The 125236-nt window shown below is 41.9% G+C and overlaps 1 protein-coding gene across 1 annotated transcript; it reads right to left on the bottom strand.

Moving 5' to 3' along the window:
* Positions 1–3630: 3630 nt before the first annotated feature.
* Positions 3631–67785, bottom strand: LOC124794999. Its single transcript, XM_047258753.1, has 3 exons — positions 67583–67785; positions 13704–13981; positions 3631–5214 (listed from the first exon to the last, which is right to left on the bottom strand). The coding sequence occupies exons 1-3, from the start codon at positions 67757–67759 to the stop codon at positions 4146–4148; spliced, it is 1524 nt and encodes a 507-aa protein (XP_047114709.1). The 5' UTR covers positions 67760–67785; the 3' UTR covers positions 3631–4145.
* Between the last annotated feature and the right edge of the window lie 57451 nt (positions 67786–125236).

The following is a 125236-nucleotide window of genomic DNA, read 5'->3' as shown; positions in this document are numbered from 1 at the left end:
CTATTAACAAGTGTCAGTGTGCGAACCATTCAACGAAACATTTATATGGGCTTTTGGGGCCGAATTCCCACTCATGTACCCTTGATGACTGCACGACACAAAAGTTTCCACCTCGCCTGGGCTCGTCCACACCGACATTGGACTGTTGATGACTGAGGGGACTGATGACCATTGCTGTTAAGTCCCTTAGTGCTCAGAGCCATTTTGTTGATGACTGAAAACATGTTGCCTGGTCAGATGAGTCTTGTTTCAGATTGTATCAAGCTGATGGACATGAACAGGGATGGAGACAATTGCATGAATCTATGTATCCTGCATGTCAGCAGGAGACTGTTCAAGCTGGTGGAGGATCTGTAATGGTGTGGGGCATGTGCAGTAGGAGTGATACGGGACCCTTGATACGTCTAGATACAACTCTGGCAGGTGACATGTGCATAAGCATCCTATCTGAGCACAAGCATCAATTCATGTCCTTTGTGAATTATGATGGACTTGAGCAATTCCAGGAGGACAATGCAACACCCCACATATATAGAATTGCCACAGAGTGGCCCCAGGAACACTCTTCTGAGTTTAAACACTTCTACTGGCCAACAAACTCCCCAGACATGAACATTATCTAGCGTATCTCCATGCCGTTCAGAGGAGATCTCCATCTCCTCACACTCTTATGGATTTATGGACAGCCCTGTAGGATTCATGGTGTCAGTTCCCTCCAGTATTACCTGTACTACAGACATAAGTCATGCCATGTTGTGTTGCGGCACTTCTGCATGTTCGTGGGGGCTCTACACAATATTTGGCAGGTGTACCATTTTCTTTGGCTCTTCAGTGTATAAACTGACAAATAAGATCAAAGTGTGTCTCAGAGTGGCATAGGAGAAAGGGGACAAACTTGCAATGTTGGGAATATACCACATACCATGTACTAGAGGCAAAGTCTGTGTTGGAATGATTGGCCAATCAACCAACATCGGGATCATTTAACATAAGTGGCATTGCAGGTTGGGGTAGGTGAAGAAATCAATGATGACACAGCACACAAGTTCTTGCTGCAGAGAAGACCTATCATACCCACTTCTTGAGAAAAGCTATATAAATCATAAACATGATAATATCTTCAACAAGGAAAAAGAAAGCCTCAAAGTGAACGGCTCCTGGACTCTCATTTTGCAGTGGACGACTGTTGCAAGTAGCAGGGCAGAATAACACCGGAAATGGCCACAGAAAAGCTCTTGATGTTGATATGGCAGGTACATGTAATCTGTGGCCACGAGCCTGACTCCACTCCACTCCACTCCACTGCCAGCAATGGAGGGTGAAGCTTCGAGGATGCCAGATACTCATGCTGGCAAAATGTCAGAAAAAACATCAAAGAAATGTCGGCAGAAGAATCTGAGACAATCTTTTATCTGATGATTAGTTTGAAACTGGTGTTCTTTGAATAGGGTGTCTGTTTCCCACCATTTTGAGAACCAGAGGCATAGCCATTTATGTGGAATTTGAACTACAGTGTGTGTTAGCATCTTCTATCTATACCAGGTGTAGAAGCATGAAACTGGAATTTGGTTGCAGTAAAAACAGTCAGCAACAGCAAGCCATTTTTGTTCATTTTGATATGATCTGAAGCATTGTTCAGCAAGAGCATGTCCCAGTGATGCAAATAGATGATAATTGGAAGGAGTCAAGTCTAGAAAATAAGCTGCATGCCCCAGTATTTCCCAACTAAACACCTTGATCGTTTCCCTGACCCATTTTGCAGTGTGTGATGGGATGTTACGATGGAACAATAAGACTTTGTGTTGGCTTTTTCCATATTCAGGTTGTTTTTATGTAATGCTCAATTTAAATTGATCATTTGCTGTTGGTCGTGATCAGTGTTAACAGTTTTAGCAGGTTGTAATAGAGGACACCCTTCGGATCCCACCAAAGCGATTCGGTCTTGCAGTGGATGTCTATGGATTGCATGGATTCACCCATGATTTACAATGCTAGTGATTCTCAAAATATAACGACTTTCTTTTGAATTGCTTGCTGTCTTTCAGTCAGATCATGTGGAACCCATTTTCCCACTTTCTGTGCCTTTCCCATAGCTTTCAACCAAAGAGAAATGGATTTCTGCATCACATTCAATTGTTCAATGAGTTCCTGTTGAGTTTTAGTATCATCTTCATCCAATAAGACCTGCAATTCATCTTATTCAAACTTTTTTTGATGGTTTCCGGTGCTCATCATTTCTCCATCAAAATCACCACTTTTGAATTTTTTTAACCACTCAAAACACTGTTTTGCCAAAAGCTTTGACAAGCATTCAATGCTATTCTGCAGCAGTTTTCTTCAAATGATAAAACTGAACATGTTTGAAACAGATACCAATGTATGGAACTTGGATTACTGTGTGTTGACATTCGTCATCAGCCATTACAGGAAGCAGATGGGGCTGCAGACACAGTCTCATGGGCCCTACACTGATGGCTAGCACCATCTGCAGGGATATTCCAGTTTCATGCATCTGCACCTGGTATGTATAGTTGCCCACCAGTTTTTGTCTGTATGGTTGGACTAGTCTCATGAACTACTGCACAGATTTTTTTTATACAGTTTCCACTAATAGATAGACAGATTCACAAGGAAGGCTTGTGTACATAATTTATAAATTTTTCCATGCACATTGACTGAACTATGATGAATGAAAGGCTGCTGCTGCCGTGAAAACAGTGCCGTTACCATTTAGCGTTGAATGGCAAAACTCCTTGGAATCATTTAGAAATGTGGGAGAAGGTCATACAGATTACCTCTTACTGGAGTGAGGTGGTCGTAGCTCTTGCTGAACTGGCCCTGCATTTGGATGGACCAGGTGGTGTGGTAGTTTTCAACTAAATGTCACTCCAATTCAGTATGAAACATAACATTCGCACCTATTGAGGACTTTCCTGGTATGCACTGCTTAAATCATTGAAGTTATATGAAACTAATGATATTTGGGGACCTAAGATTGATCTCTGAATTTTGATCATAACTCTACACAGTGCTCCATTAACAAAATTACCATTATGTCATACAAGTAGTCTGGCAGTAGATAATTAGTGCTACCTGTGTGAAGCTAGGGTGGGCTCGTAATTCTTCATATATCAAAATCAGTAAAGTAAGAAGTCACTGTCCTACAAGAATTCCAGCCTAATGATGGGTCATAAATTGAAGCTCAAGCCTTTGGCTGACTAACCTGATGCACAAGAAATTTAAGTAGTCAGTTATAGTAGTAAGGGCCATGTCTAAATACATTGTAATCCTACACTGAAAGAAAAAAAAAATAGTGTTTTGTTTAAATAAGCCAAACTAATTCTCCATACAACACTGGAAATTCTATAGTAACACCAAATGCTGCAGTCTTCATAGGGAAGGGAAGAGAAGAGAAAGAAAGAAAGAAAGAAAAAGTTTTATATCACTGCACATATGAAGTAGGGTAACATAAAGAAATTTATGTAATAAAGGTACAGGAAGAATATCAACTGAAATATCTTATGTCATAGAGTAGCTTTAATTATGCCAAAACAATGTTACGATTTGCTGTTTAAGGCAAATAGCTATAACAAACACATTTTATAAATAAGTTGATCGCTGTACACCAAACTAATATTCATATGAAGAAACTTTATTAAGTCAGATATACAGTTGATTTTCAACTGTTTACAAAACTAAAATACAATTTACATTCATATTCAATATGTTTAGAGAAAAATGACTAGTTCTTGTAAAAAATAAAACAGTTTGTATCTTGCTCCATGTGAATACTGCTTAGTATCAACATGTTTTTTGTATTTCATTTACAAAGGGAAAAAATCACAATTGGTACAATGTTGAATATTGGCAGTACCTCCTGCCATGTGCATGTATGTAGACAGTTTTATTTCCTCCACATCACTTCATACAGCTTATCACATTTGTGTACATAGTGATATAATATCACAGTTTTGTATCAATTAATGCGTCCTATGTGATGTTTTTAAAGCATAATACATTTCATTACACAGCAAAGTAGTACTGTGACTAGCATTCTGTGGTTAGCACAGCATGGTACTTGTTGCACTATGCATGCTAGGCTTATACGAATCACTTAAGATCAACAGTCTTCATGAAGAAAGTCTTCACTTCCCATCATTAGATGGAGTGAGATAATTATCTGATATTGGTTCTGCTCTTTCAACAATAACGTGTAATTCAGTTTCCCTGTATGTTCGTCCATCAGGAACAACCAGTTTCAGTCTATTTTCTGGTGTTCCAGACTTATCTTTGGCAGTTTTGTTTTCATCACCACCTTTTGAATTGTTAGAGGTTGGCACACTAACCCAGTGCTTCCGATTTTTAATTTGTTTCCGCCTCATCAAAATTATGCAGATACCAATTACCAGTAGCAGAACACAAATAGGAATGATGATGAGAAGGAACAAATTCAATCCAGACGGTATAGCACTGCACTGCAACATCTGAAAGTCTCTAAAAAGTATAGCTCTATTCTGCGGTTCTTGCTTTATACACCACAATATTTCTTCTGTTGACAGTGATGCAGATCCCTTCAACTGGATATACTGAACATCCTTCTGTATATAAGAACTCCATTCTTCTAGTGAAGAACATGAACATGGCTGATTCACCACTATCTTTCTTAGAACTATGTCAAGACCAGTTTTGTTAAAACGTAGTGAACCCTTCTGAAAGACTCCAACTGTGTTGTTTTCAAATGTAACCCTTCTTAAATTATGAAGTCTTAGACTATATCCATCTACAGCCAACCCAGCAAAAGCACCTGAATCTAACACAGAGAAGTAGTTGTTCCTTATTTCTACAGGCCCTCTCACAACCACTCTAAATGCTTCACCATGAGTCCGATTTATGTTGCAGGCACGAAGTGTGAAGACTTGTGGTCCTTCAATTTCAAATGCCCGGCTCCGCACTTCCTCCATTGTCAGTCCATCTATGTGCATTTCGCGCATCACAGTTACATCAGACAAAGTACGACTGTGTACTTCGCCATTGATACTCCCTCCAGCTATGATAAATGTGTCCACAGAAAACCTCTTGAATGCTTGTCCCTCAATTTTGTCAATTGTACAGTTTATGATCTCCAGTCGGTCCATTTCTCCCAGACTAGCGAAAGAGAATGGTGCTATGTATTCGATGTGCAGTGCGTGCAAAAGGATGTCTTCAATCCGATCTCTGAAAAACAGCAAAAACCATATTTATAATTATGAACACCAGTTATTTAACATTGCAAAAGCTTTATAGCAAAGAGTGCCTTATTAGAAAAAATATTTTTAATGAACTCTCTGAAAGATTACTGTGATACTTAAAACACGAAAAAGATTAAGAACAGCCTTTCCTTCCTTTGAACTGAGTCACCTAGCAAATTATAGAGGGATTTGCTATTTATATTGAATCTGAATAATAGTGAAACTGAAGATTTTTATGTGCAAAAGGTATTTTTAGAGGTGAACAACACAGCAACAATTATTCTTGATGATCATATCATTTTGTTTCTGTAATCATTTTCCAGGTCTGTAACAATGTAAACAATTTTATGCTACCAAGAATACATAAGCTGCATAATTCTGCTTCAGATGCTCAGTAGTACTGAGTGTCCAAAACAGTGTTATGCTAGTGTTAAAATAATAAGCACGCTACTGTAATTCAGACAAGGTATGCATAATGTACTGAAAAATTCTTCCATTCATCTCATCATCAAAAAGAATATTGGAATGAGTCCAAGTACACATTTACAAAAGAGAAGCAAATCATAACTTACTCTGTACACTGCATTTTTTTTTCATTAGATGTTGCTGCAAAGCAATATAGTACATCTTTATTTAAATTAATTATCATGTAGGATATTTCTGTTTTTGCAGAATTAGTTACTTGTTTCTGCAAACCCACACAGTGGATTCATGTGAGCAGTTTAAGAATACTAAGTCTAAGTAGCTTCTGCAGGGAAAATTACAGTTCTGATTAACTGTTTTTCTTCCCTGATGGCACTAAAAATTGAATGATGCCATAATAGCTCGATGAGCTGACCATAGTGATACCATTAGAGAGGATTTGTTCTTGGTGGTGACATTACTGTACCTCTAATGCCTGCAGAAAAGATTGTGCCTACTTCTGCCTGGTACAGAGGCAGCTAAAGTTTCATTGATGTAATAAATAATTCAAGAGTAAAAGTAATGACTCACCAAATAGCAGAGATGTTAAGTCATCGACAGGGACATAAAGTTAACTGAAAATTTCAGTAGCTGTCAGGTGGAAGGGGTGTGAGAAGAAAGATGGTATGTAATGGGAGAGGGGATTTAGGAACAGTGGCTCTGGGGGAAGCAGCAAGTGCACAGCATAGGAATGTGACACTTTGGCACCTCCAGGTATGTGCAATAGACAAATACTGTGAGACAAAGACAGACTGAGCATGGCAAGGAAAATCCGTCTCTGTAGTAGGGTTGGGGAACTAGTTAAGGGAAGTGATGAGAAAGAGGAAAAGGCATGAGAAATACCTGTTAGCATGTACAAGGCAGAAGGCCATAATGTGCCTGCCAGAGGCAATACATGAAAATGACCTGCTAGTTTACAGTTTTCCCTTTCATTATAAATGCCCCCATGTGCTTTACTGGACACATGACATGTCCATTTGGTAGCAGATTTTCCAACTACCCTGCTGTTGAGAGTCATCATAGTTGTATCAGTGCATTTTTTAATGATCTAACAGTAGTTTTGGAAATAATATATGACATAACACTAAATCAGGAGACTTAGGCTGCCTTGAGGGCAGAACTAAGCCAGCTTAGCAGCATGCTTAACCTGACAAAGATGCAAGGGTCTGTGTTGTGTACTTGATAGGCGAAATGTCTGTATTTTTATATATTTGCAGGAGTAATCATAATTACATCTAAAAATCACATGCTTCAGATTTCAGTATTAAACAAGTGCCCATGATGTATAGTGGCATTACTCAGCAATTGTCTTTGAAGCTGATGATATGACAAGCTATCAGCCATGATTCTCTGGTATAGACCCAGAGTTTACAATGACTAAATTTACATAAACTGCACTTAATAACTAATTACATCACAATTTCTGAAAAGTTCCCCCGACATATACACGTGACAGAAGTTACTACTTGGTATGCTATATTTTTAAAGATTCTCCTCCCATCCTGTCCGCAGTGGCCATTTCTGCTGCTCTTCTTTGTTTAGGCTCAGTCTCTACTGTTAATTCTGCAAAACAATTATGCAATATTTCAGAAAGCTCATGGTTGTGTTTTATAAATGATCTAGGAAACAAGGGTATTGGGGAAGTTACCTACGACCTTTCCTAGTCTTATCCTCATACTCAACTCTCCACTGAGTCAGGATTTGAAATGACTATAAAAGCGTACTTAGAAAACTACCCAGACCAAGTGGAAATGTATTAGACTTTGTGGCAGGGGATGGATAAAAAAAGAAGCAATACTGATCTCCAAGGTAAAAAGGGTCGCAAAACTAAGCAGCTAAGTCTTAAACAAATGGAGACTAGTTGACCTCATTTATTGTACAGTATCTAGAATCATTTAATTTGGACAATGAACATGTAAAGCATTACACTCAAACAATCTGTCAACACTGTTCCAGGAAAATAGGTAACTAGCAGCATGATTAAAGATGGTAAGACCTTCTCCCCCACATCCAAAGAAAAGTTGTTTCCCTTGGTATACAAACAATATCAGACAGCTTTCTTAAAAGCTACTAGCTATTGCAAAACAACTGCAGTAGATAATATTTTATCACATGTCATCTCCCAAAACTTAAGCAACTTTTATTGTATGTTAAGATTCCCTGTGGTCTAGTCCTGAAATATTGTTTTACAATTTTAGGGCTAAAACACAACCAATCTCTCCAGATGTTCCTTCCTTATTAGCCACTCATTGTGATTATGTCCAGCACAAGTTGGCTAGGCCCTCTGGATCATAACTCTAACCTTCAAAGATAGTAACTGCCAAAAACTTTTAACACTATTCCACACTAAGATGTGTCAGGATGTGCTGACTACGTTCTGTCAGGAAAAACAAAAAGTCTGCCCTGAGAGGATCAAACCTGTATCTGTGATCAGATCTTATACTACTTGATCAACACCCATTCCAACAAAGGCTTTTTGCATTCAAACCTTTTCGATACAACCTGTGAAATAATTCTATGGTTTCCATTATAAATATTGATTAAAATGCTAAAAATCAAATAAAAACAGTCTCAATTGCATTTTCAGTTTTATTTGTTAGCATCCAGTTTTGGCCCTTTCCTCAGACCATCTTCAGGCTTTTTCCCCCACCACCAGCAGCCATAATGGCATGGAAAAGCCATGATCTGAGGAAAGGGCCAAAACTGGGTGCTGACAAATAAAGAACATGAAAATGCGATCGAGACTGTTTTTTAGCATTCTTTACTGATTGCTGTGCTCCAATTACAGAACGCTTTCTAAAATTGTAAATTTCTATTTCGAGAGAGAGGGGAGAGAGGCCTTTATGAGGGGCAGTCATAAGGTTTTAATTATCACCTTGAAAAAATAGTTACATCATTTTTATTATTTGGAGCTATGTTTTCAAATCCTGGTAGATGTACTATGGTACTGTGGCTCACGTGGCACATCACTTCAGTGACAAATTGATGCAGCCAATTGATAAGATTGATTATTCTGCAATAATTCATATTCTTCATTCGGAAGTGTATGATAACAATACATCAGTATAGTGTTTAGGTGGTATGGGTGCCTGCAGTGTCGTCAAACAAATCAATGATGATGATGATGATTGAAGTGTCAGACTATCTCTCTATGAAGAACCAGAAATCACAAGTGAACACTGAAGTATCACAGTAGAGGCAATAGTGGTAAAACAAAAAGTAAGTTTTCAACAACCAGCACCACATTTTTAAGACGACAAATCACTGCCTCTGGGTTCTACAACTGGCGACACCCATTAGAAAACTGAAGCAGAGGAAATGTTGCAGCTGCATCAAGCCAACGTAGATGACTCCTGTAATTGCCTAATCACCATGGACAAGTACTGGGTGTATCAATGTTGTCCTGAGGGAAAGAAGCAGAGGAAGTAGTGGAAACATGTGGATTCACTAACCCTGAGATAGGTGACAGAGCAGAGTGATGCTGAGAGACTATGCAAATCATCCCAGGAGTGTACTATCAAAATTTCTTGAGGACAATATGGGAAGGTGGTAAAAACCGAAACATCGTGGGAAGCTGTCCAAGAGGGTGTTTTCGCTTCATGAAAATGCCTCACCTCATTCTGTACTAGACAGTCACACATGCTGCTTCTTCGGGCTGTCAAATTTACATTTTTAAAATTATTTAATGTAAGAAGATAAGTACTAGCATCAGATCAAAAGGCTCAAGAAAATTTTATTTTCTTTATTCTGAAACTTTCTACTGCAGTGTGTCTTCTTTCTTGTCTACATGCTTGGAATAGTGTTATTGTATGAATTCATCTTTTATCGTGTATGATACGACAAGAGTGAGTGTTTTCCACTGCAAGATATAGTCTATAGGAAGTCAAATAAAATATGTATTCATTTGTATGTAAGTGAATGGGTTTATTCATGAGTATTTTTTTTTTGTAAAAAATTTTTTCCTTCACCTAGTTGGCCGGCCGCGGTGGCCGTGCGGTTCTAGGTGCTTCAGTCCGGAACCGCGTGACTGCTACGATCGCAGGTTCGAATCCTGCCTCGGGCATGGATGTGTGTGATGTGCTTAGGTTAGTTCGGTTTAAGTAGTTCTAAGTTCTAGGGGACTGATGACCCAAGATGTTAAGTCCCATAGTGCTCAGAGCCATTTGAACCATTTTTCTCCTAGTTGTAGGTAAGGCAACAAGTAGTTTATTTTCTCTTGATGACAAATGCCTAAAACTTCTTGTGGATTTTCTTTGTGATGACTATGATGATGATTGGTTTTTGGGGCGCTCAGCTATGCGGTCGTTAGTGCCTGTAAAAAGTCCCAATTCTTACATTGGACCAATCTAGCCACTATCATGGATCATGAAGATGATGAAATGATGAGGACAACATAAACACTCAGTCCCCGGGCAGAGAAAATCCCCCAACCCAACTGGGAATCGAACCCGTGCCCCGTGATCCAGAGGCAGCAACATGAGCCACCAGACCACGAACTGCGGACTGGTGGTGGTGGTGGTGCTGAGCCTAGACTGGAGAAGCAGGACCCAACCATGAATCTGGGCTAGCATAAGACCAGAGATAGTTTTTGCCAGACTACCTGTGTGGTACATTATATTGCATAGTGTAACAATAAGACACATTACAAGAAAACACAGCTGTGATGTCAAATAGTGGTGACACTCAGTATTTATACATTGAGTACATGATTATTATGAGCTGATCAATTCTGAATTTTATTTGCTATATGTGAATTTCTGTCCCATATAGGAAAAAAATTATGCAAAAGCATATATACCTACAGAATATCTGACAAGGGATGAGTAACTCATTCCATTTTGGGTACATTGCTTATTTAAGCATTTTAAATTATATGAAAAATTCCAAGTATATATTGCATCGTCTTTGACAGCATGCTGGACATCTTGCATATGTATTGAATCAGAGAAATCATATGATAAGCTCAGATAGAAAATAAAAAAGCAAAAGTAAGAGTGTCATTTCTGGGTTATCTTTCCAGCAGATTTGGAAGAAAACTGTTAATATAACAAAATATATTTTTCTGGTTATTGAACACTATGGTCTGCCAATAACAATGTCCTTCTACGATGTTTGGAGTGCATTCAAGGGCTCAAGCAAGAATTTTTGAACTTAATGCTAAGGCACAGTTGGAACCTGTGCAAACTACTATCTCAACCTGTGCGGATCACACACTTCTGCCACAGTTCTATTATGTGTGACTTTTTGGAGACCTTAGAAAGTTTGTACACATTTTACACCGCTTCATTCCTTAGATGGACAATCCTTTTGACAAATGTTGAAGTTACAGTTAAGATACTTCCAGATACATGATGGAGTGCTCACTACAAGTTTCAATGCCTTAAAAAAAATTATCTTGACACTGAAGAATTGAGATTCTTCAGAAACTATAAAAAAAAGAGAAGCTGCTCAAACTTGTTGCCTGCCTTGTATTATTTCTTATTTTGTGTCTTGTGTGTTTGTGGAGCACGGTCTTACAAGTAGTCAACCATGCTTAACAGTATTTACAGATTCTTGGATTCAGCTTCAGATTGTTTATTTGTAAGGTGAGAAGTTGAAAGCTCTTTCTGGAAGACAAGAGAAATAGTTCACGAGGCGCTTTGAATTGCAAAGGGCAAAAACGTAGAAGGAATAAAATGATGCCTGGAGAGAAGATTGCAGTGAGACACTGTCTTTGGATTAGGAACTGAGAAGGTCAAAGCTGGAATGCATCTATGGGTTTTTACTAGAAATAAGTAGATGTTGCAATACCACGGACTGGTCATCAGATCATTATTCTGTTTTATTAGGGTCCAGCAGTATGACAAACCTCAAAAATGGAACTTCTGACTGTTGTAAAAAGTTTAGTTGACAATTAGGATGAGATTCCCGAGGATGATATCCTTGCAGAAATTCAGTGTCTAAACACGATTTCTGCATGCTGCCAATGTTCCAAAAGATTCTTACAGTTCATGGCTGAATATGACTTTTTGAAATCTCTTCCCAGTCTCCTTTTAACATTAGGATTTTTCGTAGCTTGGTACGTTTTGCTTGTGTCACGGAGAAGTAGTTCTTCATGAAATCAAACTAAGTAAGGATTATGTTAAGTTCACTATGAGTCAAGCACATTCTCCAATTTGGCAATTTTGTCAATCAAATTGTCAATTGGTTTTGATAACACAATTCCAAAATCTGCAGCAGAAAAAGTTGTTAGGAAGATATTCTAAGCTGCATGTTTAAGTCACTTATTATTAATAAAATCTTTGTCTAATTGTATTCTTTCATGGATAAGCCGTTAAACTGTGTGACTTATGAAAATGTTTTAATTATTTATTGCCATTCATAAAAACTGTTTACAAAATACATTGACAAAAAATATTAACAAGGAGGAGTTGTTCAAAATTAACAAATGGTGGTAGGCGTGTTTCTACATCTGAAAGATGATATCTACTCAAATTTTGGACCAGTCATATAAGAGTGCACTAGTACTTCCACTATGAGGATTGCGAATCGGGTTTCTTTTAAATACACACTGTAACAGTCATGAGCGTTAGTTACCTTTTAGATTGGGTGTTTTGAATTGATTTTAGTCAAGAATGCCTTTAAGGTGACAAAGATGCCATTATCAACATCTCAGTGAGTGAACTTCCGTCACGCAATAGGGCTACGAGATGCCGGATGTTCCTTCTGCGATACTGCAGAGAGACTTGGCAAGAATGTAGCCACTGGCAAAGGTTGACACGAGAATGTAAGGTCACAAGAAGGCCTGACTCCTGACAGCAACGCGGCACTATGGAGAAGTAAGACCACTGTGTTCAGCGTATGGCACTGGTGCATCCTACTGCACCTGCAGCAGCATTTGGCACCACAGTGACACAACAAACTGTTACAAACGGTTTACTTCAAGGACAGCTCCGAGCCAGACACACTGTAGTGTGCATTCGACTGACCCTAATCCGTCGCCCTTTGTGACTTCAGTGAGAGGACATTTGACAGCAGGCTGGAGATCTGTTGTGTTTCCTGATGAAAGCTGGTTCTACCTCGGTGCCAGTGATACCGTGTATTGGCTTGGAGAGGTGAGTGTCTGCAACCGACCTGTCTGCATGCTAGACACACTGGACCTACACCTGGAGTTACGGTCTCTGATGCAATTTCGTATGACACCAGGAGCACTCTCGTGGTTATCTCGTGCATCCTGAATGCAAATTTGTATATCAGTCTGGTGATTCAACCTATTGTGCTGCCATTCCTGAACAGCATTCCAGGGGGTGTTGTCCAACAGTGCAACACTTGCCCACATATCACTGCTGCAACAAAACCTGCTCTACAGACTGTTGACATGTAGTCTCGGCCTGCTCGATCACCAGATCTGTCTCCAATTGAGAACATACGGAACACCATCGGAAGACAAATCTAGCATCATCAACAACCAGCATTATCTATATCTTTACTGACTTACCAAGTGCGATAGGCACAGAACTCCATTCGAGAAACTGATATCTGGCACACGTACAACACAATGCGTGCACATCTCCGTGCATGTATTCAAAATTCTTATGGTTCCACCAGTTTTTAATGTATCAGCATTTCACATTTGAAGTGGCTTATCTCGCACTTGCATTAACCTGTGATCTTGCAGTGTTACTTGGACAGATGTATTCCTGAAATTTCATTACTCTGCATTAATTATTTTTTGGTGTCGCAATTTTTCCTTCAGTATAGTTAACATTAGACTTTGTATTAATTAACCACTTGCTTCTCCCACAAAAAATTGTGTGTTGTGTTTGTCGGATTGGAGGGCGGGGGAGAGGGGGGGGGGGGAAGCTGACAAGTTAAAACTCCGCACCAGGTGACTATCTAGCTATGCCACTGTGTATTATCTGAGAGTGGCCTCCCTGTTATATTTTTAGCTAACTTGAGATGAACCAACTGTCATGGTCACTGATTTTTATCGAGGTGATAATTAAAACTTTTAAGGCCAGATGAAACACAAACCTGAAGGCGAAGCTCTCTATGGAGGTGACATTGGAGCGTTCGATGTTTATGGCGAGCGGGGGTAAAGCCCCGTAGGTTTCGAGCGTGGCGGCGTCGCGGCCGAAGGCGGCGGTGCGCAGGCGCAGCTGTGCCACGTGGGCCACGTGCACGAGGCGCAGGCGCCCCTGCTGCGACACGGCTCCGGCGCCCACCGTCACGTTGGCACACCGCTCCACGTGCAGCGACGCCGTGTTCACTGGCAGCGCGAAGCCCCCGTCTTCGGCGCCCAGTGACAGCTCCTGCAAAAAGGTGTCGCTATGAAACTGTTTGAGAACACTGTTGCAAGGGGAAATATTATAACTACACAGATACTCCGCCAGCAACCGTACGGTGCGTGGCGGAGGGTATCCTGTACCACTACAAGTCATTTCCTTTCCTATTCGACTTGCAAATATAGCGACGGAAAAACGACTGTCTATGTGTCTCCGTAAGAGCCCTAATTTCTCGTATCTTCGTGGCCCTTCCGTGCAAGGTATATTGGCGGCAGTAAAAATCATTCGGCAGTTAGCTTCAAATGCCCCTTCTCTAAATTTTCTCAACACCGTTCTTCGAAAAGAACGTCGCTTTCCCACCAGGACTCCCTTTTGAGTTCCCGAAGCATATCCGTTAACACTTGCGTGTCGTTCGAACCTACAAGTAAGAAATCTTACACCGCGCCTGTGAATTGCTTTGATGTCTTCATTCAGTCCGACCTGATAAGGATTCCAAAGACTCGAGCAGCACTCAAGAACAGGTCGCACCAGCGTCCTATATGCGGTCTCCGTTACAGGTGAACCACACGTTTGTAAAATTCTCCCAATAATTCGCCTTCCGGACCACAGTCCTCACATGCTCGTTCCATTTCATATCGCTTTGCAACGTTATGCCCAGATATTTAAACGACTTGATTGTGTCAAGCACGACACTAGTAATATTGTATCTGAGCATTAAAGATTTTTTCTTCATACTCACCCTCATTAACTTACGTTTTTCCACATTCAGAGCTAGCTACCATTCATAGCACTAACTACAAATTTTGACTAAGTAAGCTCGTATTTTCCTAGTCACTCAACTTCGACACCTTACCGTACAACACAGCATCATCAGCAATTTGCTGCCCACTCAGTCCTGCAAATCATATAAGAGTGAAAGAGAGAGAGAGAGAGAGAGAGAGAGAGAGAGAGAGAGAGAGAGAGAGAGAAAACGAACAACACCGGCCTTATCACATTTCCCTGGGGCACTCCTGACGATATCCTTGTCTCGGATAAACACTGACGTCGAGGACAACATACTGGGTTATGTTACTTAAGAAGTCTTCAAGCCACTCACATATCTGTCAACTTACTCCATATGATCATACATTCGTTAACTTCTTCTTGGTTGGCTCTACAGTCCTTTAAGAACCTTGGCCTCCTGTATCACCTGCCTCCATTCTTCTCTGTCCATCGTCTTCCTTCTCCAATTTCTTATTCCATCGCCTTTAGATCTTTCATATCATCCAGCCACCTTTTCCTGGGTCTATCTCTTCTTCTTCTCCCGTCAGGTTTTCCCATAAAAAATTTCTGGATACTACGGGTTTCTAATATTCTCTGTACATGTCCTGCCCATCTTATTCTTCCCTGCTTAATTTTAACAAAAGTATCCATCTGTCCAAAAAGTGTTTGTAGTTCTACATTTGTTTTTACTCTCCAGCCATCTTCCTCTCTCACTGCTCCAAAAATCCTTCTCAGTATCTTTCTTTCCCATCTCAATAACCAGTTCTCCTCCTTTAATGTCAATACCCAGCCTTCTGATCCATATATTACTATAGGTCTTAATATGGTAGTGTATATTTTTATTTTTGTATTCCTACTAACATTCCTGGAATTAAATACGTTCTGCAAGGCAAAATAGCAACGACTTCCACCCGCTATCTGTTCTTGAGTTTCTACTGCTACTTTATTGTCCTCCGTTATTACAGAACCTAAATATTTAAATGTTTTCACTCTTTCATATTCTTTCCCACTCATTACTATTGAATTCTTTGTAAACAGCCTGCAGGAAATCTAGAAATACGGCATTTGCCTGTTGCCCTTCGTCCATAGTTATCTGTATATCATGTGAGAAAAGGGCAGGCTGACTTTCGCACGAGCGATACTTTCTAAATCCATGCTGATTCGTGGACATAAGCTTCCCATTCTTAATAATGTTTATTATATTCGAACTGAGAATATGTTCAAGGATTCTGCAGCAAACCGATGTTAGGGATATTAGTCTGTAATTTTGCGGCTCCGTTCTTCTACCCTTCTTATGTACAAGAGTCACCTGCGCTTTTTTCCTGTTGCTTGGGACTTCGTGCTGGGCGAGAGATTCACGATTAATGGTTTCTCTACCCCAGAGATGCGTATTACTATGTCGTCCTAACGGGAGTCAGTCCGATGGTCTGATGGCGGTATGTTCGTACGATTCTACTGTGTCAACGATTTCTTGAGCGTGAAATTTAAAACTTCGGCCTTCGTTTTACTATCTTCAGCTTCCACACCAGACTGGTCATAAGGGACTGAATGGAAGTATTTTATTTCTGTCGAAATTTCTCACGCGCGAGCGGGAAATTAAGCAAGAATCTACATTACTAAAACGCTGTACCAAAACTCAAAATAGCGTAGGGACAGCAAAAATTCGTTTAAGTATTACGCGTAATTATTGATCAAACCTAGAAAATTAAAATGCTATCGATCTACTTGTATTAAACTTTTAACACAATAGGACAATAGAAACGCCGGCCAGAGTGGCCGAGCGGTTCTAGGCGCTACAGTCTGGAACCGCGCGACCGCTACGGTCGCAGGTTCGAATCCTGCCTCGGGCATGGATGTGTGTGATGTCCTTAGGTTAGTTAGGTTTAAGTAGTTCTAAGTTCTAGGGGACTGATGACCTTAGAAGTTAAGTCCCATAGTGCTCAGAGCCATTGAACCATTTGAACAATAGAAACTGTGTGTTTGCTTTGTGATAGCACAAATACTCGGACAAGTCATCCAGTATTTGAGAATGAGAGCAGTGAGCGTCTTCCAAAAAGTTTTAAGCATAATGTCAAAACATTTCTAAAATTTCTCTCGCTTATATGCTTCAGAGCAAATATTTAACATATTAACTCTTTAGTAGAGTAATCGGCAATCTGAAGCTGTTTTATACATGGCAGTTCGTTTCTTCGAAGAGTCGAGGGTTTATTGGTTCTTTCTGACATGCACATTACACTAGATACAGTAAACGCATTCAAGCCGAGATCCAGGAACTGAGCTGGAAGGGGGGTGGGGGTTGGAGCAACAAGCCAGTTTCACGCTGAGTGGCGGAAACTCTTGAGATTTCATCCTGGGCATATTCGCTACTAAGGTTCGGAAACACATGGTACCCATTCTAACGATAATTTTATGTCAGGCTATGTACTCTGCTGAAAACTACCTGTTTGAATAAGCTCTTGAATGATTATAGCAGCCGCCACGAAAACAGGCACCTCAACGCACTGTCAAGAAATTCGGAAAAAATATTGTACCTCTAGTCTAGAATATAATGGAGTGCTTTCCGAAAGAAAATTCTTTCCAGCTGGTACGAAAAAAATAAATAAATAAAAACTAACGTTACAAGAAATTTCGAAGAAAAATATCTGTATTTCAATCAGTGGACTGAAAATAATGTATGAACATTCTCAAAGTTTATAGATGACTATGGTACATATTTTTATCGTGAAAACATGAAAGTATTCCGAGGTAAAATATAAAATACCGTAAGAGACGTGAAACTGTTCAGCCTGTGTAACGAAAAATGTGGTCGCTGATGGATTTGCGTTCTGTTGGGCCTTCTGGAATCTTCCAACGGGATAGTTGTTGAGAAAACTATGAAATTAATTTTAGTTACGTCCGAGACATCATCATTATTGTATCATGTCACGAATGAATGCATTTTATTTACGAGAGCCCCCGTGTGCGACAGTGCGCGATTACTAGTACGCTGCAGTCAGGATTTTAGTTCCGACGGCTCTTCGTAATACGACCGTTAATTTTTCCCTTCACCCAAAACGCCGATATACGCTATATAAAAGTAATTGTAGGTATTTTCAGGCCATATTTCCGTTGAAATCGAGCAAAATATATTTTTGCATGTTTTGTGAAACCCAGAGTATGCTATTGTCCTCAGCAGGCAGTTAGGTGCATTTTACACAAAACTTCGTTCTTGCTGCTGCAAGGACTCTGCATTCCACTAAAAAAAATCGAAACCGAGTGATCGGAGAAGACAAGGAACGGAGGTCTCTGAGACAGAATAATTAATTTTTTCACAGAGCTCACTCTGTATGTTTCTAGCCATCGGATACTCTCCTCTGCGTAGTATTGAAGTACAGTTCCTGCCAGAAATGTTTTGTGAAAATCGTCAAATGCATGATTTCCCTTTACATGTATATCTCTTTCTTGGATGATCAAAACGCCTGTTCACATCTAGAGATTCTGCCGTTGTTACTGCACTGCTAATAAGGATTATGTCGATTATAGGAAATACTACAAGATTTTGTTGTTATTTTATGAACTTTCGCAAAATTTATATTACTCCTGGCTCTTTCACTTCCGACTAGATCAATAAGAAATCTTCAGTACTTTCTATACGACAATTTTAGATTGTTTTCGAATGTCTTTTCACCCTTTACGCACACCGATCGGAGTATCACTACAGATAGGCCCTTGTTCCTGCATTTCGCTACTTACCAAAGAGACATAAGTGCGTCGTTCCACGGGAAGACTGCCACAAGTGAATACACGATATCGCACGGAAACAGTGATCATTCAGCTGACACTGACCTACTGCACTTGTAACAGGGTACGTACGTGCGTGTACTCAGACGAGGGAATCACGTCGGTTAGCGCCGGCGGACTGCAGGGAGCGGGTGTGAAGGTCCTTAGAAAAATAAGGTTGGGCAGTAAGCTTTGTGCTGCCATTGGTTGGCGCTGTGACGTCACTAAGGAACATCGTCTACATCTACATACATACTCCACAATCCACTATACGGTGCGTGGCGGAGGGTACCTCGTACCACAACTAGCATCTTCTCTCCCTGTTCCACTCCCAAACAGAACGATGGAAAAATGACTGCCTATATGCCTCTGTACGAGCCCTAATCTCTCTTATCCTATCTTTGTGGTCTTTCCGCGAAATATAAGTTAGCGGCAGTAAAATTGTCCTGCAGTCAGCCTCAAATGCTGGTTCTCTAAATTTCCTCAGTAGCGATTCACGAAATGAACACCTCCTTTCCTCCAGAGACTCCCACCCAAGTTCCTGAAGCATTTCCGTAACACTCGCGTGATGATCAAACCTACCAGTGACAAATCTAGCAGCCCGCCTCTGAATTGCTTCTACGTCCTCCCTCAATCCAGCCTGATAGGGATTCCAAACGCTCGAGCAGTACTCAAGAATAGATCGTATTAGTGTTTTATAAGCGGCCTCCTTTACAGATGAACCACATCTTCCCAAAATTCTACCAATGAACCGAAGACGACTATCCGCCTTCTTCACAACTGCCATTACATGCTTGTCCCACTTCATATCGCTCTGCAACGTTACGCCCAAATATTTAATCGACGTGACTGTGTCAAGCGCTACACTACTAATGGAGTATTCAAACATTACAGGATTCTTTTTCCTATTCATCTGCATTAATTTCTATTATCTATATTTAAAGTTAGCTGCCATTCTTTACACCAATCACAAATCCTGTCCAAGTCATCTTGTATCCTCCTACAGTCACTCAACGACGACACCTTCCCGTGCATCACAGCATCATCAGCAAACAGCCGCACATTGCTATCCACCCTATCCAAAAGATCATTTATATAGATAGAAAACAACAGCGGACCTACCACACTTCCCTGGGGCACTCCAGATGATAGGCTCACCTCCAATGAACACTCACCATCGAGGACAACGTACTGGATTCTACCAAGGGAACAGCGCTGTAACATATAAACGCGCATTTATGCGACGTATCTGTGGTATGTTTTAGTCTCTACAGGAACAATGAAATGGAAATTGCTATTCCGCTATTGCTAAAATGTTGCTGCTGAATTCTATAATTGTTTCCTAAACAGACACTATCGACTTGAAGTTTTTACAAGCATTTGAAACATGCACAAATAAATGCACTGGTAGGATATCGGAATCTGCTACTGAGAAGTCTAGGTCTTCGATGACTTCTCTTTCAATTGCCTCCACCTCAGGCATATGTTGCAAGATGCTGCCGAACACAGTTGCAGTCACATACCTTCCTTCTTCTCCTGGCTCAGCACACGATGCATCTGAAGGAGGAATACCGTGGGCGGTTTGCTCACGACAAGAACAGTCTTTTCCCGCTCTTTACCGCGACTGATGAATAATGATCACAAAAATGTCCAAGGCCTTTTATAAGGGAAACAAGTTCTCCAAACAGTCTTGATTAACTTCTAAGTCGCTGAACTGACCCAAAAGTGACCGAATATTTTTCAGTAACACTTTTTGAAGTTGTAGCAGATGCTTTGAGCAGACAACGCTGACGTTCTAGCAGCATCTATAAAATGTATTTAGGAAATGGTCTTGGGCTTGAAAATTAATATCGAATCCACGGGCTAGTGAATCAAGCACATCGAAGGTGTCACTTTCTATATTTATGAAATCACTGACGTGCCTTTCTCTTTAGGCATTTAACAGCGGCTCGCCTGTGCAGTTGTGGGAAACAGTGGTTGAGCTGCTGAGCACACTTGTTGTCGGTCTCTGCCTTTCATTGTGAAGCGTCGTTGAGATAACCAAGGCTTATTTTCACCTCGTGCTCTTCCATTATTAACAGTTTCTCGAACGCTGCTTTGTCACTGCCTTGTTTTCCAACATGATGTCTTGATCCAATGAACGGTTTCTCAAGAGCTTGAGCAAATGTGGGACGTCAGCAAACATATTTCAGAGGATCACACAGTTATTTCGGTCAAGAGAGCAGTATCGAGTATCAAAATTGAAGTAGGCAGGCTGCTTCTAAGTGCTGTGAAGTCCAAGTATTCTGTCATCTTGCTGATCGTAACAAATTCTGCTATCAGTGTTCATTTCATCGAAAGACAAAACACAAATATGTTCTGTCAATCAGTGTTACAGCCTGTATTTTTATCACCACCTGGGTGACATCTGAAATTGCGGTTTATCCAAGAACGCAAGGTTGACACTGTAGGTGATGGTTATTCGAGTCGTTCCCTGAGAAAATTAATTTTTCTGCAATACGGAGCACCTGAAAATGTCCTCTTTGCCCCATCGACCCCGTTTCGACCTGCGTACTAAAACTCTGATTTGATTGGGTGAAACCGTTTTCCCCAATACTCTATTAATTTTAGGAGACCCAAGTGCATTTTGATTTCTTTCTTCGTCGTACAGAAGCTGTTTCGTCGATCAGAACTGAATTCGAAGATCTTTATGATGTACTCGCAATTTCGTGCACATGGTTTTCAGATGAGCGTTTTTTTCTCCTTTTTAATGCAACTACGGAATTCTGTAAAATGATTTTATCTGAATCATTACAAACAACTTCATCTGTAAATGTACATTTATCAGCACTGTTTCTCCGTAGTGAAGGCTTTTCTGAAGTCTATGCTGTTTCTACAGATCAAGTTTATTTTTTTATTTCAAGTTATTGCCTTTCGGGTAGTGCCCATTCATCTATCTCGTAATGGAAAGGCGATACGACAGTGTACTAGAGACGATTTTCTTGTCAGTTATGACCACACGAAAATAAGGACAAAACAACAGTTAGTGCCCTCGGGAATCGAACCTAGTTCCTTTCGGTTAGCAATCTGCCTCACTGACCGCGCAGCTATCGAGACGGACGTCTCGAGTTTATTGAAACGTTCCGTTCTTTCTTCTGTTGCGCGTGGTGTACTCTCAGAGGCGTTAATAATTACACTATGGTAATGCATCACTCGTAACCACATGTTTCCGTGGTAAATTTAGCAGTCCCAAACGCATGTCTCCAACATCAGTTTCTTTAAAACGACGAAAATGTATTCTAGCATTTGAGACATTCGCAACGTCTTTGCTACCGAGTTTCGACAGCCAGATCTTTTGTAGATGGGCATCGCGAGAATAACAGCAAACAGCATATTCCTTTTGCACGCGTAAAACACACCACTCACTATGCAGAAGTAATTATGGGAAAACGACAGTACTCAAGGAAAACACAGAGCCTCCTACAAAGAAGTATGGGCGCAGTGTTCCTCTGTAACACAATGGCAGAGACGCGTTTGCTTATGCGCAGTATTTGCTGGCCCCCCGCTGGCGAGCGCGACCTTGGGGTGTCTAATTTCGAGACGGTAACTCTAGTATTTGTTGGATCTTTTAGAATATACATCTATACAGTGCAAACCATCGTGAAGTGCGTGGCAGGGTACTTCCCATTGTACCAGTTATTGGAGTTCCTTCCCGTTCCGTTAACGTATGGAGTGCGGGAAGAATGACTAAATCATTATGTGGCGGCTATTTGCTCCTGCCTTCAGCAAGCAGGTTTCGGCCCAAAACATCCAGGGTGGCAACTGCCGTCTGGCCTACTTGTTAAGAAATCCCCCCCCCCCTCTCTCTCTCTCTCTCTCTCTCTCTCTCTCTCTCTCTCTCTCTCTCTCTCTCTCTCTCCAAACTGCTTTAACTATTTCTTGTTCAATACGAGCATATAAAAACGCACAAGTACAGTCTCTTTACGTCTTTACGTTAGCGCCAAACGAAAATCGAAGTCCGCCCAATACATAAAGAAACGACGATTGGGGACAAATAACCTGAGGCTAATTCACCATTGCCTACCTCCGACCTGTTACGTACGACTGGTGAGTGTTTGCGTAATGCAGGAAGAGAGAGAATTAATAACGGGCTCGATACAGAGCCTACTCCTTTCAAGGAGTTCGAAGGGGCAGTCGAACTTAATCAACAAATATCAGGTGGGACGCTAGACACTCCGAGGTGGTTAAGAATCGAATCCAGAACATTAACGTAAAGTTTAGTGTTCTGTGGGCAATCTTCCACCATCCGTCCTCTCCTTCCTAGCCACGCATCATCGATGAAAAATAAGGCAAGAGTCAGAACCATATACGTAGCCCGCGTTAGTTAGTTAGTTATCCTAAACTCGTATATATGACACTTGCATTTAGTCGGCCGATGTGGCCGAGCGGTTCTAGGTGCTTCAGTCTGGAACCGCACGACCGTTACGGTCGCAGGTTCGAATCCTGCCGCGGGCATGGATGTGTGTGACGTTCTTAGGTTAGTTGGGCTTAAGTAGATCTATGTTCTTGGGGACTTATGATCTCAGACGTTAAGTCCCATAGTGCTCAGAGCCATTTGAAGACTTGCATTTCCCTGGTCAACCGCCAATGATGGTGAGTCGCATGGTAACTCCTGCCTTCATTGAATGCATTTGAAGGATAGTGTATTATTTTTATACCGGTTACGGGGACACTAGAGAAGTTCGGATCATCAGCTAGTCTTCGGTCGCTGATGGAGCAAAGGCATAATTTCGTAGAGTCTGATCTCACAAGGGAACCTCCCCATCGCACCCCGTCAGATTTACTTATAAGTTGGCACAGTGGATAGGCCTTGAAAAACTGAACACAGATCAATCGAGAAAACAGGAAGAAGTTGTGTGGAACTATGAAAAAATAAGCAAAATATACAAACTGAGTAGTCCATGCATAATATAGGCAATATCAAGGAAACTGTGAGCTGAGGAGTGCCGTGGTCCCGTGGTTAGCTTGAGCAGCCGCGGAACGAGAGGTCCTTGGTTCAAGTCTTCCCTCGAGTGAAAACTTTAATTTTTTATTTTCAGTTTACGTGACAAACTCTTATGTTTTCATCACTTTTTTGGGAGTGATTATCACATCCACAAGAAAACCTAAATCGGGCAAGGTAGAAGAATCCTTTTACCCAATCGCCAAGTGTGCAAGTTAGGTGGGTCGACAACATATTCCTGTCATGTGACGCACATGCTATTCCTGTCATGTGACGCACATTCCGTCACCAGTGGCGTATAGAATATATCAGACGTGTTTTCCTGTGAGGAATCGGTTGACCTATGACCTTGCGATCAAATGTTTTCGGTTCCCATTGGACAGGCACGTCCTTTCGTCTACTAATCGCACGGTTTTGCGGTGCGGTCGCAAAACAGAGACACTAAACTTATTACAGTGAACAGAGACGTCAATGAACGAACGGACAGATCATAACTATGCGAAAATAAAGAAAGTAAACTTTTCACCCGAGGGAAGACTCGAACCAAGGACCTCTCGTTCCGCAGCTGCTCACGCTAACCACGGGACCACGGCGCTCCTGAGCTCACACTATCCTTTATGTTACTTATCATGCACATGGACTACTCAGTTTGTATATTTTGCTTTTTTTTTCATAGTTTCACACAAATTCTTCCTGTTTTCTCGATTGATCTGTGTTCAGTTTTTCAAGGCCTATCCACTGTGCCAACTTATAACTAAATCTGAGGGGGGTGCGATGGGGAGGTTCCCTTGTCAGCAGTGACTTTATTGCAGGCAGACGACCTGATATAAATCACAGCAGTCCACGAGTCAGCTGTGATGATGATATTGGCGGAATGGAGATTCCAGTGTACCTAGTTTCGTTCAATGGATAATTCAATTTTCTTTCATCTCTTTTGTGTTTCAAAAGCTGATTAACGAAGTTCATGTTCCATGCCTCCCCACGTGCTATTAAACATCAGAAATGTTTTTTTTCGTTAGTAGATTCTTTGTTTCAGCCCCAAACGTATGCCTGTTTTACATCCTACATCTTTACATTTTGTCATGGCTTTCTTTCGAAAGTCCAATTTAATATCAGAATGTTGCAGCACCGGTAGGGGCATTGTAAATTAGAATAAAATGTAGTATGTATGAAGAATCATAACTTCCCAAGACGAATCATCGCATGGTACAGTCACATTGTCACCGCCTCCCATGTTCGACGTCAGCGTGTAGTAACCACCCACTGACGGCAGGTGGCACAACCAGCAGTGAAGCGTGTCTGGCGACTCGCATTGCTGCTGCTGTTGTAACGCGGAAACAGAGCGGATTATCTGACGTCCAGAAGGGCACGTTCATTGACTTTCGGGCCAAGAGTGCGAGCATTTCGGAAGCGGCTAAGTCTTTAAATTGTTCGCGTGCCACAATGGATAAGGTATGCCGTGCATGGCACCGAGGACCGTAGATGGTAGCGATGAACGACTGCTGCGAAGATGTGAACGTGCGGATAGATGCACAACTGTTCAGAAACTGACCGCCCACATCAACTAAGGAGGCTAACAATAGTGGCTGTTAAGCGAACGTTACTGCGTACGGACCTCCGCAGCAGGCACCTGGATCATGCAGCCACGTTGAGTATGCCTCTATCCTTGGGGAACGACGGCATCTACCAGCTCGCAGTGTACGTCCGTAGTTCGAAGAGCGCCACGATGAGTTTGCAGTACTCTCAGGACCACGAATCTCCCCGGAGTTAGACCCAGTCAAGAATTGACCTCGATCGGGCTGTTCGCGTCACGCATCCTCAACCGAGAAACCTAGGGCAGCTGGCCACGTCACTGGAATCGGCATGGCTCCGCAACCCTGTCGATAAATATCATAACCTCACTAACACTCTTCCTAGCCCGCCCGGTTGGCCGTGAGGTCTAACGCACGGGTTTCCGGGCGGGAAGAAGCGCCTGGTCCCCGGCACGAATCCGCCCGGCGGATTTGTGTCGAGGACCGGTGAACCGGCCAGTCTGTGGATGGTTTTAGGCGATTTTCCATCTGCCTCGGCGAATGCGGGATGGTTCCCCCTTATTCCGCCTCAGTTACACTATGTCGGTGATTGATGCGCAAACAAGTTCTCCACGTACGCGTACACCACCATTACTCTACCACGCAAACATAGGGGCTACACTTGTCTGGTGTGAGACGTTCCCTGGGGGATCCCCCGGGGGCCGAACCGCACAATAACCCTGGGTTCGGTGTGGGGCGGCGGAGGGGTGAAGTGGACTGAGCAGTCGTCGTGGGGTTGTGGACCACTGCGGCTGCGGCGGGGACGGAGCCTCTCCGTCGTTTCTAGGTCCCCGCTTAACATACAATACAATACAATACAATACACACAAAATTCTCTTCCTGCACTTCTCGCGCTGCGAAAGGTATTATTCAGGCTTTTGACAGGTGACAGGTGACTGTACAGTGTAAATACTCGGTTTGGAATAGTTCTCGCGATACACTGATGCCGGCCGCTGTGGCCGAGCGGTTCTAGGCAACTTCAGTCCGAAAGCATGCTGCTGCTACGGTCGCAGGTTCGAATCCTGCCTCGGGCATGCATATGTCTTATGTCCTTAGGTTAGTTAGGTTTAAGTAGTTCTAAGTTTCCCATAGTGCTTAGAGCCATTTGAACCGTTTGATACACTGATAAATATTTATCATCGTTATTTATTTATTTGGCAGGTCATAATAGATTTTCATAAAGTTCGCAATCAAGTTCGATGCACTTTGTACACTGGGAAGAACCTATTGTGTTACTCGTGTTGGTGCAACTTTACGTTCCACAAGGCTGCGCACCATTGGCACGTCTGAGTGTCGCAGTACATGAAATGTGTTCCGTTCCGGGGAGTGTCAGTCTACACTGCACATCGACATTCTTGATGCCAAGTTATAGAACTCGCATAGAGGGTCGAGCGTAACTCTTGAGTTTGTTGATGATTGATTAATTCGTTTAGCTTTCGAAAGAGTATGAATTACAATCACCTCATTGCATTTTTTCTTCTCCCTGTCCATAAAAAGAATCTAATGGCTTGCGACAACGTTACGTAATTTTTGGAAGTTACATTCTGAGGCCGAAAACTGAAAGAGATTAATGGAAGCTTCCGCTAGTTTTGTAGTGAATGCTTGCTACTGTTGGTTTTCCCCCGAACTTACGTATGTTTCCTATGTTATTTAAGTTTGCTAATAACACGTTTCCATTTAAAGAGTCATATCGTAGAGTTATACGAATTTTAATTGCATTTTTGGCCATATTTATATTTTTGGACTAATATAGGCGGTTTTAATTCACGCGTTTTGTGATGTTACCGGAACCTGAAACAACCTAAGCAGAAGATTTGTCCACAATAGAAAGTCAAGATGTGTAAATATGGACACATCTAGTATCTACAAATACATCTATAGTCAGTGCAACAAATTTCACATAGGTCAAAATGGCAGACATTTGAAGACACTGTTTAAAGAGCACACGGACTGTTAGAAGCCGGACAAATGCAGCAAACGAACATTATCGGCAAATAGTCAAGTCACAGGCCACCAAAATTTAGGACTACCTGCAAATTCTGCTCAAAATCTAAAAATAAATGGATGCCAGAGAAAACGTAAATCACAACTCATAATACAGTGAATGAAAATATTATTCTAAGTGAAGTAATTCTTTATACTGAACTGGTAGCAATATAAAACAATTCATTAATAACAGTCACAATACCTAAAGTTGGCGGTTAAAGGCGCTGCAGCCTGGAACCGCATGCCTCGCGCATGGATGTTTGTGATGTCCTTAGGTTAGTTAGGTTTAACTAGTTCTATGTTCTAGGGGACTAATGACCTCAGCAGTTGAGTCCCATAGTGCTCAGAACCATTTGAACCTAAAGTTGGTCACAGTAAATCAAAACATTTGCATAAACCTTCAATTCGGATAAAATTTTAAAACTGCAGGCATTATTCGACGACTGAAGACACGCTGCTTTATCATATGGGGTTATTTTCATGACAATCCACTAGCAAGTTTGTCAAGAGACTGGGCTAACATTTGAACTTGACTACCCGCTACCACAGCGGACTATATTTTTAATGTCTGTCTGTCGTGTGGGCTCCACGGCTGGCGAAGGAAAGTGCGAATACACATGCTCGCGAACGTGCAGGCTTACATATAATGTAAATTTTAGGATCAGAATCGTGTCGACGTTGTACATATACAGAGCCCCGTGAAGCGCCGCGCCGTGGCGCCTATGATGTTACTTGTCTGATTATATGAAACCAAACAGCATATTATGTGAACTATGGAAGAAATGTCACGACAACCAATTTAAATTCTGAGTAAGCCATCAGGTCTCATCAAGACTATAAGCCTTAGGAGAAGCTACAGTTTCGATTAATAAAAGTTCTTCAGCAGACAGTCGCCGGACTTTTCTTCATATTGTTATGTCAATGCCGTCAAGCAATATTTGTCCTTTATTTTAAATTCCGTAAAACATGTTACATATTAACTACTTTAAGGCCAGTTTCCGGCAGAGGCGTTAGCAAAACGCATCTGAATTCTGCAGTATTTTTTTCTCAGGTAGAGAGGAAATAATGATGCGTCTATTTTTATACTGTCCTAACTGACAATCATACGGCTGGTATATGTACGGATGCTAAGAGAGAGGAAAAAAAAACGTTTTGCTCTAAAAGCCAAACTATATACTTTAAATAGCAATAGCTTCAGGTGGGTGCAATCAATTACAGTTAACTTTTTGTGAGATCAACGTTCAAAGTGCTTAAACTAAAGAAAAAAATATTGAACAAGCTTATGATTTGGCAGTTAGGATACCAAGTGTGTGCTCATTCTTCTTTCTAACGTAAGATAAGTTTATGTGAAAATAAAGCTTTTTATTAAATAAATTAAATATTTATTTTTCTGGAGCACAAAATAAAAAGATGTTCAATAACTTTGCTCATTTCGATCAGACTTGTAAAGAAATAATTTGTCGTTAAGTATTAATATTTCTCATTTGAACCTACTTTAACCTGAACGTAATTCTTCTTGAAAATAGGTTAGTGAAACTCTTGACAAAGTAATTTTAAATTAAACCAACATCATCATCAGCGTCGTCGTCGTCGTGATTTGTGTCGGTTTGAATTTTATTACGTTTCTCTGTCCAAGGGCGTTTATGGATGGGAACACACGACATTGGTATTGTGACCTGAAATTGGAAAATAATGTTCTTCCCATTTATGTAATTCCGAAAATTCTTCTTTATGCTATGATTTAAAATAAGCTGTCCACTTTTTGTGTGTCAAAAGCATTTTAAAGGTACAGTCGCCTTTTTTGGTGCTTGAATTTCGTGAAATTTTAACATTAACTAAATTCCTTGCTGTCATCCATGTGGCGGGGCGGGACGGGGCGCGCATCGGCTCGCTCGCTCAGCGCGCGACGTGGCAATGACATGTATTACGCTCGTTAAGCCTGCTAAGAAAAACAGACACAAAATTAAGAACAGCATTGGTGTGGATATCTAAATATCCTTATGGTACATCTCCTTATTCTTCCCTATACTTGATCCTCACGTCATTAGCTTCGAACGGGCCTTATTTGTGCGTTCTTCACTTCGTCGCTAAGAAGCCTAACAAAGGCCGAACAAATCAGATTTATATATATTTGGCCAGATACGACCATAAAAAGCGGACACGTCAGGCTAAAGCAGGAAAGCTGGCAAACCCTAGTTGTATATCTACATGCAATCACAGTTAAGCGTCTGGCAGTGTGTTCATCGAACCACCTTCAAGCTTCGAACAGCGCTCGGGAGAAAGCGTATACTTAAATCTTGTTGTGATAGTCATTTCTCCCTATGTTGGTGGGCGCCAAAATGTATTTTCACAAAACACGTAGTATATGACTCGCAAGTTGATAAGCGGCACTAATGCAGTTTTGTAATCCAACCTACTGCAAGTGCGTTGCTGGTATTACTCCGATAGTCGCCTCTGCCGTTACTACACAAGGTCTGCGAAGTAGAGTTATGGCGATTCGTGAATGAGTCGTTCATTTGAACGACTCTAAATAAAGAATCGTAAGAATCGAATCGTGATACGGACGAATCATCGTTCAAAACGATTGCGTGTTTCCGAGTAGTGACGATTCCAAGTTCCAACGATTCATCGATTCTCAGTATGCTGTGCTTCGAAGGCAACTTCCGAATCATGGCCAGTCGTGCCGAATGATTACGACCGTCAGATGGTAGTCAAGTGGAGGATGCGTGTGAACAAAGGAAGCTCGGAACGAACAAACAATAGATGCAATCAAATCAAACGTGACCTTTCATCAATTAAGGCACTACAGGTATAAATCAAGAATCACACTTGTAACGTCATATGCATGTTTACTCATAAATAAACTATTTCTGGCATATCTTGTCATGACAGTTCGATTCTAACCCCATTGACAATTTCGGACATGTCCTGCCATCTGTGAGTAAGATGTAGAACTTTTTGGATTCCGTAAGAATCGTGCCATCGCAGACTAGAATGAATCGTGAAAGAATCGTGAACGAATCGTAGGAATCGATTCACGATGTGAGATTGAATCGTAGGAATCGAATCGGGAAAAAGAATCGTGTTGCCCAACTCTACTGCGAAGTAGCAGCAGCAGCAGCCAGTGTGGAACAGCTTCCCCCCTTCTACCTGCTTCCCCTCGCGGGACAAGCGCGCACCTGCAAGAGCAGCTGTACCGTTCCTTCCTCCTCCTCCTTAGCTGTTCACAAACGGCCCTGCACCCCACTATCCCGTTCCAACCTCCGCCCCTTGGGCGAGGCAGTTTCCTCTGAAATTACGCGCGCGATACTAGCGAATTCATATTTCTGCTTCACGATCCTGTCCACCTTACGCCCATCGAAACCGACGATTCAAAAATTGAAGTCGCCCATCATTGCGGCAAATTTATTTATTACTCATTCCCAGTGAAATGCTGCAGTCAAAGATTACCCTAAAGTGAATTAGTAACGAGTTGCACTTTTACGCACATGGCCATTCCTTTTTGAAGAATTTTCGTGGAGAGGAGAAAACTGTCCTATTTATCTTCGAGACATCGGCTAAGCTGACATTTGTCTTAAGAAACTATTTAGCACCTTTAGAAACATGTTGTCATCAGTCGGAGGCAGCTTCCGACGCCAGTCCATCTTGGACTAGTCTTTTTGTATATTCATAGGTAATGGACCCTACTTCATTTGAACCTGTATACTGTACTGAAGTCTGTCTCCAACTACAATTCCCTCTCCAAACCACTCCCATTACGAGGTCAACAATTCCTTGATGCCACAGAATGTGACATACCAACTATCTCATCTTTCAATCAAGTTGAGCCATAAAACTTTTCTTCCCAACTCGACTCAGCACTTCTACATTCGGTATTCATTCGATGTGCCCGTCGAATCTTCACCATTCTCCTGTAGTGCCACATTTCGAAAGCCTCTATTGCCTTCTTGCCTGTCGCCCACGTGGTTCCCAGTTCGTTACCACCGCTGCCTCTAGATCATCGGGTCCCGCGTTCGATTCCCTGCCGGGTCGGAGATTCTCTTCGCTCGGGGACTCCGTTGTCATTTCATTTCACCTTCATCGACGCTCAAGTCGCTGAAGTGTCATCAAGTAGAAAGACTTGCACCATTAGCCAAACAACCTCAGGTAGGGTCTCCCGGCTAGTAACACCATACGATCATTTCATTTCATCGCACACGCGTAGCTTCCACGTAATGCTACAGCGTAAACATAGCCTCACAAAAGACTGCATGACGCGTAAATCTATATTCCATGTGAACAAATTTATCTTTTTCTAAAAGATTTTTCTTTCTATTTGAAACGAGAATTTTCCTCTATACTTAGGTCGCCCTCCGTTATTTCACTGCCTAATTTCCCAGTATTTTTACTTGGTGCAGTCTCCTTAAATTTCTTTCCTCATAACTCACTATACAGGGAAACATCTATTTTGTGTACCTATAAATTCTTTTAATATTTGCCACTATCATCATTACTATTGTCACTGTAACTGCCAGAAGCAGCAGCAGCGGCACAAGTACTGCCAGTATGAACTATATTAGTTGATAGTATTATTTGCTCACATTGCCGCTATAGACACTCGAACAATATTAATACTATTTGCCCTATGAAAACTTATTTCTTAGGTTACTGATGGAAAAAAGTACTGAATGTGCGATACCCTGGTCCGATGGAACATAGGACCCGGTGACCCTAATCAGATCAGGTTACATAAATATGTAAATAAATAGATAAAAACAAACAATAAAACTCATTCACCACTTATAGTGCGCTATTTGCTAATACAGTTATCATGGCCGTATTTGATTCGCCTACACTTCATTACACTTTTTCAACTTTCGTTGATGCTCATCTTATAACATCAAGATGCTATCCATTCCATTCAGCTGTTCTTCTCAAGTCCTTTGCCGTCTTCGACAATTATAATGTCATCCACAAACCTTAGAAAGTTTTCATTTCTTCTCTTTCACCTTTAATTCCCTTTCCAGATTTCTCTTTAGTTTGCTGTACTATTGGCTCGTTGAAGTTATTGAATGACATGGGCGATGCGCTACGACCCAATGTCTTTCCCTTCTCAACACGTTGCTTAACTTTCATGTTGTTGAACCCTCATAACACGTCATTAGTTAGCAAAGTATTGATTTTTGTGTGTGTGTGTGTGTGTGTGTGTGTGTGTGTGTGTGTGTGTGTGTGTGTGTGTAGGTGGGGGAGGGGGGGTAATTATCGCACACGGGGAGACAACGGCTCCGAATGATGTGCGATGCAGTAGTTAATTTAGGGATGATGAAACTTGCACAGAACTGGCTAACGTGGAGAACAGCATCCAACCAACCTTCGGACCGGTGACAACAGACACAACAAAATGCTGCCAGTTTAAGTTAGAAGGCGATCTACTCGGAATCCGTTATTTTCCGAAATCGTCAGAAGAAGTAACGGGGAAACCGGTAGTGTCGCGTGGTGTGCTACGTCCACTGTACGTTGGATACTGGAACAGCGGCGGCAGTCCTACGGTTCCGAACGAGGGCGAAGCGGCGCTGCACGGCGCGCCGGTGTGGCGATAAGGCGCTCTCCCAACACACGTGTCCGCCGCGCCTCAAGGGCCCCATTGTCCGGCACTCCGCTGTCCTCACACAGTGGGTGCGCGAGCGCGCAAACACGCCTGTCTCCGCTACCTCCCGTGCATCCAGCGGAAACTACTGCCAGACATCCACTGTTCCGTCCTGGAAAAGTATCTCGTTGCAACTAATGTGGTGAACGTCTTGTTCACGGCTCTTCGTTTGAATATTTAGGGTTAATACTAAGAAGCGATATGAGATGGGACGGTTTAGGGAAGGCGAATGGAAGACAAATTTCTTGAAATGGTTCCGGGAAGGTACAGCACATCTGTAAATATACAGGGTGGTCAGAAACAGTCTGAAATGCTCGTAAGGGTGTTGCAGGGTAGGCTGTGATGATAAATAATTGCTAAGAAAAAAAGTTCGGTATATTGCGCCGTTTAGAAATTAATTATCATTAACATTAGCTAATCAGGGCGTTGTGCGCGCAGATTCTGAAAATGTAGCCTAACGTGTTTAGCTGCTGTGACAGTAGCACCGATCTCGGTGGCTTCCGCCGACAACCGACGTGCCGACATGGGCCGAAAACGCCTGATGTTTTCAACTCAGCACTCAGTTGTGTGTGCGGTCAGAATGTAGCCGATCTCTTCCGAACGTATAGACTTTGGACGACAGTCCCCGATATTCAAAACAGTTTCTTTTCTTCGGTCATATTGGCCCACACAATACGAAACACGAACTTTGGGAAAGTGATAAGTTTAGCCAAAGCAGGAGTTTGTGGCATCCGGAGCACGAAAAATATAATCGGGACATATTTTGGAATCTATGGAATGAAGTTGCAGGTTTATTGCAATTCATAAGTAGGCAAAATCTGTATCAAAAATTTTAGGCGTAAATTATAACCTCAAAAAATTTCTTCAGTGAGAAGGATGGTGTAATGGTGTACTTTATGCTTAAAAGCTACTGTAGTGGATCTTTTTGTGGGTTGTGGTAGATGGACATTAGATGTCTACAAATTATTATGAATGCTGACTCGAGTTTTTATGCCAGTGCGGTGGTGATTGTGTTACATGAAATGGTTTGCAAATTTGGTGTGTGTTTTTCCACTTTTTAAGTGCTTTAGGAGTCCTACCGACTTGGATTGGTAGTGTTATCCTCTCTCCAGCCATTTTGTTGTCAGTCTTTGTCTAATTATACGTGCTGGAATTCCTCGTCCCGGTGTTCACCTTACAACTAGGGAAAACCACCAAAACCCCAGTCGGGTTGGCGCTGGATTTTCTAATTTTCTATTCATGGCAAATCTCTCTTTTTGTCTTGTAGTTGATATTGTGTTTTAGATAGATAGATCTCTTGCGTATTTCTAATGTTGGAGTACTATTCTGTTGGTTGTTATAATGGTACTTTGATTTTACTCTGTTGCTTATTCAATTTGATTCTGAGTTCAGCCTGTTTCTACGATTGGATTTTGCTATACTGGCTGAGTATGTTTTTAGATTACGATTTAGTTTCTTGGTTAGCTCTGTTCCTAAGTTGTGGTATGTGGTGAGATTGGTCAGGTCAGCTATGGTGGGTCGTGCGCTTCACGCCACTGATTTGTGGTGATGGGAAGGAGTTGTGTGTAGCATTTCACTTCACTGACTTCTCCTCTTTCTAACTTTTTCCATTAACTCTTTGTTATTGGGGAACGTCCTTTGAATTGAGTGGCGGTGAAGTCTGGGGGGGGGGGGGGGGGGAGTTAAGGGTATTTGTGTGTGTGTGTGTGTGTGTGTGTGTGTGTGTGTGTGTGTGTGTGTGAGAGAGAGAGAGAGAGAGAGAGAGAGAGAGAGAGAGAGAAATCTTATGGGGCTTGGCTGCTAAGGTCATCAGTCCCTAAGCTTACACACTACTTAAACTAAATTATCCTAAAGACAAACACACACATCCATGACCGAGGTAGGACTCGAACCTCCGCCGGGACCAGCCGCACAGTCCATGACTGCAGCGCCTTAAACCGCTCGGCAAGGGTACTTGTATTTGATTATTCTGAAGTCATAGATTGGCCCACAGATCAGGTCTTCCATAGTCACTTCTCTACCTAGTCCGTGTCTGGCACATTCTAGTGTTATCTTTTCCAGGTTAGGTCGGGTACTGGTGGCCTCACAGACTAGTTCGTTTGCCGTGGTGTAGTGCAGCCTTAAGTTTCGGCGGTCGAATGCAGCAATTCTGTCGCATTGTGCTTTGGAAGCTGTCCATAGGCAGTGGCAATACTCAAGGATTGGCCCTAGAAAGTATGGCTCACAGAATGCTTATAGAAGTTCTCCTGCGAAACATGCGGTACTAGCATTCCTGAAAGAAAGGATATTGCGGAGACATGGCTTAGCCACAGCCTAGGGGATGTTTCCAGAATGAGTTTTTCACTCTGCAGCGGAGTGCGCGCTGATATGAAACTTGAAAGGTAGGAGACGAGGTACTGGCGGAAGTAAAGCTGTGAGGATGGGGCGTGAGTCGTGCTTGGGTAGCTCAGTAGGTAGAGCACTTGCCCGCGAACGGCAAAGGTCCCGAGTTCGAGTCTCGGTCCGGCACACAGTTTTAATCTGCCAGGAAGTTTCAATGCAGGTGACTACCTAAACTACGCTTGTCCGTAGTCTTCTGGAGTATTGCCACGCGATATGGGGCCTTTGCCAGATATGATTGACAGAGGACGTCCAGAAAGTTCAAAGCAGGGCAGCACATTTTGTATTATCGCGGAATAGGGGAGAGTATGTGTGTGTGTTTTTCCCCATGTGCTATGTTCAAGTGTAAATTGCAGTCTAGTCATCTAGATGCAGTAGATTTTCTCATAACTCTTGTTGGATCAATTTAGAGAATCTGTAGTGCGAATAAGTTTAGACGACTTTAAGTACAATATTCGTAATGAAATTTTGAGAACTGATGTGGCAGAGTCGCGCAAACCGTATATTAAATATTAGGTCGCGCGCAAAAGTGTATTGAAGCACAAGCTCATTTTCAGCACTTATCATAATGTAAAATACGAGATCAGTTCACTAAATATGATCTTTTGCATTAACTTAGTTATTTCTTCATTTTTGTTATTGTATCTGTTCGTGGTGGACAAAATTTCGTTCGTAATTGGTGAGCAGTATGCTCTCAGGCCCGGTTTTTCATGCGCTACCCCGCAGTATGGCAGTGGGCTTGCTACCCGTCATATGAGGGTGGTTCATGAAAGACACGTTTACACAGGCTATAAAAATTGTACAGTGCCGATAACATATCCCGCTAATGTTGCCAGGTTTCTGCAGGCACATGACGTCAACATTGCTGATCACTGTTGCTCGACAGTGTTCGGGGCAAGGGCCAGAATCGATGTTGATGTCAACATTATGTTCAAACCTTGGCGTAAATCTGGCTCATGTAAATGCGCTTTAAGTTATAGAGTCTGTCAAATGTCTGTTGATCCACTGGACAGCGGCCGGTCCAAATATTTACCAAGGAAAATCGTGAAACAACCCTATATTTTGAGAAGTTATTTTATTTAGGCAACCAGTTTCGGCATCTCAATAATGCAGTCTTCAAGCGACTATGCATTCCATGAGTAGATAATCAGATATCTCGATACTTGCATAACTGGAGCCACCAATAATTCTGTGAATTCGTTTTTGAAGTGTTTACTACGAAGACGTGACAAGTTATAGTGTTTGACAGAGCTTGATTTGTTAAAAAGTTCCGGTACTGTGACCTTCCGGAGTGGGGTATTTGAAATTTAGACTTTTTAAAACGTTACTTTAATGCTTTTCTGCTCATTTTGAAAGTGTGAATACAACATTTACACTGACGAAAAAATAAAGTTCTATCGTGCCACAACTCACAATCTGAGATTTTTATTTTCTTCCGTCAGAGGAATCGGCACGAAGTACCGGTGTGTGCTGTAACGAATCAAGCATTGTGTTCGAAGACAGCTCTGTATAGAGAAAAAGTATGGTCAGTTTGTCGTTGGCTGCCATTTTTGACCCATTGATTTGCTGCTAATACGCTGATCATTCCAGCATACCGGTAGGTATTTAGCAGTTTTTGTAAAAGAAGCGAGTTCAATAAAGTTAATTTATCAAAGTCGCGCTTTTCAACTAGTATTTTAGATGTTTCAGATGTTGGTTGACGTGTGGGTAATGACTGACTTGGAAGTTGCCGCGACTCACTGCGGAAGGCACACCCATAGCACTTTCATATACTACTGACTGCTGACGTCAGGACAGGAAGCAGAGAGCGGCGTTCACTCGCAGAGCTCGTACACACAGAGAATACTTGCCAGTGTGGCAATGTTACTGATTCCTGTCTAGCTGCACAGTCTCCTGTATCCCGTAGTCTTTATCGTCATGTTTGAAATCATGCATCGTATGTATCTTTCCTTTTCTATGGCGGTTGTATTTCTCTGTGTAATGGTCGTTCACTTCTAAGTATTTTAACCTCAACCCTTATCATAGAACTTCTCCGCGTAGGAATTTAAGCAGTTGACAAAGGCTATGTTCATTTTCTCGTCACATCCAAACGGTTGTACACCAAGCCCCGGTATCAAGTGCGAGATATCTAAGTGGTTGAAAGACCGGCAACATGCTTTCGTATCTCAGAAATGTAAAACACTGTAATTCTCAAAGTGCAAAAATACTGTATCCTAGGACAATACGAATGAGTCACAATTTAAACCACTCTTCTTATGCAAATGCCTGGATTTACATTTTGTGGGGATCTGGAATGGAATCATCACAGAGACTCATATGTAAAGTAGCTGGCAGCCTTCGGCTCATTGGTAGAATGCTGAGAAAACACGATCACCCTACAAAGGAGAGCTCTTGCCCAACACTCATGCGATCCATCCTAGAATATTGGTAACGTGTGCACAGCAGTGTTTACTGTAGCTTAAAAGATTATGGGGGCTCACAATCCGACTTGCTGACACGGCACACCACAGTCAGATTTTTTCTCCGTGAAAACGTTCCTCGTTAATCGGATAGGGATTGTTTGTTGTCCTGTCAGCTGGAACCAGCTTCATCACTCATGAAATCCAACAGGGATCCAACATTCCACTTTGAGTTGTTTGACATAGACAGTACAGTAATTGACACGTTTTGCCTTTTCTTCCTCCTTCAGTTCTTTGACTGTTACAATTTCGTAGGGCTTCATCCCTATATGGTGTAAAACACGTTGACAATATCTATGCTAAATGTTCTCTTGTTGCGACAATTTAGATGTCGATTTCAAAATGGCTCTGAGCACTATGGGACTTAACATCTGAGGTCATCAGTTCCCTAGAACTTAGAACTACTTAAACCTAACTAACCTAAGGACATCACACACATCCATGCCCGAGGCAGGATTCGAACCTGCGACCGTAGCGGTCGCGCGGTTCCAGACTGAAGCGCCTAGAACCGCTCGGCCACAACGGCCGGCCATGTCGACTTCTTTGAACACTCATTCGTGCTGGAATCTCCGCGGCTACAGCAGGTTTACGAACGGACATGGCTCTATTTTTTTTTTTGCGTTTACAGTAGACCCTGTAGTACGCCACATTGTCACCAAACTTTGTATAGTGCTCTTTTCTGGTATGGAAACGCCAGGAAACTTTTTTGCAAAAATGCGCCATCTTTCCTTAAATGAACGGCTTGACACGTACGCTTCCACTACTGTGTCTTTCTTGAATAGAATACATCTCGCTGAAATATTTACTTTACACGTCTTAGCCACGCCATGACGCCTTTTGTACTGACAATACAAAACGTGGCACTGACGGCTCCGGAACAATAATGACAATTGGCGTGTGACAATGAGCAGTCTACTCGGGGCAGGCGTTTTCTTGCGCCACACTGTACTATTATGATCGCGTCGTGAGATGTCCGCTGTCAGAGGGGCGAATGACACTGGACGAGGGAAGCATCCCCTGCGCATGCGCAACACTAGCAACACAGTCCTCGCAGCACTTAACATCAGCTGTCTCACTATCCGAGTGGGGTGTTGGCAGTTGAGGCAGTAGTTTCTACCCCCGTACGATGCGCTTTTAAGCTGCTACGACGTCTCTCTGCCGCGCGCTTACAGTACTGCTGCGTCAGTTGGACGGACGCAAAATATGCGCGAGTGGCGGGGACTTTGGAACGCGGCGAGTCCCCTCACCTCGCCTCGCAGCGCGACGGCAACGGTTGGGTGGGCGTGCCTGTGTAGCGCAATCCGTGGCGTGAGCGGGCGCGGGCGCAGCTGAAAGCGGCGGTGAAGTCACGGCTGGCGGGCCCACAGCCACAGGAAGCCGCGCGGCCCGGCGTGTCGCCCTCTGACGAGAGCCGGCCAGCCACGCCACGCGCCAGCTCGTTATCGGCGCGCTGCAGTAATGCCAATCAAGGACAGCGGCCTCGTTTCCCTCTACTCGAACGCTGCTCACGTCCGCGGAAGGAATCGACCGTGAACTTAACCGACTGCTCCGCCATTCCACAGCTCCGATTTTCATCTCGAGTCACGAGCAGATAACGGAGTCGAAAGAGACGCAACCTTTTCCTGCTATCCACCGCCACCTACCTGCTACATTACAGGCATTGGTTTGTTATGAGAGAAAAAAAAGAGCCTCAAAGCTAGCCTGAAGTGGTCTACCGTAACATCATTCGTGACAACGTGGTAACATACACCTTTGGCCGATCAACCTGCAGAACAGCTATCCGTTAAATATTAGCACTTGCAAAAAAAAAAAAAAAAAAAAAAAAAGTGACGTCGTACTTTATATACCGGGTGATCAAAAAGTCAGTATAAATTTGAAAACTTAATAAATCACGGAATAATGTAGATAGAGAGGTACAAATTGACACACATGCTTGGAATGACATGGGGTTTTATTAGAATCAAAAAATACAAACGTTCAAAAAATGTCCGACGGATGGCGCTTCATCTGATCAGAATAGCAATAATTAGCATATCAAAGTAAGACAAAGCAAAGATGACGATTTTTACAGGAAATGCTCAATATGTCCACCATCATTTCTCAAAAATAGCTGTAGTCGAGGAATAATGTTGTGAACAGCACTGTAAAGCATGTCCGGAATTATGGTGAGGCATTGGCGTTGGATGTTGTCTTTCAGCATCCCTAGAGATATCGGTCGATCACGATACACTTGCGACTTCAGGTAACCCCAAAGCCAATAATCGCACGGACTGAGGTCTGGGGTCCTGGGAGGCCAAGCAAGACGAAAGTGGCGGCTGAGCATACGATCATCACCAAACGACGCGCGCAAGAGATCTTTCACGGGTCTAGCAATACTAGGACTTGCACAGGGAAGTGATTACATGACATTTATAATAGTAACCAATGTCCGGAAACGCACCGTTTCCGTTCTACGACGGTTTTAATTGGGATGTGATAACGCGTCCACGTCTGCTGAGGGAAAGAGAAAAGTCAGTCTGGCATAACAATGGTGGTCGCCACGTCGAGCCGCTATTGTAATACTTCTGTGCTGCTCTGTAAGATCAGTATGCTGGGTTCATTTCTGTTTCGAAATAATGTAAATACTTAATATTTAGTGTTGATGGAAATAAATGTGCTTACGTGACAAATGGATGTTTCGTTATGTTTCCTTTCGAATTGTTATCTAATAATTGTACTGCGTTCCATTCCTCAAGCAGAACTGAATGAGTTAAACATCTGAACTGGAACCGTCGTATAACGGAAACGGTACGTTTCCGGAAATGAGTTTCTTTCAAAATATTATATACTCATCCCCTCTACGAGCCCTGGAAGTTTGTAACGGTAATTTCCGAACACCCTGTAGAAGCGAGAGTTAAAGCGGCATCCAGAGCGTCTCATCAAATTTCAACAGGAACCAAAAGAAGTATATGTAAACTATAGCATAACTGGTATTACTATTTGGCGCAGAAACATGGAGAACAGATAAGTACATAGCGAAAAAGGTGAAGGTCCTGCGGAATTTGTAAGGGAGGAAAATTGCGAAGGAGAAAGAGCAAGAAGCTCAGGGGGATACATGAGGACATGCTGGAAAGAAATGCCTCCGAATTTTTTACGTGAAAACTCGAAAAGGTTTATAAAGAAAACAAAGTTTATTAACATTCTACATCTTTACTATTCATGATTAGATATTTGCAGCCCGAAATGTAGCGTGTAACATGGCAGTGTGTAATGTGCTACGTTGGTGCTTGAGTAACAGCGTGCAGTTATATCGAGTTTCGAATTCGAAGAATTCTTCCACACGGTGCATCCTCTCCATCATGACAATACCAGAATACACACGAGCGCTGCGACATCTGGAGCAATCCGACGCCTTGGCTTCACTATCATCGATCACCCTCCTTATACTACCGACTAGGCCGAATCCAATTTTCATCTGTTTCCAAACCTTCGAGGACTTCATTTTGTAGTGATGAAACGGTGCAAGCAGGGGTGAGGGGTCAAACATTCTACAGTGACGGTATCGACAAAGTGGTCTTTCGTTGGGAGAAATGTGTTAGTCACCAGGGTTGCTATGTTAAAAAATACATATGTAGACACGAAGAACAGAGATGTATAATGTTAATATTGTTTGTTTTATTCAAATAGCCTTAAGAGGTTTCACATGAAAAACCTGGAGGCTTTACTTTTTCAGCACCCCTCTCAAATCAGAAGTTATTGCAAAAGCCAAGACAAATAAACTGAGGTGGGCCGGCAACGTCTGTAGAAGTGAGGACTGCTCAAGATTAAGAGAGCCAAAAGACGAACCCTTTACACAGACCAAAAATAAGATCGAAAGGACAGGTGGCCAAGAATATTCGGATACTCTGAGGAAGAGAAGAAGATGGCCAAGGACGTGAAACTATGCTGAATGCTACCTGACGAGGCCAAAACCCGACTTCAATTTATCGTGCCAGAAGAATTAAGAATAAGTGGCCTCATCGGATTAGCTCGGTAGCTTAGTGGTAGGGAACTGTTACTTGAAGCCCCGTCCCGATCTGATCCGGACATGTTGACGCCGGGACGCCGAGCTGTGTACTGCAGAGAACAAGAAAAGTTTGCCGTATTTGGCTATTGCGCAGTATTTTTATGTAGTTTATTTGAAGATACTGATTTCAAGAAGATAATCTTTGAAGTTTAATTTTGATCGTGACTGCGTGAAGGCTAGAGAATTTGAGCTTCATATTTTTCTAATGTCGCAATTCACTACTGTTTTTTATGAAAAACTTCAAAATTCGCGGATTGCCAGTCGCATAATTGGACAAGAGGCACTACGAAATTTACACATGCTAATGGAAGTATAAGTGTGGCCTACGGGGACGTGGACGTGTGCAGTCAAACTTCCAGGAGGACGTGCGTGCATAGTGCAAGCTGCACCCCGTGGCCCAGCTACCGGAAGGCTGTCCAGCGAACCGCCGTACTGCTGACATCTACGGCAGCGGCCTGTGGCGCAACGCACCTCTCCTCACCCCCGCCCCCACCCATCTTACGTATGCGATGAAATTCTCGTGTTTCGCCCACTGAAAACTTCGAAATGAATGCTGAGTAAGGCCATATCGATTATAGACAAAGAACAATTTGACCCACAGAATTTATCGAAAATTGTGCACTTCCACCGAAATCCGTACCGGATGACATAAATAGCGTGGAAACGGGCTATAATGCATCTGAAGACCTCCTTGAAATACCTGGTGAGTGAGTGTGAAAAAGGAAAAATAGCCCATCAAGCAGCTGAACCTGTGGGCGCCAAAACGTGAGACAAATCACGTGAAATCAAGCTGAAGACAAAGAAACTCGCGTTATATCAGAAGGAAAAAAGAGACATCGTCGATAATTCTAACACCAGTCGGGACAAGAAAGCAACCCCTCTCTCAGTCCAAGGAAAAGAACGAACATGGTACGAGATCGGGCAACCAGTGGTGTCACTCCAAGAAGATAAAACCTTGGGAAAATTGAATTGAGGCACTGAAATGAAAGGAAAACGGATAACTTCAAGTGTTGACTGATGCTCGAAATAGCGACAAATTTCAGGATTCAATCCCGTGTCTTTGCCGTAAACAGAGGGAATCTTTGATATTACTTGATTACAGGAGGAAATTATCCCCATTCTTTACATACCACACTTTGATGAAATTTTCAATGCGGCTGTCGGTAACTATCATACGTGATCAATGAAACAGGATCCGACTCAATAGAGGAATGCCGGCCGAAGTGGCCGTGCTGTTAAAGGCGCTGCAGTGTGGAACCGCAAGACCGCTACGGTCGCAGGTTCGAATCCTGCCTCGGGCATGGCTGTGTGTGATGTCCTTAGGTTAGTTAGGTTTAACTAGTTCTAAGTTCTAGGGGACTAATGACCTCAGCAGTTGAGTCCCATAGTGCTCAGAGCCAGCCAATAGAGGAATGCAAGTACTGTACTTGATTTGAATTCTATGAAGATAGTAAAGATAAATTTGGCGTTTTCCATATGCAAGGAGTAGGTTACATCGCAATAAAATCAAAATAGAGCATAAATTGTACTACTGAAAACAGTGAAGAAAGGTGAACATGTAGGCTTCTAAGTGCTTCAGTGAATGAACTATGAGAGCTGCATGTTTTACATTTGCCTTCATCTCTGTTTTAACTATTTTATGTAGGTGATTTGACATTTATTTAGTTCACGTCAATGCAAATGCAACGATGAAGCAATTTATTTCTCTATATTTCCTTTGTTTGTTATTCCCCAAGGAACATAGTAATGTAAAATCAAGTATATCATATAGGGCTTTACAAATTTGAACTGCTATAGTAATTTATTGAGATAACTTACAGATTCGGTAGATGTATTATTTTGTAGCAAGCAACCTCAAGTTTGAGTCATGTAGTGCGTCAGTACCCCATTCCGCCACCAGAAGCGACAGCGTAGTGCACAGTTAAAATGGCTACATTCACTGGTCTTGTGTATCTGGATGTGCTTGAAAAGTTCCTAATTCCGCAGACTGAGGAATATGACCGAGATAGGATGGTTTACTACCAACAAGGAAGTGCACCACCTCATTTGCTCGCGGAAGTTGGAAGCGTCCTGGATAATCGCCTCCCAGTCGGTGGACTGGTCGTGAAGGGCCAATCGCATGACCACCTCGCTCTCCTCACTTTACAGCACTGGATTTCCTTTTTTGGGGTTTCATTGAAGACCTCGTGTATGTTTTTCCTCTGCCAACCAATTTAGCCGACCTGAAAAACCTGATCTACGCTGCCGTTGCACAAGTTACGCCCGATTTGCCATAACGAGTGTGGGACGAAATTGATTACCGGAGGGATGTTTGCAGCATCACAAGTGGTTGTTGTTGTGGTCTTCAGTCCTGAGACTGGTTTGATGCAGCTCTCCATGCTACTCTATCCTGTGCAAGCTTTTTCATCTCCCAGTACCTACTGCAACCTACATCCTTCTGAATCTGCTTAGTGTATTCATCTCTTGGTCTACCTCTACGATTTTTACCCTCCACGCTGCCCTCCAATACTAAATTGGTGATCCCTTGATGCCTCAGAACATGTCCTACCAACCGATCCCTTCTTCTGGTCAAGTTGTGCCACAAACTTCTCTTCTCCCCAATCCTATTCAATGCTTCCTCATTAGTTATGTGATCTACCCATCTAATCTTCAGCATTCTTATGTAGCACCACATTTCGAAAGCTTCTATTCTCTTCTTGTCCAAACTATTTATCGTCCATGTTTCACTTCCATACATGGCTACACTCCATACGAATACTTTCAGAAATGACTTCCTGACACTTAAATCAATACTGGATGTTAACAAATTTCTCTTCTTCAGAAACGCTTTCCTTGCCATTGCCAGCCTACATTTTATATCTTCTCTACTTCGACCATCATCAGTTATTTTGCTCCCCAAATAGCAAAACTCCTTTACTACTTTAAGTGCCTCATTTCCTAATCTAATTCCCTCAGCATCACCCGACTTAATTAGACTACATTCCATTATCCTTGTTTTGCTTTTGTTGATGTTCATCTTATATCCTCCTTTCAAGACACTGTCCATTCCATTCAACTGCTCTTGCAAGTCCTTTGCTGTCTCTGACAGAATTACAATGTCATCACAAGTGGTAGTCACCTCAAATCAAAACGGCACTTGACACTTATGTGAAACTTGAGGTGGTTTGCTACAAAATGACATCTACCCATCTGTAAATTATCTCAATAAATTTCTGTATTATTCCAAAATTGGAAAGCCCTTTTGACTGACCCTGATTTCCTCTTTTTAAAGAACACAATAAGAGAAGTTCCTTTTATGAGGATCCAATGTTTATTTTATAGAGAAGCAAGTATTTATCTCCTTGCCATCTCTCCCTGATAATCAACTAGACACGAATTAATTTTCTTGGAGAAAATTTTGTTTAATGGCATCCGAAGACTCGCCGAGATGGCAAATGGTGGTGAGTACAAGAACAGGCTGAAGAGGAAGGAAGCAGGTTAAAAAAGACGGTACAGTTTTAGGTTACGACTTAAAAGGTCTGGGGTGAAACACCGGTCAGTTCTAGGATTTTCGTCTGTTACTTGTCACATCTTTCACCTATTGTAATGCACGCTAATGTGAGGAATGCCAGCAGCACTGTGGTTTGGAGTCCACGTTGAACTGTAGGTTCCCTTGTAACAGGCTGGGTGAGTCAGTTCAAAGGCGGGAGGCAAGCAACAGCACACTACCTCCAATAGGACCATGCCTAATGAAGCAGTATGGTGCAATCCAGCCATCGGGTTGACAGGTTTATTACAGACTAGCGAACCTGGCAGTGCTTCGCAACTGATAAATATTTTCGGGAATTGAATATACGTCTTAATTTCCGTCCACCCCTCTCTCTGTTGGTGGAGGGGAGGGAGGAGAAGAACCCCCCCCCCCTCTCTCTCTCTCTCTCTCTCTCTCTCTCTCTCTCTCTCTCTCTCTCTCTCTGACCTAGAGCCTTGTTTGTTGTTGTTGGGAACGAATCCTTGCACAGTATGAGAAACCTCTCAGGATAATAGCTTCATTGACAGTATTCCGCATAGTTTTAATCTGCAAATAGGTATGATTACAAAATTTCAGACGTTTCAGATTCTGTCGTAGTATTCTAATCATAAGTCGTTTTTGGCAACGAACTTGTACATTGTTGTTTAAAAAGATACATAACCTACTTCTGCCTGAATATTTATTAGAGTATCGTGTGAAACTGAAGTAAATAAGCAGGAACTTTTCGAGAGTTTTTGGTAACAACGTTAGACAACGACTTGGCTTTATATAGTAGTACAGATTAGGACCTTCAAGGCCCAATCTTACATCGAACCAAGGAAGAATATTTGGAGAGAAAGCTAAGGCAGTGTGGCGAATTACTAGTTGCACCATCATTATTTATTGCGGATCACTGTAGTGATGTGTATGTGCATTACTAATTAGGATGATGATGATCACATCTTCACGCATTTTTCAGACATTTTTCCGATTGGACTGATCTGCTTTTCACGTTTCTAATCCGATTTCAGTGAAAAAAAAGGTACCTCTTATATTTGTTTCAATTCTTTTCTATCTTCAGCATCTCCAAGGATTTTCCTCACTTTTTCTTTCGAAGATGTAATTTTTTCCTATCTTTCCAAATTCCTACATGTTCACTCAGTCATCGGACACAGCGAACTAATTGGACGAATTACACCGTTATAAGCTTTTATTTTTGTTGTACGCAACAAGGTTTCTTAATCTCAGCGTACTTCTCAAGGTACAGGAGAACAAGTGTTCCAATTTTATCTTCCACTTTAAACTAAGGACTAATTCATCCCACGTGATCAATCTACCAACCATAGTCTCTTTCTATTCTTGACGTCAGGATGTATTCCGTCTTTCCTCTGTCGATCAGCAGGCTCAATCGCAGGCCAGTTCCAAGATCCGTTTCACTAAGTTTCTCTGTTCGTCTTTCTAGTGGCTGATCACCATCTCGCTATTTATGAAGCTCTACGTATTCCATTGACAATAGGCTTATCTGCAACTTAAAACTTTATTAACTGAAAGATATACGTTCGAGAATAATCACCTAATACTCTGTAGACATTTCATTAAGGAGGAAACTAATTCGTCTATACCCGACATCTTACTTACACAGCCGTTTTAATGAATACTACGTATTATTAGTACTTCATGCCAGTTTATTTCCGCTTCTGCTTACTTTTATAAATGAATAAGTTCGGGAAAGAAAGAAAGAAAGAAAGAAACAGCCATCGCCTGCGTCGTTACGAAGTGTGCCCTAATTCCACTTACGTCGTTGTGAGTTTTGGTCACCAGTTCGGCGTAGCTGTTTTGTCCTGAACTCGTGTTTAGAATTACATTAAAATCCTTTTCCGGCTGTCCCAATCAAACAAAATCTGTATAATCAAACAACAGTATAGTGCAACTTCTTTTTTCTTTCCAAAGGGTTATACTTTACTGTTTGTTACCACAAGTCTGTTTCTTGAAAGACACATGGACGAAAAGCGTCTGGCCATAGTACAGCACCTAACCCTCATTTGATAGATACCGCAGGTGACAGCACAATAACATCAGTCAAGCCTCGGCTGTCTTGCTAAAACTGCTGAACCAAAACAAGCTGTCCTTTGTTAACATTACTTGAATCAGCATCTTTCATTACCTGCACGTGGAATCGTCTGAATGATTTCTCTGTACATTTAACGCTTGTACAGGCTTTATACTGCTTCTCGAACCGCACATAGCTGTACTTCGCACCCCTGTAGTATAGAAGTGCTCTTAATGAATAGCCTGGCCAATCAGAGGTGTTATCTAAACGAGATACGGCAGATCCTTTCACCTGTCTTTTCTTTAAAACTCAAATATAAAAACGTTCGTAACAAGACACTGTAGCACCGCGAATCCATTCCAGATTCCTGTCTTTAGCAGGTGGTATGCCACTAGTTGCACTATACGAACACGCCTCACAGTTTGACAAAAGTTTTCGATTTTTCGCTCATTCCCACCTACACAGTCCTAGCTTGGTTGCCCGCGAAAGGCAGGGATGCCAGACCGTTCCGATCGGAAACATATTTTTACATTTTCGCAAATGTTCTTCGCAGGAAAAGAAGCTATATCATCTCAGGTTTCTTCAAATTAATCACACACTAGTATTTCCTCGTCAGCGTGGGATATTCCTGTTGGTTCAATCTTAAGTCTCTTCGAATAGTCGGCCATAGATACTTATCTGATGCTGGTGACCCTACGGATTAATTCCCGATACATACATTGATAATAGAGCCTTCTGCCTAGGTATACACGAAGCGTTTGTGTTTGCCTACGACAAAAGTACTAGTTCCAGTATTGTGAGTTGATTTCCAAAACCTTCCGGGGATGCAAATTTTCTGCCAACAGTAGAACATCAAGCAGTTGGAAGGATGACCAGCTCTCATCAGTAACAGTTTCCAATCCATGTATATTTTTTACATTATTTTATTATTTTGCCACACTTTATTTTGAAGAATTTTTTCTTTTTTTTTTTTACATAATTCTTATGTGAAATCAATGCCAATATTGTTAGTTTCTGATGATGTTTCGATAAAAGCATTAAAAGTACTGCAAAATGACATATTCCCTGTGAAAACGTAATATTTGTTGTTCGTTGTATTACTAACATTGTTTAGAAGACCTGTTTTGTGTGAGAATTATCCTGACAGCATTTTATAGGCAAATAGTAGCAAGAGCCCTGGAGTAGTCCACGCACAAAGGTAACTGCTTTGTCTTAGGTTGCTGAGTTCAATACCTGGTAGAGACTTTAGGGGCCGTACAGACGAGATTTATGATTGGAAACATTCCGTTTCTGCATTAAGATAAGATCCAATGTAATGAATTTGTTGGTCATTTTAGAGCTAAAGATACCGTCGACTAACTCCGAGGACATTTTCCCTTTAACAGTTAAATGTACTTTGACAAAGGAGCGGTACATCACCTACTGAGAAACTACTTTGCCGTGGGGCAAGGTAGGCTGTTTGCACCTCCTCCTACCCTCCCCCCCCCCCCTCTCACACAACTCCACACACCTCTGGTGGGTTCATACTATACGTTCCATTAATTCCTACGAAACAAAACCTCTCAGACATACAGTATCATTCATCTTTAACACAGTGCTTTGCTAAGATTTTTTCCAGCAACGTGGTTTTATTACAGCTTTCCGATGCTTTGCTCGTATCAATTTTCGTAACCTAGAGCTACTGCAATTATTCATCAACTGTTCAGTGCCTAGCGACAACAGTTTTTACCATTCTATAAATTCTCAGAGGCAAGGGCAAAAGAACAGCTTGCGTACTGCACGTATTTCATTGCCGTTATTCAATACTTTTGTAGAGACGGAAACATGTCAAACAATTTGTATTCAGAAGTTCTTCGCTTACATTACTTCCGTCGTTTCGCTAAGTCCATGCAAGTGTAATGGCGCCCCGTTAAGCAAGACCATGCCATATTCTTCCTCTAACCTACATGTATTAGTTCATCACGGAAACAACTAAAATTACATACTGGAATAGCTATTTCTACCTAAACCCGCCTTCCCCCAGCTCACAAGAAAAGTAATTTGAACTGAAAAAGTCAGCAGTCAGTAATTTTCCAAGAGAAGAGTGAGTCGTCTGTTTCAAAGAAGCGGGTGTTAGGGAGGAAATAATGGAACTGCGCGTATGTTGTTTTGCCATGCTTGGGTTTTGAGTCCTTGATCATAAAGGCGGTGTCGTCGTAGAGCAACTGTAAAGATGGAAAACCACATAAGCTGGGAACTCGAAAGATCCATTTTTTGCCGATCTTGTTTGGAAGTGGAACTAACTTCTTTGTGCCAAAGAGTATATTTCGTAGAAGCGAACATCGTGTCCAAGCTTTTAGCCGCAATCTCTAAGCAAATACTGTGGCGACTGTGCAGTCGATACGAATATTAGCATAGAACAGTAAACATTTCGGTGTCTGCTATTGCGTTATTGGCCGAACAGTATTGGATCGGTTGATATTATAGGAAAACGGGAGAAAACAGTTTTAACAACGACTTAAATTGGTGTCCTTCAGCTCTCACTCTCCGACGAATAAGGACTTTCTGAAACTTTGTAATGAAGACAGGCGCAGCGATCTGGTGCAAACTATATGGAATAGTATTGAGATTTTTCGCGTTGTGCGCCCAGAGGGAGATAACTGTACTCAAAACTTGAATGCCAGTGTGTGCATGTGTGTCCCCATTCTCGTTTTTGTAACGACCTAGAACCAGTGGCGTCAGCGAGGTATTTTCGTGCTGCCAACTTACTGGTCACGCGTGCATGTTGCGTTAGCCACCTCGCTGTCACTTCTGTCACGAAAGCTTCCTTCGGATGAGAACATAAATTCCGAGTGCGGTACTGAGACAAAGAGATAAGCGGTCGATAGATTAATGCCCTGCTTTCTGTATTTATACTCGTCGTTTCGCTCGTGTATATCTACATCTTCCCGCAGACTAGATTCACGCGTTACTATCACTATAAAAATGCGCGATTAATAGAATTTCCGACAGAAGCTGTTGTATTTAATATATCTGCTTTTGCTTGCATATTCCTGCCCAGATACATGTAAACAGCGATGAAGCACTAGTCTCATGTAAGTCTCAGAAACAGCGTGCTTAATTACATTACGCTCTCCATCCAGTTACTACAGTTAGGTATCCGATAAATACACGCTAGTGCATGAATAAAAGTAAACAACCAGTGGCTATGATTTTGCACTCGAGCGTGGGGACAATCATGGAGATCGCCGCCGTGAAAGCTTGAAGAGTCACAGTCATAGAGATGTCTGATATCTTGGGATTACTCCCGTCTGTTGCACCAACTGGTCAGTGAATATTGTTGGTGAAGCAGACCGCAGAAAACTCACTTTCGTCATGTCGTGTTCGTAAATGGGAGAAAAGACTGGTGATAATAGTTACGAGAGGCACTGACTGACAGTCTTGCACCACACGTTGGCTAATTCTAGAAGTTTGTGTACAGGTATTGACCTGCTGGAAGTGAATATGTGATAATGTCCGAGTTTGCACTATTCTGTGTTGCCTCAAACACTAAATGTATATGGCCAAAGTAGGCTCTCCACACCATGACGCGTAGCGTTAATATATGTCGCTGCCCTGATAAACTCATAGTTACCTCTCTTCACATAGGTGTCGCAGTCTGAAACATCAGTCACTCACGTTTAAGTAGAATCTGTTCTCACTACTGACTAAAACTTCACGTTATTCATTCATCAAATTGACTTTTTCTTTACGCTTCTTTTTTTTGGGGGGTGGGGGGGAGGGGGCGGTGCCTTCCTTGATGAGGGAATTGGCGAGTGGCAGCCTTGCAGTCCCGCTCGTAGCAAACAGTTCCTGATGGTCCTAGCTCACTGAGCTAACACCAATAATTCCATGTCTAGTGCAGCGGCTGAGGCATAAGTCCATATAGAGATGTCTGGAACCATTGCGAGCAGCATGTCAGCCTTCTTTGGACGACCAACATCAACACCTCTGTCACCTCACATCGAACATGTTGGTTAATTTTTCAGAAGGACCATCCAACCTCAACAATATGACCTCGCTGGAATTCAGTAAACTGAACAAATTGTGGTCGGCAATATAATGTGGAAACTTTAACAATGTTTGTTAACACATTGCAGTGTTCGAAACTAGAGACCACTTTTCAGCAAGTCATAATTATGGACTCTTCGTTTTCTTTGAAAGTGTTAATTTTTCGTGCTCCGGTATTGTGTTTAATTGTAGCATAGGGCGGACAACGCCAGGCCAATTTCTGAGCATAGCTTTTCTTTTCTGGTGTACTTTTTTCTTTCGAAATCACATAGTAGGATAGGTTTTCCTTTTGCGCGGCAAGTGTTCCTTGGTAATCTGGTCATCTGTCCTCCTCCTCCTCGCTTCACATCCAGAGATTTGGGTTGTGATTCCCAGTCGGTATTTGTTTTCCTATACGAGGTGCATTCAAGTTCTAAGGCCTCCGATTTTTTATTTTTTTCTCCGGACTGGAAAGAGATAAAACATGCGCATTGTTTTAAAATGAGGCCACGTTCATTGTCAATACATCCCAGAGATGGCAGCACCGTACGGCAGATGGAATTTTACCGCCAGCGGCAAGAATGAGAACTGTTTTAAATACTTAAAATGGAGACGTTTTCCTTACTTGAACAGCGTGCAATCATTCGTTTTCTGAATTTGCGTGGTGTGAAACCAGTTGAAGGAGACATGTGGTGATGGAGTTATAGATGTGTCAAAAGTGCGTTCGAGGGTGCGACAGTTTAATGAAGGCAGAACATCGTGTGACAACAAACCGAAACAACCTCGGGCTCGCACAAGCCAGTCTGACAACATGATCGAGAAAGTGGAGAGAATTGTTTTGGGGATCGCCAAATGACTGTTGAACAGATCGCCTCCAGAGTTGGCATTTCTGTGGGTTCTGTGCACACAATCCTGCATGACGACCTGAAAATGCGAAAAGTGTCATCCAGGTGGGTGCCACAAATGCTGATGGACGACCACATGGCTGCCCGTATGGCATGTTGCCAAGAAATGTTGACGCACAACGACAGCATGAATGGGACTTTCTTTTCATCGGTTGTGACAATGGATGAGATGTGGATGCCATTTTTCAATCCAGAAACAAAGCGCCAGTCAGCTCAATGGAAGCACACAGATTCACCGCCGCCAAAAAAATTTTGGGTAACCGCCAGTGCTGAAAAAATGATGGTGTCCATGTTCTGGCACAGTGAGGGCGTAATCCTTACCCATTGCGTTCCAAAGGGCACTACGGTAACAGGTGCATCCTACGAAAATGTTTTGAAGAACAAATTCCTTCCTGCACTGCAACAAAAACGTCTGGGAAGTGCTGTGCGTGTGCTGTTTCACCAAGACAACGCACCCGCACATCGAGCTAACGTTACGCAACAGTTTCTTCGTGATAACTTTGAAGTGATTCCTCATGCTCCCTACTCACCTGACCTGGCTCCTAGTGACTTTTGGCTTTTTCCAACAATGAAAGACACTCTCCATGGCCGCACATTCACCAGCCGTGCCGCTATTGCCTCAGCGATTTTCCAGTGGTCAAAACAGACTCCTAAAGAAGCCTTCGCCGCTGCCACGGAATCATGGCGTCAGCGTTGTGAAAAATGTGTACATCTGCAGGGGGATTACGTCGAGAAGTAACGCCAGTTTCATCGATTTCGGGTGAGTAGTTAATTAGAAAAAAATCGGAGGCCTTAGAACTTTAATGCACCTCGTTGTATTTCAGCTTTTCGTGTTTCCTGGTCTCTGAGGCTGAGATTGGGAATCAGCCTAGCATTTGCCTAATGGAGCGCAGAAAGCCACCTAATAAGCACGCTATGGCCTCGCCTTCCTGTCTCTTAAGATATTCGGCTGAATGTTAAGCTACACGAATAGCTCTGCAGTTCGGATTAGGATATTATAAGAGCGTTGGATGTTGGGATCAGAGCCCATTTCAAAATTTTCTAGATATATGACCGCGTAATGATGTGAAAAAACTACCGGCGTTTCAGCTTCTACGAACCTTCCCCCCCCCCCCTCCCCCACTTCTTCAAAGGAACTCCTATGTATAAAAGAGCTTGAAACTTCTGATTACTTTAGAAATGTTTTAATGTGTTCAGTACTTTACGTCAAACATGTAAACGAGAAAAAGGTTTGAAATTATATCTAAAGCTAAGTGCTCTCATTATCACGCATTGCTTGAGTGAAGTTGTGTAATTTGCACTCTATTTTTAAACAAATCTAGTTTTACACTTATCTTAGTCTAAGACGTCTTATCTCTCGAAGTCTGTGCTGTTCAGTGATACAATTTGGCAGGTACGTTGAGTGGTGCATGTCCATACTGTTCACAAAATGAATTGTGATTACATTTAGTAGTAAAGAAGCAATAAATTCAAACGCCATGCTTAATGCAAAAGTCTGACTGCACTAACAGAGAAAATTTAGCAAGCGATAACCTTTTTTTCCTTTCATTATTTTGTGGGGTTATCAGCGAAAAAAAGTTTTGTAAAGTTTACAAATGATGTGTAAAGTTTGTTGCAACACACTTAGTACTTTCATTCTCAAACAGTGGTTGTAGATAGTCGGTCAACTGCCTCAAGACATGGACAATTTCTAACTGCAATACTTGTTTTAATGTGTCAATCCTTAAACATAAGATCATACATCTTAATGAGCAGATGACAGTTTAAATTTTTAAATTTGGCCAATAATTATGCGAAAATAAAAATTTCTGTTTTCCTGGAAGCCGTTAGATAGGCATCCCGCAAATGAGAGCGATCACTATGAACCATAACCCACATTAGCCATTTAGTAATATAAAGGGTGTCTGAAAGTAACTATCTGTTGAAAAAGGTGAATAAATTCTACATTTACAACTCTAATTTATTGAAATTAATATTATGCATACATTCTTGTGCACTAAAGAGCCAAAGAAACTGATACATCTACATAATATCATGCAGGCCCTCCGCGATCACACGGTATGGCATGGCATGTCTGAAGTAGTGCTGTAGGGAATTGACGCCTTGAACCTGCAGGCGCTTCAGTGTACAAGACTGTGGCTACACACTTAAAAATTCAATGCAGGCACCTTGACGTCGACCAGTATGGAACCCACAGTTCTCTGGAAGAAGTCAAGTGGGATACTGCCGACAACACCCGGAATGTGTGCTTCCAGTTCTTGTGGTGTGGAATAACTGCCACAAATGATATCTTGTCATTTATCCTGTGCAGTAAATGAACGCAGAATGCTTCCTGCAGATGCTTGAAAATTATGTTTAGTCCACAGCATCTGCATGGGATAGCATCGAAGCCATTTTTAACTAATTTGGCGCACCAACTCTCTCTGAATGACGTGCGCTCGTGGTTGGATGAGAAGTTTCCAGGACGTTGGCAGGGCGTACACCGATCCCATGAGTGGTTTGGAAGAAGTCTAGACCTGCCACCATGTCACTTCTCTTTATGCATCTGGGCAAAATATGAAGTGTACTGGACGGAAGCTCTCGCGCTCGAAGAATTGGAAGCGCAGATTCAGGACATTATCAGCAATACCCCATGCTACTTTGTCCAGAGGACTGTTGATTCCACACTCGGCCATTTGAGATCATTGATCAACGTCGTGGGTTCCTACTTTGAGTTTTAAAGTATGCATGCACATTCTTAACAATGAATGCATGATATTAATTCCAATAAATTAGCGTTGTAAATATAACATTCAGTCAACTTTTTCAATACCTAGTTACTTTTCAGATATCATGTAGATTGCAAGCACTTTTCATGAGGGTGACTCCCCTGATGGACACTGCCTGCCTGCTAGAGAAGCTGAATCGTCGGTAGTTTCGTCACATCGTAACGCGGCCTCTCACTCAGAAGAATTTTGTTGGAAAGGATATTACTTTTTTACTCATTTTATGTTTCGTACTCTGTTGATACTTTAAAAGATATGTTTGCATAGGATGAATAACACTTGGCGCACATTTGCCTTCACGCGTGAGCCGAGTGTGAGTGAACGTCAGCCGAAGGGAAGAGTAATTAACGTAGTGATTTCTACTGTTTCTCAAGCTCCTGGGACGGTCGCCTAATTTAATTTGCGGGCATTGTGAGCGTCAGCGGTAAACATTAGCTGACGGCAAACGAGCGCAATTGGCGCGCCACAGCGCGACCTCGCGGGAGCAGCAGAGCACGTGACAGCCGAGAGGCCCGTCTGGAGGCGGCCTTAGCTGAGCAGGCAATGAGCCGGGCGCACAGAGCGACGAACGAAGGGGCGGCTGTCTTCCTTTAAGTCTGCCGTTGTTCACATCGCGCTACAGCCCTAAGACAGGCTATCCCTATTATTCTTTAGTCGGATCTTTAATTGAATCACTAAAGACGTGGTCGACAACACGACAAACTAATGCTCTTTAAATCCTTCCACTCTACCATTCTCTTCCTTCGCAGCGATAGCTGTGTCTCTGTCTAGTTCCTTATTTAGTCACGGCAGATCCATGTTCAAGGACGTATATACTTATTTTCTGTGAAGTGCAGAACATCAACAGTTCATTAAAACTCGCTGTTTACCATTTATAGACCAAGAATGTAGTCTGTAGTGCAGAGAGGCCCGTTTCCTTTTCATTCTCTCGTATCAAAATTAGCCAGACACGTTTCGTCAACACATGACCGTATATTTAAGGTGGTACACATTTCTTACGGTTACGTGCTCCCGAGACGTTTCATAACAAACTCTTTTTAGTAATAAAATTGACAAACGGGAGACGTGCTGAGTGCAGTCGTTCTCATATACACTGTTGGATCAAAAGTATTCGGAACCCTAATGTAATGCGGAATTGACCACTAGATGTCACGAGACGCGAACACGCCAGTATAAAAGAATGCAGGGTAGAGAAGCAGTAAGAGCAGAATGGGTCGGTCAAGAGAACTAAGTCTTAGAACGCGGAGTTGTCATAGGACGTCACCTGACTAACAAATCCATCAGGGACATTTCAAAACTTCAAACCTGTCAAAGTCGACTTAGTGATGTAACTGAAGTGGAACAACCACAGCTACACCAAGACCAGCCAGACCTCGTGTAGAGACGAACAGGGACCGTTGAGCATCACGGAGAGTTATTGTAAAGAACCGCATGAAACCAGTGGAAAGGATCATTCAAGAGTTGCAAAGCACTATCAGCAGCCCAACTATCACAATGACTGAGCAGGAAGTTAAAAAGAATAAGGTAAAGTAGTCGAACAGATCCTCATAAGCCACCCATTTCTGTGGTCAGCGCTGCGCAATGCTCGAGGTGATGGCTTGTGAAAGGGTTTCGATTTGGCGAATGTCTGGGAAACGTTCCTATAGTCATCCGTAATGCTACGAGTGAAGTACGGAGAAGGCAGTGTTACGAAATGCAGGTGTCTGGAATTTAGGATGTGTTCTCCTAATTGCGCTTAAGGAAAGGCTACTTGTAGAAGGATATGAACACGTTTTACAGCAGTGTACTGCGTACAGTACAACGGTTCAGAGACGACGCGACGTGAAGCAGCCCCTCTGAGGCAGTGGTTTGTTGACAGTAACATTCTTGAAGCCCGCCGGGGTGACCGAGCGGTTCTAGGCGCTACAGTCTGAATCCGCGCTACCGCTACGGTCGCAGGTTCGAATCCTGCCTCGGGCATGGATGTGTGTGCTGTCCTTAGGTTAGTTAGGTTTAAGTAGTTCTAAGTCCTAGGGGACTGATGGCCTCAGAAGTTAAGTCCCATAGTGCCAGAGCCATTTAACATTCATGAAATGGCCTGCATAGTGTCCCAACCTGAACCCATCGGAACTCTTTTGAGATGGTTTAGAAAGTCGAATTCGCTCCAGACGCCAGAGTCCAACATCACTACCTAACTAGCTATGGGGCTCATTAAAAAGAATGGTCTGCCATTCCTCCACAGACATTCCAATGCGTCATTGAACTTGTCCCCAGCAGAGTTTCAAGCCGTTCGAAAACCGAACGGTGGTCACACCCCAAATTATCGTCTACTAATGTGTGTCCGGATTCTTTGACCAGATAGCGTATCATAATTTGGCGAAAATTAAATTAGGTCAATCTGTAAGAGGTCTGGCATCGTACAATCACATTGCATTCACATTTGCGGGAACCAGTTCTGATCAGCCACTCCTCATGTGTCACGATTTTACGAGGCTGGAAAAAGTATATCCAGCACACACTTTTGGAAAACGGGGAAAAGGAGCGGGGGGATTAAAAAGCGTGACTTAGAAAAAAAACTCATTGCTATCAGCTGTGATAGCTATCAGTAAGTGCAGTGAAATTTCTGATAATTTAAATTTTGAGCACAGCACTGTATGGAAGTGAATCGTGGGATGTGGGGAAACCAGAAAAGAAGAGAATCGAACCGTTTGAGAAGTGATAATACAGAAGGATGTTTAAAATTAGGAGGTTCTCCACAGGTCTGGCGAGGAGAACAACATGTAGAAAACATTGACAAGAAGGGACTTAATAAGAGGACATTTGACTTCCACGGTACAGAGGGTACCAACTGTAGGAAAAGGTAGAGACCGAAATATATCCAAGCAAATAGCTGTGGACGTTGGATGCAAGTGCCACTCTTAGATAAAGAGGTTGGAGAGACTAGCAAAATGGAAAAGATTAAAAGCACCATTCTGCGAACAGAACAGGAATGGCAAACAGAGCGTAAAAACGTTTAGCCGATAACTTATTTGAGTCAGTGAAAGATATTTCTATTTTGACCATCTACTGGCTTATTTAACATTGTAAACCACCCTTCATACCATGAACTGAATTTCTGCGAAGTCCTATTTTGGGTTCCCCGTACACTTTCGATACCGGGTGTCAAAGTGTTACATTTATTATAATGAGAGCTCACATGCTGTAGTTCCAGGTTTCAGTGTAGCGAAAAATGAAAGCGCAGAGATGAATTGCGCGAAGTTGTGCTCATTGATAGTCGTTTGTGGGTGCTACGTCGACCAGGAGTGCGATAGCTGCAAGAGCGCGTGAAACAGGAACCATACCGATCTATCTTCGGGCATCAGAGTGTTGGGGAACCTTGGCCTGCATTGACCGTAGCGTATAATGCAGCATACATGAAGTTATTACTACTGATAAGTCACTTCACTTTCCGAAGGTTTGCTCCGATGGCGCATCTTGTGAGTAACAAGACATGTACATCGAGGAACAAAACGCTATCATTCCTATATTTTTTAATCATAAAAACAAATGCTCTTGCTGCAGTCTACCACAACTGCTAGCTTGCTTAACAAGAGAGGTACATCTCTATGACATGGTAGGAAAGTGGACATAAACAAAACAATTTGTCGGTTGATGTCGGGAAATCAGTCATGTGCCCGGCTTCGTTTTAAAAGTGATCGGGCTTTTGACTGGTTTGACGACAATTTTCCTTGTGAAGTTTTTTTCGTATGTGTCCCCTGTCTTGCATATTCTAGACTGTCTGCCCCTACAATCGCCTTGCAATTCTTTCCAGCGCCAATTTAACTATTCCTGGCTACTATAGCGGATGTCCCGCTTATCTGTCCCCGCTCCTGATCAGTTTTCTATAGACTTCTTTCCTAGTCTACTCTTTTTAGTACCTCTTCATACCTTACCTTCCCATATGAATTTTTAACATATCTACATACTACACAGGTCACCGTACGATGCATGGCGGAGGATACCACAGCTGCCATTTCCTCCCCTGTTCCACTCGCAAATAAAGCGAGGGAAAAACGACTGCATGAGCGCCTCCGTACGAGTCCTATTTCTTCCATCTTAACATACTTCCATAGCACCAGACTTCATGTGCTTCCAATTCCTTCTCACCCGGATTTTACATGGTCCAAGTGTCACTTCCATACAATTCTCTGTTATGCTTTACTTTCACGAACTTCTTCCTTAATTACGTAACCATATTCGGGAACAAAGACTTAACCGAAGCTTTCTTCACCTGCGTCTCTCATCATCAGATATCTTAGTTGCTTTTGATGTCCTGTGTAATATTACATCCTATATGGCAGAGTTCTTTCATATCACTACTGTTTCATTCCTTATTTCGATGTTACTCATGTCGCTGTTTTTTCTGATACTGAACACCCATCACTTTCACCGTATCCCTGTTTATCCGTTACCTGCATTCTGTGTTAAATGTTCTTTCCATTTCATCCATCAAGTTTCTATGTCTGCCTTACTTTCCGTGTGCGAACCCTACATACCATTGGTAAGAGCTCCCAACAGCCTGCTGTTTGTCGTAACACTAGCTTGTGGCGTGGATGACTTTGCCATTCTTTGTCTGCATGTCTATAGATTTTCCGTTCGAAACCTAGCAGCAGATTTTACCCCTCTGCGGCATTCACCTTTATGGAAAGCTGCTGCTTGTGTGTTGCTTGACAGACAAACGACATTTTCGCTTTCGATTTACTGTACACAGCAAAATAATTTTAGTCAAGAAGTTTAGTTCCAATAATATAACTTAAAACACAGGTAGTGGTCTGGATATTTTCTTATTCAGTTACAGATGAGTATTGAAGTATATTTCGTAAATACCCTCTCCCATTATTCTTTAGTCCCGTAGAGAAGGCCCTTGCTGGTTCTCCATTAACTGTTGTGGTGACTACTCGCTATGCTGATGTGGGTAAGGAAGCGCTATATTAATATGAGCTTGTCTTTATGATTACGATTCAGATTGGGAAGGACAGAATGTTGTTTCCAAATTACACGTTCAGCTCAGTTGAGATTGATGTCATAATTGCTTCTCCTGAGTCATTAGTGATAACAGCTGGAAGCGACATTGATCCGTAAGTAAATAAGCTGTCACAGTGTTTCACAACAGTAATGTTCGAAAAAATGCTGCTACATGTTAATCGCACACTGGATCTATTACGCAATTCCTTTTATTTGTTGCGCTATGTAAACTATCCGTTACGCATAGTTATTTGGCATTGCTGATTGCGCTAATTTTCTTGGCGCCAGTTTTCACGTTTCACAAACACCTTCAAAGACACTGGTCGTTGCGAAAGTAACAACACCGTCTGAAGTCGAATCGAGATATTCCGATAGCTGTTGGGTCCGCAGTGCTGCGTCGACACTGAGGTCATACGAGACAAGAGCGACAGAGGGAATAAACAGCTTTACTTCCTCGTACGGATTTTCGCACCACCGTCATCGTCATACGCATACGCATCAAAGAACGTTTCCGTTACATCTGTGCAGAGAGCTCTTGGCAGCAACGAAGGCTAGCCCATTATGACGAGAGCGTATTCGTAAAAGACACCACTTTGTTGACAATATGATGGTATAATCCGGTAAAATGCAGACAAGGAGTCACCTTGGTACGCATTATTACAGCTAACATGTCGGAACGTGTGAAAAAGGAGGTTTATATAAGTGTATCGTCTCGCTTTTGTAGCAAATTGCAATTAATGTAAACGTGACATGTTCGTTATTTGAGACAGCTTAATCTACGGAAGTTTCCTAAAATATGTCACATTGCTGTCTTACATATAATTATGAAATAATTCTTCCTAAATATTAGTAATCTCTTTCCTGGAACTACTATAGCTATCTTTTCTCGATGGAGCATCTCTAGGATGGTTAATGTGGACGGTTAACTTTTAGTTTCTTGCGGTAATATTATCAGTCATGGAGTTAAACAGCCAGTCTGAGGCTGACTGTTGTAACCGTAACTCCAAGATCCTACATACTTTGATTTGCAAGTATGAATGTTTACGAACAGATCATTTTTTGCAAAGTACCGTTATAAAATATAAGGCGTTGAAGGAGGATGCATCATTCGATACTGAACAAACGTTAATGCAACTAATATGCTCTAAAGATCCAGGAAAGTTACCTCCAACTTCCTAACGTAAGAATTAAATATCACTCATTGATTGGAGGGATACATAAAATACTACTTTCTGACGAATATGTACTGATTGCGTTACGTCAGTAAACACGTTACTACTACAGTATTCTGCTTAGATACATTAATTGCCTTGCTGCCAAACTTCTTATGCGTTATATTCTGAAATGTGTGGATTTCACCGTACATCATCACAAGAAACACGAACAAAAGTCAATCTCAAAATTATTTCTCAAATTAAAACTACTGCGTTTTGACGGCGTAATGTTTTGCAACAGTTTACGAATGTCAAATTGCAGTTAGATTCAATAACAATGCTTTGACAGTCTTATTATGACTGTCTTTAGCGCCCTTGTTGAAATATGACACGACTGTGCCTAAAAGTGGTAAAACTATAAAAACAAAAAGAGCATTAAGGCATAACATTTCCCTAAAATCCACGTGAACGACCACCCACATACGAGAGAAAGAACAGTTCCTATATCAGTTCTTGAAAGAGAAAAGTTTCATTTGAGAAATTAGGATACTAAGAGTTACGGAGCCGGCTGATCCCTTGACTCGGAATGGATGATCCGGCTATTCTGGCACACACTAAAACATCCAGCTTTAAAGCTTAGACTAGAGTCTATCGTATTTTACGAACTAAAAGATGCACTTTTTCTTCAAAAAATTGCCTCCAAAATTCAGGTGCGTCGTATACTCGAAATTAATATGTAAATGTCCAGTGTTTGATATTCGATGCCGCGGGAGGCCTATCTCTATCTGGCAATTTGGATTCAATTACCAGCAGCAGTGCACCGAAGCGACAGAGTTGCGGGGATTCACAAGCTTGTTGACACTTGCCTCCCTTCCACTCCGCCATCACAAACCCAGAATGCTCTCTAGCCCACGATGAGTAGTCATTGCAGTCTACTGTGCCAGTGAACTTGAATTTAAAGTGATTTGTGTTATCAGTAACATTACAATATTTTTGTTACAACTAGTTTCGTAAGTAATAGCATATGCAGAAGAACATGAAAACAGACAGCTGAGCATCATTTCGGCACTCCAGCAACAGAAAAGCCACTCACGATACACAGAAGAACTGAAAAAAATGAGGAAGACAAATGTGCAAATAGACAATGCAAAATGGCCAAAACTAGAAGGTGACATATTTAAATGGATTCAAGGATACCGTCAAAACCATTGTGGAACTAATCCAAATATAGCGAATATGGACGAAACTCCTCTGACATTTGATGTGCTGAGTAACAGAACTGTCGCCATGAAAGGTGCTACAACTGTAACTATAAAAAATACTGAACATGAAAAAATTCCATACATTGTTGTCCTTTCATGTTGTGCTGACAGCATTAAACTTAATCAAACAATCATTTTCAAGCGCAAAACAATGCCAAAACATTCTGAAATACTGCTAGATATTGTTCACGTACATGGCAATGGTTGAATGGACGAGGCTGGTATGGAATTATGGATTAACAGAGTGTGAGAGAGAAGGAGAGGTGCTTTTTTGAGAAGAGTTCTCTTCTTGTGCTGGATCAGTTTAGTGAAAGAGAAATTGAGACAGGGAAATACAGAGCTTGCTATTATTCTAGGATGACTCACATCACAATTACAACCTCTTGATGTCTTGATACATAAACCATTTAAAGTGTGTATGAGAGCGGAATGGAACAAATGGATGAGGGAACAAACCCAACTCGAATTCACACCGAAGGGAGCTTTGAAACGACATACACTCAGTGTGTCAGTGGATAAAACAGACATGGTCCAGAGTGAGAGAAGACATTATTGTTAAATCGCTGAAGAAATGCGGCATAAGTGACGCTCAGTGAAGACCGACTTTATATGTATGAAGACGACGACGAAGAAGAAGAAGAAAAGTTCAGATGACGAATTTCAGGAATTTTAAAGATCAGTTCGGTTTTATAAACTAATAATTTTTTTAGTCTGGTTTTGCAAACTAATAATAAAATAATTTTTTTAAACATTTGCTTAAAAATTGAGGTGGGTCTTATAGCCCGTAGCGTCTTATCTGTAAAATACGGTATAGTTCACAGATTTTTAAGTTTTACCACATTCGTCTACTTGGCAGGTCCGCCTCATGTATGCTTACGTTCTCTCGTTGAAGGTATGAAATACACTCAGTAAAATGTACTGTGATTCTTACGTCACAGGCGTCAGACTGTGGAAAAAGGGGGCGGGGGGGGGGGGGTGTGATGTCTCTCGTCATGTAGAAAGCATGCGTTAACGGACATTATCCTATTCGGAAGTGGGACACACAGTGAGATCGTCTTTCAGTTTGTCCACAGGAATACTGAGCAGATGAAAATTTTTACTTTGAGATGCCTTATCTGCTGCATTTCCTTGCAAAGTGCATACAATTCTGCACTAAATATATAGTATTCGTTGGGAAGGTGACTCCTGAAAATGTGTGGAAAATACGCATTAAGTCACGGGAGTCCCTTTGCTTCCGACAGTGTATATTACATGAAAATTGTGGTATCTATGATAAAACAAGAACTTAAAAGTTAAATCTTGGGTGCAGTCTAAGAATTTGTCATTTCTGAAGTAATTCTGGGTCTCTTAAGAAGCCAAGATAGAGAACTGTTCCACTTTCCGCGCATGAGACAAATGAGGGCAGCAACTACTCAAATATTCAGAGAGAAATTAATACGGTACATCATTTCCGAGGTGGCGAGACTGGGAATTATAATTTCAAATGCTGTCGTCGGTGAGGCCATCAGATCTGGAAGACTAGGCTACTTGGTCGAGGAGGAATAAAAAAATCGGCAGAAGAGGTAAGTGCAGTGGGCGTTTGCCTACACGAGAGGCACAGGGAAGTCTGAACCTGGCCACGAGGGGGGTGAGGGAAGAGAAAAAAAAAAGAGAAAGAGAGAGAGAGAGAGAGAGAGAGAGAGAGAGAGAGAGAGAGAGAGAGAGAGAGAAGAGAAAAAAAGAGAGGGGGGGGAGGAAAGAGAAAAGAGAGAGAGAGAGAGTGGGGGAGGGGGCGGGGGGGGGGGCATTTGGCTTAGGAAATGCGGCGGAGAATATTGCTATGTCAGGCACACACTTCGCTTCGCTGGGATATACAACTTGACAGTACTGTTAATGCAAATAATTTTTTTTTCACTTGACAGCACTCCTGTGGGCAAAAGCAAATATTCTTGCCCCTTGCTTCTGTTATTATTCGCACATCGTAGTTCTTTAAGCATTATCCTGAGTTGAAGAGAGCGCATCGGATATTCAGATACCTGAGATCTGAAGGCTGTGGGGCGTAAATCATGTCAGACTGAATTCCACGGAGGGTAACGTTATGGCGATAACCCATTTGTATGACTCTGGAAGCTTCGTTGCATAAATGCAAGGGTTGCGTGAAGACTACTGGCTACGATCTGCGATGCATCACGCACACCTGTGACGTAGGTAATCGATGGAACGCTGTCTGCATACAAAGGGTCTACGCGCAGTGGAGCTCGTTTTCCCATATAGCTGCAGTCTTTCCAGGCAACGAGAGATTTCTGCAGCTGACCTAGTTTTAATGGCACTGTTTTCTCATATTGTGGGTCTGGTGGGGAACATGGTCGCGCGTAAATTAAGATTGGAGAAATCTGTGATGTAGCGTCTGAAATATAACTGCTCGAATGCGGAGGTTACTCTTTAACAGTAGATCTGTGTAGATGGAAGATCGCGGACGTAAATCACAAAAGTACGGTGCAAAACGGACCATCTGTTTTTATCTTATTTATTGTAGCTCTTGTTTCTAGGGACGTTTTATGGAGCAATTAGTGACTGTTGTTCCACATACAGAATTGCGGTGGAATGGTACAGATTACACACTTTTGCGTCTGTAGAGAACTAAAGCTATTCTAAAGGCGACGGTTCGTTTGAACACTACAGTGCTCCACTACGCATGTTCGTAGTGAAGATAGTACAAAGTGGTGGGACACTTCACTCATTTGAGGGGACGGCGGTTCAAATCCCCCTCCGACCATCCTGATTTTAGATTTGCCTTGATTTCCTTAATCGCAAAAGGCGGATACCGGTTCACTTTAGAACGGCACAAGTTATTTGTTTCCCAGCCCGCGAGCGTGTTTGGTCTGTAATGATGGAATCTTCAGTACCTTAAACACTTTTCTTCCTTGTTTCCTGCAAAACTCAGTGGCTTGTATAGGGAGACCTTCAGTGTAATATGAACTCCGAGCCACGGTGCAGCTTACCATTTTTGTGCGTACTGCATCCGTCTAAATGTCAAAAAAAGAACATTCCACTAAGACTGCTGATATCTGGAACTTTTTTGTTGATGTTCAAGGGCCTGGAAGCTCTCCTCAACGATTTTAAATTTCCGGTAAGTGGTCAAACTTCTCCTGCTACATTTCACTGATCTGTGAAAGTTTGAATTTCAAAGATTTATGAGGTACATTTTCTGGACAGTTATCGGTAGTTTACAAAGGTAATGTCACTATTTCCAGTCATTGCGCAAGCGAGCTCTTGAATTGGCTTGAATAGCAGAGAGGTACCGCTGAGGTTAATCTTGACTCAGTCTGTAACAGCATCAGTTGATTGCCAACATAATTCTTTCAAAGAGGCGACAACCGATTAACTCCTTTATTTAATCTCTTGCATGATAGACGTCAGGGAACCTTTTAATTTAACCGTTGTTACCTTATTATTTGTAATGATGGTTCCGTAATGAGTGCTCTCCGGTTCTAATACGTAGTTTTGAAAACTGATGAGCCGTTTTCTCGACTTGAGTTGTTGGCGCTTGTGCTGCACCGTGGATTTGGCACAATACTCGACTGTTTCACAATCTAACGAGAGGCGTCAATATCTCATCGTATCTTATCTCAGTCGGACTGGTAAGCCTGCCTTCGCTGGGAACAACTTTTCACAATATGGTTCTGAATCACCTAGTACAAAACGGGGATTCAGTGCAACGCTTTCAATGAAAGAAGTTACGACAGACCACAATACTGAACTCGAATAATGCAGGCAGGAACCACATAACTTCCCCTCCTAACTCTCTCGCTCCCACTTTACGTGCACCTCCAGAACAACGCTTACACTGTTAATGAGCGATTCGCTTTATGGGCGGAAACTGCGATTCAGGCACGTTTGTTGCTAGCGGCATCTATGTAGGCGCTGCTCAGTAGTTGGTAGCGCCGGGCTGTTAAGCTGCTTTCACACACAGATGCATTAGTCCTGAATAAGCATATGACACTGCTTACGCAACCCGCCGGTTCGCCACCACGCCTCCCACACTCCACATACGAGCGTGCTCACACATGTGGTAAATACTTTTGCATTGAACTGAACCGCACGTAATCTCTGCCGAGGGAATCGGTACTTCATTTATGAGAAGCGTTTTAACAGCTGTAGTATTAATCTATAGCAGCAACGTAAACACGTTTTGAAAATAATTTCCTTTATATCAGAAGTTTGACATGTATGAACAATGAAAACATTCTTTAAGACGAGGCAGTGCGCACATCGGGTTGATACACCCTACATACGCACACAAGCTTAATTTAATTATGTTGTGAAGAAATACTATGAGCAGGTATGAATGCGAAAACGCACCGTGCTTCGCTCACAAGTGAACTGTGGCATCACTTTTGAGATTTTAGTAACTTTTTTGGACTATACGGATTTGTTATACCAGAGGCGTTGTGCGTCAGTGCGAGGGAGACACTGGTTAGCACGCCGCTGCCCTACTTGCTAGTTACCACTTTTCGAAATCGGAGCCAGTCCTTCAAATAACACCTCAGTTACCTCAATATGGCCGGAGGAATCTTTTCCAGTCTTCGCACCAAGCACAAGTTATTTCGTCGGTTCATCACGTGGCTCTCAGACCTTTCACTTATGGGATAGGTGTATAGGGTGTACAAAAGTAATATTTTTATGGGCATCGTCTTTGTAAAAGTTACGTAGTGGCCCCCCCATTACCTTTTTCGCAGTTTATGCACAATATACGTACAAACATGCATCAAAATCAGATTTGTCTTATCTAATACAGATTTTGTAAATTTTCCTTGTAGCATAACTGATAAAGCGTTAAAGGTGAGGCGAACGTAGGCATCGGGGTATGTTAAAGGTCAGTCTATCACACAACACACTCAAAATCTGGTAGGGAGGAGGCACTATCACACACTAGTGTAATTTTCGTTAGCTCCGGAGATACTTAAATAACTTTTTTTTATCTCCTTAAAGCAATACGAAATTCATTTTTGTCGTGGAAAGAAACGATGCACTGATACTATATTGTGGATGAACACTTAAAACATCTGTACAGCAACAAGTGTTACGTTAGAGTGCGTCAGTGGATAGCATATCCATACACAACTTTGTTGTGTACTACACGTTGAAACCAGCTGCCAGTTGTCTAAACACGCTTCGTAAAATGGAATGAATGGAAGTGTCCAGCTGTGCAAAAGAGCAGGTAGGGGACACATCACAGGTGTCTTCGGCAGGTGTTGTGTGAGAATGAACTGGATGGAGTAATTGGTGCGCCGGAGTTGCAGCCGTCACACACGCACCGCGAAACTAGGACGCACGATATTCCCTCGAGTCACTGGATACTTGCAGCTGGCAACGCGGAAAACACTGTCGAGTGGGCGTATCGGAGCTGCGACCTCGCGCAGAACGCTGCGCAGTTGGCCAGAACCGGCGTGGAAGCGCTAGTTACCTGTTGCTCGCGGCCCGCGCAGGAGCAGGTGACCGCCCCCGTTGCGCCGTCGCAGTGGCACGCTTCGGCGTCGCACAGGCTGGGGACGGACGCCGCCGAGGCGGCCGCCACGACGGAGATCAGCGGCAGCAGCCGGTACAGGGCTAGCGTGGCCGCCGGGGCCGGGCGGGGCGGCATCGTGCAGCCTGCTGCATCGTACCAACACGGCCGCCGCTCTGCTTCTGAGAGCGCAGCTGTTTACAAGCGCAGCGCCAGTGTCAGTTGACGCCGGGCTGGAGGGGAAGAGTGGAAGGGGGGAGTCGCGGCGCGCAGGCGCAACAGCGGCCAGGCCTCAGCTCAGCGTGGCTACGGCTGCACTGCTGTTCTCACGCGCACCACCTGCTTCCGCTCCCTTGAGCGGGGGCGAGTCAGCACACTGCTTTGGTTGCTCACTCCGCGTGAGGGGCTTACCTGTAGCATACCGAGGCACTGGAACAAGAAGCGGCCTAGGCATCTGACCTACTACTAGTGACTGGCAGGGATGACTATATTGACCCTTTAGGTTTTGGTATGCCGCATCATGTTATCTTGGATCAAGAAGTAGCTGTAGACATGCTCCAGGGAAGTGTGTCGGGACTCTTGTTGTTTCTGTAGTACACTAGCTAACTCGCCAACGCTTGTTAAATATGTAAGGCAGGTGGAATATACGTCTCCTTCTCCCCCCTCTCTGTCCATCTCCTCCTCTTCCTCTCCCCTTGTTCCGTCCCCCTCTCCCTGTCCATCTGCTCTTTCCTCTTTCCAATTTCCATTTCCTCCTCCCCCTTTTCTGTCCATGTCCTCTCTCTCCCCCTCTCCTTCCTGTCTCTGACCTTCAGCCTTCTTCATTGTTATTGTAAACGAAACATTGACTGCGAATTGAAGTCGCTTAAAATGAATGCGCACATCGATTAGGATCATTGGTATACGGGATGTGAGAGAACTCTCCATCTGGTGGATGAGGATAGTAGCTTAAATGACAGTATTTCGCTCAGTTTTAATCTGTGAATGGGTAGAATTATAAAGTTTCGGGTGATTCCAATCCCATAGTAATATTCTAATCCAAAGTCAATAAGCCATAAATATAATTTTCCTGGTTTCTGTTAAAACTGATTTTGAGAAAGAAAACGAAATTACAGATTTTCACAGCACAGCATTTTCTTTCCCGCAGTCGGTGTCTACAGTACGAGATTTGTCCGGAAAATACGTATAAAAGTTGAATAATAACTTTATTTTACTATTATTCAGGTATTACAATATGGTCTCTCTCAAAGTACTCGCCCTGAGACGCGATACACTTCTGCCAACGCCGTTTCCACTGTTGAGAACATTGCTGAAAGTCTTCAGTTGTGATGTTGTTCAGTTGCCGTGTCATTTCCGCCTTGATGGCTTCCACATCTCCCAAGTGCCGCCCCCGAAGCACCATTTTGCATTTCGGGAACATGAAGAAGTCACACGGGGTTAAATCGGGTGAATAAGGCGGGTGGTCTGTCACGGTGATTGAGCTTCGGGCCAAAAACTCGCGCACAACGAGTGGCGTGTGAGCGGGCGCATTGTCGTATGAAGGATCCACCTGCCCCCTTTTGCCAACTCCGGTGGAACTCGGGCCACACGAGCCTTGAGACGTGTCAGAACTTCAACGTAAAAATTTCCGTTCACTCTCTGACCGGGAGGGACAAATTCCTTGTGAACAATGCCCCTAGAATCAAAGAAAACAATCAACATTGTCTTCAAATTGGACCTTGATTTTCGCGACTTTTTTGTTCTCGGTTCTCCTGCTAGTTTCCATTCCTTGCTTTGAGATTTGAGTTCCACATCGAATTCGTAAAACCAGGACTCGTCTCCAGTGATGACTCGGTTGAGAAAGTCCCCTCGTTCCTCTGCTTCCAACCAATCCTCACAGCACTCAACCCTCTTTGCTTTCTGTTCTGGCGTCGCACACAATTTCTTCATTTCAAGTTTTTGTGTCAGGATTTCATGAACGATTGTTTTGGGGATTGACAGCTCGTCAGCAATCATTCTGACTGTCAATCTACGGTCTTTAAGAACACAAGCCCGAATTCGTTCAACATTTGCATCGGAACTCGATGTCGACGGGCGTCCCGGGCGAGGGTCATCGTTCACTTCTTCACGGAACCTTCTTAACCACTTGTTCACGGTTGGTTCCTTCAGAGAAGTGTCTCCGTAAACTTGTTTCAAACACTCAAAAATCTCACGGCCATTCTTGCCTAGCTTTGCAAGAAACTTGATGTTGACGCGCTGTTCCTCAATCAGGGAGCTCCATGCCGACGGCAGGTGAAAAAGAGTAACTGTCAACAAGCTGCCGCACACTCCCACTTTCATGCAGAGTGCTCTGACTCGAATTGAGCGTTGATGGGATTGATTACAGCAGTAGTCCCACCTGGCGGCGACTGCAGCTTGTAACATAAAGACATTATTCAACTTTTATACGTATTTTCGGACAAACCTCGTAAATCTGTACAATCTTCTTTTAAAAAATATGTTTGCTGCGTCTGTCCGAATGTTTACTAGGGTATCGCGTAAAAATATGAAGTGAATATCACACAGGATCTGTCGTAGATAAGGTAGGTGGCAGACTTCTGCTCGTTAGCCGGATACTGAGAAAATGCAGTCATGCTACAGTCTTTACAAAACATTTGCGCGTCCCATCTTAGAATATTTGTCAACAGTGTGGACCCAGACCAAGTAAGACTAGTAGGGAACGGTCATTGGGTTGATGCACGCGAGAGCGTCACGGAGATGCTGGAAAACCAGAATAGGCAGACACTCGAGGACAGATGTCAGTTATTCCGTGAAAACCTACTTACAATGCTTCAAGAAGCTGTATTAAGTGAAGAAACTAGAGATAGTCTTCAATTAATTACAGCGCGCACAGGGACATTTAAGGAATCGTTCTTCCCACGCTCCATACGTGACTGAAAGGGAAGAAACCCAAACATGCGGTACAATGTTAAGTATTGTTTGCCATGCGCTTCACAGTGGTTTGCAGAGCATGGATATGAATGTAGATAAAATGAGAAAAAAACCTAATTCGCAAAGTATTGCGAGAGCCACGAATCTGTTTGTACGGAAATACATTTTTGTCACTGTTTCCAAACTATTCATGAAGACAGCATTACTTCTTACATTCTCCGGTTAACATCACTTTTTAAAATAATTTAAAGTCAGTAAATAAGTCTTCTTGTTTTGTGATCAGCACCTAAATTGGAAAATGATGTCCACTGCCTGAAGAGTGGAGAGATGGAAAAATAATAAAGGAAAAAAATGCCTTCAGTAAACTGAGCTTTGCCGCTGGAAGCCGGTAAAAGCATGAAATAATGCTATTTAAAGCAAGTAATTAGTGTATTTACTCAACCATCGTTTATGACAGGGATAGCAGAATTCTACAGAAGCGAATATAACTTGAAATAGTAATATAATAAAAGCAGAGCTGGAAAAATGAAATTATGCCTGTGGTAAAATGCTAATATTAATTTTTAAAATGCCAGCTCTCATATATGTATTTACGACTTGAAAAGTATAATTTAATATTACTGCCCCTCTGTAAACTAAATGAAATTATGTAAAATAACTGAGAAATGAAGGTATTAGGTATCTGTAAATTCTGACTTGAAATAATTAGCAATGACGGCAACGTTAAAGAAAACTTTGATTCTAATGCTTTTACGTGAATTATTAAACAATTTCAGTAGCAACCTTAAAATAGCTACGGCCCACAGTTTGGAAGACAGTTCTTTTGGTTAACCATAAATCAGCCGTAAAATTAAATGCCGTTTCCTTTCGGAAAAGAACATGTTAATTTATAATCGGACTTCGTAATGTAAAAATGAATACAGGTTCTATTGGAATTTAAAAACAAAAGATAGCTACGAATGAAATGGCAACTGGAAATTGCGCGGACGAAAAGAAAAGCTTCCGTATTTAATTATTCCACAATTACTAATCTTACGAGGGAAGGAGAAATAAAAAATGAATTTAACAATATATTCAAAGTAATTGACACACACACCATTTGGTCATCACAGCGACTAATCAATAGTTATGACAGAAAAACAAAAAATGTCTGTGAACATAAAACTTGATTCCTATACATTTAATTACTTACGGAATCTGATTTAACATTTGTTCTCGAGATAAGAACTAAAGCTGAATACCCTGCTAAACTAACATCAGATCAATGCCAGCGCAATTCCGAATCGAGGGAGCTAACAAAGCGAGCAAGCAAAATAAGCAGACAATGAGATCAAATAGTGAGATAGAAGACCCTTGTACAATGGTTTATATAATCACTGACGTCGATGATCTTTGTCCATTTAGAGATTACATTTGTGGTTACAGCTCTGGTATCTCTGATACGGTTAATATACCACGAAAGTTTTATACTTTTCATTTGCGCTATTTACAGTGTCTCTTTGCACATATTTACATTAATAAAATTCAGGGGAAAAATTTATACTCTTCGGCTGTGACGCCATAATAGCCTATTATGAAATGTTTTGCCTATTTCAGCGAGTCGTTGATTGTTGTTGTTGTGGTCTTCAGTCCTGAGACTGGTTTGATGCAGCTCTCCATGTTACTCTATCCTGTGCAAGTTTCTTCATCTCCCAGTACCTACCGCAACCTACATCCTTCTGAATCTGCTTAGTGTATTCATCTCTTGGTCTCCCTCTACGATTTTTACCCTCCACGCTGCCCTCCAATACTAAATTTGTGATTCCTTAATGCCTCAGAACATGTCCTACCAACCGATCCCTTCTTCTGGTCAAGTTGTGCCACAAACTTCTCTTCTCCCCAATCCTATTCAATGCTTCCTCATTAGTTATGTGATCTACCCATCTAATCTTCAGCATTCTTCTGTAGCACCACATTTCGAAAGCTTCTATTCTCTTCTTGTCCAAACTATTTATCGTCCATGTTTCACTTCCATACATAGTCGTTGATTGAAATATAAAAAAAAAAAAAAAAAAAAAAAAAAGAGAGAGAGAGAGAGAGAGAGATGACACTCAGAAGCCTCTGATTGGTTCAAGTTATCCATGTCCAATCACGTTAATTTCCTACTTCTCTGTAATTTTTCGGTTTTAATCAGTATTTCATCAATAATAATTTACGTTCAGACTGAACATCTGCTCCTGGAAATGTTTTGCAGTTTAAAATCTCTATTTTACCAATAATCTGTCTGTCTTCCTCATGTGCAGCCTTCTTTCACGATTGTTAAACCATACTAAAGTTTTAAATACAACTGTTATCTCGCTTTCTGGACCATGACTTCGTCTTGGAACACTGTCTCATTGCATGGGTTGCTGTTCGTGACGATTCTGATTGTCTTTATTGATTTCAGCTCACGTAACTTGCGGTCGTAACATTCCATCATTACTGCTTTTTCGGCTTTCGACTTAGCGTCTATCTTGGATTCCACGATTTACGTCGTTCACGATAGGGTCATCTGGCTAGTTTGTATTAGGCTACGACACAAAAAACATGTCATGGTCACAGGCTACGTTTGTCTTCACCAAATCGAGACACTCAAAGTATTTTCTTGCAACAGCGTCCTTACCTTAAAGATATTGTTGATGCTTATTGAATTTCCAATGGTACTGCATTTTAGTGAAATCACATATGTTGCAATATTTGTATAATATTCCTAAGGGCAGACCATAATAACGAAATGTATTTTACTTAAATTGAAGTTGGCGTCAACGTCCAGTTGTTGATGGCGATTCATAAAATTACTGAAAAAAATTGGTCCGAATTTTAATTTACTCATAACTGAATCATTACACGATGAATTAATGTAGCCGGCCTGGGTGGCCGAGCGGTTCTAGGGGCTACAGTCTGGAACCGCGCGACCACTACGGTCGCAGGTTCGAATCCTGCCTCGGGCATGGATGTGTGTGAAGTCCTTAGGTTAGTTAGGTTTAAGTAGTTCTAAGCTCTAGGGGACTGATGACCTCAGAAGTTAAGTCCCATAGTGCTCAGAGCCATTTGAACCATTTGAATTAAATTACAATTAAATGAACACCCTTAGCTGCTTACAGGCGTTGACATACGTCAACGGGGACTCGAACCCGGGATCTCCTCCTTACATGGCAGACGCTCTATCCATCTGAGCCACCGAGGACACAGAGGATAGCGCGACTGCAGGGATTTATCTCTGGCACGCCTCCCGCGAAACCCACATTCTCAACGTATTGTCCCGCACTACGTTCGTAGTGCCCCCGCCCATTATACTCGCGGGAGGCGTGCCAGAGATAAATCCCTGCAGTCGCGCTATCCTCTGTGTCCTCGGTGGCTCAGATGGATAGAGCGTCTGCCATGTAAGGAGGAGATCCCGGGTTCGAGTCCCGGTCGGGGCTCACATTTTCATCTGTCCCCGTTGACGTATGTCAACGCCTGTAAGCAGCTAAGGGTGTTCAAATGGCTCTGAGCACTATGGGACTTAACATCTAAGGTCGTCAGTCCCCTAGAACTTAGAACTACTTAAACCTAACCAACCTAAGGACATCACACATATCCATGCCCGAAGCAGGATTCGAACCTGCGACCGTAGCGGTCGCGCGGTTCCAGACTGGAGCGCCTATAACCGCTTGGCTACACTGGCCGGCCGGTGTTCATTTCATTGTAATTTCATTCTAACGAGCTGCGTGGTCACCGATCGTATCTGATCTTTCGGACATGTACCACCTTAGTATATATATATATAGTTAAGGCTCACCGGCCAATTGACCATCTTCTTCTTCTGTGCGAATGCACAAACCGTGCCCGAACTCTTACGGGAATCGGCAACGCGCCGCGAGTAATGAGTATAATGGGCTGGGGCACTACGAACGTAGTGCGGGACAATACGTTGAGAATGTGGGTTGCGCGGGAGGCGTGCCAGAGATAAATCCCTGCAGTCGCGCCATCCTCTGTCTCCTCGGTGGCTCAGATGGATAGAGCGTCTGCCATGTAAGCAGGAGATCCCGAGTTCGAGTCCCGGTCGGGGCTCATATTTTCATCTGTCCCCGTTGACGTATGTCAACGCCTGTAAGCAGCTAAGGGTGTTCATTTCATTGTAATTTCATTCTAACGAGCTGCATGGTCACCGATGGTATCTGTTCTTTCGGACATGTCCGAAAGAACAGATACCACCTTAGTATACATTTGAATAAATGTAACCTTTTTTATTCTCTCTTCACACAGGTAAAAAACAGACGCTCGCAAGCATTTTAGTATCTATTCTGTCACAGTATTCCCACACATACATAATACCCAGATTTTCAATGTTCTACCAGCCTCATTACAAAGATTGTTGTGAAGTAAACCTTAAACTACAGAACTACAAGTGGCACATTGGCGCCAGTATCACAGAGTACACATGAATTATGTATTGTTCTAGAATTATCGAGAACTTTGCTTTTAAGATTTAACTCAAATCCAAACTTTTTTTTTTAATATAAAGGACAACTATTGAAAATATTATGAAAATAAAACATCTTTGTGAAAGTAAAAGAATAAAGTAAACGTGTTTATAAAAAAAATACACATATTATCCGACGTCATAAACTTGCGTAACGTAAGCTGGCAAATTAATCAAATGTAAGTAGCATCTCTCGTAAGTGATGTTCCATAGAGTTTACAAAACAGAATTGCAAACGAAGTTGCATTTTACATTTCGTAGTGAGATATTTAGAAGCCTTATTTTCCCAGAATAACTAGGTAGCATGTAAAATCATCGATATGTACTCGGCGAACTACTTTGAGCAAGGCAGAGCCTCGCCAGAGTGCTAATAAACTGTGCAAGTATCCAAACACTCGAATCAGATACTTCATATCCGAAAATACGTGCAATAATAGCTGAAAATACAGACGAATCGTGTTTCATAATCTGGATGAGTTACATTAAATCTCGGTTATTATGAGTGGCATGCAAAGCTTCTGCAGTGGAGTATCTTATGCGTCACGCAGCTCTAAGCGGACTGCGATGAAATGTGCTGATATAGTGCGTCATGGCGCCCTACCGTCGACTGTTGTTCCAACGCTCAGCACAAGATTGAGCTACATCGTGATAAATTTACACGTCGAACTGTTCTGTGTTACATGGCAATAAATATGTTCGGTATCACACACAGCATTTGTCACATGTTCAGTATCTCATGAGGGGAGTAGGCGAAATTGATTCAGTTAGCACAAAGTCCACTGTGGATTAATGCCATGAAAACATATATAAAGGAGGAATTTTTATTTTATCGGTCCCTTTTTTCCAGATGTGTAGCCACTGATATACGCACCGTCAGTGCCAGACTATTTCCAAGTGCAATCCAAGTGCTTTAGTTTTCAGCCTAGCGTTGAGGATGGAGGATGCCGTCATTTCAAATGTCCAGAACAAGTAAACTATCTTTATGTTTCATCTCTCTCTGTTGGTTGATATGTTCTCCATTCCTGTGTAAAAAAAGGAAGAAAGGAAGGTTAGGATTTACCATCCCGTCGACGATGTTCGTGGGGACTTCAAAAAGTCATTTACACATTATTCTAGTAGCCTAAATACACTACTGGCCATTAAAATTGCCACACCACAAAGATGACGTGCTACAAACGCGAAATTTAACCGACAGGAAGAAGATGCTGTGCTATGCTTTTCAGAGCATTCACACAAGGTTGGCGCCGGAGGCGACACCTACAACGTGCTGACATTAGCAAAGTTTCCAACAGATTTCTCATACACAAACAGCAGTTGACCGGCGTTGCCTGGTGAAACGTTGATGTGATGCCTCGTGTAAGGAGGAGAAATGCGTACCACCACGTTTCCGACTTTGACAAAGGTCGGATTGTAGCCTATCGCGATTGCGGTTTATCGTATCGCGACATTTCTGCTCGCGTTGGTCGACATCCAGTGATTGTTAGCAGAGTATAAAATCGGTGGGTTCAGGAGGCTAATACGGAACGCCGTGCTGGATCCCAACGGCCTCGCATCACTAGCAGTCGAGATGACAGGCATCTTATCCGCATGGCTGTAACGAATCGTGCAGCCCCGTCTCGATCCCTGAGCCAACAGATGGGGACGTTTGCAAGACAACAACCATCTGCACGAACAGTTCGACGACGTTTGCAGTAGCATGGACTATCAGCTCGGAGACCATGGCTGCGGTTACCCTTGACGCTGCATCACAGACAGGAGCGCCTGCGATGGTGTACTCAACGACGAACCTGGGTGCGCGAATGGCAGAACGTCATTTTTTCGGATGAATCCAGGTTCTGTTTACAGCATCATGATGGTCGCATCTGTGTTTGGCGACATCGCGCTGAACGCACATTGGAAGCGTGTATTCGTCATCATCACCCGGCGTGATGGTATGGGTGCCATTGGTTACACGTCTCGGTCACCTCTTATTCGCATTGACGGCACTTTCAACAGTGGACGTTACATTTCAGATGTGTTACGACCCGTGGCTCTACCCTTCATTCGACACCTGCGAAACCCTACATTTCAGCAGGGTAATGCACGACCGCATGTTGCAGGTCCTGTGTGGGCCTTTCTGGATACAGAAAATGTTCAACTGCTGCCCTGTCCAGCACATTCTCCAGATCTCTCGCCAATTGAAAGCATCTGGTCAATGGTGGCCGAGCAACTGGCTCGTCACAATACGCCAGTCACTACTCTCAATGAACTGTGGTATCGTGTTGAAGCTGCTTGGGCAGCTGTACCTGTACACGCCATCTAAGCTCTGTTTGACGCAATGCCCAAGCGTTATTACGGCCAGAGGTGGTTGTTCTGGGTACTGATTTCTCAGGATCTATGCACCCAAATTGAGTGAAAATGTAATCACATGTCAGTTCTAGTGTAATACATTTGTTCAATGAATCCCCGTTTATCATCTGCATTTCTTCTTGTTGTAGCAATTTTAATGGCCAGTAGTGTAACTTTTATTGAATGTTACACTACAATTCAAAATGAGACCGATATATGGCACCATTTTATAACATAGTCATCAAGTCTCTGTAAACTACGGTCGGAACGTTCCACCAGTCTTTCGGTTCCTCGACGATCGAAATCCGATTCTGCGTTACGGAGACGTTCGAAAACAACTGTGTGAACGTCATCATCCATACGAAATCTCTCTATCCCCCAAATGTTTTTAGCTTGTGCCGAAAAGATGTTCCGTCCTTCCCAATCGGCATCACCCACGGCTGGGTCGCCATAGCCAAATTGTTGCGACCATTTCACAAGCTGAATCCGACGTTGCATTTGCTCCATATACTTTCACAAGGAATCTATGTGAAATTTAGACGTTTTGCTAACAAGAAACTCGCTGTCCCGCCTACTTGAACTTCGGAACACGTATCCAGTTGCTGTGCCGTTTCATTCCCACACTGTGATACACCTGTTACCCGTACTGCAGCAGAACTGAGTCGGCAGGAAACCGAAACGTGTACTCTCTTCTGACATTGCGCCACTGTTGTCGTGCAGTGGTCTTAGCGTGGGACGATACGTGTATCTCTGTTCCTCAGTTTCCTACTTAATAATGCTGGGGATAATTTACAAGGTGTAAGTAAGGCCCCGGAGTAGACAACATTTCATTAGAACTACTGATAGACTTGGGAGAGCTAGCCCTGACAAAACTCTACCATCTGGTGGGCAAGATGTATGAGACAGGCGAAATTACAGACGAATGGAAAAACTGGTAGAAGCCGACCTCGGCGAAGATCAGTTTGGATTCCGTAGAAATGTTGGAACACGTGAGGCAATACTGACCCTACGATTTATTTTAGAAAATAGATTAAGGAAAGGCAAACCTACGCTTCTTGCATTTGTAGACTTAGAGAAAGCTTTTGACAATGTTGACTGGAATACTCTCTTTCAAATTCTGAAGGTGGAAGGGGTAAAATACAGGGAGCGAAAGGCTATTTACAATTTGTACAGAAACCAGATGACGGTTACAAGAGTCGAGATGGGCATGTAAGGGAAGCAGTGGTTGGGAAGGGAGTGAGACAGGATTGTAGCCTATCCCCGATGTTATTCAATCTGTATATTGAGCAAGCAGTAAAGGAAACAAAAGAAAAATTCGGAGTAGGAATTAAAGTCCATGGAGAAGAAATAAAAACTTTGAAGTTCGCCGATGACATTGTAATTCTGTCAGAGACAGGAAAGGACTTGGAAGAGCAGCTTAACGGAATGGACAGTGTCTTGAAACGAGAATGTAAGATGAACATCAAAAAAAGCAAAACGAGGATAATGGAATGCAGTCCAATTAAATAGGGCGATGCTGAGGGAATTAGATTAGAAAATGAGACGCTTAACGTAGTAAATGAATTTTGCTATTTGGGGAACAAAATAACTGATGATGGTCGAAGTAGAGAGGATATAAAATGTAGACTGGCAATGGCAAGGAAAGCGTTTCTGAAGAAGAGAAATTTTTTAACATCAAATATAGATTTAAGTGTCAGGAAGTCGTTTCTGAAAGTATTTGTAGGGAGTGTGGCCATGTATGGAAGTGAAACGTGGACGATAAATAGTTTAGACAGGAAGAGAAGAGAAGCTTTCGAAATGTGGTGCTACAGAAGAATGCTGAAGATTAGATAGGTAGATCACATAACTAATGAGGAGGTACTGAATAGAATTAGGGAGAAGAGAAATTTGTGGCACACCTTGACTAGAAGAAGGGATCAGTTGGCAGGACGTGTTCTGAGGCATGAAGGGATCACCAATTTAGTGTTGGAGGCAGCGTGGAGGGTAAAAATCGTATTCAGAAGGATGTAGGTTGCAGTAGGTACTGGGAGATGAAGAAGCTTGCACAGGATAGAGTAGCATGGAGAGCTGCATCAAACTAGTCTCTGGACTGAAGACCACAACAACAACAAGTAAGGGGAAGGAAACCGGCTGTTACATTTTGGAGGAAACAGTTTCGGGATTTGCTTTAAATGGTTATAGAAAATAAAGGAAAACCTAGCTCTTAATGGCCCATTTTCTCCACTGTACAGAACTACTTATTAGAATACCACTTAAACCCTCCACAGCAGCTCACGAACGCTGCGTGTATCTGTGTCTAGATTCGTACTCTGCAAGCCACTGTGAAGCACATAACAGATAGCGCTTCCCATCATACATTACGCTTTCTTCCCATTCCATTCACGTATTTTTAACGAAATTTATTAATAATAATTTTACAAATCATAGCACATAGTGCTATTAAAACAATACTAACATTTTATCACAAATTTCGCCTTGTGATGTATCTGTTGTTTCCTCCGTCATGTAAATGAAAACTTGATATTTTGAAACACGTCATTCTTAGACGATAATTGTTACAACCTCCTTTTTTCCTTCTTTTTCATCCTTTTCCTTCTTTTTCATCCTTTTTCTCCTTCTTCTTCCTCTTCGTCTTCTCCGCAGCTATAATAGTGTGGTTACTGTGTGTAGAGAGTTGCATTTCCGTGGTCCTTTGTGTCATAAAAACCTGTGACGTTCGTACTGCCTTTCCACCATCCCTTTTTAGTCGTATCTGGTGTGGGTCTCACGCACTTGGGCACTATTCTTGCATGGGAGCATAAGCATTTTAGAAGTATTTTCCTTTGTAGACTCTAGTATTTTCTCAGAATGCTACAAATCAACCAAAATTTGCCAAATGATTCGTCTGTCATTGACGGAGTGTGTAATCATTCCATTTCCTACCTCCACACATTGTTACACCCAGAAATTGATATGAGTTGACTGATTCCAATTGTGAGCCATTGCTGTTGTAATCACACTATATCATACTTCTGCGCATGCGTCTGCGTATATCATAAATTCCCTCCTTTCACGTTTGTAAGCTAGCCCAATACTCCTGTTGGCTATTAGAGTATTTTCTTTGAATTATCCGTTGAACTAGACTCTCGGCGCGTATAACGATTTATCACGAAATACGGGACAATTCCTGTAACGATGTCACTCCGACCAGACAAATATTCTACGAATCTCACACGTTGCACAGATTCCTACTTACTTTGAAAGTTTCACAGGAGGTCAACGCTGTAAAAAGAACCGCACAAGCACATTTCAGTCGACCGCTTATGTATCAATCTGGCAGTTGCTTTCCGCGCTGCAACAGGCCTTTGAACGATATCGTTAAGATACGAAGTTTGACCTCCGCTATTGACCCGAGTCATTAATCCCTGATGCTGTACTCAACGATGCCGCGACATGTCCACAGTAAGCTGCATTAGTTTATGTTAAGAGTCAGTTAACCCTAGATGAATAGCTCTTCTCGATTTCTCATAGCTTTTTATACTGCTTCTTTTTGATCAGTAGCATCGCTTGCAAACAATCTTAGAAAGCTGCTTCCATTTTGTGTTTCTGCAATGGTCTATGTTTTCGAAATGTAATCTTGGCCTGAGGCATATGTGATATTGCGTTCGTTTCTGGAGGTGACTCTCCATCGAAGTCGACATGCTGACTTTTTGCCTGTTAACGCCCAATCCTAGCACTTAAAAGATCGGATTTTCCGCAAGTGTGTAATGTGCATGTTAGGTAATCCTACTTTCTGTATGAAGCGTTCTTAATTCAAGAAGCATGACATCCGCCGTACTACCATTATTTGCATCTGGGACCTTCTATGGAACCTCATATCTCTGAAGGTCTCTGCGGACGACGAATTAGGTTGAAAATGTGAATGGATGTGTACGGCAGACTAAAAACTGGCGAAGGTGACATAGTTGTGGCGAAGATGGCGCAGGGCCCTAAGCATCGGTTCATTAAATGGTAGGGCTCCTCATTGCAGGCGCAACAGCAGTGGACAAAACATGCCATCATATGGCTTCTGAATTATATCCACCCTCCTGCAGCTACAATTGAAGCTCGACCATTGTCGGGGTCGTGTGAATATGAGGTTGAAGATCAAATAGTCTTCTTCCTAGTATATCCTAAATATTTTCAGTTGATGACGGATCCGGGGGACGGAGTTCAGACTTTGCACAGTTTAGTTTGTGTAGTGAGAAGTCACTGCATCGTCGTCCTGCAAAACATAGTTCGCCATACCTTGCATCACGTTGCCGGAGATCCAAAATAGTCACCGCATCTTAATAATGAATTTTAAAACCTGTTTTTTTCTGTGCCCTGTGTAGACTACGAAACATGATTATTTTGATAACATATAAGACATAACTAATTGTTTATTTTTGTGAATATTTAGTCTTCGACATTTGCGCATAACACTTGACTTTCAGTCAAGCAACTACTGTGATGACTGTGAAGAGGAATAGACTGCATGTCAAATGAGCATTTGCTTTCTCCCTTCGCTATGTCCGCTTTTCGTAACAACGATGTAAGAGTAAATTTAACACAAACAGCCATCATTCATTTACCCTGAACGCTTACACCTAACACAAAACGTCCGGCACAACGAGACAGAAAATATTCCAATTTTTAACATTTTTTAGCGGTTCAGAGACTTTATATCGACATAAAACAGGTGAACACACAAGTACTGCAATGCCCGTATGCACCATAGTCATAAATACGTATCTTTGTTTATACTCTATTGCATAGTAGAGAGTTGAAGATTCACTAACAAATATATTACTGGTAGGTATTGATGAATGGCAAATTCTTAATTTAACTGGATCTCGTTGTAGATTTTATGTGTTTATCTCATAAACAAACGTGCTTTACTCGGCTCACATGTCACTTGTACAAACATGGCGGGCATACTGCCAACCAGGAACCATTATTTATAATTATTTAATTGAACTGAAACTGCAAAAATAAAACAAGCGTGTTACATTTAGAAATAAAAATAACTACTTTTCGTTTATATTTTAAAGTGCAAAAATGTGGCGTTGCGTATCATTTAGCTCCCTCGTGTACATATAGGTCTCGTCCGTCGTTAAAATTTTCCTGTGAAGAGCACAAATGTAATAATTTGGGTAAAAGTGTGAAATGTTTAGTCATTCAGTACTGAGTAAAATAAAGCCTTTCACTTGCATCCAGTCGCCTCAAACGAGACAGATTGATACCTTGCATCGTATACAAACCCCACAATCTCTTTAATTTGTGATTTTACCAAGGAAATGCAGTTCGATGTATGCAAATCAGCATATGGCAGGTGTGACGGTATAAAATCACTCAGCTATCTTCACTTACTGTTGTTTGTATTTTGCCTATACTGACCCTTTTATACTGAGATGTTCCCACACCACCTTGTGTTGTGGCTTTATACGTACAAGTGATTTTCTGTGGGTGTGTTCTGTTGTGGTGAATACGTACACCGTTGGTGGGAAACAGGGCGATGGGTGAAACTGCTTTCACACTATACGCTTCCGTTGTTATGGCGATCTGCTCCAGCTGCTGTATTGAATCTGAAATTGTTAATCAAAGTTGCGGAGAAATATTCGTCGGGGCTCTGTTGCATAGTAATCAGACTTGCCTTCAGTTCTTAGAAACATTGGTGGCAAAAAAAATAATCCGTGAAATCACTTCTTTTCCGAAGAAAGCATCAAATTATTTAATTAGAATTGAACGCTCCCGTCGGAATTGTTCTCGAGCTGGTATTCATTAATAGATGACACTTGAGTATACGTCGTTTGTGGAAATAACACGTACCTCTTTGAAATGAACGAAGTTATATTGACCCTATTGTCAATGAAATTCTTCTCGCACATGAATTAGCGATTCTCTATCATACGTACAGATGTATGTACAAATTACCTTCAAAATCTCGCAATGGCCTCGATTTGTACTGCTCAATAAAGAACAGACTCCTCTCTCATGAAATTAAATCTTAACAAGAACAAAAGCTTACTATTTAACAATAATTATCTAAGCGCACTACGCCACAGAGTAATAAAGAATATCTTTGTCTCTCTCTCTCATACAGTCACACTAATGCATAGCAGTCTTATTACATGATACATCATAACGGTGGAGCGTAATAAAGTAATCTTACACTACGCCTATTATGACACCACCGACTGTGTCTACCCTCGCTCCTCAGTAAATGATAGTATAGTTTGATCATTTTCATGTTCAAGTCAACCTTAGGGAGTCGAGGATCGTTTTAGTTACTCTATCCAGAGAACTGAAAGTGTACATTGGATTCACTCATAGATATCCACACGTATAAATGAATTGAGTGTGTCCGTGTCAAACAACTCACAGTATTGCGAGCTCAATTTTTATATTGTCAGAGTACAGGTTAATGTAGATCTGAAATTTAATTGAAGTACTACCTAACGTTAGGGTATGTGCCAAAGGCGCTCCTTAATGTTTTCGGTGAATCCTTTTGTAAAAGTACTTGAGCCATTTGGTAAAGATCTTGTGCGCACAACTGATCTTTTTGCGTGAAAATCGACAGGTAACGACGGTTATTTCAGAAAGTGTACAGGAGAGACAAAAGTTCTACAGTTGGGATTCAGCTTACTTTGAAGACCTACTTGCGAGTGTCATTAATGCCAAGCAGCGACTTCTTGTCACCTGTGCGGGGTGAATCACCTGAAACTTGCACTCCTGAGCCGAACGAGATTTTCTGCAAATGATACTACGAAGAGAAGCACATAATTTTGCTGCATGGGTAAATGTGTTGATTCATTTACCAGCGAAATATCGTTATTTTATTTATTTATTTATTTATTTGTGAAACGATATACGTTTTTAACCGCATTTGAAAGCTCTTTCAAATACGAGTTCGATGGTATAACGCTCCTTAATGTTTTCGGTGAATCCTTTTGTAAAAGTACTTGAGACATTTGGTAAAGATGAAAGGCAAGGCGGCCGGAATCGGCAGTCGCGGTGTAAGCACAAAGACCTAATCTTGACACGAGAGGCACACTTGACAGAGTTGCACCATATAAGTCGGGGATGGCATGAGATTCCCTTCTATTTGTCATATCCGGGTAACTGATTTGCATTCTATTCCCTATGCATCGTATCCTCGTGGGTATTATTTTTTCGGCATAGAATTTACATGAAAATAAGAGTCAGTGTAGGTTCCGTGAAAAGGTGTTTGATCTGTGTTGAGCTGAAATAGAATCTAATCTAAAGTCCTTTCTAATTCTGTGTCCTGAATTCTATATATTCAGAAGTTGTAAGATGTTCTTGATTCTTATCAATAACCATAGGATGCACTATACACTAAACCAACTGGTGATGCCGTCTCAACGTATGCTCGTCATCTTTCCGATGCACCTTAACACTTGTTGATGTGCTTGTAACTGCTCAGCATTTGCATAGTTGGTAACTTCGCGAGTAACAGTTGACATGACAAAATTTACATGCACAGGTATGTTACAACAATAATAGAATTACCAAGAAAATGTCCATTACAAAATATTGAAACGAAGTATAAGCGGGTTTTTAGCTGAGAACGGGTTACCCCTTCCGAACAGCATGACTTCAGCTCAGCAAGTTAAAGGAAGATACAAACATGCACTGACATTGTCAAATTTGACATAAGCAAAACACATCTTGCCATAGACCAGATTCATTTGAATCACTAACCCATGTTCATTATGCATTGTGAGACCTGATTTAAGTTATTATTAATTAATTAATTAGAAATTAAAAGAAATCATTCATACTATAGCTAAATTCTCTGCATTCTGGAAAGAAAACTTATCTTTACATTGAAAAACAAATACATAATGTCTACATACATTTTGAACATTATGCCTGACAAGAAAAACTAACTACTAAATTGCAAAAAGAAACAAAATATCCTAAGTATGGTTCATAGTTTCAATGTAAAACTGTGTAATCAATGTTATTTGATATGAAAAGTATCTTCAATCTTCAGAATTTTCAGTTATCGTGAAATTCCTTCAATAAGTTATGAGATACATTCCTTTCACCTTTTCATTCTTCACATCTTTCAAAACATAGGCCCCTGGATGAGGTATTTTTGTAATCACAAATGGTCCTTGATACAATAAGCCTTAGGATGAGTTTTTACTAAAACTTGGTCTTTCACTTTATATGTTTTATTCTTCCTAGTCGATTGTCAAAATAGATTTTTTTCTTCGCCTTGTTCGTTTTATTGAGTAAGGCTTGTTCAAATAGCTCCAAGCACTATGGGACTTAACATCTGAGGTCATCAGTCCCCTAGACTTAGAACTACTTAAACCTAACTAACCTAAGGACATCACACACATTCAATGCCCAAGGCAGGATTCGAACCTGCGACTGTAGCAGCAGCGCGGTTCCGGACTGAAGCGCCTAGAACCGCTCGGCCACAGCGACCGGCTGAGTAAGGCTTGGTGTACTTTTATTTTGTAGACACATCCTGTCAATTGCTACTTTAGGAATTGGTCGAATCCAGTCATTCTGTTCCTGTTTTCCAAACATCAGTTCGTATGGAGTGCACTCTGTCGTAGTGTGTCATATTGTTCACAATTTCTTGAAAATCATCAAGATAATAGATCCATTTGGTTTGCTGGTTGTGGCAATATGTTCTCATGAACCGGTTTAATTCACGAAAGATTCGTTTCACAGGATTTGCAAAAGGGTGGTACGCTGTTGTTAGAATTTGTTTTATACCACAGCTGCTTAGTATTTGCCTCCAACGACATCCAGTGAACGTTGACCCATTGTCAGAAAGAACAGCCTCTGGTTTGCCTACACTGACTACATAATCTTTGACCAGTTTCTTGGCTATGGATGCATCAGTAACTGATTTTAACAGATAAAGTTTGACATATTTGGTGAATATATCGAGAAAAGCCACAATATATTTGTATCCTCCTCTTGATGACGGTAGAGGATCACAGACATCGACCGAAATTATCGATAGCTGTTTAGTAGGTGTAATAGGATGTAGGAAATCCATCACACAAAAGTTTCCTGGTTTGGCTAGCTGAAAAATTTTACATTTCCTTAACTGTCGATGCACTTTCCTGCGAATATTTGGGAAGTAACAATATGCTTGAATCTTTTGAATACATTTTAATACTCCAAAATGTCCCCAAGTGATGTACGTGTACAAAATTAAGTCATCCTTCTCGGGAATATACACCTTCCAGTTACCTGAATCAAGATGCCATTTGAAAAATAAAACGTCGTCCTCAACTTTGTACAATCGCTTCAGCTCTTCGTTTCTGGGTTTTCATTTTGTAGTTTTCTCATGTTCTTACACATTTTAAGAAATTAATTCCTATATATTTTAACAGACATTAACAGAACTTTGAATTCGGACGGATTGTCCGTGATGTTGATTGTTGACAAATCACCGTCTGGCATTCTTGACAGTGCATCGGCGATGAAATTATCCTGTCCGCTTATGTATTTAATTTCAAATTGAAACTCTTGGAATGAGAGCGTCCATCTTGCTAGTCTGGGATGTTGTAATTTACATGTTTGCAAAAAACTTAATGCTTTGTGGTCACAGTATACTGTTGTCTTTGTTCCGTATAAGTAATAGTGAAATTTTCTAAATGACTAGACTACGGCCACGGCCAATGCTTCCTTTTCGGTACTCGTATACGTTTTTTCACAAGCAGTCAAGAGTCGACTAGCGAAAGTTATTGGACAGAAAGTTGTTTTTCCATCTATCGTTTTTACTTGGAAGAGGCAGGAACCGATTCCAATTTCCCAAGCATTCGCCACTAAACCGAATTCTTGGCTCATATCTGGATGATATAATATTTGTGATTTAACTAAGGCATGTTTTATTGCTTCAAATGCATTCTTGCATTGTTGCGTCCACACCCACGGAGTATTTTTGCCAAGCAAGCTGCACAATGGTTCTGCTTTAATAGAGTGGTCGTAAATGAAACGCCTGAAAAAGGAGGCAACTCCGAGGTCCGAGGAATCCCTTTAATTGCTTTTTAGTTGTTGGAATTGCGAAGTTTTTGATTACCTTTAATTTCTCGGAGTCCGGTAAGATTCCCCTTTCATTTCTAAGATGACCCAGAAATTTAATTTTATCCAGAGCAAAATGGGACTTCTTCAGACTTGCAGTTATGCCTGCTTCCTTGAAATGCTCCAACACTCTCCTCATTAAATAGACGTGCTCCTTCTCTGTGATCGTAGCGATGAGCATGTCGTCCACAAAGAAAGTTAAACCGCTTCGAAGTGCAGGTCCCAATGCGTAATCTAGAGCATTTATAAAAACTCCCGAACTCACGTTTAGCCCGAAAGGTGGAACCTTAAATTGGTAGCTTCTACCTGCGTGTACAAACCTGCCAAAATGAACTCGTGAGATCAATATTCGATAAGTATTTTACCCCTTCGATCCTTTGAATTAACTCATCGATATTTTCCGGATGAGTTCGCACGGGCACGATAATCTTATTTATTTGCCCTGCGTCTAGCACGAGACGAACTTTTCCTCCCTTTTTCGGGAAAACATGAAGAGTACTAATGTATGAACTCATCGAAGGTTCGATCAGCTCCAATTCAAGCATCTGTTGGGTTTACGCATCAACCGCCTTTCGTTGCTGCCACGGTACTGGATAAAAAGTACAGCAGAAAACTTTGTGTGGAATCACATCTAAATGACATGCGTATCCCTTGATTACACCAGGTTTTTCTTCAAAGACTTCATGATATTCCTGTAGAAGATCGTGTAATTGCTTTCTTTGATGGTGCTGCAAATATTCAGTTTCTTGAACTTTTTCATATACCGTATCTTCAATTTTTAAGACTGGTTGCAAATAATTAATTTAGTATCCCCGTGCAGGTTCGCATTGTATCCACCGAATTTGCAGTTTTCCTCCATGACAATACTTTCCATGGCTACTATGTTCCCTAAGAAGGTCCTCTTGATGTCTTTGATCCATTATTGTAAAACTGGCACGGCCCAGAGAAGAATCTATATGCCAATTCCTCTCTCGAAATTCATCAATTCCCATGATACAGTCATCAACCAATATTTCTATTACAAGGAATGTGCAATTCATAGCTGCATTTCCTATACTTAACTTTAGTTGAGTCTGCATTTTAATCAGAGAAGACCTATGACCAATAGGGCCTACAATCCTACAACACCGAACAGGGAAAATCGGTAGATTTACTTTCTGAAGTATTCTTTGAAATAACTTCTCAGAAACGACATTTACTGCTGCTCCCGTGTCTGAAGTAGCCTACACAGTAATGCCTCAATTACCGCCTGAATTTTCGCAACAGGTTCAGTGGTACGTTCTTCTTGACAAGGCATCATATCCTGCTGAAGTTCTATTAGTAATCTGCCATCATTATACCGAAAAAAAATTGACTCTTGAATTTTCGCCCTTCAAAACTTCCTCGACTGCGCCGTCGGGGCTTCTGACAGTCGAGTCCAGTTTGACGATTGTCCGTTATTGGTAGATGTTTGCTCCGTTACGTCAGTTATTACTGATGGTTGGTTTCGCCATTCATTTGCATTGACGTCTGGCTCCCAACTTGAAGTATCTGGTTGATTTTGATACTGTTGGGTTTATTACTGATATCGGCGTTTTGGCTGATAATTTCCCTCTTGATAATATCCTTTCCTCTTATTATTATTTTTCCTCCAATTCCATTTATATGTTTGTTCACCTTATTGGTCATGATTACTTTGGTCTCGATTTTCATTACAAGATTTCTGGAAATAATTCACCTGTGGGTATGGTGAATTGTGTGCAAAAGTTTATTTCCATACCCTCTATTCTATTTGGTTTGTTTATCATACGGTTTGTTGTTCTATTATATTTGTTAGGTTGGTAACTTGGATGGGTAAAGCGCACACGTGATTCTTCGAACAGGATATCTGTTGAATCCAGTGTGGCTTAGAAATCTTCCACATGTTGTTCAGGCACATGTTGAAGTGTTTCCTTTACTTCAATTGGAAGTTTGGCCTTAAATATTCGAATGATAACCAGCGTCGGGGTTGGTTCATTCCAGTATTTGGTTTTATTTATGTACTTCTCCAAATACTTCCTTAAAGATCCATTTTTAAAAGGAAATGGTTGTGAGTCAAAAACTTCCATGCGTAGTCTTTCTTGCAGTCTCTTATCCCAGTATTTGTGCAAGAAAGCGCTTTCAAATTGCTCATATTCTTGACTCCATTCGGATGCTTCTGACGCCCGCATCGATCCGTCCCTATGTATAAATCCTGCAACGTACATAATTTTTTGTTGCTCAGTCCACATTCGTGGCAGTATTCCTCTAAATTGCTTGATAAAAACCACGAAATTGATAGACTTCCTTTCGGGGTTAAATATCTGAAATTGACGATATTTAAGCATTTTCTCTTCATTCATAGTCACAGGTGTATTCTGGTGACTATTTCGTGGTGGATGATATTCCTGATAATTTGGTTCATGTTGATTACGTGAATACGCACCAGTACAGGGATATTGTTGCATGGATTCGGTTTCACTGGTTTCGTCAGGAATAATGTCTGCTTTTGATAAACTGCGGGTAACAGGTGCCCCTCTAGTATTAACTAAACCTTGCTGGCATGCTTTGAGTGTGTTTTCAATCTTCGCCTTCCAAGCAGGAAATTCTTCTCTTATATTCTCCTTAATCTTTTGAATTTCTGATTTAAGTTGCCCTTGTGCAGTTTTGTTGTTAACTTGCTCGTCAGCAATTGTTGCTGTCAAGATTTGATCAACATAATTTCGCACCGTCTCGGTTTGCTCTTTCGCCCAATCCTCTATGTTTTTAGAAAATGCGATCTTATGTTCGTTGAAAAGTTTCTCTATATGTCTCTCACCTACGTGACTAAGATTGTCTATCCTTCGAGTAAGATCAATGATTGCTTGCTCGTTGTCGTGCTTAATTGTATTCACGTCCTGTGCAATGGTGTTCTGTACATGGACAACTCCTTGCACGTGATTATTTAGCTTATCTTGACGATATAAGATGATATTGTATTTGGTTGTTAAGTCTTTGTATTGCTGTTGTTGCGTAACGATGAGTTGTGCTTGACTGGCAATCAAGTGACTCTGTTTTGATCCCAAACTTTGAGATTTTTCAGTAATATTATCATTTATTGCTTTTAGTTTATTAGATTGCTCCTGAGCGAAAGTTTATTGTGCTGTTGCAAAATTAGACTGTGTGGTTTCCAATGCTTGGAATTTACGATTAATGTCATTTGCAAAAGTGGATTGTGCCGTTGCAAAATTAGACTGCGCAGTCTCCTGTGCCTGAATCTTATTCGTTACTACCTTAATCGCTTGTGATATGACGGTCAAATTTGACATCAGCTGGGACAATAAATCGGTATTCTCACCAATTGACGTTTACACTGGGTGTATTGAAGATTACACCGGCACATTTTTCGGCACAGTAATTTCGTTCCCGCGCGTAGTTGCGGGCAATGCTACCCTAGCGAGTACTTCTGTATCAGAGGTCAAATTCGTGTCATTTGTTGGTTGCTGCGTATTTCTTTGGATTTCACTCGACGTATGAATGTCGGAAATTGCAACAGTTTGTGTCACAGCGTGAGTGCAGTAATTACTGTTGGTTGCTCAGCCGTAATCAACATTTCACTAGCTATGCCTGTATGAAATTCCGTGTTGTGCGCTTGCTTATTGGCTTTGAACATAGACCTAGTTATCACCATTAAAATAAGCAACAGACAGTTTATCTACTAAATACTTCCCACAAGAGTTAATATTAATTTCTAGACACACAAAATAAGCAACAGACAGTTTATCTAATAAATACTTCCCACAAGAGTTAATATTAATTTCTACACACACAAAAAATGTTAATGTCCTAAAGCTGTTAATGCACAGTTTACAATGTTACAAGGACACAGTACATAGATGTCACATAAAATGCTGTCTTAAGATATCTACTGAAATAAGGAAATTCTAGTAAAAGTTATACAGAAACTACTCATTTATGCATTAAAGTCAATAAGTAAAAGGTCATTACAATGCATAAATGCTCAAAGACAGCTAGTAATTCAAATGTCTGGCCTTTTTTAAGTTTCAGCTTGGCTGCTAGGACTGCGTACACTTTCTCCCGCACATTCAGTTAGCATGAAGCATACAAGGAACCATAATGTAGTTCCACCTTCTGTCTATACATACATGCACAAAAATGAGACATTAATTACTTAATTAATAAGATGACTAATTTCATATAAAAATTAGAACTATCTCTGTCACAAAGTATGTTACAGGTCTCCGTAATCACAAATATGTTTGACTGTTAGTGTCATGTCTGTTGCCATTAAAGTGGTATTAAAGTGTTGTTGCTGCAGGGTCGAGTCCTGTCACAGTCGCCATTTATAAATTCACTCTGATGAGCACTTATATTGAGTGAGTGTCTCTCTCTCTATATATATGTTTCCCACACCACCATGTGTTTGTCTTTAGATGTATGAGTGACTGTGTGTGCTCTGTTGTGTTGAATACCCACACCGTTGGTTTGATACAGTGTAATGTGTGAAACTGCTTTCACGCTACACACTTCCGGTGTTGTAGCGATCTGCTCCGTTGCTGCAGACGCTGTATCGAAGCTGAAAGTGTTAATCAAAGTTGTGGAGAAATATTCGTTTGGGCTCTGTTGGATAGCAATCAGATTTGCTTTCAGTTCTTAGAAATGTCCAACATTGGTGGCTTTAAATGATCCGTGAAATTACTCCTTTTCCAAAGAAAGCATCAGACTATTTAATTAGAACTGAACACTCCCGTCTGAAATTTTCTCGAGCTGGTATTCATTAATAAATCATAATTGAAGTATACACCAATTGTGGGATAAACACGTACCTTCTTGAAATGAACAATCTTTTATTGACTTTTGTGTCAATGAAATTCTTCTCGTAACATGAATTATCTGTTCAGTGGCTTATATACGGATTTATAATACAATCTCCTTCAAAATTTCGCAATGGCGTCGATTTCTACTTCACGAGAATGAAAACTCTTAATGAATTACTTCTTAACAAGAACAAAGACTTCCTACACTAAGAATAACTATCTGAGTGCTAACCGCCACAGAGTAATAAAGAATATCTTTGTCTCTCTCTCTCTCTCTCTCTCTAGCACCGTCACGTCAAGTCACGCTGCTTTCTCTCATATTGTATGATACATCATAATAGGCCTAAGTGAGATGTAGATGTAGTATGGTCGCAGGAAGAGCACGACTTCTGGTCAGAACTGTACAAAGTTATGAAAACAAAATCAAATAGGGGTAATGCAGGAGTATCTAATTATGAATAACAAAAGACGAGTATGGTTAAGCTATATGAACAGCACAGCGAACGCATTATTGTAGCCAAGATAGATACGAAGCTAACACCCACTACAATACTACAAGTTTATATGCCAAATAGCTCCGCAGACAAAGTGATTGAAAGAATGTGAGGTAAGGTAAAGGAAATAACTCAGATAGATAAGGGACGCGAAAATTTAATTGCATTGGGTGACTGGAATTCGATAGTACGAAAAGGAGGAGATAAAAAAATAACAGAAGGAGAACATGGACTAGGGAAAAGGAATGAAAGAGGAAGCCGAATGGAAGAATTTTGTATGGAACATAATTTAATCATCACTAACACAGGGTTTAAATATTATGAAAAGAGGGTTTGTACATGGAAGAGACCTGACGAAACTGGGAGTTTTCAGACTGGTTATCTAATGGTAAGACAGATTTAAAACCAGAGACATACGTGCACTTTGGCCATAATTTATGGTTTATGAACTGGTTATGGAAACTGAAGAAATTACGAAAAGGTAGGAAATTAAGTAAATGGAACCTGGATAAACAGAAAGAACCAGAAGTTGTTGACAGTTTCAGAGGAAGCATTAGGCAACGATTTGGGGAAACAGGGGAAAGGACTCCATAGAGACGAATGGATATCTTTGAGAGATGATATGATATGAAGGCAGAAGAGGGTCAAATAGGCAAGGAGGTTTTAAATTTAGTTGACGAAGGGAGACAATTTAAAAATGCTGCAGATAAAGGAAGCAAAAGGAGATAAAGACGCCTAATAACGCGACTGACAAAAATGCAAAATCATTAAGCAGGTGTGGCTGGAGGAGAAATGCAAGGTTGTAGAAGCATGTATGACCAGGGAGTAGGTAGAGACCACCTGTACGAGTATTAAAGAGAGATTTGCAGAAAAGAAAATTAGCTCTATGAATGGCATAGATGGCTCAGGGAAAAAAGTTGAGGAAAATATTATAGAAAAAATGCGGAAGTAGATGACGACGTAGAAGACATGATGCTGCGAGAAGAATTTGACAGTATTCTGAAAGACCTAAGTAAGGAGAAGGCCCCTGAAGTAGATGACATTCCCTTGGAATTACTGATGTACTTGGGAGAACTAACCATGACAAAACTATTCCACCTAGTGAAAAGATACATGAGACAGTGAAATACCCTCAGGCTAGAAGAAGAATGTGAACATTCCAGTTCCAAATCGGTTAGGTGATGACAAGTGTGAATATTACCAAACCGTCAGTTTAATTATTCATGGTTGCGAAATGTGCGAAATGGTGACACGAATTATTTGCAAAAGAATGGACAAACTGGTAAAAGCCGATCTCGGGGAAGATCAGTTTGGTTACGGAGAAATGTAGGAACACACAAGGCATACCGACCCTAGGACTTATCTTAAAAGATAGGATAAATAAAGGGAAATATAGGTTTATAGAAAGCTTTTGACATTGTTGACTGGACTAGCTCTGTGACATTTTGAAGATAGCAGGGATAAAATACAGCTAGCGAAAGGCTATTTACAGCTTGCACAGAAACCATACTACAATTGTATGAGCGAGAAGGAAACTGTAGAAGGGAGTGAGACAGGGTTGTACACTGAGCAAGCAGTGATGAAAACAAACGAGAAATTTGGAAACGGATTTAAAGTTCAGTGAGAAGAAATAAAAACTTCGAGGTTTGACGATGATGTAATTCAGTCATGCACAGCAAAGGAAGAGGAGTTGGACGGAATGAACAGCGCGCTAAAAATAGATTAAAAGATGGGCGTCAAGAAAAGCAGAACAATGGTAATGGAAAGCAGTCGAATTAAATCAGACGATGGTGAGGAAATTAGATTAGGAAGTGAGACACTAAAAGCAGTAGATGAATTTTGTTCTTTGGGCAGCAAAATAAATGATGATGGCCGAAGTAGAGGACATGAATTGTAGATTAGGTATAGCAAGGAAAACGTTTAGAAGAAGTCATTAACATCTAGTATAAAATTAAATATTAGCAAGTATCTTTTAGAGGTATTTGTATGGAGTGGTGCCTCGTACGGAGGTGAGATGTGGTCGGTAAGCAGTTCAGATGAGAAGAGAACAGAAGCTTTGGAAATATAATGCTTTAGAAGAATGCTGAAAATTTGATGGGTTGATCGAATGACTAATGAGAAGGTAATGAATAGAATTCAGGAAAAAAGAAATTTGTGGCACAACTTGACCAGAAGAAGGGATGGTTTGATTGTCAGATTCTGATTCATCAAGGCGTAGTCATACTGGTAATGAAGGGAAGTGTGTGCGAGTGGGGAGGGGGGGGGGGGGATGAAATTGTGGAGGTAGGCCAGGATATAAGTAGAGTAAGCAGCTTTAAATATATGTAGGTTGCAATAAGTATTCAGAGATGAAAGGCTTGGACAAGAGAGACTAGCGTGGGGAGCTGAATCAAACCTGCCTTGGGACTGAAGACCCTAACAGCAGATTACGACCACTTTGTCTTTCAATTTTAGCACATTTCTTGAATACGTTTGCGAAAAGTTGCAATGCCAACATTAACAAGCTTTATATTACTGTTTCTAAGAGCTTTGAGTTTTCGTTAAAAAAGTACTTTGATCTATTTAAGAAAACACACTTCGATTGACAGAAGAGTTAAGAGTATTAACTGTGCAAGAAAAGTAAATTCCCTTTTGGTACTATCATTTGCTGAAAACGTCGTTTCAGTATCTTCAACCTTTCACGCTGTATTTAATGAAGACAATCACAGAAATTGGGGAGGGGATATCAGTAAAGGAACTGATGGCGGAATGAAGACGTTTCCTAGAAATATTAGGTTGGTGCATAAGTGCTTGGTGTTTTTGTTTTGCATATTAGTATTCCGGTTGCTATGTGTTTGTTTATCGATTGTCTTTTTTTGTTCTTCAGTATTGATGTTTGAGTTTACGTTTTATCATTTTGCCATTTATAGCGATTGGAGCTGTGGACGCTACAAAATGGAGTGCCATGTGGAGAAATCGGAACATCTGCGACATGTTCTTCTGTTTGAATTCAGTAGAAGGGTGACAGCAATGGAGGTAGCCAGAAACATTTGCCCCGTGTATGAGAATGAAGCCATTGGACAGAGCACGGAAAGAAAATGGGTTTCTCGTGTTAAGGAGGATGGTTTTGACATTAGTGACTCAGGCTGGCAAATGTGATGAGCTGTGATCATTCCACCATCGTTCGACATTTGCATGTAATGGGGAGAGTTCATAAATCGGGTGTGTGGGTACCGCATGCTGTGAGACAAAATCACAGAAATCAGCGGGTGACCATATGTGCTCCTCTGTTTGCTCGTCATCAGTTGGATCGTAAACAACACCGACCATTCCTGTCCTGTATCATTTCTGCTGACGAGAAATGGTATCTTTGTGGTAACATAAGGAAAAGAAAGGAATAGTTGAGCCCAAACAAAGCAGCAACTCCCTGTACAAAAACCTGTGCGCATCCACAAAAGATAATGTTATGCATCTGGCGGAACAGCGACAGTGTGGTGTACTACAAATTGCTTCCTTGAGGTGTCACCTTCACTGCTGACATTTATTGTCAGCAACTGAGACGTCCTGAAGACGCAATCCACTGACCAGGAAGGCAGCATATAGTGATGATACTCCACGATGACGCCCTCCCGCTTTTTCTTAGACACACAAAAAGCACTATACAAGAGTTGTGCTGGGGAGGCATTCTGCAACCACCTTACTCACTCTGTGGGACAGCTTTCAAGGATGAAAATGTGCTCCCCGTCAAAACCACGTGATTTCTATAGTCGCAGAGCCGAAAAGTTATCCAGCGTTGGCAGATTGTTGTAAATAGTGAAGGCGAATATACAGGGTTCATCAAAAAGAATCATCCGATTTGGCACGTTTACATTTCTGAAACTAATAAACATAAACAATGAATTTTGTTTTTTGATGAACGGGAAACTCATGAACTTTTTTATAGGTATTCAATATGTCTCCCTGGAGATTTTTGCGGACTCCTTTTGAAACTATGGCGGATGCGTTCGACGTCTGTGTCAGACACTCGGGGAGGCCCGGCGATTTGCCTTTACACAAACAACCTGTTTCTCGGAATTTTTCATGCCACCGTCTAATGCTCTGTGCTGTAGGAATAGTACGAAAGTCACGCTGTACAGTTATTACTGAACCGCACTGAGCAAAACGTAGAATACAAAACGCTTTCTGTTCTCCCGACACCATTTTTACTAGAACTGAAGTGGGCGCACACTGCTGCTACCTACCGGGAACCATGTAAAACTCGAGAGTTCGCTCTTTCCAACAATACGTTGTTCACGGACGTATCTCAAATAACGTAATAGTTATGATTTTTTAAAATCTGATGATCCATTTTGCTACACCCTGTATTATTGACGACTGAAGTCTCTGTTGTGCTTATTAAACTAATGCAAAAACGAGTCAGTTAGTCGCTGTGACGTGGTGCGGCAGGGAGCCGAGACTTGCGTAGGCGAGCGGCCGCAGAAGCACGCAGGCAGCGTCGCGGATCCTGCAGGCTGCGCGGCGCGCATCTCTGCTAACCGTCCTTGGCTTCAAGCAGCGCGGCCTCCTCCTCTAATTGTTCTTCGCGTCACCAGTAGGCAGTTCGAGCCGACTGCCCGTTAACGATGCTGGCGAAAACACCAGCACTCACCGTACACGCGTTGAGTACCGTCCATTTGCCTCCTGCTGCGTGGTCTTTCCAATTTCGTAACCCCTAATCAACAACATTTAAGATAAGATTGCTCAAAATTTGAGGGACGCCCACAGATACCGAGTATTCCTTTCCCGCGGGTGGAGCGGCGGTAGTGAAGTACTACACCTACGAGGAGTATTCATAAAGTTTTAATTATCGCACATTTACAGTCCTGGTACCTGGTACGATGTACCTGAAGAGAAACAAAAAATTAATTACATTACATTATTCTTTCGATGTGATAATTAAGCCTTTATGACTACTCCTCGTACACAAGGGCGTCGAACACCAATTAGGGGCGTACTAGGAGACACCACCCTGAGGCCTTGTAATACCGTCTCTAGATTCGATAACGGCCTCAATTTTTTGAGAGGGGAAGTCAAAAAGTTTTTCATGTATGCCATATCCAGCTGAAGCCACTCACTGAACATTACATCGTATAGAGCTACCACATTATAGGGATGTTAATTGCTGTATTTTACTCGTCGTTCCAAATTGTCAAAAAATGGTTCAAATGGCTCTGAGCACTATGGAACTGAACTTCTGAGGTCATCAGTCCCCTAGAACCTAGAACTACTTAAACCTATCTAACCTAAGGACATCACACACATCCATGCCCGAGGCAGGATTCATACCTGTGATCGAAGCGGCCGCGCGGTTCCAAACTGAAGCGCCTAGAGCCGCTCGGTCACTCCGGCCAGCTCCAAATTGCCCAGGCAATTTTGTGACGTATGTATACAGACTGAAGCGACGAACGAGAAATAAACAATATCATTTAATATTAGTAGAAAGCATGGGCTGCTGGTATTTAGGGTGGAGCAAAATTCAGTTCTAATCTAAGGTCGGAAGTGGCTGTAATTACAGAAGAGACTTATTTCTTTCAAGGCCAGAATTAGAACCCAGTCTCCTGCTCACTAGGCAGACGTTCTACCCACTACGTCACGCTGGTACGTGGCTTTGCACAACTGCACGGACTACTCTAGCAAGCGTCCCTTGTCAATCCACATTCCCTTCCACGCCTCGGCCCATTTGGTATTCCCCTTAAACTTGACAGCGCTGTAGAGGCTCTCAAACTGTATTGTGATAGCACCTCAACATTGAACGAATGGGGGGTTCAAATGGCTCTGAGCACTATGGGACTTAACATCTGTGGTCATCAGTCCCCTAGAACTTACAACTACTTAAACCTAACTAACCTAAGGACATCACACACATCCATGTCCAAGGCAGGATTCGAACCTGCGGCCGTAGCGGTCACGCGGTTCCAGACTGAAGAGCCTAGAACCGCACGGCCACACCGGCCGGCCGAATGGGGGGGTGGGGGGGGGGGATCATGCCTGAAACCCAAACGTAGGTTCTTTATTCAAATGAAATTCTATGGCTCCAGAGACCAACGGTTCGAGTTTAGGGAGAATACCAAGTGGACTGAGGCTTGAATTGAAATTTAGATTGAGGAGGGAGTCATGCGAGAGTAGTCCTTGCAGTAGTGCAAAGCCATTGTGCCAGGGTGGCGTAGTGGTTAGTGCATCTGCCTAGCGAGCAGGAAACTGGGTTAAATCCCGGCCGTCGTACAAATTTTAATTCATCGCTTCAGTCTGCATATATACATCCTAGAAGTCTGAAGCTTGAAAAGGTTCTTGGTACCATGTAGTTTGATATTCTATGAGATCACGATAGAGCGATTTATCTGGCCTGTGGAGATACGATAAGGTGCCTGAGTGTTCATCAAGCGAAGAACAATTTGATAAAGCCCCGTGATTACGGTTGCTATCATCCTGGAAGGTGTGAGTTTCCACAGCATATGGAGGAAAAGCTAAAATATTGTAACTGAGAATGCTGAATGGAATGCCCTGGTTTGTGTTCACCGTAATATGAATGAGTGTGTGCAAGTCTTGCTGCTAAAAACACCGCAGAAACATGACAGAACCACTTTCAGCGTGAAGTATACTCTTCACATAACCCTGGGTTTGGTGTGGGGTGGCGGTGAAACGGGTGGACTGCTGTGGCCTTTTGTGGGGCTGTGAACCACTGAGGGCTACGGTGGGACGAACCCTCTCCGTCATTTCTAGGTCCCCAGTTCAACACACACACACACACACACACACAAACACACACACACACACACACACACACATTCCTTCGGTGCAGTCGGTGCCGTGCAAAAGGAGGCATAATCGCATAGCATCTCTGCACACTTCACTCCTCCAGTTAACCATTATCATCGATCAGATAGCAGTTTTTGGTCCACTTATTGCGCGCTTTCATTGGTCTGGATAATGTGCATGCTGCTCCATTCTCCTCCGTGCACCTTTGCATGGTCACCTGTCCTTCACCCATTGATGTATGTCAACAAATTAGCCACAACTGCCGATGTACTTGAGCAGTTTTAGATGCTTTTGCACACACAAATCGAATACAGCATGCATTCCACAGAATTATTCGAAGCCATTGTCGTTTGCTGCCACGCAGAGCAAAACATTACTGCACCAAAACAACGGCTTCTGTATTTTCGCAAAGAAGCAATAGAGCGCACTATGGCCGAGCAACTTTGTTCTGTTGCCAACATTTAAATGTAAATTCCCTTGCTTCTCAAATACGCTACGAACTTGAAAGAGCGTATACGAAAACAAACACTCCACTTTAACGAGACTGATGACAGTCGGTCACCTGACTTGAATAAATTAAGTATGTACGAGGATGGGCCATAAAGTTTTAGTTATCACTTCGATAACGTCAAGCTTTGGCCATGAAATATGGTAATGATGTTAGACATCGTGTACATATTCACCCTTCAACACGATAAATTTTTTCAATGATGCGGATGAATAGGTAGGTACCTTATTTGTACGAGCATGCATGCCTTTCAGGAAACGTTCCACTTTGTCGTCGTCTTTCTGGGAAAGCCTGCCCCACAGTGGTTTCATCATCCGAGTAACAAGTCACTGTGTGCCATAATTATCAGCCTAATACAAGGGGTTGAAGCGCAATTAGATAGCTCAAGGAAGTAGCATGTGTGGCTGTGTTCTCTACTGGGGTGCTGCAGTGGAGCAAAATTACATACTTGGAAGTGCTTTCTGCGACTCTTCGGCTCCACAGCCTGTAGTAAGATCATAAGGATATTTCATTAGTATGTTTCTGTGATCGTTTGCCGCTTACAAGCATAATTTGTGTTAGCACGAAGGGCTTTCAACAAGTAATGCAACACTTTTTTTATGAAAGGTTGTTGTTTTTGTTCATGATCCCAGTACACCGTATTATTCTCCACGCTTTTGGCTGCAAAACTCTATTTTTCAACATAATCCCCGGTCAATGCGACGGCCTTACTGAGAGGGTACCTGCATGGTACCACTCTACTGTTCGACGTCGGAGCCAACGTCTTGCTGCATCAATAACCTCCCCATTGTCCACGTACGCTTCCCACATAGTGCATCCTTCATTGGGCCAAGCAGCTGGAAGCTGGAAGGTGCGACACCTGGTCTGTAGGGTGGATGAGGAAGAACAGTCCAATGAAGTTTTGTGAGCTCCTCTCGGGTGTGCAGACTTGCATGAGCAAGAGAAGTTCATTTGCATTTTTGTGGCGAAGAATGCGCTGAATTTGTTTTTGAGGGTAGCAGAATACACTTACGAGTTGATCGCTGCACCAGGAGGGAGAAATCAAACATAAAAACCTCTCAGAGTCCCAGAAGACCGTCGCCATGACTTTACCGGCTGAGGGTGCGGCCTTGAAGTTTTTTTGGGGGGAGGAGAGGTGGCGTGGTGTCCCTCCATGGGTTTCCGTTTTGTTTCCAGTTCAAACTGATGAACCCAGGTTCCATCGCCCGGGACTGTGTTCAACAAAAAGTTGTCACGATCAGTCTCGCAAAGCGCGAGCAACTCCGCACAGATAGTTCTTCGTGCCTCTTTATGGTCTCCTGAGGAGGCGGCGAGGAACCCAGCGCTTTGAGTACCCTACCCGCTGGACGAGTGTGTCAGCACTACCAACAGAGGCATCCAGTTGAGAAGCGAGTTGTTTGATTGCGATCCATCGAACACCTCGAATGAGAGTGTCCGCACGTTCCAACATTAGCTGAGTCCGGTCGGCCTGCACGCGGGAGATCTGTGTGTCTGTTCACTGCAGGGTACCCGTAGACATTTTTGAAAGCCCCTATGAATATCTGCTATGCGCTGATTTTCAGCAGAAAGAAACTTAATGTGAGCTCTCTGCTTAGAACACACCTTCGTTACAGAAGCTATTTTAAAGGGCACGTACCGAGCGAGGTGGCGCAGTGGTTACCACACTGGACTAGCATTCGGGAGGACGACGGTTCAAATCCGCTTCTGGTCACCCTGATTTAGGTTTTCCGTGATTTCCCTAAATCGCTCGAGGCAAATTCCGGGATGGTTCCTTTGAAAGGGCATGGCCATCCTTCCCTAATCCGAGCTTGTGCTCCCTCTAACGGCCTCGTTGTCGACAGGACATTAAACACAAATCTCCTCGTTCTCCCCCTTCAAGTTCCACCCATTGAAACTTCCTGAAACTACAGGAGCTGAAACAGAAATATTCTACTATGTCCCATAATAAATTCCGCATTTTTTCAACCGTAATTGGCCTAGGAAAAAAATATATTGATTATCTGTAGGTTATCAATTGAAGACATGATGTCTGTAAATGAGTCCGCAATCATTTTATTTCTGGGACTTTTATTTTCACAAGGCCGTCTTGATCACACAGATTTCTTTACACTTTATTACCGGTTTCCGCTTACCGCCATCTTCAGATCGTTAAAATATTCTGATAAAAAATCATCGTCAAGTTAAACATGAGAGAGCCGGCCAGAGTGGCCGACGGTTCTAGGCGCTACAGTCTGGAACCGCGCGCTACAGTCTGGAACCGCGCGACCGCGCGACCGCGCGACCTTGGGGCATGGATGTGTGTGATGTCCTTAGGTTGGTTAGGTGTAAGTAGTTCTAAGTTCTAGGGGACTGATGACCACAGCAGTTAAGTCCCATAGTGCTCAGAGCCATTTTTAAACATGTGAGTACATTGTATGTACCACGTACTCCTCACATTTTTAACTTGACGATGATTTTTTATCAGAATATTTTAACGATCTGAAGATGGTGGTAAGACGAAACCGGTAATAAAGTGCAAAGAAATCTGTGTGATCAAAACGGACTTGTGGAAAAAAAAGTGCCAAGGATCTCTAGGTTTCCATTGCTTACTTTGCTCCTTGTTTTAAGGTCATTGTAGTATACTTAGCACATGTCCGTAGTGAATAGGCGGCTAATGAAGTCATCTGTGTTGACCTGACACAGCGACAACATTTCCGCTGCTGCCTCGGTTCCGGAGTTTTTTGAATGGGTGTGAGCAGTCGCGGAAATCAGCGGGTGGTAACGTTTGTCATATTCAAACTTCCGTGCAAGATGCTGAAAACTGGCCCATGGCTGATTTGCACTTTTCCACTATCGCCTCGGTTTTGGTAAGTTGGTATTCATGTATCAGGGCCTCCACCTGTCTTATTATTTCTCGTTCTTCACAGAGAGGTGGTCTGCCACTTTGTTCTTCGTCACTGACTTACTTGACAACACTGGCAATGTTTCATATCATGGTACATTGTTACCGTACACTTCCACAAATTTAGCATGTCTTCATACATCGTTCTTCCCCTTCAAAGGCACGAGACCTTATTTTATTAGTGAGACCGTCATTTTATTTTGGTTCCTCCAGAGGCGTGTCACAGTGCTGTGGCGCATGAATTACAATATACCTGCTAACCAACAAAAAGTGTAGTAGGTAATTATTTTTTGCGACATGATGATTACGGTACGAGTACGCCTCGAAGTAGAGGCGCCTTGCAGGAGACCCGCCGCTTCTGGAACTGCATTCCAGATAAGGAATTACACTAACTTTTGGGTCTCACTTCGCATACAGTGCTGGATAAGCACTCAACAAAAAACGAGTTCATCAGTGCTGTCTCGGATCAAAGATGCCGTGTAGCTCCATGTTCCCGTTGTCATGTCCATCATTACGCGGCGTCTTTCATGTCTGGATGTCGCGGGACTGCTATTTATTTATATTTTTACTTAAAAAAAATTGCATTTCATGATGATATCTTATCGGGCGTCCATCCGAGTGGCTTCGTTCAAGTTCGGCGACGTTTCGTTGTGTCATTCTCATCGTTTCCTGGCGAAGTTCGATGATGCTTTTTTTATTTACTTAATTTTTAAATCTTTTCATTCTCTTCCTTGAGTGGTAGAGGGCGGGCTGTTTGAGAGCTTTTTCATGATGTGTTCAGCCATAGGGTTTAACATTCATGTATTTCATTTTACTTTATTTTTATTACAATTAGAAAGCATATATATTTTGGTCAAAAATGTTATAGACAGTTTTTGATTGGAAAACTTAAATTAATATTCATCTCGTTGTGGTTTGTTGGATTTCTTACTTCTGTTCGTGCAGATCCAATTGACGCGTACAGCGACTGGTTACTACAATGTTTGTAGTTGTTTGTCGCTTATACCTAGTTCTTTTAATGTCTTGGCTCTTACCTTTCGTGTAGGTGTGATAGTGTTTCTTAGTTTTCAGTTAGTGGCAGCATCGTGAAAGCCAGTTCAGGGTAGACTTTTGTTGTGTTCTGTGCTACTGTTCTGTTAGGTGATTTGGCTTTGGTGTTTTGGTTATTCTTGTTGTTATTATATCTTCCAATCCTGTCGTTCGCAGAATTCGCTTGCCTTATTTGGCTCTCAAGTTGGCTAACCGTGTTTGGAGCGGTGTTATCCTGGCGAAGTCGTAAACCTCGTTGCTGTTGCCCTGTTGTTCACTCTCAGGAAGCTACATGGGAGTCATGTTTTGGTTGAGTTCATTTTGTTGATAACAAGCGCTAGCTTTCCTCCTAGAACCGGGGCGCCGGATTCTAGAGCGGCCTGATGAAAGTCAAAATATTGGATTATTCGGATTAACCCTTGTCTCTTCTGTATTCTATGTAAGATTTCTTTTTGGTGGGCGTGGCAGTTAGGTATTTGTCGTAGTGTAGTTCTGGGTATCTTGCAGTGTTGCTTTGTAGTAGGTGTGTTTTCCAGAGTGTGTATCGGATATCTCTTTTGTCTTAGTTTTCCTTTTTTATTAGGTGTCTATGTCGGAACAGGACCACTTGTATCTTATTGGGGTTGGGTTGTATCCTGTTGTTGGCCATCCATGTTTCGAGTTCGTATAGGTATGTGTTGGTTCTCCTTTGCATTATTTGGGTCTGGTTGCTCGAGACCTAGTATGCAGTGTCGTCTGCATATAATGCCAATTCTTCTTTGTTGTTGTTCGCTATTGGTAGATCCGTTGTGTATAAGATGCACAACAGAGAAGATACGATTTCTCCTTCCGCTACACTGGCCTGAGGGGGGAAGATGTGATTTGTCTGTGTTCTGTGTATCTTCGTAGCCGGTTTGTTAGTATGCGCTCATGTGTCTTGCCAACTACGCTTTGTGGTGTTATTGGTCTATATGGGTATGGGTTGGTTTTGCAACCGTTTAATTTTCCCTTTCCTCCATGCTACCGACGATGTTTCTTAGTACATGCAATACTTGAAGATCATCATTAGTAATGGTATTATCACTTCTTGTGCAGCTTTCCTACGGTGTTTTCCATTATCCCCTGGTGCCGAGCTCCTACCGGTCATTATAGCACGTTTTCGGATATTGGCAAAGTCAGTTGCTCTTCTTCCTCATTGTCTACTGTCGTATATCAATTCTGTGGTTTATGTTTCGTTCAGTTTATAGTCGGCAAGTTTCAGCAAATATTTTGGTCTTGTGGGTATGAGTGTATTGCTTCCGTTGCGTTTTTAAATTTCTGTGCTATTTTCCTTGCGTCCGTCTTGGGTTCACTGTCAGTTATTAAGCGAGAGTCTGTTTTCTGTCTGTGCTCTGTCAATGTTTTGAATCTGTGCCAAAATTTCCCTTTGTTTTTTTGTCCATTTCCTTGCATGTTTCTGTTTATTTTCATTGTCTGTACTCTGATAATACCCGCTTTATTCTTGCATTCAGTCTATTCCAGCGAGGTTTTACTGTGGGGTCGTTTCTCATCCTGATTTCTCTGTGTATATCTTTTATTTCTCTCTCTATTGAGTCTAAGTGCTGCCTGTGGTATTGCCGGTCTCCAGTTTTGAATGTCTTTTTTGAGGATTTTTTTATGGCATTCTATAGTGTTGATTCGAGTTTGGTGCTGACCGTTTCTAGGTCGTAGAGTTCTGTCTGGGCTCATCAGTTCTTCGTGGATTAGTCGCTGGCGCACGGAGTCCGATGTATATAGCTGAGTGGCGACCATCGCCCCACCCCCACCTCCTTCCCCTTGCGTCACGGGCCCCGCGCCGGTGAAGGCGTGGGAAGAGACGGGCCCCACTCAACTATATAGATCGGACGTCCGCGTATCATCAACACTTCGCCAGACGATGATGGGAATGACACTCATCGAAACGTCGTGTAATTTGAACGCAGCCACCGGATGGAAGCCTGAGAAGATTTCATCAGCAGTACACGCTGGGAAAGGTTAAATTCACATATTTCATTTCACTTTCGCATAATCTCGATACATATTGCATTTATGTGTTCTTTTTTATTTTCGTTATATATCTATAGAAGACTCACTTAGCAGCGGCACATTTAAAACCCAGAACAGTGTTTGAGGCTGGGATCGTAACTCCGACGTCCGCTCTACGAGGCAGCGAAGCTACTCAGAGACGACAGAAGCTGACCCTGGGCAGCTGTTAGAGGAATACAGTTGCCTACAAAACGCAAGTGGGTTGGGGCCAGTCTTGCGGGGAGTTGCTCCGAGGGCAGCACTCTGGCGTCATCGACAGCCTCTCGCGAACGGATTACTTTCTGCCGTAGCCGCGCGGAGTGGCCGCGCCGTTAAAGGCGCCATGTCACGGACTGCGCGGCCCTTCCCCCTGGAGGTTCGAGTCCTCCCTCGGGCACGGGTGTGTGTGTTGTTCTTAGCATAAGTCAATTTAAGTAGTGTTTTAGTCTAGGGACCGATGACCTCAGCAGTTTGATCCCTTAAGAATTCACCCCCCACCACACACACACACACACACGCACGCACGCACACACACACACACACACTTCCGGCCGGCGGTAAGCTAGTCTTAAGTGCTCCACCAGAGTCACACGGAGGAGGGTTGTTTGATGGAAAAGATGTCGTTAACAACTATTTGCGAGCAGTCTCTGGGGAATAAACAGATTCGAATACCCGTGCTCAGAAAAGTGAGTAGTTCCAGCGGACTACTGACTCTGCGATCGCATCCAGCAATAAGTACAACTATTTCGTCATAGCTTCAGGATTAATTGCTCCATGTGAATTTTCAGTGACGGGCATTTTTTCAACGCTGCCTCGTCGGATTGGTGAACACAGACCCTAGGATTCTTCATTCTTTTGATACACTCACCAATACCCAAGCTCAAGCAAAAGCTGAATGTCATCGTAGTAACATTAAAACAGTTATATGTTCAGTGTTTGCGAAGGTTTACTTCACTGTACTTTTTACTGTTTTACATGTTGAAGCTATCCTCGAATTTGTGCAGTTCATCATACCCTTTTCTCTGAAACTAGCTGAGAACCCTGGTATTGCCCGGCTATTCATTTCGCCAATTGAGCATCGAAGATTATTTTTGAGTCTGAAACATTAACGTATTTATGAATTTTTTTAAATGTTCATTTTTACGATGTTCTGGGGTGATCTGTAATGTTCTTAAAAAATGAAAATAAAGGCCTCGCGGAGCGGGTCTTTTCATCTAGTGGATGAGTATAAAAACAAATAGAAAATGAAAAATTTTCAAAGCAGACCCACCACGAATTCTTCTCTTGTGCCATCCTCTTCATCTCAGAGTAGCACTTGCATCCAACGTCATTAATTAATTTTCTGGATGATTTCTAATCCCGGTCAACCCTAACAGCTTTTACCCTCTGCAGCTCGCTCTATTACCATGGAAGTTATTCCATGATGTCTTAACAGATGTCCTATCATCCTGTCCCTCCTTGTTGTCTGTGTTTCTCACATATTCCTTTCCTCGCCGATTCTGCGCAGAACCTCCTCATTCCTTACTTTATCAGTCCACCTAATTTTCAAGATCCTCGTCTCAAACGGCTCGCTTCTCTTCTTTTCCGGTTCCCCCGAATTCCACGATTCACGTCCATACAATGCTGCGCTCCAAAGGTACATTCTCAGAAATTTCTTCCTCAAATTAAGGCCTATGTTTGATACAAATGGCGTCTTTTTGCCAGGGACGCCCTCTCTCTGGTCCTTGCTTCGTTCGTTTTGTGTTATTGTGGTTCCAGAGTAACAGATTTCTTAACTTTGTCTACTTTATGCTCATCAATTTTGATGTGTTTCTTCAGTTTCTCCTGGATTATTAATTGGTCGAACAGTTCACACGAGTTCTGCCGGTTCACAGAGTCCAACCAGCACAATAATTCGGCGATCAAGCATGTCGCCATCGTCAGATGCGATGACGAGCATTTAAAATATTCAGGAACATTCAAAAACGTTGAAGAACACTCCGTGATGATCTGCAACACTTGGGAATATCTTAGAAGATGCGAAACATACATCAACATTCAAGAATATTCATAAAAACGTGAGAACAATATAGACATATCTCGATTTTTTCCTCCGGGGATACACATTGATATGGAGGAGATGGAAGATGTCCTGATGATCACCACAATATAATACCGACCACTTCAAATATTCGTATCTCCACAGCCACAAAGCTACCACCGCATAACCACTGTAATGCACAAGAGGGGAACCACGGGTAGCATCAGACATAAAATAACAGCGTTGGAGTGGGGGGGGGGGGGGGGGGGTTCGAAATATCGTAAACTTCTCCCACAAACGTTTTAATTTATTTATTAAATAAAATTTTTTAAAGCAAAAAAAAACTTTTAATGCCCAGACCACAATTTTCCTATCACAACTAAAGTACGATATCCAGTTCCGGTTGCTATCTCCATCCATCTTCAGATCGTTCAAAATGTGAGAAAGTGGTGAGTATGCATTGGAATGCATCATTATTTGTAGTGATGTAGATACCAAGACAATAACAGTATGTAGTTCAAAAACATGACCGTGAGCCAGCCAGATTATAGACTGTAATCTCGCATGATGACGATAATATAGGAAAATGTTCAGTTGCATGAGTAAAAGTTGGATCAAAAGATCATTATTTGCAATAATATAGCAACTGTTATCGTGAGAACAGTATATGCAACAGTTGCAAAAACTGTCAGCTGTTCCGTAGCCTGGCTTACCCAAGAATGATACTGCGTGGCATATGAGCTAGTCATCTTTATATAACGTGTAAAGGTTGAAAGCTCATAGGAAAATACTATACGCCCACCAGCCTGATAAGAGACGTTAAAACTTACGCGTCTTGTCTGTTTACCGTTTATTAGCTCAATTTTTAACTCTTTTGTATTATGTTGGTTTATTTATTTATTTATTTATTGTGTTTACCCTTTCATAGCTATTGGAAATCTCATCTGCAACTCTAGAGTCTTATTTCCCTCTCTTTTGGTGAGGGTCTAGGCCTCATTGCCGTAGAGAAGTACAGAAAAATGCCATAGTTTTATAAAATTTTAGTTTCTTTACTTACTTTGGCTTTTTAAAGTTCTCTGTTGAGTACGAAAAATATAGTAGAATTTTTCTCGTTTTTTTTCATCTTTGTTTTAATCGTCTAGATATGTTATTTGATTTCCAAGACAGTTAAAACTTTTTACTTTTTCTACAATTCTTGACAAAATAAGTAAATCACGCAGGAAGGTAGGAGTAAACGAAATGATACTTCACGGGTTGAGGGGGTATCAGGGATTACAAAATCGAGTTAAATTTACAAAGAAGCTGGCAACATGAACTCGTTTATCAGTATGATGTTGAACCCCATCTGGCCTGGCTGCATGTACTGATTCGCTGGCGAAAGGTGTCAAAGCCGTTGTATTCTCTCCTGAGGTAGATGGCCAACAGCTATTGTAACTAGCCAATGATGTAGTGGATATAGGCATTGAGATAGTGGTGACGTCTGAGCTTCTCCCAAACATGTTCTATCGGTGGCAGATCTAGGGATCGTGCTGGCCACGGGAGTATGATAACGTAATGCAGACAGTTCATGGAGACACGTGTCGTCTGTGCACACTGACCTGTTGGAAAGTAACACCAAGTCACTGTTGCATGAGGAGTGACACAGAAGGACACAGGAAGACCGTGATATACCGTTGTGCCGTCAGAATTCCCTCTGTTATTACCTGCCGTGATCCGATGTCACCCCACACCATGACGCCAAGTGTAATAGAGCTATGCATCTCCATATCATTGGAAGAATGGGACCTCACCCTAGCTTGCCACCATACTCGCCCACGATGGTCATCCGGGTTGCTACAGATCCGCGATTAAATGAGCAGTGATGCTTCATGCCCACAGTACCATTCCAAACGCAGCCGTTCGTGTTGTGTTGTTAACGGCAGCCTACGTATGGGGCGTTAATTGCCTAATCCCTTTGCTGCTAGTCTCCTACCAACGGTACGGGATGACACAGAACGTTGCAGCTAGCCCATTACTTGTTGTCAGATAGCAGGCGTAGATGTAAGTGGTTGGTCCAGAACGTTGTGGTGGACGTCGAGTATGCCTACCCTCTCTTTCCCATGATGTCTAACATCAGACAACTGCCAAATCCGAATGCCCCATAAATCTAGACACTGCCGTCAGGTGGTGATGACACCGTCTCACGTGAGTACAAGGCATCCCTATTTCCTTCTGAGTGATCCATCAGCATTTGATGCTGTTCACGTCCCTTTTATACGGTACCAGGCTTAGTAACAACACCAAACAAGAACAGCACTAATGCACTCAGGTAGCCGTCCTACATGTCATAGAGAATTGCAGCTCTACTCATTCACATACCCACTAATGATGTGTGCGAGTATAGAATTTCATTTGCATCTGGCCATGTCTTCTGAGATTAATTTACGTCTGACCATCTCTTCTGGGTGCTTCACTCTTTTTGTCAGGCAGTGTGTTATCTTGTTCTTCTTCTCTGCTTTCCGCGGAATTACAATCCTATGTGGGTTGCAGCCTCATCAACAAGTTTCCTTCATTCTGCCCTCTCCAGCGCGGTTCTCCGCCATCCTCGGACTCTGAGAGATTTTATATCTTCTTCCACATCATCCGTCAACCGAATTCGTAGCCTTTCTCTCTGTCTTCTTCCGGTTGGTCTCCATTCAAAAATCTATTTAGCTGCTCTTCCAATATCCATGCCGAGGACGTGTCCAAGCCAAGCTATTCTTCTACTTTTTATAATTCTTACCATGTCAGCTCCTTGTATGAGACGGTCCAACTCAGTATTCGTCCTTGATCTACAGAAACTATTATTATCTTGAACTGCCCTGTAGATCTTGCGCCTACCTGTCCTAGGGTATTGCAGCTCTACTCATTTACGTACCCACTGATGATGTGTACGTGCACAGAGTTTCATTTGCATCTGACTATGTCTCCTGGGTGCTTCACTCTTTTTTTTTCAGACAGTGTATTGTTATAAAACACTGTTTTTGACCTTATATGTTCTACTCCTGTGAATGCCATTACTTTTGGTTTACTAGTAGAAATATTCGTATTATTTTCGTGGCACAGTAACCTCACTTGTGGACAACTGTTTGCAGTTTTTTGTGTTTAGTGTAATATTTTGAATTGAAGTTGAACTCAAATTTCCTACTTTCTCATGGAGTCGTCAGTAACATTTTGTAATTGTTGAGAGTCTGTACTGCTATGGTACGTAGGAAAGCGTGTATTCAACCAGTTTACCGAGAATTTAACAGCACTCACATAGTGCTCGTGCCAAAATGCGGTAATTATAAAATACGTAACAGAAATACACGACGAATGTGCCACACAGAAATGTACACCATTGCACAATACCAGTAACGACTATAAAATGAAATTCCAGCGGGAAAGGAAGAAAGACTGTAAGAGCCGTCTGAAGATGAATTTCTAAGAAATACGAAAGCAGTGATGGCTTGATTTAAGTAAACATTTTTAAACCATACTTTTTTCTGGTTGTGTGGACTGAGTGTTGTCCTAATAGTTTCACCTCATCTTCATCACAAAGACGCACAAGTCGCCGAAATGGCGTCAATAGAAAGACTTGCACCAGACGGCTGAACAGTCTCAGACGGGGTCTCTGGCCAATAATTCCATCCGGTCATTTCATTTCATAATGTCTATTTTCGACAAGATAATGTATAAATACTTCGTTATAAAGATCGTCGCTCACTGGGAAGGAGTAGCTGCTGCTGTTTCTCCGTTTCAATGTGTTGCTATTCTTGTCCACCCCTTCCAATTTGTTTGATGCGGATCCGATGCTTCGACAGTTCATTTTATCTTAATAGCTCTCGGCTGCCCACCACCAGTCCTCCCAAATCTCTCTTACGGCCATCCCTCGATTAATCTGGTCTGCGTGATTCGTAGTAGCCGACACAAACAAAATTCCTGTACCGACAATGTTATCTTCAAACTTTCACCCTCTCCTATAACACCCGGATCTACCTGGTAAATATTTTATAGCAATACCGGATTTAGAATACGGTTGCAAGTATCTCTTCTTCTCTCAGTTGCGAAAGAGTCTCTTGAGGAAAAAACCCCAACTTCTGAAATCAGAAGTTAATTGCAATGTATTTTCTCGGAGATGAAATCCTTGTGCTTTCCCCTCTTATTCGTGTTAGCATTCCGATACCAACGTGATGAATTATCGTCTGAAATTAATTTCTTTATACTATCTTAAAAATGCTTTTGGTATGCGACTTCTTTCTCCTTTAGTGGTCTTTTGACTGTTGTCTTTAAATTGTAATTTTCAATATTCAAAACAGAATAATAGAAATGCTGTTAAAACATAAATAGCGAAGTCTATTCCTGTTGGTGGAATTTTGACCGCAAATGAAGAAAGAGATAACTGCTCATCAGTCTGTATGCCAGAGTCGTGTGTTGAATATGAAATCTCTCTACAACGTTTTAGCAAGTGGGAAAACACTGGGTGAACCAAATAAGACAGGCAACGCCAATATACACTGATGAGCCAAAACATTATGACCACTCCCCACCGAAAGCCTGGTGGTGTTGTGGGCACGCTACACGGTTAGGAAAGAATGTAAGCGGAAAACAGACGAACTGGCAGTCATTATAGCGAAGGTACGGGCCGCAACTGCGGAAATCCACTGATATAAGCGGTTTTGACAAAGGGCACATTGTTGTGGCGCTGCGGCTGGGAATGAGAATCTCTGAGACGGCGAAGCTGGTTGGCTGTTGGCGTACTAAAGTTGGTGGCACCTATGGAAAGTGGTTGAAGGATAGTGAAGTAACGAATAGGCCATGTACTATGCCTCGTCACAAAACTTAGAGGGTCGGAGGATCTCCCACTGTGTAATTCAGGATAAGCAGCGATCTGTGGCAGATCTGACGACACAAATGTTTCGGAGCACACAGTTCAAAGAACACTGTTGAACATGGAGCTCTAAAGCACACGACGGATCGTGGACAATGTGGCCTATTCTACACCTTATTTTAGATCTATGTGACTATGCTGTTCTGAGTACTGGCCGAACGGTTCTAGGCGCTACAGTCTGGAACCGCGCGATCGCAACAGTCGCAGCTTCGAATCCTGCCTCGGGCATGGATGTATGTGATGTCCTTAGGTTAGTTAGGTTTAAGTAGTTCTAAGTTCTAGGGGACTGATGACCTCAGAAGTTAAGTCCCCTAGTGCTCAGAGCCATTTGTTCTGAGTACATTTATATGTTTTGACGTTGCCATTACGGCCTTATCACTTTAGGACATGGTGCAAAAAAGATCTGAGGATGGTCATTACTGACTGAAACCCGTCATCGTCAAAAGAATTGATATTGTGATCAAAGACTGAAATAAAAAAAAGAAACATTTGTTCGTAATGTTGTTCTTGAGCACTCACGTCTGCTCGTGACTGGTTGTAAGGATTGCATTGTATGAGCTATACAACGCATGCTACCTGGTGGTGGATGTGATCCTCAAACCTAATTACACTGACGTTGCGTTGCACAGCGGTTTCAACCACCTGAGTTCACTCTAATTGTTGCGATCTCACTCAGTATTTTGTCCACAGACGTGAACGTCTGGTGACTTAGACGGCATCCTTTAGAAAAAGTCCCTTCGTATAGACATTTTACTGCTTTTGCTTTACATTTCGCAGGACTATAAGCGGGTCAGTGTGGCGTAAGTGTATCTCTTCATTTTGCTACTCTGTCACTCACAGTAGTGATACTAATGTGCAGACGCGCCCGCGACTACATCTCATGTTGTACTATCAGCCTTTTTCACAACTGTTGGCAGGTTTCAAAACTTGGTTAAAGCAAACATTATTAACAGAGCTGCACATGCAGCAAAAATGGGTTTCCAGTTAAAACGTATTGAAGAATCGGTTTTCAAGAGATTTGCTGTTTGCGAGTCAATGTATTCACAATCCTGTAATGTTTTCCGTTTCATTTTGCTCGCGGAATCACTTCACAGCAGTTGCACCTGTGGTTCGTGACCAACGTGTATATTAACAAGGCGCCAGAGAAATCGCCGATGTAATAAGAAGTGGGAAACATTCTGACAGGAGCCGTAAAAATGCACCAGGTAGTGTCCAAAAGCTCCCGAAATTTATTAACTAAAATTATTAAATCTTACCTAAATCTTATTCTGCACCATCACTTTCAAAGTAGTCCCCTAGGCAACGAAAATACCGATCCCAACCTTTCTGTCACATATGAAATGCATCTTGGAGGTCTATTTTTGTTAGAGCGTTTAGTACCCTCTGCGACTTCGCTTCGATCTTCTCCACTATATCAAATATTCGCCTCTTTAAATTATTTTTATTTTTGGGAAACAGAAGAAGTTACAAGAAGTTAAGTCTGGTGAGTCCGGCGGCTGCGGAAAAACTGTCACTTGCTTTTAGTAAAATATTTCTGCATAGTGTAGACCGTACGCCGTCGTACATTGCCATGGTGGAGTACCCAGACGTTCACATGGCTTTTGTGTGGACGGTTTCTACTCATATCCTTCCCTTAGAACATCGCGATGGAACTCTTTATTGATCATCTAACCAGGAGGGACGAAGTATTCATGAGCATTCCCGTTATTGCCAAAAAAAGGACAAGGATTTACGTTACTCTTGACTTCACGAGCATTTTTTGCCCGAGGTGAAGGACTTTTTCAGTGCAACGATTGCTGCTTAGTTTCAGAGCCGTAGCCGTAATCCCAACTTTCATCACTCGTGACAACTTTGAAAGAAAATTTTGATCGTCCTCAGACAGTAGTTTAAGTTCCCCGCAGACATCCATGCGATGTTGCATCATATTGCCTTGAAAAAGTATGGCACAAACTTCTCCGTAATCCTTCCCAAGTTCAGTTATTCTGACACAATACGTTTCATCTACCATAACTTATTCCCAAGGTGTTGAAGAGGTCTTGGATAGTCTAATGTGGTCTTGGAAAATCAGATTTCTCACTTCTTGAATACTTTGGGTGGTGTAATGCCAGTTGACGGCCAACCGGAATGATCATCATCATTCGTCAAAAGTCACCGGTTTTTGATACGGTTTTACCAGCCGTTAAGTCCGAGTGTGATCTGAAGTGTTATCGTTAAAAGCTTGCTTCAACATTTGATCCGTATCTTCAGCCGTTTTCCGAGGTTTAAAACAAAATTTTATCCATACAAACTGCTCTTGCAGATTAGCTATCGCGAAACCGCAGACCCACTGAAAAAAGACAATGTAAATATGCTCGCCAGCAATTAACCAAAGCACTCGTCTCGCAGCCACTTGCCACACTGATTCAAGAAGGATGCGTGGGAGACACTAAGTAATATTTCAGTATACTCGTGGCGATTTGCGCATAAAATTCTAATTTCGGGAACTTTTGGATACCATTTCGTACTTTGAAATAATTTACGAAGACCTGAATTACAGTGGTCGGATCAGGGAAAAAGATTTCTGTCACTGAGATCACGTGTGTAACATGTCCATGATTCTTCACTCATCTGAACAGACTGCCGTTCAGTGAGCAAACGAGGTACAGCAGAGATATTCTACAGAGTTTGCAAGTAGCGCACCAGAAGAGGTACTGGATAATCACGTGTAATATGCTTACAGCATATAACTGCTGTGCAATCATAATGAAATGTGGGTTACAGAGCGCTGTATCTGTCTTTTTAATCCCGGTTCAAGAAGTACCGACTACATATTCCCTAAAGTTGCTGTACATTTGTGGCAGAGAACACACGTTTGGTCTCCAGTAACGATTCGTGTAAAGAAACCATTAGCTTCTAGGCGATGACCCTGAAGAGCTCACCAGACCTATCTATGCCCTTGTAATTGATAAAAAGATTTCGAAATAACGACGTTTTTATTTATCTTTAAGCTGCATCAGCCTTTGTTATTCACCTACTAGACATGTTTAGGAAATATACTTTATTTCCAAGCCATGCTGTCGAAGAAGAGAAACACACTTAAAGATAAGTACAAATATGACATTGACTTAAACGAAAAATCAGTATAACTTTCATTCATTGTTACGTAGACGCAGGGATTTTGGAATCTGAATGAGTTAGAATGTAAACACTGAAAAGTACGAAGTATTATGGAGACAGTCACCAATAACGAACCATCTGTCCTTTGTGTAAAGTTGCTTCGCTTTGAATATTTAACATGTATTCGCCTACACATACACGTACAGTACATGTTTAAAGCAAAAGGAAAGTAACGACAACAATATTAAACCGTGTATCGGTCACGTGCCTGTTATAAACTTGAAATCAAGTGCCAGGGGAACAACAGGGCCACAACACAAATGAGCACAGATCATTTCGAACTTCAAAGACTATGTTATAGTTTATCATGCGCAATACCACAGAGTAGTAACAAACCATTTAATGGCATTTTACATACCTGTACACCTACGAAGGATGACTTAACAGCTAAGGCCACTACTGTGTTATCTGAGATATACGAAAGTAGTAAATTTAAGCATTGGCAGCGGAAAGAATATGTGTTCTTAAGACAGTATTATCGTGCTCACGAGTCTTCGTTGTTAAAAGCTGCTGACGCAGGTTGATCTCGTTCTCTTTCAGCGAATCGGGAAACCCTGTCATTTGAAGCATATGTGTCAATTTTTACCTCTCTTCATATAGTATTTCGTGAACTATTGAATTTTCAAATATTAACGGATCTTTGGGTCATCCTATACCTTGACATTGTTCAGTGCGACGGTCGTCTGAATAATCGTAACATCCTCAAGAGAAATGAAATTAGAAGGACGTGACATCAGACAGGAAATCCTTATATGAGCAAGAGTGCTGATTCAGAAATGCTTTGGGGAAGTGTGGAAGAGTTATTCATCTGCGCCGGCCGGTGTGGCCGAGCGGTTCTAGGCGCTACAGTCTAGAACCGCGCGACCGCTACTGTCGCAGGTTCGAATCCTGCCTCGGGCATGGATGTGTGTGATGTCCTTAGGTTAGTTAGGTTTAAGTAGTTGTAAGTTCTAGGGGACTGATGACCTAAGATGTTAAGTCCCATAGTGCTCAGAGCCATTTGAACCATTATTCATCTGCGAACTACTGCTTGATTGCTTCGGTTTAATATTTTTAGCTACGACTACAAACAGTCATAGCCAATGTCAATCAAAATTATTGTCTTGGTTGAAGTTTCAAGAGGCTTGGAAAGTGGATCAAAGATACTCTTTCAAAATGATGAGCAAAAGAGATTATTTGTTTTCAAATGAAGTAACAACTTCTAACATCGAAAAAAATTGTGTTTCTTTTCCACTGTAGTTTATGATTTAGCTGATTTAGATGAGGCGTAACGCCTATCATAAAAAGAATTTTCTAGACCCACTGATAGTTCGTTAGTTCTGAATAGTGAACACCCTTCCCAAGAAGAAATACTTGAATTGCTGCTAATAAGGAAGCGAAACGTTTCGTAATGTTACCTCTTGACAACCAACGTACTTTGTTATGCAGTAGAAGATCTGCATGCTAACTCTCGATTTCAACCACCACTTTCTTTAAATTGGCCATGATTAAGAGCTTTAGCTGTAATGGAGTGACAATCTTAATCATCATATTTCTCCTGAAAATGTCCGCGTACAAAGTGCTTATTAATGAATGATGCAATAACAACTAAGTACCTCGTGATTATTTTTTTCTTTCAAAATAGCAACAAATCCATTTCTTGTATTGGTATTACTTTTCGCCCCCACCATTGAAACTGAGACGATTGTATCGAGTGAAATATGATGTTTCTCAGTACACTCAATTACAGTATTTGCTATACCCTCTTCAAGTGTTGGACGTTTGAGTGGCAATTATCCTAAAACTTGTTCTCTAGGACCTGTAGATGAAATAAATCGTACAAAAAGTGAAACTTGGACCTATCGTTTATGTCGTAAGACTTGTCAAATCGCCGGCCGCGGTGACCGAGCGGTTCTAGGCGCTTCAGTCCGGAACCGCGCGACTGCTACGGTCGCATGTTCGAATCCTGTCTCGGACATGGATGTGTGTGATGTCCTTAGGTTGGTTGGGTTTAAGTAGTTCTAAGTTCTAGGGGACTGATGACCTCAGATGTTAAGTCCCATAGTGCTCAGAGCCTTAATTTTTTTTTTTTTTTTTGTAACCAATTTATGACCTTCGACTTAGTGGTTGTTTTTTTAAAGACATTTTGCTGTTCTACGCAGCCTACCGTAAGTTTGGAAACACCAAGTGATTATTGACAATGGAAGGGAGATACATTATAAAATTGCATTTTATTGTTTTCTAAATGTTTATTAAGCTCAAACAATACATACGTAAATGCAACTATTAATTTTTAGGTTCCTCAAAATGGCCGCTCTTTGCTTTAATCACTGCCACACTTTTCTAAATGCTTAGTAAGCTCAAACAATACATACGTAAATGCAACTATTAATTTTTAGGTTCCTCAAAATGGCCACTCTTTGCTTTAATCACTGGGTTGCATACGCTCGGCATGCGATGGGTCAGTTTTGTCGGGGTCTCATTTGGAATTGCTGCAGGACCTCCCACAAGTGTGTTCCACTCATGATTCCCCGTTTTCGGACCCTCCTGTCCAACTTGGGCTACAATCAGGAGACAGGGGAGGCCATTCGACGTTTTTCAACATTTTCTGAACCAATAGAGACTTCACACGGTCATGAAACAGTCGGGATGTATGTGTTTGGTCGTTTTATTGCTGCAAGACAAACCCTTTCCCAATCAGTGGCAAGACAGATACCTTGGCATGTCGCTGGAGAACGGCATGATAATGCTTTTGGTTCATTTTTCCATCAGATTTCACCAAATCTTCGACTTAATTCGCTCCAAACGATTCCCATACCATCACAGAGCGCCCTCCAAGCTCCATAGTTGGAATTTCGCACTGAAGATTCAAGCGTTCATGGGGTAAACGTCGTACGAATAGATGGCGTTTACTTCCAGATATTTCGAACTTGGATTCATCAGTGAATAAGACTCTTTCCCCATCCCCTGCCGTCCAGTGTTGGTGCGTAGTAACCCACTGAAGCCTTTTTCCCTGTTAACAGGCCGCAACATTGGTTTCCTTGTTGCTACATAACTCTAGAGTTTGTTTACTGCCAGGCGTCGTCTCACTGTTGACTCACTCACCGATGTATCCCTAGTTGTATTTAGTTCAGCAGTTAATTCATTACTGGTCACTGCCAATTACTTTTCATGGTGTTCTGATATTTTCCTGGGTGCTCCTGAGTGAGGACGATCATCATAGGAGCCTGTATCTCGATCCCGGTAAATAGTCTGGACAACTCTGCTTATAGAAATCTTCAATTTCTTTTATATTTGAGGACACTGTTGCCTTCTTGGTGCAAAGAGAGAGTCATAAGGAATGTGGCACTTTGAGGCCTGTCTCAGTTCCTTTTGCTGTGTGTACTACCTTCTTTCGCAGCGTGTTATACCTTCACACAAACGGAACTACAACTGAACAGAACTTTAAACAACGTACCTCTACATGTCGTGCCGTCTACTGGCACCACTGGAACTGCTTGGACAGATGAAGTCAGTATTTATAAAACTGAGCAATACCGATATATACCACTATGTACGTGTATGTAGAATCATTTTCTGTACAATACTGTAAATGTAATTATTAATCGTTATTTGAGCATACTATTCTGTATTCTAATCAAATATTCACGTAGATCACTCCCATCTTTCACCGTGTTAATAGGAGCATGACGTTTCCAAACTTGTGAAGGGTAGTGTATGTTTCACTGTTTTCGCGAACACGCTATTTTTATATATATATAAATTATCGGCTTTGTTCTGAAAATCGCTAAATAGCTCTTCAGATGCATCTGCAAAATAATAAACAATAATAATAATTACTGCTTGCAAAAGTAATGGTACTGACCGCGAGCGTACAGGCGACGGAGACCACGATCAACACGAAAACAGACGTGCTAACCACTCAGGACATAATTAAAATGTGGCAATGAGACGGAGAGGTACGAAGCAGTTAGTCGCTATATCTATTCCATGCATTTTGAATTACCTTCGCATGGACGCATTTACGCGAGTGCTCTCTGCGGAAACTAAGCCAAGTCTCTCCAAACCGAGTGGAGACAGGACGGGCATCCGGCCAGCCTTTACCGCTTACACTGTCAAATCAAAAAACTGATATGCTGACTCCCATACGATATAAAAGCCAGAAAAAAGCAGAAGCAAACTGATCATATTTTTAATGTCATCAGTCCATTAGATCATAAATTGTGCTGTAAAAAAATTCACAAATAATAAACCTTAAATGCAGCGTTATAGGTTTTTAGTTAGAAAGTTGCTCTAAAACGCTGGTTAGTTACCACAAAATTTCGCCTGGTTGGGCTGCACCTCAGATCCAGCCCACGCACCAATAGACAATAAAAATGGCCCCATACATTCGAACAAGCAAATTGTTAAGCTTTTCAGTAGGCCGGGACTGTGTCCTGGGTCAGAAGTCGACTATTGGTTCTCGCCTTCTGTGGGCAAGAATCCAAGCTCGAGCCCCGGGCTGACACACTACTATACTGTGGCAAGAGGATTACTTTGAGTGCCATACTGCAATAAAGAACGCAAGTTTCTTTTTGAAAGAATTTTTTTTAAAAAAAATTCAACTGCTGAGATGAACTCTCGTTCAACGATACTACTTAGTCCTTGGCAACTATAGAAACTCGATGTTCCACGGATATGACAATAATCAGTACCTTCTGCGATAACATGGAGCTCTCTGGAAACGGCGAAAGCTATCACTGCTGGCTGGTTCAAATGGCTCTGAGCACTATGGGACTTAACTTCTGGGGTCATCAGTCCCCTAGAACTTAGAACTACTTAAACCTAACTAACCTAAGGACATCACATACATCCATGCCTAAGGCAGGATTCGAACCTGCGACCGTAGCGGTCGCGCGGTTCCAGACTGAAGCGCCTAGAACCGATCGGCCACTTCGGCCGGCGCTCTCACTGTATTACAAAGTTGAAACGATGACAGAAGCTGTTCGTCTGGTTATTATGTGCCTGTAAGAAAATGCCGTTTCGTTTACTGAAAAGACCTACGGCATCCGGCGAGCGGCCGCTTTGGCATCGACGGCCCTCCCACGGTATGCGGCAGGCGCGTTTACATGCAGGGCCTCCTGGTTACGTTGTTTACAAGTTTGGCCCTCAGCCATCGACGGCTGCAGCGGTCATTGACTCTCCTACGGTCCCAGAGTATAAATTTCATTTTGCACGTCTCTTCTCGGCACATTTTTATGGCATGAGTTACCTCAGAGACATAAAAATGGTAAAAATTTTACACCTGTGCCGTGACCTTTGATGCGAGCTGCATATTTCTATTTTATTTAACATCGTAGAATCTTCTGTTGTATGAAATGTTGTTTGTGTTTTACTCTCAGCTGTCTGCGCCAAGCGCCTTACAGATTGTGCAATAAGCAAGGAAACGCGACGGTTTCACTTTCGTGTAATCGTAATTTTTGCGCGTTACACGTTTGTGTATGTGACTGAAGTAATTGTGTAAACAATGCAAGTCGTGTGGCATAGCTTGTACTGGGGTAACAGTGTGTGGGAGCCATATCAGGTCGTATTGCTAGGAGACATCGAGGACGTATAAAGCGGGACAACGTGAAAGAACTCAATATAATAATTTTGTGTCACTACAGACTGCAACGGAAGTGTTAAAAAATGTCATCTGGCAGACCGTCAAAGGCATTCCACTGTCTCATGAAATACTACAGAGAAAATTCAAAAAGTCCCTTTTCAGGACAAATTCTCTGAACATTATTTAGTTCTCTGTCCATCCTGTAAGACCATGAAGAGGCATACAAGCAGTCATTCTCCCTCAGCTATATCCACGGAATGAACTCCAAGCAACCAGTACACACGGCCGAAAAGCATCTTTTGCGATGCACTTTACTGTGTCTCATAGAAATAGACGTGTTTTTGATAATAAGGTAGTAATTCTAGCTGTCAAGAAGCGACGAAAGAATCAGTTAACGTGATTAAATGTGCCATCCCAGTGCAATTATGTGACTTTTACAGTAAACTATTGAAACAAAAAGCAAACTGAACGCAACATATTTGGGTTAATAAATACTGACTGCAACGCAGAATTACTGCAAACTTTGTCACCAATAGGTCAAGAGATATATCGCTGCAAATAAAGCCATTGAAATCACAAAATATACGAGATTTAAAATACTGTTGAGAAACCACAATATTTTGCTTCTCATTTAGAGTTATGAAGTGGTTCTACCAAGAAGCGAAGGGAGAAACAGTTAACGTGTGCAATAAACGAGTAAGTAACATGTCATTTCTCATCACAGTCTGAGCGGAGGAGCACTTGATCCAGCGAGATTTCAAAATTTCATTATCATCGAAGACGAGGTTCTATCAAATTCTGCGGGATATCCCTTTATGGATACGATCACGTCACCCTTTGATGCAAATTCCTTCCAACCGTATCACATCTTCAATTGAAGAAATAAAAAGTCACTTGGGTCTAAATCGGGAGAATAAAGAGTATAAAAAACTATTATGCATCCCAACTGATGGATGGTCGACATTGAGATTGCTGATGTACTGGATGATGCACTCTCATTTGCCATTGTTCCAGTCATGGATGCTTTGTAAGCAACTTCTGTTTCAAACGATCCACTAATGAATCTCAAAAGGGACCACTTTTGTTTCTGCATATATGCGAGTAATGTGTCAGAACTGCATCCTCGTGATTCCAAAAATCTGTGACCATCATCTTTCTAGACACAAAAACGATCTTCGTCCCCTCTTGTCGACTCACACAAGATTAGTTTAGATATGGTTTTTGTTCTGTAGATCCTTGCTACAGAGATCCTTAAAGATGCCTACATAACAGAAAAACAATAATATGTAATAATAATTATAAAATCCCGAGAGACGCTAATATCCCTTCCACAGATCCTAAGTGAAATTATTCTCATTCATGTACGGTAAGTAAAATATCTGAAAAATACTTTCGTTTAAGAGATTATATCAAATCCGTTTCAGAATTTTTACTTATTCCACATCCATGAGGAGTGTTTCGTCTTAGGTCTGTGGAAGGAACATTAGCAAAACTCTTTTTTTTTCGTAAATATATACTGTGTATTTTCGTTTATATGACGTCTTCTGCATCCTTGAAGGTCTCTTTACTACGAATGTATGCCACAAAAAAGTATGTCAAATCTAATCTAATCAGTTCCTTTTATCCATGGGATTGATTGTAGCTTGATTTTAAATAGAAATTCATACATAGTTCCGAAATACACAAACAGTTTTACATTTCGCGCTTAAACACTGTCGAATTGTCCACTGAAATGTTCTTCCACATTCCATTTTGGTCAAAAGTTAGCAATCGTGACATCTAGTGCAGACAAGGAATTTCATGTCCAATTTTTCATAGGAATGTAGCAAATTTGTTTTTTTGTGGTCATGAAACATCAGCTACTTCAGAGTCATTTTTTGTGATCTTCCATTACCATTCCATGATTTTTTTCAATGGTTTCAGGTATATTTACGACAGTCCATCTAGAACGCTTTTAAGCCTCTGTCCTTGTGCGACCACTCATTTCTCCATAAATAAGTGATCTCACATACCAGTGCAGATGACATATGAATTTAATCGAATCCGGTCTGACCTGCATGGGTACAGAGACCTTCGAGCGAAAATATTCACCGTTGTACTACAAACGTTACACTAGCCGTGTCTCATAGATGATATCTAGCAGCTTAATCTGAAACTTTCCTCTGAAGCTTCGAAAGAGTCACATAAGCAGCAGTGACGCAGCTTTACATATTTCTTTCTCTGTAGCTTAAATTTGCTCATTTTATCAATCTGCCTTCGTATAGTCAGTCGCATCAGCTTGACTACGTAATCAACTGGTCATAGAAAATTTAAAAGAGTGAATCATTCTTTTCGAGACGCTATCCGGAATTTTGCTGTTCGTCGTGTTATATTGTATCGCTGGAAGATCCGCCCGACTCTGAAAATATAACGTGTCACTGTACTAGAGTATATGATATACGTGGATGGAATCATAAACAAAAATGAATCGAGATATTTCCTCTTATATTAGTGTCCCAAAGTATCTCGCGTAAGCAATTATCGGGCCATAATGGTGTCGCCACTATTGTATACTTGTAGAGGTGTTTATAATTTTTCTTTTTCATTTTATATCTTTGTATCTTGGCTGTTACAGTCAGTAACTCAAAGCTGGCATGCATCAGTCCTTGAAATACCTTCATAACTCATTATTTTAATATATTGTAGCTGACTTTCATATCATTGTTTCAAATACATCATTGGTTATCTATGACACACAAAGTAACGCCTCCTTGGAAACTCACATTCATGTCTGTAATGGCATTCAAATCCACAACCTCTGCTTTACGGGGCTACGCTAAGACTAAGGTGCCTGCCTGTAGAAAGTTACGAGTAGCTGCAGCATACACAGACCAAGCTTACTGCCTTAAGGAAACACAGTGATCATCTTTTAGGCTTTATATTACATATCGTCAGCCTCACGTCACACAGACGACATCATTTCCGGTTTCGACTTATTATCAAGTAATTATCAAGTGATCTGATTAAAAAGAAACATGAAAGGATCTGTAAAATATTAGGAAACTAAATTACAAATCAATTCTATACAAGACTATAAGTAAGGGAAAACATGGTAATATCGCGCATTTATGCTGTAATAAGGAGAGGGAGGGACGCGCCCACACTTCTGATCAGACAGTGTCACCAAGACGCGACTGCGCACGATTCCCTTCACCACTGATTAAGTTTCAGCAACGGTTGGGGAACTGTGCACTAGAGGAGGGAAGCTTATATTAAATATACATGAGTGAAAATAGTCGCTAATTTTTGTTACGAAATTAGAATACATAGTTGTATTTAAAATGTAACATAGAATGTATAATCACTGTCATTTTCACACCTAAGCAGTTTTTAGAATGTTTGATTCTTGGAGAAGTGTGTATTCTCCATTACATGCGTCACGATGCCAAGCAGAGCACCTGTACCACAATTCTTTGTCTTTACTTCCTCACAGATGCAACACAACTCATTAGATTCTTTACTCCCTATGCGCCAGGTAACTGGTGTCTTCGTCACGAATGCTGGAAACACTCCATGACTGCTGTTTCGTTGTTACGTCTGGTTTTCTTTTTGTTCTTTTCTGGTTACTCAGTAAAACACCCACTTCCAGCTTTTCCATTCATGTTCTTCAACGTACTGTGTTATTTCTT

The sequence above is a fragment of the Schistocerca piceifrons genome, chromosome 4 (genome assembly GCF_021461385.2).
Source record: "Schistocerca piceifrons isolate TAMUIC-IGC-003096 chromosome 4, iqSchPice1.1, whole genome shotgun sequence".
NCBI lineage: Eukaryota > Metazoa > Arthropoda > Insecta > Orthoptera > Acrididae > Schistocerca > Schistocerca piceifrons.
Note: the sequence above shows the minus strand (reverse complement) of the source record. Positions and strands in the feature narration are given on the sequence as shown.

What these genes read in the sequence shown, in the direction of transcription:
- LOC124794999 (XM_047258753.1), bottom strand. Translation starts at nt 67,759, where the DNA reads ATGCCGCCCCGCCCGGCCCCGGCGGCCACGCTAGCCCTGTACCGGCTG. An exon ending in GCGCGGGCCGCGAGCAACAG is followed by an intron (nt 13,982 to 67,582) that starts GTAACTAGCGCT and finishes ACCTTTTTGCAG; the next exon opens with GAGCTGTCACTGGGCGCCGA. An exon ending in ATAGAGAGCTTCGCCTTCAG is followed by an intron (nt 5,215 to 13,703) that starts GTTTGTGTTTCA and finishes GCTGTTTTTCAG; the next exon opens with AGATCGGATTGAAGACATCC.